At 43.2% G+C, this 111397-nt stretch overlaps 11 protein-coding genes, 1 long non-coding RNA gene and 2 pseudogenes across 14 annotated transcripts; 6 read left to right on the top strand and 8 right to left on the bottom strand.

The window, feature by feature from the left end:
- The first annotated feature begins 1399 nt into the window (after positions 1-1399).
- Positions 1400-3818, top strand: LOC127756465 (uncharacterized). The gene is made up of 8 exons (XM_052281793.1): positions 1400-1562; positions 1917-2085; positions 2300-2390; positions 2487-2545; positions 2639-2699; positions 3023-3113; positions 3197-3273; positions 3484-3818. The coding sequence occupies exons 1-8, from the start codon at positions 1535-1537 to the stop codon at positions 3607-3609; spliced, it is 702 nt and encodes a 233-aa protein (XP_052137753.1). The 5' UTR covers positions 1400-1534; the 3' UTR covers positions 3610-3818.
- A 133-nt stretch (positions 3819-3951) lies between these two features.
- LOC127756464 (ammonium transporter 3 member 1-like) lies at positions 3952-5965 on the top strand. The gene has a single exon (XM_052281792.1). It carries the CDS (start codon positions 4553-4555, stop codon positions 5963-5965), a length of 1413 nt encoding a protein of 470 aa, XP_052137752.1. The 5' UTR covers positions 3952-4552.
- Positions 5966-6425: 460 nt separating this feature from the next.
- Positions 6426-8879, bottom strand: LOC127757311 (uncharacterized; annotated as a pseudogene).
- Positions 8880-11327: 2448 nt separating this feature from the next.
- LOC127758029 (probable calcium-binding protein CML25/26) lies at positions 11328-12208 on the top strand. Its single transcript, XM_052283645.1, has one exon. It carries the CDS (start codon positions 11475-11477, stop codon positions 11922-11924), a length of 450 nt encoding a protein of 149 aa, XP_052139605.1. The 5' UTR covers positions 11328-11474; the 3' UTR covers positions 11925-12208.
- Positions 12209-12676: 468 nt separating this feature from the next.
- On the bottom strand, positions 12677-22964 carry LOC127758054 (clathrin heavy chain 2). Its single transcript, XM_052283675.1, has 30 exons — positions 22770-22964; positions 22465-22669; positions 21394-21482; positions 21207-21285; positions 20966-21093; positions 20660-20758; positions 20461-20569; positions 20142-20221; positions 19831-20058; positions 19690-19755; positions 19437-19553; positions 18788-18985; positions 18560-18676; positions 18408-18467; positions 18209-18295; positions 18021-18104; positions 17766-17900; positions 17625-17687; positions 17441-17545; positions 17238-17350; positions 16898-17150; positions 16673-16809; positions 16276-16554; positions 15170-16172; positions 14590-15075; positions 14332-14502; positions 14055-14240; positions 13583-13705; positions 13391-13501; positions 12677-13300 (listed from the first exon to the last, which is right to left on the bottom strand). The coding sequence occupies exons 1-30, from the start codon at positions 22812-22814 to the stop codon at positions 13130-13132; spliced, it is 5127 nt and encodes a 1708-aa protein (XP_052139635.1). The 5' UTR covers positions 22815-22964; the 3' UTR covers positions 12677-13129.
- A 2251-nt stretch (positions 22965-25215) lies between these two features.
- Positions 25216-29482, bottom strand: LOC127757875 (xylan O-acetyltransferase 3). Its single transcript, XM_052283464.1, has 4 exons — positions 28932-29482; positions 28481-28852; positions 28199-28354; positions 25216-25882 (listed from the first exon to the last, which is right to left on the bottom strand). Exons 1-4 carry the CDS (start codon positions 29381-29383, stop codon positions 25495-25497), a joined length of 1368 nt encoding a protein of 455 aa, XP_052139424.1. The 5' UTR covers positions 29384-29482; the 3' UTR covers positions 25216-25494.
- Positions 29483-42673: 13191 nt separating this feature from the next.
- LOC127756827 (fatty acid desaturase DES3-like) lies at positions 42674-46427 on the top strand. The gene is made up of 8 exons (XM_052282206.1): positions 42674-43243; positions 43356-43445; positions 43829-43895; positions 44766-44858; positions 45003-45188; positions 45319-45396; positions 45585-45722; positions 45841-46427. Exons 1-8 carry the CDS (start codon positions 42939-42941, stop codon positions 46039-46041), a joined length of 1158 nt encoding a protein of 385 aa, XP_052138166.1. The 5' UTR covers positions 42674-42938; the 3' UTR covers positions 46042-46427.
- Positions 46428-46911: 484 nt separating this feature from the next.
- On the bottom strand, positions 46912-52232 carry LOC127756826 (protein DWARF 53-LIKE). The gene is made up of 3 exons (XM_052282205.1): positions 50858-52232; positions 49264-49510; positions 46912-49137 (listed from the first exon to the last, which is right to left on the bottom strand). The coding sequence occupies exons 1-3, from the start codon at positions 52036-52038 to the stop codon at positions 47176-47178; spliced, it is 3390 nt and encodes a 1129-aa protein (XP_052138165.1). The 5' UTR covers positions 52039-52232; the 3' UTR covers positions 46912-47175.
- A 16116-nt stretch (positions 52233-68348) lies between these two features.
- LOC127757949 (uncharacterized) lies at positions 68349-69807 on the bottom strand. 2 transcript variants are annotated; one of them, XM_052283541.1, is made up of 3 exons: positions 69558-69807; positions 69205-69462; positions 68349-69122 (listed from the first exon to the last, which is right to left on the bottom strand). In XM_052283541.1, exons 2-3 carry the CDS (start codon positions 69430-69432, stop codon positions 68445-68447), a joined length of 906 nt encoding a protein of 301 aa, XP_052139501.1. In that variant the 5' UTR covers positions 69433-69462; positions 69558-69807; the 3' UTR covers positions 68349-68444. The 2 variants fall into 2 exon arrangements, with proteins under 2 accessions (XP_052139501.1, XP_052139500.1); XM_052283540.1 differs by having other exon boundaries at positions 69205-69443.
- Positions 69808-71851: 2044 nt separating this feature from the next.
- On the bottom strand, positions 71852-73813 carry LOC127757960 (uncharacterized; annotated as a pseudogene).
- A 4916-nt stretch (positions 73814-78729) lies between these two features.
- LOC127756437 (uncharacterized) lies at positions 78730-81903 on the top strand. 2 transcript variants are annotated; one of them, XR_008013212.1, is made up of 2 exons: positions 78730-79076; positions 80957-81903. It is a non-coding gene; the product is annotated as an uncharacterized LOC127756437 (long non-coding RNA). The 2 variants fall into 2 exon arrangements; XR_008013211.1 differs by having other exon boundaries at positions 80892-81903.
- A 3827-nt stretch (positions 81904-85730) lies between these two features.
- LOC127756644 (protein transport protein Sec61 subunit beta-like) lies at positions 85731-86515 on the top strand. Its single transcript, XM_052282000.1, has one exon. The coding sequence runs from the start codon at positions 85871-85873 to the stop codon at positions 86192-86194; it is 324 nt and encodes a 107-aa protein (XP_052137960.1). The 5' UTR covers positions 85731-85870; the 3' UTR covers positions 86195-86515.
- Positions 86516-91236: 4721 nt separating this feature from the next.
- On the bottom strand, positions 91237-92489 carry LOC127758238 (uncharacterized). The gene is made up of 2 exons (XM_052283866.1): positions 92083-92489; positions 91237-91882 (listed from the first exon to the last, which is right to left on the bottom strand). Exons 1-2 carry the CDS (start codon positions 92430-92432, stop codon positions 91336-91338), a joined length of 897 nt encoding a protein of 298 aa, XP_052139826.1. The 5' UTR covers positions 92433-92489; the 3' UTR covers positions 91237-91335.
- A 1474-nt stretch (positions 92490-93963) lies between these two features.
- LOC127758187 (uncharacterized) lies at positions 93964-97289 on the bottom strand. Its single transcript, XM_052283809.1, has 3 exons — positions 96915-97289; positions 95593-95813; positions 93964-94866 (listed from the first exon to the last, which is right to left on the bottom strand). The coding sequence occupies exons 1-3, from the start codon at positions 97195-97197 to the stop codon at positions 94237-94239; spliced, it is 1134 nt and encodes a 377-aa protein (XP_052139769.1). The 5' UTR covers positions 97198-97289; the 3' UTR covers positions 93964-94236.
- Positions 97290-111397: the final 14108 nt, after the last annotated feature.

The raw sequence follows: 111397 nt of genomic DNA, 5'->3' as shown, positions 1-111397 counted from the left end.
AATCCAAGCATCTTAAGCTAGCCAATAGCAATATAGCATCCAAGAAGACCATGACAGCAATATGTGTGTTTGATCAAAGTAGTATCAAGTAAATCATCATACACATTCATCAAGATATAAAAAGTTCAATAGAACTGACATGTTTAATAATATGGGATCAACAATGGTTTAGTAATCCTATCTTCTACGTTACAAAATTGTGAAGAGAAAAAAACAAAAACAAATGCTCCTTGCACCGTCCTCCAATGGAGAAGAGAGAAGAGGGACATGGAGAATGGGGAGCAAGGGAGTTTAGGGCTAACCTGTGGAGGGGAAGAGTGGGGTTGCGGATCAACGACGGCAAGTACCACCGGCGGCTTGTGCCGACGCCTGGCACACAGTCAAGGCAGTTTGGACGGAAGCGGTGGCATCGGGATCGGCATCGGAGGAGAGGGCAGCGATGGCGGTGGAATAGAGGGCGGCGGCGGTGGTAGTGGAGAGCGTGAGAGGGCGGGGCGAGCCAACATTGAAGGTGTATAAGTGAGGAGAAGAGGCCGAGGAGAGCTGGAGAGAGGAGAGGAACAGAGCGAAGGAGGCAAAGGCAAAGGAGCCACCACTTTTGTCATGTGGCATCGGGAGCAAGGGCGGCGGCCACAGAGTGACACGGCAGCGGCCGGAGCAGCACGGTAGAGGAGAAGGGAGCTGCGGCGGCGACGGAGGAGGTGGGGCGTCTTTGCGCCGGATCCGCCGGCGAGGAGACCGGGGTCACCGGATTCAGCGGCCCCGGCCTCCTCACTGGGAGATCCGGCGGCTCATTGGGAGGGAGCGGTGGCGGCAGCACGGTAGAGGAGAGGGAGCTGCGGGCTGCGGCGGCGATGGCGCACGCGAGCGGAGGCAGCGACGGCGCACGCGAGCGGAGGCGGCGGGCGAACCGACGGGCGTGGGGAGAGGAGAGGACAGGCGGCTAGGGTTTTTACCGGTTCGCGAAATCCAGGCCGTCCGTCCACAATCCGACGATCGCACGGGCGTGGAAAGGCCAGCACACTGGGACACGCGGACGGCCAGATCGACCCTACGGCGAGATCGGATGGTGGACGAGTAGTTGGGTTTGAAAGTGGAGTTAGAGCAGTCTAAAATCAGATCCGTTTCTCTAATTTATTTTGTGATAGCGCTTCAACCAACTCTACTTTCATTTTAGATGGTGTTGAAACTATTTGTCTGGGCTCTAGCTCCAAGAGACATGAAGCTGGAGTTGAAGCAGTGCAAAACATACATTTACATTTCCTTCATAAAAAATTGAAGAAGGCTGAAATTTGAAGGATTTAAGTTGGAATATTCGACCCATATATAAAATGAGAAAAATGTTCAAGCCCATATATTAAGGAGCCCATGAAGGAGGCCAGCCCAATGGTCCCTTCTTTCCTTCCTTTGTGTCCAAATCCTAACAGACGACGTCTTGTTAAACCCTAGAGCCACCACCCACAGAGCAACATCGCCGCCGCCACCGCCAGCCGCAACAGCACCGACGACGAGGACGAGCTGAGAATACGAGGCGATGCCGAAATCCAAGCGCAACCGCCCTGGTAACTGCATCTAATCCGCGGCGATTCGTTGCTCATCCATCTATCTGACTGATTCTATTCTTACCTCGCCCATATCCTATCTTTTGCAATTTTATATATGCTGTTAGTTCTAATCATAGAGAATCATACAGTTTACTTTGCACAGCTTGTTTACTTCATTCATGCTTTTCACTCGCCAGTAGTAAGGTACAGACTATGCTGTGATGCTGTTTCCCCAAGGCCAAGGGAGATCCAAAAACCTTCTCTTTTTATTTTTTTTTTCTATCCTGCATATTCTGCACAGATCGCTCTTGTTTTGTAATTAGTTAGTTATCAGCACCAAAGCTCTAATTTGTGCCCCTGATTCGAGCGCAGTAACCTTATCCAAGACCAAGAAGAAGCCTGGATTAGAGCGCAAGGGCAAAGTTGTTACCGATATCAAAGATGCCGTCGAGCACTACGCTAATGCCTATGTCTTCACCTACGATAACATGAGGAATCAGAAGCTCAAGGACCTCAGAGAGCAGCTCAAGTCCTCCAGCAGGTAGCTGCCTCTTATTATTATTAGTATTATTAGTCTAGCCAGTACTGTGCCTCTCTGCTCAAAGCATCAAACGATATGCTGCATAGATTGAATTTTCGCTTTTCGGTTATGCTTTTCACTTTAACCTTGCAACTACAACATATTTGCATGTATTTGCAATGGCTATTCTAGGTTGGCTGTTTGATGAAATTCTTACATACTCCCTTTATGTCAGGATATTCCTTGCTGGAAAGAAGGTCATGCAGATAGCGCTGGGGCGTTCACATGCTGATGAAGCTAAAACAGGCCTTCATAAACTTTCCAAGGTGACATTTTCCTTTCTTAACACTTGGCATATAATACAATCCACACCATTCCTTTGAATTATGAGCTCTTACTTGATGTATGTTTTCTGTATTTAGTTCCTACAAGGTGATACTGGACTGTTCTTTACTAATCTTCCAAGAGATGATGTAGAGAGGTAGTTTCATCCAATGGCTTGCACTTTATACTTATACATGATGACTGCCTATGCTTGATATGAGCTTTTTTTTTGCCATATATTCCACTGCAGATTATTTCGAGAATTCGAAGAGCATGATTTCGCCAGGACAGGAAGTATTGCGACAGAAACGGTATTCAAGTTATCCTTTCTATTTATGTACCTCTGTTCATGGCTTGTTTTCTCAGCAAACAATCTAGAATGACCATGCTTATCGAGATTTATGCTGACGTTACCAATGACAATGTTAAGCTCTTTGGTGATTTTAGGAATGAAAGTAGTAGGATTTACAGTAACTTGTGGAAAATTAAGTCAAAAGCACTTTGACAGTGTTAAGCTCTTTGGTGATTTTGTTTTAGCTGTGGTGTCTGCAATGCACAATGTCTGGAATAACTATTCACTCCCTCTTCTTCATAAAACATGGTTTACTAAATTTAGAACCTGATGATATGTCAGGTGGAGCTTAAGGAAGGCCCCTTAGAACAGTTTACACATGAAATGGAACCCTTTCTACGCAAGCAAGGAATGCCAGTTCGTCTGAACAAAGGTTAGCAGTTTCCCTACATTTTTTGTGCACGTGTTGGAAATCACCAAGCGAAATGGTTGTAAAGTTTGGCCTGGTTGATGCAGGTGCGGTAGAATTAGTTGCAGATCACATAGTATGTGAAGAAGGGAAGCCCATTTCACCAGAAGCAGCACAAACTCTGGTATGTACTGCATATCGTGCATGATTAAAAAAATGCAAAATCAGATTGGCATTTTTGATGATGTTAATATTGTGACCAAGCCAATGGTAACATCTTTGTGGTGTCGTAATTATTATGTACTTTAAGAAATACACAAGTTAAAACACATTGGCCAATCCTATGTCTTTCTATTCCATTGCATTAAGGTCCTCTTTAATTTCTGTATTGCAGCGGTTGCTTGGGATGCAGATGGCAACATTCCGACTGTACCTTGTCTGCTGGTGGTCCTCTGATGACTTCGAAGTTTACAAGGAAGGCTTGGCACAACTGCGAGCTGAAGCTGATGATTCTTCTTAAGCTTGTTTGGCTTGCACACCCAGTTTGCAGTGACGCACTTGCTGTCTTGTTGTGCTGAGGCAGTTTTTGGTATTGTGCGTGCGCATGGCGTCTGTGCTCTTTTTTGCCGGAATGACTGAAGGAGGTCATTCAATGTAAGCGTCTGTGCTCTTGGTACGTTGGAAATCTGAAAAATGTAATATGTTAACAGGGTGTTCGTTGTCCTAGTATTTTCTATAAAACTCTTCGTGTCTTATTAACAGGGTGGCACATCTACGCAGCTAACATGCTTCATCTGTTGGTATTTAAACTCTTCCGAACAATTGTTACTCCCTGAATGAATTCGTTGGTAGCTATAATTTGATTTCTCGCCAAAAAGAAGAAAGAAAACGTACTCTTTAGTTGTTTTTGGAGCCTAGCCTGGGGCCTCTGTGAGTGTTGTGTGCAGGTTTGTTTGTTTTGTTAATTTCATTCTTCCTGTTTCTTATATTTAATTCTTTCGGATAGAAAATTTCCGAAATGTTATTTCCAGTTCATATCTCAACGGTGATGATAAAGAAATAGACCAAACCTTTTTGATGTCATGAATGAATACTGAAAATTTGTAAGACTCGGGCTGCCAGGCTTCATTAAGGAAACTCATTGGGGTTACAAACTGAGATTCCTTCAACTATGTTGGTAAGCCCTAGAACTTGACATTTTCTCTTGTCTCCTGTCCACCAGTCAAGCTATATATATATCGTTGGTCTCTTCGTTGGTTAATGAGCTATACATTTTATACTCACAAGTGAGTGAGTTGCACTCTTGTTAATGAGATCACCCCAATTCACCGTAGCAGACACGACTTTTCTTTCTCATAGGTTGTTACTACTCCATATGTCCTGTTAGTTAGGACTGTACTACTACATGGTTTATTAATCAATATACTACTACATTGTTACTATCATCATCATCTTGTAAGTAGATGAAGCAGCAGATCGAACTCAAACTAGGAAGAGCAATGGCGTCGGTGGCGGTGCCGGAGTGGCTGAACAAGAGCGACAACGCCTGGCAGATGCTCTCCGCCACGCTCGTCGCCCTGCAGGGCTTCCCCGGTCTCGCCCTCTTCTACGCCGGCGCCGTCACCCGCAAGTGCGCGCTCACCTCCGCATTCATGGCGCTCTACGCCATGGCCGCCACCATGCCGTGCTGGGCGCTCTGGGCGCACAACATGGCCTTCGGCCACCGCCTCCTGCCCTTCGTCGGCCGCCCCGCCCCGGCGCTCGCCCAGGACTACATGCTCACCCAGGCGCTGCTCCCCTCCACCCTCCACCTCCACTCCAACGGCGAGGTGGAGACGGCCGCGGTGGCGCCGCTGTACCCGTCGGCGAGCATGGTGTTCTTCCAGTGGGCCTTCGCCGGCGTCACCGTGGGGCTGGTCGCCGGCGCCGTGCTCGGGCGCATGAGCGTCAAGGCGTGGATGGCGTTCGTGCCGCTGTGGACGACGCTGTCCTATACGGTGGGAGCGTACAGCATTTGGGGCGGGGGCTTCCTCTTCCACTGGGGCGTCATGGACTACTCCGGCGGCTACGTCGTTCACCTCGCCGCCGGCGTCTCCGGCTACACGGCCGCGTACTGGGTGGGACCAAGGAGGACGGAGGAGGAGGAAATGACAATGGCGGGTGGTGGCAACCTGGTGGCGATGGTGGCCGGCGCGGGCATCCTGTGGATGGGGTGGACCGGCTTCAACGGCGGCGACCCCTTCTCCGCCAACACCGACTCGTCGGTGGCGGTGCTCAACACGCACATCTGCGCCACCACGAGCATCCTCGCTTGGGTTTGCTGCGACATCGCCGTCCGCGGGAGGCCGTCGGTGGTGGGCGCGGTGCAGGGCATGATCACCGGCCTGGTGTGCATAACTCCGGCGGCAGGGCTGGTGCAGGGGTGGGCAGCTCTGCTAATGGGCGTCGCGTCGGGGACACTGCCATGCTACACCATGAACGCCGCCATGTCGTTCAAGGTAGACGACACGCTGGGCATCCTGCACACCCACGCGGTGTCCGGTGTTCTGGGCGGCGTCCTCACCGGCGTTTTCGCGCACCCTACTCTCTGTGACATGTTCCTTCCGGTGACCGGCTCAAGGGGCCTCGTCTACGGCGTCCGCGCCGGCGGGGTGCAGGTGTTGAAGCAGGTCGCCGCCGCATTGTTCGTTGCCGCATGGAACGTGGCCGCCACGTCCATCATCTTGGTCGTCGTCAGGGCGTTCGTGCCGCTGAGGATGACGGAAGATGAGCTGCTCGCCGGAGACATTGCCGTACATGGGGAACAAGCTTATTATTTTTCGAGTGGCACCAATTGTAGTTTAAGCCATGAGACCATTGAGGTCGGAAATTCATAATCTTTTCTTTTCATGAAATTAAGCCTCCGTGCCTCACTGACAGAGTGACAGCTAATCCGGCCATTGTTGACACAAGTTCCTGAATAAACTCATCGTCTAGTTCCTCTTTTAAAAAATCAACAACTGATGGAATTACCGATTGAAGATTTGTTTTTTGGTCAACTTGATCAGTTTTCTCAGACATATGTGCGTGCTTTGTGAACACTAATCACTCGTCACAGCATTAGCATATACTCCTTTTGGCATAGGCGCATAGCCTTGCTTTATTTTTGTAAGAGAAAAAAAATGGCATTGTTATTAATTTCCAAGGCTAATCAAACAAAAGTTTCAAAGTTGGACAAGAATAGTAGTCCAAGGTCAAACATCAAGTACAGCTTTCTTCTAGTAGTAATTTCTGATGAGATGCCTGTTCCTGATCTGAGCTAGCAAACATAACATGCTCTGTTTTGGAACCTAATTACTACTGCTTCCTCCTCCGACCTAAATTATTGTCCTCTTCTTTGAAGGAGGGGTCATTGAGAACTTGTGTGAGATTAGCAGCATCCTTTTCGTGATCAAAATAAATGATGTCTGACTCTACCAAGTCCCTGCCCTCACTAAGCTCGGGCGCAACAGAGCCATACATACGAATGGCATCATCAACATTGTAGTCAGGAATGACATCGGCATCAGCATCGTCATCGTCATTAGAATGACTTCCAGTTGCACATGGTGGATGCAATATCGTTCTTGGTTCATCACAGAAGCTGCAAAGGCGACCTGCTCGGAAAGCCAAAACAATATTATTATTACACCAATCCAGTAGGGCATTAACATGCATGCAAATTGCAGTAACGATTGCCACAATTATTGTGCCTGTCTAATACATTCCTTGACGAAAATAAAAATTACTTCCTCCGTTTCATATTATAAGACTTTCTAGCATTATCCACATTTATATATATGTTACCTAGATTTATTAACATCTATATGAATGTAGACAATACTAAAAAGTCTTATAACCTGAAACGGAGATAGTAGTAGAGTAGGAACAAGAGTTGAGTGACTCACCGAAACGTGCATTATAATTTTGAACAGGAGAGCAGATGGGCTTTGAATTTGATTTGTTAAATCGACCAGATTGTGAGTCCCAGAATTCGGCGAAGAAGAGTTTGCGCACAGGGGGGTTTGCCTCACCACCATTGAGCACATTAGTGCCATTGGCGCTTGCCAGGAAGTTAGCATGGTAGCTTCTCCAGTGATAGGATTTGGGTTCCTCCACTCCACAGATGACATCAAGCTTGTACCTTGGTTCCTGCAATTACAAACACATTTTAGCATAATCAATCTCAAGTGCAGCAATTAATTAAATAATTAATCAATCAAGAAACCAAAAGGTAATTAAGTTTGTACTAGTGTGAATTCAATTTACGTACCCAAGGATGTTGTCTGCAATATTTGAGAAGCAATTCCTCTAGGTTGCTGCGAGCAAACCTCTGTCGCTTCACATAGGCTGACCTTCTCTTGGATAATTCTGCCAAATCGTGTGGAGCAGCAGATGGAGGAGGCAGCGCTCTTTTTCTGCCAATCTTTTTGGTTATCATTAGCCGCTCTTGGATCATCATTGCGTTTAACTGCTCCCAATCAGCATCGGAGATGACACGGCCAGAGCCATCGGTAATGGATCTCAGCAAGTGGCGCAGCCGGTCGAGCTTCTCGCCGTCGCCGGAGAGGGACAGGAGGAATGACCCGAGCGCGATGTGCTGCGGGTGCTTGGAAGCCTCGGCTGCTGCGGCGTATGGGTTCTTCTTCTTCGTCATCGTCACGGTGTGCTGCTGCTGCAGCTTGTCGGTGAGGTCACATTGCGTGGACCAGAGGTACTCCACGGCCTCATGCTTGGATAGTGTGTCACCGGTGGTGGTGATGGCACGGAGGAGGGTGACGAGGCCGTCGAGGGAGCGGGACGCCATGCGAGACATGGCGCGGGTGTCGGAGATGTCCTGTGGCAACTCATCATCAATGTCGCCTTGGTGTGTGGGAAGAGGGTAGGCGGTGTGGTACCAAAGGGCGTTGAGGATATGATGTTGGAGACGGGGTCCAAGGGGCCATAGCAGTGCCCGGACACGACGAGGGCGCGGAGGAGGCGGCCACGGCGCAGCGTGGAGTCTTTGTTGTCGGCGGCGGGCAGGGGTAGCGCGGCGAGAGCCCGGATGTACAAGGCATGGATGGCGTGGAGGAGGCACATGTAAAGGGAGAGTATGTGGGCGCATGGCGGGGAGTCGTCAGTAGGAATATGTTGGGTTGCATGAACCGAGATGCACTTGGATAGCTTGGTCTTCATGGCCGCAGTATCAAACGTCAGGTCGGAGATGTACCGGAGTTGCTGCTGAGATTGTACTTCCCCATGATTTGGATGGAGATTCGAGCAAAAGCGCCTCCCCCAAGGCAGATGGCAAGCTGCAGGGTGCCATCAGCATTGTTGGCAGCACAAGAAGTGGGTGTTGGGCGGCGGCCATTGGCAGGTGTGGAGTAGATCCTTGATGGCCCGGACGTCATGGGTGGTGAGCAGGTGGTTGGAGCGTTGGAGGTTGCGGATGATAGGGGTGAGCAGATGAGACGGGTACTGCGCCGTCATGATCCGCGCCAGATCGTCGGGCGCGGGGTGATCTGCTTGGACAGCAGCGATCCTGAGGGCGGCCTTGACGTTGCCACCGTCGGGCAGCAAGCTTGTTTGTGTTTGAGGGAGATGGCGGCGATCGTGGCGGAGGAGGTGGATGGCGAGGAGGATGTTGTAGGAGGCGATGTGGAGGTAACGCCTGGCCTGGTGGTCGGTGAGGAAGGCGAGGAGGCCGTAGGTCATCCGGGTGGGCGTGGGAGAATCTGAATCTGATCGGCCATGGTGGTGGATGGTGTTGAGGATGATGTTGGTGACGGGGTGGGCGAGGCCCAGGCAGCATCCGGCGTCGGCGAGCTCCGGGATGTCGTCCAGGGGAAGCCGGCGCGCCGCCTCGTCGTACCACGTGTTAATAATAATGGAGGAGTCCGCGGTGTGGTTGTCGTCGTCGTGGTAACACGTAAATCTGCCCAAGCTGCTGCTGCTGCTTCATCGCAAAAAGCTGACACTTTTCCTTCCTTCCACGTTGATGTTTGTTCAGTTGAGGCTTCCTTCCTTCCTTGTTGATGTATGTATATATAAACACAGTAATAAGGCTGGAGGCCCAACAGGAATCGGATACGGGAGCATGTAGTACCAACCCACTCTAGCTTATCACCGCTTTCTTTCTCCTGCCCAACTGTTATCGATCCATCCATATATCTCCCTAACATCAACCATCAAACATTTCTGAACAATTTCCATCCAGCCCATCATAATGCCTTTACCTTACTGTTACTTCCTATTCAAAACCATCATGCATATCCCCAACACAAGCTAAGCTTATTTCTACCATCGACTCTTTATTAGTTCTGTGGAGACAACTCTGGCTCGGACGTTCGATGTTGGGGAAGACGTCAGCATCCGATTTACGTGAAAAAACTACTTTAAACTGATTTTTCTCTTAAATTACTTATCCAAATCATGATTCGATTACACCATTAAATTCGTTGCAATTAAATCTTCAAAACAAGACCACACATGGATATATTCCGACGAAATTTTTTTAGCTTATTATTGAATTATTTTTAAATATTGCGCGATGTTCCACTAGGTATATCGGAATTGTTTCACTAAATAGATCAAAAATGTTTCACTCGTTTAAATCGGGTATTGTTTCACCTTATATAAAAACAATGTTTCAGCAAATAGCGAAAGAATGTTTCAGTTCACTGCAATATTTGATCCATACATAGTGAAACATTATAAGTACACTAGATGAAATATTTTTCGGTGGAACAAAAAATGAAACGAATTTCCTTAATAGGGGGTTTCCAAAATATGTGGGTTTTTTTGTTGCAATGGAATATTTCATTTCACTGTAACATTAGATCTATACATAGTGAAACATTGTAAGTACACTAGGTGAAATATTTTTGGTGGAACAAAAAATAAACCAAATTCCCTTAATAGGGGGTTTCCAAAATATGTGGGAGATTTTTTGCAACGGCGCGTTCTATAGTATCAAAATTCATTGCAACATTTGATCCGTACATAGTGAAACATCGCAAATACACTTGCTGAAACATCGTAAAACTACTGGTTGAAACATCGAAAGAGATCATATGCAACATTAAAAAAAATATCAATAGAAAAGCTAAAATATTTTTTTTGTCGAAATATAATCATGTGTGGTCTTGTTGTAAAGATTAATTGCAACGAATATAATGGTGTGATCGGATCGTAGATTGGATAATTAGTTTAAGAGAAAATCGTTTTAAAGTAAGAGTGGCAGTAGGCGCGGGCGTCCAAGGCGTCCGATTTTTCCACTGCCATCGGACGCCCGGCGCGCAGCATTTCCCTAGTTCTGTTGTTGGAATTAATTAATTAATAAGTAAATTACACTAGCGATACTTAAATTTGTAACGAGGTTTCACTTAGATCCACGAACTTGCAAAACGTGCGTCGAGATCCCTAAACTTGGTTTAACGTATCATCCCGGTCCAAAGCCTAACCATGGTCTTGCCAACATGGTATGCCACATGGACGATGATATAAACTTCAAAAAACTATTGGTAGTATAAATTAAATATCATCTTCTTAAACAAACCTTGTTCTATCTATTCTATTTATCTATTAAGTATGTAATATTATATAAAAACGTGTGACTACTAACGCGTTGCTAGCTTGATCATTCTGATATACTCTGGCATTAAGTCATAATGTCATACTAGTATCTTGCAAATGACTGTCTAATACCTGGCCGTCTGATCAGATAATTTATTTGACTTCTGATGATTAGATTTATCATGCTTCCGCGCTTCAAAAGGGAATTAATTAAGTGCAAGATAACACACCACATGTTATAACAGTATAAATATATGATTGATTAATTTGTAACTATATACTACTACGCGGCCGTCAGACGGTGCTAATTAAATAATTAAGGACTGACCAGGTTACTGTTAAATGGAGTACGAAAAACTGAATAATTAATAATAACATATATAGATCGAGAAGAAAATTTAAACACACGAGCAACACAATGCATGCATGTTCTAGAAAAACTAAATTGTTGAATGACGCGGAAACTGCAGATTCGTTTCTTTGCATCATATGGATCGGTCGGTCCACTGCTATAGGCGTCAACTCCATGCATCGAAATATATGGGAATTAACTAACGCTGAACCTTCTGTCCTCTTACCTTAGTAAGTATTGCCTGCTGGATCATCTCTATCATCTTATATATAGGAGTATATAGCTATCATCAGATCGACCGATGATTTCGATAGTAAGTTGCAGCAGAGACAAGTCGCAAATTAGACTCACTACATATATACGTATATACTTGCGAACTCTGATTATATTGTCGATCCAGGAGCAACCGAGATTAATCCTCTCCTTAGATTAGATACCATATAATCACTGACAGTGCCATGGCATCGTCAGCTTCGTCGGTGTTCGCGGCCTTCGACAAGGACGGCGACGGCAAGGTGTCCGCGTCCGAGCTGCGGGGCTGCATGGCGGCGGCGCTCGGGGAGGAGGTGTCCGAGGAGGAGGCGGCGGCGATCCTCGCAACGGCCGACACCGACGGCGACGGCTTGCTGGACCACCACGAGTTCATGAGGCTCTCTGCTGCTCATCAGTTGCAGGAGCCAGCGGAGGAGAGCCTAAGGTGCCTGAGGGAGGCGTTCGACATGTACGCGGAGGAGGAGGAGACGGCGGTGATCACGCCGGCGAGCCTGCGGCGGATGCTGAGGCGGCTGGGGTCAGAGCATCAGCGGCTGGAGATGGAGGAGTGCAGGGCCATGATCTGCAGGTTCGACCTCAACGGCGACGGCGTGCTCTCCTTTGACGAGTTCAGGGTCATGATGCTCATGGCTTGACCTACGTTTTATTTTGTTGCACTATTTCTCATTCATTCATTCGTTTGTTGTCAATTATTTAATTAGTGCAGATGACAGATTGATAGCTTGGTAATTCCTCATGTGTCCATATGATGATAGATTCATTCAATTTTATTGTTTTTTTACTTTGCAATTTGCATGCCATGAGGCATGAGTTTACCATAGCACGCACGAGGAAGAATAGCTAGGTCTAGGACAACTTTGTTCAATGTTGATGGATAGAGACACAAGAGAAGAGATGGAAGAGTAAGCCCTGCCCTGCAGCTTCCCCATTTCAACGTTTTAGACGACGGCAGACGGGCAGAGCCCATTGTTTGCATTGCACTGGGTCTTTCTAGATTAACAATATAGAAGAGTCTAGTCAATGTTGCAGAATCGAGCAACTTCGACGAAAAACACCATCCTCTGCCGTCGTAACCCTCTCTACATATCGATTCGTGACCAAGCGACATGCAAACGCGTAGATTTTGTTCGGATAACCAGCTTCATAACAAATCCAACTAGCAAATCACATGCAAACGCGTCGATTTTGTTCGGATAACCAGCTTCATAACAAACCCAATTAGCAAATCACACAGCATGCAGTGCAGGGGTGAAGGCTGCAACAAGGCAACCGATCGAGGAACACTTGCATTGCTTTGTTGTACACCACAGCAACCAGGGTTGGCAAATGCATTTATTTACTCAAAGAAAAACCCATATAATACTATAGAATACACAAGTCACTGGCAAGAGCGAAATATTCAAATACTCCATCTTTTTGTCCAAAGAAAAAAATATCAGGTACAAAATTCAAACAGCTGGACATGAGACCGTAAACAAGTAACATACAGACAATGGTGTTCCTGTTTATGGCTGCCAACGCCAACCACTACGGCAAAGTGTACATGCAAAATGTCTACAAGCTTTTTTATCACACAACCTATACAAATAATGGTACCAGCCTTTGCAGCTCCCGCTCAACCTAACAACCATCCCTCATCCTATCCCATCGTAATATAATATATATAGCAACCAGCAATTAACTCGACCTGGCTAGAGATTTCACTCGCCAAAATTGTCCTGGTACCAAAAGAATCAGTTTAAACAACCAATAATAGCACATCTACAACTTGAAAGATGCCTCCTCTTCTGTGTAAATTGAAATTCTTATCTAAATGAACTCTTCACAAGTGGATGATAACTCAGTAGCTTCCCATTGGAGGCATCCCATATGCTGGCATAGGTCCAGGACCCATCGGAGGCATCCCCATTCCGCCCATCGGAGGCATGCCCGGCATCCCCATTGGCGGTGGAGGACCGCCCATACCAGGAGGAGCAGGCAAGGCAAGAGGAAGCAATTGGGCATACATGTTCTGCACCATACAATGTAATACCACTCGTCATGCTGCCTACTAAATAATAACAGAATGATAAACAAAAGAAGAGCAATCTCTATAGATTACCTGCTGAGCAACAAGATCTTTTTCTTCCTTCTCTTTAGCCCTTACTTCATTCTGTGATTCAATCCTGTCCTTCACTAGCTCATCAACCTTGCTTGTGTACTCCCGAATGAACTGCACGCAAAGCAAGCTTTGTTGTTATGGCAAACTGTACGTAAATGAATAGTCCCAAACACATGAACGGAAACAAGATACCTGTAACAGATAGGGGAATGCAAAGTCCACCATGTTGTTCATCCATGCAAGCTCAAGAGCAACATCCGCACGGATCAAGTCATAACAAATAAAGAGACAAGAAGCAAAGCATTCTTTCTTTCCCTGCAATACACAATTATAGATGTTACTCATCAGAATGCAATACAGATTATGCCTAAATAATAATAAAAAATCAGGTGAGCTTGCTTGTTTCACTTCAATTGGAGTACAGCTTGTCTATTTTTAGATGGCAATGCTACAGAAACTGGATTTCTGGATGCATATTTCCACACACTACATTGCTAGCTCTTAGATATCATCGAACAGAAAATTATGCCACTAAAAACAGCAATAAAAATGCATGGTCTGCATATAACTAGAAGAGATGGCAATGTTACAAGTTAATGCAGCATACTACATGCTAAATATTCAACACAAAAATAAGATAGAAATTTATGGGCTTAAATCAAACCTGTTCAATGAAATAGACAAGCAAATCTTCTGACAGCTCGCGGTCACCAGACTGTGAGCATGTCTCCATGCAATCCTTGTACATGTTGTCTTTCTTCGACAGGGCAATAGATTGCTTCCATCTGCCAGCCTTCTTGTAAATGTAGGCAGCAATCCTCCTCATCTCAAGCAATTCATGCTTCTCAAGCTGATCAAGGCATTCCAGCCATTAGTTATTCAAAATAAAAAAAAAAGGAAAAATAACATCAATAAGCAGTACAATCATCTAATCGCTTTACCTTCTGGGCAAGACCTATCTGATCAAAGTTGTCATGCATATCAACCGATTCACGGAGTCTCTCATAATCCTCCTCTTCAACATAAAGCTCATTCAAAGATTCATTCACAGCAGAGACATTGTTGCTCTGAACTGCAACCATGTATGGTTTCACAAGATGCAACTGACCAGCCTGTACAAAGAATAATGAAATAGTTCAAAATTTTGAAACGGAGCAAAACTGATAGACCAATAGAAGGCCCTGCCATAAGAAACAAACCTTGCGCATTATGTCCACGACTCTTGTATGATCCAAACGAAGCGCGAGTACATTGAGAAGGTCATTGATGAGATCAGGATGCTCTTGCAGATAGAAGTGCACTGCCTTGTAGTATAGCTCAACATTTGCAACTTTAACAGCAACATCCTTAAATTGCATATGATCCCATGCATCCGGAGAATGGTTCATAATAGTGGTGGCAGCATTGTCAAATTCATCATACTGGATGTATAGGTAAGTAAGCTCTTTCCAGTGCTGCTGTTCATCACAAGCACGGATAAGCTTAGGAATGTTGAGACGTGTGGAGAAAAGTTTGATGTGTTCCATGAGCTTCTCAGGGCGATATCTAGCATAGAGGACTCCTAATTCTGTGAAGATGCCCATGTGAGCACGCTCCAGTCCTAGACCACTTTCCATGAGGGAAATAAGTTCATTGAAACATCCTCTGTTCTGGTAGTATTCACTTACTTCCTCCAAATCATCAACCTATACAAAAAAAGGGTGTTAGAAAAAATCTAGATAAGAAAAGACTTGTACTGAAATATGTTTTAGTTCTAACAGGTTGGTCCTGTATATATACCTGGACAATAATATTGAGACCACATATTTGTGCTAGCCGGAACTCCTCGGCATCAACACAAGCAAAGCAGACTTCCTTCCATGTTTTAGCACTGTTAGCCTTGCGAGCAGCATCCACAGCACCTTGGAACTGCTTCAGCTTAACAAGGGTAACAGCCAGCTTAGCCCAGTTTGAGATGAAGGCATAGATGATCTTTGCTGCTTCATAAAGTTCTTCATCATACAGACGATCACCAACATTTTGAAGATTGGCAACATTCGGCATGAGAATGAACTCTTCAATATCACTGAGTCTATCAATCTTAGCATACGCAAAGATGAGTTCTCCATCAACTTTGGGTTCCCTTGCCTTCTGCCTTACCATAAGCAAGTACTTAACTAGATCATCGTATACATTAGCTTCCTCAGCAGCACGGATGACGTCGAGGAAATGTGTTGCATCATCTGCACGAATGAAGGACTCAATTGCTTCACTAACCAAACCTTCACGCAACTGGGCCTTGGCAACCTGGCTCCAAACAGCATCTTCTTCAACACGGAATGCAAACTCTTCAGCTCTTTCTATGCTTCGGATGTTGTCCAATAGAACATTGACAGCCTGCACATTTAAGTTGAACTTCTTGAAGATAGCGAAAGCCTCCTCAAACAGCTGTGCTTCAACTGCTACTTCTCCAACAGCAGGCCCATCAAAGTTGTCCAGCCTGTTGACATAGTCCATGACCCTGGATGGGTCAGCCTTGATGGCTGTCAAGATGAGAAGGTTCTGCAGATTGAAGTTTCCACTGAAAGCAGAATTCTGAAGGACGATCTTTTCAAGAAGTTCAATCAGTTCATGGGGAAGATCAGCTGTCATGAAAGCCTTAACGGCAGCAGACACTTGCTCGGGGCTCTTGCTTTCAGGCAAAGCCGTAGAAACCACTTGGTCAATGAGTTGCCTTCTATATTCATTTTCAGGCTGTAGAACTTTATCCCACAGATCACCATCCATTCTTTCAACCACATACCTGGCAATTCAAATCGATTTCTATGTAAGCAATCAATAAATGGATTTAAAGATTCAGAAGAAATAAAATTAAAAGGTATGAAGAATAAAAACAATTTGCATACCTAGCTTGCAGCTTGAACAGTGAGTTTTTATTGGTGACATTAATAAGTTCATCATCACACTGTCCACGTCTGTAAGCAACAACAGCAAGGGTAGGATCCCGCTTTTCACAGTATTTACCGACCACGCGAGAGTCATAAAATGGATTGGTGGTAAGGAAGTGCTCAGGATTATTGTTGCTGTCAATGATGATTTTTCCAAGAGCATTGTGCACATGGACATCTTGGCTACCCTCGCTCACTAAGTGCTCCAAAAATTGTGTCAGCAGCCGTAGGCGGTTCCTGAAAAAAGAAATATAAAAGATGAGGTCAGCAACGAAACAAAAAAGCATATGTTTGTGTGCGTGTGCACATGCCCTTAAGCTGGCTGTGGAATACAAGATAATATAAAGAATCATACCTCTTCTCGCATTCATCAACTAGTGGCTCAACAGGAAGGAGAGAACGGACAGACAGAATCAAGCCCTTAATGAAATCTTCAGGGCACTCATCATCAAGTAGCTGTCCAACAACTAATGGAGCATTTCCAGGGTTCACCTACAATATAAAGGAAAATAAGCATTTAAATACATAGCACATGAGAATGATGATACTCCAATAACACTGAATTGGAAGAGTTGCATACTTTCTGTACATAGCCTTCAATATACCGAAGCATATTATTTGTATACAGATAGTGGGTCAAATCTGGAACAAATCCAAAGCGGTCGCAGACATTAATCAGCGGACGGGCATCAGGTAGTTTCGCTTCCATTAAAAAGTTCTTTGTCTTCTCCGCATCATAAAAGTTGGATTCCCTGGTTACACGTTCAACTTCTTTGATCTGTCCAGTCCTAGCAGCTGCTTCTATGTATTTGAAATGAATATCTGGATCCTCACTGTTGAATGTAAAGAACGATATTAAGGTGCGCCACGTTAAGAACAAAATTGCTTCGCACATATCAACATCAGGAGTAGTTAACTACCTGGAACTCAAATAAGCTCCCAAGAAAAAGTAAAGGCCCTCGTAAGATTTGAATTGCTCAAACAGTTTTATGCAAGCATCAACCCCTAGCTGCTCAGAGTATTCTTTGGCAGCCTGCAGATATGACACATGTTTCGATAATAATCAGAACCAATGTGAGAAGTGACAAAAAAGGGAAGGTCAAACTAAACGTAGCAAAAATACCTGTACAACAATTTGAAGATTCCCTCTTAGATTGACCAGCAGAAGGTCCTTCATGCACTCCAAAGCCCACTCTCTTGAAAGAGTGCCAAAGAACTCAACAAGTGCCTGTTCAATAATGGTGTAAATGGACCACCCCAGCCAGTAATAATAGACAGGCAACAAAGCATAACTTAAGATAACAAACCTGTGGCTCAATGGCATGGGTATTCACCATGACACGCTTGATATCTGGTAATTCTGTGTAATGCTGCATCACAATATAATGTTAATTAAACAGACAGGCAAAGAAAAAAAAAGTAAACCAAAACAACAAAAAGGTACTGACCTGGAGAGCTCGCAAGTACAAGCCAGCCTTTTCACAAAGCTGAGCAACACGAGGGCGATCATAATGACTGAACATACCATTAGCAAGGATGGCATCAGCAACATTTGGGTAAGTGACCAAGTTGATCTCCAAAACCTACAATCAATTCAAACAGAAACTACTGAGCAACACAACAGTATAAAGGTAAAAGAAGCCACTGAGAAACATGGCAATGCAAAGGTAAAAGGCCAAACTTATTGGGAAAAAACTGCTAACCTTGGTTTGAAGAAAAGCATGCTCCGGCAAGTTTGGCTTTAAAACATCCAGCAGGAAAGCTGTTGCCTCACGTATCATGTTTCTCTGTTAAAAAATGGGCATGGTAAGGCAAGACACAACTGAATTTCATGGTAAAAAAGCAAAGGTATTACATACCAACTATGCATTGAAATGAATTAAAAGGATACCTGAAGGAAGAGATCAGTTATAGTATTGTAATCAACTGGACAGCCCCCCTCCATTTGTGACATCATGAGCGCAAAGTTGACAGCTCCCTGGTAAAAGAGATATACAGTAAATAATAAATTTTGCAAATAAAAATCAACAACCCACAGAACAAAGCAGAATATTTCACCCTAGCCCAAAATAGCTTAACCAATAAATTACCTGTGGATCCGTACGTAAAATGGTCTGGAGGAGGAAGAGGTAGTCAGGGGTGTATCCAACCTGAAACAGCAAATGTATTAGGCCAACAGTTTACATCAAAGCTGAACTCTTACAGCTGAAAATGAGGATTCATCAGTACTGAACAAATATACCTGCTTTGAATATATAAGGATCTTGTCAAATTCCCTTCTTTCAGCAAAAGCGGCAACAACTTTAGGGGTTGCCCTAGCCTTTATGTATATTTTCAGAGCAAGATCATTGTCCACAGTCTACACCAAAGAGTGCAGGTATCAATTAATGAACAATCCAGACAGTCAAACAGGACACAGTGTAACAAAATCGATATGTGCAATCAACAAACAACTTAAGATCCATTTTACCTTGACAAGATCTCCAAGTTCTTCACTGCACTCCAATTTGTCTTCAGCCAACCAGTTTTCCAAAAGGTTCTTTTTGTTCTGATTGACAACAAGTCGAGATAGCTCAAGAGACTCGTAAGCATTGAGCTTCCCCCGAGTTAGCAATGTGCCAAAGTACTGCAAGAGTGGAGGCGTTTGCCCAGCTTGAACAGGAACACTCTGCATTTTAAAGCACAGAAACGAAAAAGCTAAGTCAAGCAGAAGAGCATAAGCATTAAGATTAGTTGTACAGTCCCAACACAGGAAAGTAAATGAAAATAATAATGGTAATGCATTCACTATGTTTGAAGCATTTATCAAATAAAACCTCAAGAAAGTAACGGTAAGTAGTTACCAGGTGTTTCCATTATGCAGTAAAACAGAAGGAACATTTTTTTTATTCATAAAGCCCAATGATTTTATAACGAAGTCACCATAGTAGTCGCATTGCTGAAATTGCTATGGTAAGAGTCACACTAATCTCTATAATCTAGGGCCAGCATAGTAAACATGATGCATCATCCATCAGTTCACATAATTTTAAGCTTTTAACAGTACAGAATGTGAAAAATAGCTGTAAAATGGAGGTAAAGAAGTGTTAATAGCTCTGTAATCAAGAGCAGAAATGCACCTGAAATTTTGCAACAGTATCAGGAGTTCGGAGAAGACCTTGAGGAGATTCTGCAGCCAACTCAGCTGCTTCCTTGTATTTTGTTTGTGCAAACAATTCTTGAAACCTTTGCACAACCTGCAATATAAAACATTAAACTCGCTATCATATCTTGCAGGAAAATATATGCCACTGATAAAACCAGCATAGGTAACAAGCGTAAATTGCAATTGTAACAGCATCACAACAAAAGCATAGAAGTAATGGAACTTACCAAGTTCTCTGCCCCAGGAAGATTAGCTCTTTTGGCAAGATTTACAGCTAGTTCAAGGTTATTTAACTGCATAAAACAAATGTGTTAAAAACGATAATAGCAAGCACATAAGCCAAGTAATTTAAGAGCAGGAGAACATACTTGACTGCTGACAAAAGGCACAATGGTTGCATCATTAACTGTGGCATGTAAAACCTGTCCTCTCCTATTGATGGCATAAAAACCACCACATGCAGAAGACTCTGCTGTCAAGAATATAGGATCTGGACTAATTCTATTTCTATAGACCGCTGCAGCTGTTTCCAAGTCATATACAAATAAAAGGCCAAGCTTCGTAATTACATAGATAAGGCCATACTTCTGAGAGATCTGTAATTGACAGAAAATTTAAAAAAATTAGATCTATGCGGTATCTAACAGGGTATACTTCCTTTAGAGTGCAAGATATTCACCTGCATGGCCACAGGAAAATCATCCTGAAAATCTGGGGGGAAGAAGAGATCAGCTTGCTTCTTGGAAAACCCTGGTTTCCCTGAAATAAATGATAGGAAGAACGAGTGAACAGAGGAATGATTTATCCATGAACATTTATTCACTGTTAATGGCCTACAAGGAGAAGAATGGGGTGGAATATAGAACCATTTGCAGAATAGCACTGACTACACTAAATGACAAATGTGTGTTTGATAAAAGGCATTCTACTTATTTCTTACTCTGCTAGAAACTTGAAAATAGAAACAAAACAAATCTTGAAAATTTCCAGAGACAAACCTGGCTGGGCACCCAATTCAATAACATGCAACTTAGAAGTGATCTGCCCAGCATTAGTTGTCTTTGAGGCAAAGCAGATGAGAGTTGAAGGGTTCTCGTTGCCCACGACCTGTGGAGGAAAAATAAAAGGAAAATTTGGCAAATAGTAGAACAAAGAATATGTAACCAGCACAAATATAACTGGAGTACCGGACATTACCTTAAATGATGCAAAGGATGCTGCATGGGCTTCAAGTGCCTGACTACGTTGCTGATCCACAGAAAAAAGTTGCATATTTCCCTTCACCAGTTGTGGCCTCTGATGGGTGAAAAAGAGAGCACATCAATGTTAGGATGATATAGAACAAAGCATTACGTAATAAACTTTTAAGAACTGCTCCAGCATAGGTGTAGCATATTTCCTACAACTTTCGAAAATATATGTAGTCTTTTACACTATGCCCAAAAGGATTTTGATCTTTACACCATTGCAGCCTGTTATATCGGAACTTATTAACAAACATACCTCTGGAGCACCAGGTGCAATTCCAATAAGCACAAGCCACTTCTCAGATGGATCACATCGATAGTTGATAATTTGATTGTTGGCCAAATTAGCCGTCCTATCGAACATCTTGGCCGGTTCAGAATCTCCTGTATTACAACAAATACATGCAAAAAAAATCATTGGTTTGTATCGATATGATCCAAATAATGCAAAGCAGCGAATAATAATTGGACAAAAGTTCAGATCAATAGTTCAATACCCTCAATTGACCAGTGATAAACTGATGTTTGTGTTACCAAACCCAACAACTTTGGGGTGATCCATTTCCAAAACACAACCTGTGATTGTGAAAAGAAAATAAAATATGCAAAGAATACATTAAGATTATAGGATACAATTTAAACAAAGTGGTTACGCATACTTTGGCAAAACTTCAAATTTTGTACCTGCTCAGGCATCTGGTGGGACTTAATTTTTGTTTTAGCCTCAATGTTGAAGATTTGCAGGTGATCCTGTGTTGTCCCAGGTATTTGAGCTGCAAATTCCAGCAACAAAAAAAAGTTAAACAGCTGGTAAGTTGCAAAAGTAAAGACATCATTCTGCTTCTACGTAAGCAATTAGTAAGCTAGCCAGACACCATGATGTCAATGTATAAACTAGGCATTTTAAATTGAATGTTGAATGTCAGACAAACACTGGTGATGGTAAACATTAGAAAAGTTTATTGCCAGTATGAATCCAATCTGAAGCAACCTAAAACTAGACATACAAAAGCATGAAGCATGAACAAATTGTGACAATGGTATGAAATAGTATAACAAGTGAACAATTGCCTGGAGAGGATATATTATAAACATCAAGTGCAAGACCAGATGATCTGTACGTCATGTATTCAATTAGGAAGAACAGCGTGGAAATATCCATGTAAGCCCAATCCGAGGTTAAAATTAAGCTTAACTTATGGAGTTATGGGAGAATAAGTTGATGTTGTGGCCATGGCTACAAATATAAGCGAAAACCGAAATGATAGTCGACTCCTAGTCAGTAGCAACTAGCAAGGGCATGGAAACTGTGACTAGGAATGAGCAGCATGAGAATATGAAAACTGTTGGTTTACTATGGAGTAAGTACTCTTGAAGTTGTAAAATGCACAGTTGATCGAGATTCATCGTGAATTTTTAGATAGTAGATCACGAAGCTAAATAATTTGTCAGTCCTTAACATATTGTTATTGGAAATTATACATGTGCGCGAAATTATAGAGGTAAACCACAATTAGCATTCACATTTCTGATGAATTGAACAAGATGAAGCAAATGGTAAGAATAACAGTATGGTTTCCAGCTATGGTAGGATGGCAAAATGAATGTGCTAGGTAGTACTAGTACTAGAACCCAATCTATGGCTCCTTGAATTAAGCAAATAGTAGAAAGATTAGGGAGTAGGAGAGTAGATCGCTAGGAAATAAGTGAAGATCCGAAAGAGTAGATAGCAGGTAGATCTAGGTAGGAAGGAACCTTTGAGGGCGAGGATGCGGGTGTTGGGGTTCATGAGGGCGGAGTCGGCGGTGATGGGCCTGCGGAGGGGCTGCGCGGGCATGGCCATGTCGACGATGACGACGCTGTTCTGCGGGGAGGTCTCGCGGACGCAGATGTATTTCTCCGACTCCATGGTGACGTGGGTGAAGGTGACGAACTGGGGCGCGATCCCCAGGCTGGTGAGCTGCATCGAGCGAGGAGAAGAGATACGAGTCAGGCGCCATTAGCTCCGCCTTGGTTACGAGTGAGATCTCGCGGGGAGGAGTAAGAGGAGAAGAGGATACCGTGAGCGCCTCGCGCATGGCGATGGGGGCGTTGGCCGCCGCCATGGCGAGAGACGGCCGGCGGTGAGATCCCCTCTAGAGCGACGGGGAGGAAGAAGGCGGCGGGTCGTGAGACCCCAACCCCAGACCAAGAGAAGAGAGATCGGATCTGAGGACGAAGCAGATGAAAGAAAGGAGGAGGCACCCCAACCCAATTTAGTGCCTTCTCTTTTGCTTTGCAACAAACATATGGCCTCTTTTTCCTTAATAACCCCCCATCATCCCTGTATTCACTCTCTCACCCACTACTCCCATCAATTTTATTACTAACACAGGTTTACTTAATGACATAAATCACCCTTAACTACTTCACACCCAAGTTATTGGTTTCCTAAAAGCATCTCAAAGGGATTTTGTACATTTTCACAGCAACATCTCCCCCAAAACTGTTGTGCTCTCCAACCCACTCTTCAAATCTTACCGTCTATATTTAGGGCTTGTTTAGTTGGCAAAAAAATTTTACCCATACATGTTATATCAGATATACGGACACACATTTGAAGTATTAAACGTAATCTAATAACAAAACAAATTACATACTCCCAGGAATCTGTGAGACGAATTAATTAAACCTAATTAATCCATCATTAGCAAATGTTTACTGTAGCACCGTATTGTCAATCATGGTGCAATTAGGCTTTAAAGATTTGTCTCGCAAATTCCTGGTGAACTGTGTAATTGGTTTTTCTCTACATTTAATACTCCATATATGTGTCCAAACATTCAAAGTGACAACGTGAAAAATTTTGTTTGGGAACTAAACAGGCCCTTAACTTTCTCATCTAAAGTTATTATAATATGAAACTCATGGTCAAAGGGTCAAAAGTTCTGGTGCCTCTTGATATAGTTAACTAAATGTTGTCCAAGCTAGATTGTTTAATTTATTTAAGGGGTGATATACTACCATCAATAATATTTAGAGTTGCCCCGTCACTATTGATGTAGCCAACTAAATATTGTCCAAGCTAGATTTCTTTTGTGCTAAATGGCTGATTGGATGGATGATTTGTGGTAATTATAAATTTTACAAACAAACAAATTAACTATTATAAAGTTAAAAATAGTGTTTAAATGGTTTTCTAAAAATTCATATATAGAAAGTTTTTTTCAAAGTCACATTGTCTAAGGGTTCGAAAATCATGCATATTTATCTATAAATCCGTTAAGAATAAAAGAACAGAGAAAAAAGGCTGTTTTAAAATGATTTGTGCCTAATAACACCTAGCGGCTCATAGTTTCACCTATGCTTTCTTATCCGTATGGCTTATTAGCAAGCAAAAAATAAGAGAGTAAAACTTTTATATGCATAAATTTAACGATTAAAAGCAAATGATGTAAAATAAACTAAATTTTGGCTTATAAGCATATGTATAAGGGTCTCATTGTTTAGGTTTAGACTTTTAAGTCAGTTTTTTTAGTTTATATAATTTATAAGCAAATAGATTTGAAATCCTTAGTTTAGTGGTAGAGTTATATCTCTATCTTATATAAGCCAAAAAAAACTTTCCGAACATAGCTTTTGACTTAATAGTGTTAGTGTAAAGTGACTTATGGTTTTTAAAAAGCCAAACGAAAAAAACGCTTATGTATTTAGGCTTAGACTTTTCGGCTTGTAAGTGATTATATGCCTTAAAAAAAGAGCACGACGCTTCTATGCTCTTCAACTAGCCAACTACCATTAGAGGGCAATTTGCAAATACCAACATTTAAGGGTGCTCCATTGCAAAGATACATGCTAGCGGTAAGTATTCGTACAACATGGGAGTTGGCCTCATCTTCTTGGTCTAGCACTACTACAGCTACTTCACTTAGATCTGATAACACTTATTAGAGCAAATCTCAGCCGCATAAGGTGAAGCTGAGCTGTTAAGCTCATGTGAACGTAGGTATGATCTGGAAAGAGATGCAGGCAGGCTGCTGCGAGTTGTTGCATATAGAGCAACGAAAAGGCATTAGGAGAAATAGTTTGGATTATACAGAGACTTGTTTTGAGGTTGACTGTTTTTTTTTTCTTGTGAGTTAGTTAAACTCTCCGGGTTAAAAATACATTACCTTGCTAAGGTCGCTAATGGCAACTGATAAGTTAGGAGTTAGCTGATTCCAAGACAAAGATTTATCGTCTCGTTGTAGGTGATTTCTTCGGTTAACTGAAATGGGTAATTTCTGAGACAAGATTTATCATGAACTTCAGAATACATAAAAGATTTCTCAAGGAGCTATATTTTTCTCAGGAGTAGGATCGACGTGAAATTAATTATTTCGATGAGTGAATAAATGGAAGTTAAGGTGGCGTATGCACATATACGGCCCAAACACAAAAGGAAGGCCATCTGGGCCAATCTCACACCGACTGCTCTTCTCAGACAAAAGCATCACGCCATCAACACATAATACTAACAAATTGATCTCAGATTAATCACTGTGCCCCCCTGTATATATGTATTGCCAGCTGATTTCACAGTCCAGAGTATCGAGTGTCTACAACAGTGCTGTTTGCTCAATTGGTTAGCTCAAAACTAATTTACAATTCAATTGAACGATTTTACATGCCATCAGTAAACAGCCCACTCCATCCTTTCTCTCTCTAGCTTGATTTTCTTCACCAAACTACCAAAAAAATTGAATAGTAATGATACATTTCCTATATAGTATACGATGGGGCAAAAAAAATCATGCTCCCTGCTTGTCATTGTGGAGGGAGAGAGGGATGTGTGGATGGAGGGGAGGATTTGGAGAGGATCCTGGTGTAGAGTATCTGGTTCCAGACGTCTGGTACCCCAGGAAGGCACCAATGGATGCAGTCAGCGTACTTCTGTGGGTCAGCCTTCTGCTCCGGTGTCAACAGTTTACCCTGACGGATGGAATACAATGATGTGTGGGCATCCTTCCTGTAATCTGACATCCTTGTGATGTCGATCAACGACACTGGAACATTCTTCATGTTTTTAGCAACTTTTGCTACCAGGTCGTACATCCGCATGTCATGGTTGAGATCCAGTGGCTTGGTGTAGTTGAGGACTGGAAGTGTCTCCTTTACGCATTTGATCCCGTTCGGGTTCCCCCATTGTGCTGGGCTGTTTTTAAGATAGCATCACAAGAGGGGAAAAAAATGCTTCAGCGATGTAAATAAATTAGAAATGCATGTACCATAATGTTAATTCAAGAGCAGATATCATTAGTTCAATACAACAACAAACAGTAGCAGGTCTTTTGCTGACACAAACACACGATTGATTTAAATTCTATCCTTAATTTCAACCGGTACATGAGTGCATCAGAATGTAAATGTCCCAACATGTCAAGAAAGCGACTTGATTTATAAGCAACTGTGCTCAAATCATTTGCAAATCAATATCTGTACAAATGATGTGGAATAAAATCAAAGCCTAAAGCACCAAATGATGTATGCTTTGTCTCATGGTTGAAAGGATTGGGGTCAAGATGTCAGATGGAGATGAAATATTATTATTATTTGACACCGACACTAACTTCACAAAGTATACTAGTAGTACACATAGTACTTTGTTTTGCACAGGTCATGACGCACAAGGCTCACAACCACCTCACATGATGCCTATATTTTAGTATATTCCACAGTTCCAGTCTTCCAGACTTCCAGTAGCACTAACTTCGACAGTAAGATGGTTTAAAAATGTCTTTAGCAATGGATCTGGACAGAGTGTGACTATGAAGCTCACTGCAGGGCTCGTCTGTATTAAATTGGCAAAAGGTGATGGCAGCATCAGTGTTGAACCAACGGCCACCTATACTGATCTTACTACTACAAACATCATATTTTGACATCAAAGAGCATATATGAGAGTTTCATGTTACTGTTTTATATAGAATCTTCTACCACAGCTTCTTTTTTCTGGCTGGTCCAGGTAACATCAACATAGACTAATCTTTCTATGTAAATTCTCCTAGTAAAAGCATCAGGGTTTTGTTGGAAGTAACACTCCCCAATTTTTTTGCCATCTACAACCTACCAACCTAACTCGAAAGATTACAAATTCAACTTTCCAAAAATGGCTACCCAATACATGTACTATCAAACAAAGACTTATTTCAGAAGCATATTAAGCCTATTTTTACATTGCATTTAATTTTGCAGATCATTATTCTTAACAGTAGAAACTCTTCTTTCAGGCAAAGCCAATATCGATATTTTTTAATAGTGAGATTTGTATATGTGGGTATGGTAGTTATCCACATCATTGCAGTTTCTCTGAGATTGGTGAACAGTTTCATTGAGGTACAACATTTCGAACATTACATCACTTCATGTTTGCTGAAAATTGTCTTGTCAAAATGGGCCAGATTCACTAAGGTATGCAATTTGGGGGAAAAAATCTCGTAGGCTATACTGTGCTTATCCCAAATGTTCCATTTGAAATTTAAATTGCTTGCCCACACGGCCACACCCACAAGCACAGAAGCATTTTTGTTTGAAGAAACCATGAAAACTCCCTAAAAGAATCACCAAGGAAGAGTGCACTCCCAGTCTATATATGTATGTGTCTATATACAATAAGAACCCAACACATTTCTTGGTGGACCTAGCTTGTATATAGAAAGAGAAAAAGAACATCTGGTACAACAACAAAAGGAAGGTTGTTTCACATGGGGGCGTGCATAGTGTGATGGAATGGTGTGGCACCTTGTGCTTCACAAGTAACAATCCAGAAAAGAAAAAAGAGCCTTTGAGAATCACACAAAACAATAAATAATACTAGTGGTTCCAAACTAAAGTACTTAAAATTGGTTTACTTGTTCTTAAAGATTTGGAAATAATATATATAAAAGGGGAGGAATGAGGTGTGTTAATCCAGTAAGTTCATAGCACCACGCCTTCTGATTTCAGACATTGGTATGTTCCGAAGTAACTAGTTTGTGCATAGCACCATACTTTCTGTCATTCTGATGCATATACGGATACAGGAGTGATTATTCCAAGACCTACTAGTGAACTAGTATGGAATTATTCCAAGACCTACTAGTGAACTATGGAATTTGAAAGACTCTAAAACCCCAGAAAGTTAGGCGAATTTGTTCCTAGTTTATCACGTGCAAACCTAACAAACGGGTCCAACTGACCTCATTTTCTGGTGGACAATGACATAGTGGCTGTGCTCTGCAGACTGGAACAAGAGGAAGCTTGCTTGTACAGAACGTAATTAGGAGTAACAAACCACTTTATCAGGGATAGGTAGGGTGTCCTATTGCAAACCGACAGTGGTCCACAACATTAAAGATTTCAAGGTTACCAAATTAAGTTTTCCTAGGCCCTGCCCTGGAGGAACTAATTGATGTTCGTAACGAACCGCCATTGCTTGAACTAGAGAGGAGGTAAGAGATAGAGAAATCAGAAATGCAAGCGTTATGATCACCTGTTGTGAAGAGGAGAAATCGTCATGAAGAACACCGAAGTCCTGGCAGGATCAACATTTTGTTCCAGCCATGTCGACCAAGTCTTGAACACACGGCCATAGGTCTCGATCCTTGGCATCTCGTCGTGCTCTGACCAAGAAGTTGAATTTGGCCTCCTGCAAAAATAAAAAAGAATGAAAGAAATTTTAAACACACTAGAAATCCCAGCTAAACTAAAAATTGGTTAAAATAAGTAGTAACATCAATGCATGAATATATCTGAGAAGTTGGTGGGTACAGACCTGACTTTGATGTCTTCGTTGTTCATCCACCAGATGTAGGTGTTGAAGATGAGGTAATCAACGTCCTTCCAGTTGTTGGCATGGCTCTCGATCCGCTCAGGGCTGATGATGCGCTGGTCGATGTGGTGGAAATTGGGGTTGTCGGAGTTGGACTCGACGAGGAAGGGGGCCCAGTAGAACTCGAGGGTGGCGCGGTACTCCTTGGCGTAGAAGATGTTGAAGGAACCGCGCTTGACGATCTTCTTCCTGCCCTTGGATAGGATGGGCTGCACCAGGCACACCAGCGACTCCCACTGGTTCCGATTCAGCGAGTCCCCCACGAACATCATCCGCTTCCCCCGCATCTTCTCCATGAACCGCCGCGCGTCGAACCTGTAATTGAATCAAGTCAAATCGATCCATCTGGAAGAGATGAAATGGCAGATCTAGAACTAGAAGGAACGGGAAGTACGTGGGGAGCGAGCAGTTGTTGGGTTGCCAGCGCCAGTACTGCCATAGGTGGTCGGGGCGGCCATTGGCGAGGCAGGAGACCTGCTTGGTGAGGAAGGTGCATTCCTTCTCCCTGTAGGCCGGGAGGGAGGTGTTGTCGAAGACCCATCGGCCGCGGGAGAGGTCGCAGGTGGGCGGGGGGAGGATTAGCGGGGGTAGGCCCGAGACGTTGTAGAAATCGGCGTCGGGGTAGAGGTAGTCGTCGATGGAGAGCTCGGCGAGGGTGCGGACGTCCTCGCCGTACATGAAGAGGGCGAGGAGGAAGAAGGCGGCGACGAGGGTGGTGACCGGGGAGCGGCGCAGCGCGGAGAGGAGGGAGCGGGAGGAGGAGGCGGGGGGCGGAGTGGAGGGCGGTGGTGGAGGAGGTGAGGTGGTGGTGGTGGAAGGGGGCGACTGCTGCTGTGGCTTGGACATGGCGACGGCGGCCGGACTCGCCCCCTTCCTTTCCTGAGGCTCACCCGCGTGGTGTGCTCCTATAACCCCTGATTTGAAGGGAAGTTTGGTGTCCGTCGGCGTCGGCTGTCTGTCAGTGTCCGCGTCCGATCGGGTTTTGTAGCGTAGGAACTGTTGACTTGGAGAAGAAAGGAGGAGAGGGAGAGACAACCACCCATTTCCACATCTTCAACTATGTTTTACACACCTCTCCATCTCAATTTGATCGTCATCATATTCACATGTGTTATCGTGATCAAGAAAAAAAAACATCATTCTTTCTTAAATTAAACCCTATCGATCAAAATATTATGTTAGACATGCACGTGAGGATGCAATAATACAATTTACTCATGCACAGATAAACAAACGGATATGTAACTATAGCATTTACTCCTACACACATAAACGGATAGAAACACAACACATTTACTCTTACACATGTAAATGGATAGACACCAGTTAGATGACGATCAATTTGAGAATACCTCAGTAATTTTAGAGAGTGATCAAAATGGGATGGAGGGATTACTGTATAATTAATTAATTATTAGTTAAAATAAACTTAAAAATAAATCAATATATTTATTAAAAAAACTTTCATATGTATTTTCTTTCAAAAAAACAAACTATTTAATGAGTTGGGAAGTGTGGACATGAAAAACGAGCAAGTGAAAGTTAGGAAGAGGTGGTAAAGAACAACTATTTGAAACAATGATTAAAAAGGGAATGTATAAGGAAAAAAATATAACTATGAGATGAATTCAAGTGCAAACACTGAAGATTGTAAAATATTGAAGAAAATACATGGATTGATTGGACCACAAGATGACAATTATAGAGATAATGTGGTTGTTCATTCTGTAGTTTTCCAAAAGGTCTCCCTGACTCTATTATAGAGTTCAACAGAAAATGGCAACCGGCACAGTCATTTGTTCTGTATTTGGTATTTGTTTCCTTATCAGTCATATTTCGCTATCATCACAGTCGATAACTAACGTTGAACCAACACGGAAAATACTGAGAGCAACTAAGTTATAAGTCAGTCATTCATATAGATCATGCCATCGCCATAGCCACCAAACCCAACCTACGGGGATGCCGGCACGAGACGCGACACCAATAGGATACTTCCAATGCAATATCCTTGAGAAGGTTGCAACATCTAGAATGCCATTGGTGCAATTCCTGGCATCCAGAACAAAGAATTTCATCCGAAGAGTTCACTGCCAGGCACTAATGAGGAAGAGGCCGAGAGGGTGTCAGAACATCACCTCCAAGAAGATGTGTGACTCTCACATGTGTCACTATGTCGGTGCTCGAGCCACCTCGCCACTGCTCCAGATCCAAATCGTGCATGCCGCTGTTAACAGTGAAATTTGGTAAGCCCGGAATAGTTATCGGCTTAGAGTCAACATCGGCTTTGAAGTCCTGAGATTAGCCGATGTCCCGATGAGAATTGTCAAGTCGTCAGCTGTCGGATTCTTGCTATATTCGGTTAAGGAAATTGATCTACTAAAGAAAGCTTATCCAGAAGAGACCGAGTTCAAAGAGAATGCGGCATGGCAAGTTATCTATTAATTAGGAATAGTTCGTTAGTTTCCTTTTATCTTTAGGAAAGTGTGTTTAGTGTCCTATAAAGACTTTATCTTGCCTTTTATCTTTAGGAAAGTTTTTTTCTTATCGGACAAGGACTTGTATCAACCCATGGGTATAAATATGTACACCCGGGGTCTATGTAATCTATCTTCACGATTAATACAATTCGGCGCATCGCCACCTTTTACCTTTTCTACTTTATTTTATCGTCCGGCGGGACTTGGCACCTGACGCTAGGGATGAAAACGGAGCGGATAGTTTCCGTCCGCTCCGGATAAAAACGAATACGGATACCTTTCGGATCGGATAATTCTCGGATAGTTCGGATACGGATACGAATACGGTATTTTCTCTCGGATACGAATACAAATATGGTATCAGGGTTTCCGTCGGATACGGATAATAATTCGGATATCCGGTGAACAGTGCTATTCGGATATCCGTAGAAGCCACAAGACATACCCCATTTCTTTATAACTCTATGACCTTCAATATACCCTTTTAGATTTTAATAGTAGTTCATCTCTTAACACTAGTCCACATTATTAATATTATTTAAAATTTTAAAAATATTTATAAATTATACTACATTTTATATAAAATGAGCTAATTATATATGTTGATATTTGTTTCTATTAGAAGTTGAATTGGTTTTCGTGTTCCAAGAAAAATTTGTTTCCGTATTTGTGTCCAATCATATTCGATTCTTATTCGTATTCGAGATAGTCCGTATTTGTTTCCGTATTCGAGCTATCCGTATTCGTTTCCGTATCCGGCAAAAAAATGAAAACGAATATGGTATGAGCATTATCCGTCCGTATCCGCTCCGTTTTCATCCCTACCTGACGCAGGGCTGCATCGATGTTCGATCTCCGGTGAAGGGGTAAGTCCAATGTTTCGTCGGCCTAGGCAATTGTATCGTCTACGTCGGCGTCGTTCAAGGCTGCATCAATACATTCGACCTCTTGGATTGCTCTGGTTTGGATGATATATTTGCCTACCTATTTATCATATGTCTCTGTTAATCTAGTCTTAGCATATCAATTTAGCTCTATCGGCTGCTTCTCGCTTTAGGGTTTCTGCCGGTATCGGCTAAATCGCGTTGCTAGATTAGATTAGCTTAGGCATCTACCACCCTGAAAATCAGTCATCGGCTTGATTGTCTAGATATTGTGTTTCTTTTCATACTTAGTGCTGCATCAGTTAAGTTTGATCTACTAAGTCGTGCTTAGAACCATAATCTCTAGCCTGCTTTTTGACTGCCAATAAGGGTTTCATCGGGGTTTCAGCCAGTGAATTATCTGGACGTTGCATCGGCTCATAAGGATTGCATATACATATAAGTTGAATTTAGCCGATGACAACAAAGGTTTCACTGTTTAATCTAATCTTGTGGATTTCATGACATCGGACCTCCAGCCGATGTGTGCTTTAACTTTCGGATCGATGCTTATTTATCATATCATTATTTGCCGATTGGTTTATACTGGATTATATTGTTATTTTATTACATCATCATCAGCCGATTGCCTTTATATTTATCTACATTGGACATATAGCCGATTGCTTAAACGCTATCGCTATCGGCTGGTATCGGCATCGGCTATTATCGCTATCGGCTGGAACTACTCCATCGGCTTGTTAGCCAATAGGCTGTTTGATCTACTATTTGCATATCTTGTCAGTTGCAGGATCAAACTGACTGGCACGCCCGCATCTCAACAACCTTTGGACCTGCACAGGAGCTAAGCAGATTTCCTAGGCCAGTGTGTTCGATTTTTTTCGTCAACAGCCGCCGATCTAGATCTAAAGAGAGGAGATGCCACCAATCCAGATTCAGATCCAAAGGGAGGAGATGTTGTCGGTCCGCTGATGCCTTCCTCATCCTCTCGCCTCGCCTACTCGTCGTCGCTCTCCAGCCTTGTTGTGCCAACCCGATCGTTTCTTGCCCCGTCAGGAGTGGGATTATGTGGAGAGGTAACGCCGCAGCCACCGTTGGCACCGATTGAAAACTAGTTCCCCGCTATTGTCTTCCTCGAGAACAGTTGGATTACTAGTTTTGTGGACTATCTCAGTATAGTAGGTATGGTAGAGTCACGTACAAATAAATAGATTTTAGACTCATAGAGCCTTTTTAAAATAGGATTTTTGAAGCATTCTTTAAGTAATCGAACTGAATTCGGTAAAAAACAAAATTCTGCATTTTTCAAATAAAAAGCTCTAAACGATGTGGGTCTCCATAACAGATACATAGAGACGACGAGCCCACGATAGTTTTCATGTGAAGTTATGAAGGGACCATTTATATAACATTCCAGTGCAAATTGAAAAGAAGATATATTACTACCTCCGTTCCAAAATATAACAAGTTTTAGCTGTGAATCTGAACACACAGTTATCTAGATTCATAGCTAAAAATGCTTATATTTTGGAGGAGGAGTAGCTTATACTATATGGTTAAAGAATGAAGTTATCAAGAGTTCCATCAACCATGGCAGTGCGCGACACTTTCTGTTTCTGTTTGCAACCACATCCACCACCTGTGTCTCTGTGGAGCCCTCCCTAGCTTCCATTTCTTCCTTCGTACTACTTCCTACCAATAATAATAATATTATTTCTTCGCTAACATAGTAGCATCATGCATGATGTAGATACGCATGTTTGGTGATTAAGGGCAGCCACAATATTGAACAAAAGCAGGTAACAAGTAATTAATATAGGCTTATAACCAGGTAAGAAGCATTGTGGGTAGAGACAATAACTACTACCGGGCCATTGTGCTACTGCCGGTAACAAGAGAATAAAGAACAATATTTTCTGTAGATATGGGAATCTTTTTGTACGAGTATGGCTATAGGAGATAGTTTTACAATGATTCTTTTTAAGGTGGACCCCACCTTAATTTGCAGAATAGGCATAGCACATTGTGAACTTTGTAATAACTGTTACCACCTGAACTCTGGGCCCACGTTATTATCTACTTTGGTAGTATACATTGCGGTTGCTCTAACTACCGTTTCAGCTGGTAGTTGCTGCCTTCTTCTTAAAATGGATTTCATATAAACATGGGCTTAGCTAGCTAGCTAGCGAATGCGATGGGATCATTGGACCCTGGCCAGATCGATCGAACTCATGCAAGTTTGTTATCCAGATAACCATTCCAGTGTATGAGATTTTCGTGTATTTTGTATCTTGGTCGATGTGATCGAGCTCTTTTATTGCCATGAGCCCATGATACAGTGCTAGCTGTATATACTTCCTCCGTTTCACAATGTAAGTCATTCTAGCATTTTTTATATTTATATTGATGTTAATGAATCTAGATATATATATATATCTAGATTCATTAGCATCAATATGAATGTGGGAAATGCTAGAATGACTTATATTGTGAAACGGAGGGAGTATATAGTAAGTCTCAGTTCTCCAAAATAGCCTTTTAACCCTTTATACGATCGAGTATTATTGTCAACGAAGTACTACTACATATATTTGGCAAATCAAACCATCTGAACCTCCTGCTCCCTGGATTCTTTTTTACTCGTGGTCTAAGACTTTGACATAGTTTTCAATGTACGTATTTTATTATATATTCATAAAAAAAACCACACAATGCAAGAGTGTTCTAGCTTCATGACTACCACCAATGCCATTACCACATATTAAAGCATGAGAATATGAGATGTCGATGTCCATCTGAGGCTCAAGCTTAAACTAATCAACATTATTCCACTCTGCTAATTAAGAGAAGATGGCAGTTAGCAAAGCTTTTTTGTGGATGACATCTCGCTGTCCCGTTTTCTCGCAGAATGCAGCTTCTGCTTTATTATTTCATCTTTTCTTCGTACTACACTACTCCTACCGGCTGGAGCGGACAACTAAATCATCGATTCCTTTTTCTTTCAGGATGCAACCCCGATTCATGTACTTTTTACTTGCAAGCCTAATTACTTGCTGATTGGATTTTTTAGGCAATTGATTGGATTATTCATTGTCACTACTAGAAAAATCGTTTTTCCAGATGGCCCAAAACAGTTTTTGCAGGCGGGGGAAGGACTGCCGGTATACTATCGCTCGCCTGCGAAAATCATCTCAGCAAATGAAAAAAATCCACCACCCCTATCCACGGGCGCCTTCGCCGGCCTCCCCCTCCGGCTGACGGCTCTCCTCTGTCCGCCACCCCACATAGGAGAGGGAGGAGCCAAGCAGCCGCCTCTCCTCCTCCGTTCGCAGCCTCCACATACGTCGTCATCATCGTTGTCGCGGCAGTCGTAGACTCGGCGCCGTCGTCGTCGCCTCGACTCGGTCATTGTCGCGTCGGCGCGTTCGTCATTGTCGTCACGTCGGCGAGGAGGGGAGCCGGCGGCGGAAGGGGTGAGGATGCGAGCCGTCGTCGTCGTGCGTCGTGGCCGGTGGCAGGGGCGGCGAGAAGGCGAGCCGGCGGCATCGCGCGTTGCGGCCGGTGGCAGAGGCGGCGAGGAGGGAAGCCGGCGGCGAAGGTGGCGAGGAGGTGAGCCGTCGTAGTCGCGTGTTGTGGCCGGTGGAGGAGGTGACGAGGAGGGTAGCCGGCGAGCTGTTTGTCGTCGCTCGTCATGCCCGGCGACGGAGGGGGCGAGGAGGGGAAGCGGCAAGGAGGCGAGCCGGTGGAGCCGCCGCCCACACCATTCCTCCTCGGAGCCGCCGCCAACACCGCCACTCGTCGGAGTCACTGCCAACACCGTCGTTGCCCTGCGCGCATGTGAGAGATAGAGAGTGTGTGTGTGGAGAGGGGAAATGAGTGGTGGGGAGAGGTTGAGTCGAAGATAAGGTTGACTTTGAGTTGAAGATAAGGACGACTCGGTGACTTAGATATTTTTTTTTGGTGGAGGCATGATTTTTGCAAGCGGACCACATAAGGTTCCACCTGCGAAAATCAATTTTTTCAGGCGGTCTACTTAAGAGGTCCACTTGCAAAAATAAAGGTATTTTCACAGGCGGACCTCTTAAGTGGTTCGTCTGAAAAAATTGATTTTTGCAGGCGGATGAAAAAAATTTACCCCGGTTTACATTTTTGTAGGCGGACATTTGGCTTCGAGGGTTATACCTGCCTAGAAAAATAAAAGGCAAATGTCGCTAAAAAATGTTTTTCTAGTAGTGAGTGCATATGATTGATTAGCCAATAATTTTTCAACAAGGTAAAGATGCAAATCATTCCTTAAATCTGATAAGCCAAAACAAAACAGACAAACAATAGATAGATAGATATTCAAGTCGGAGAGAATGAGAGAAATAGTTTTGGATGGAGACATATGCTGACCATTATGCATTCAGGAGCGGGAAAAAAACCAATTTAATTATATAGGTTAGATTTAATTTGTATTCTTCAACCATAATATTGGGTATAACGATTCCTCCAATTATCAAAACCGCTCTAAACGACTCCCTCGACAATATAGACAATGTTTTTCACACTTATATGTTACCTACGTGTTGCATGATCTGGTCTTGTGACGTATACATGGCATTACAATGATAATAAAAACAAAATAAAAATAAGACCAGAGGTTAGTGGCCACTTCTCCCTCTTTCTCCCCTCTCTCTCCCCAATCGAGCTCCCATCGAGTGGGTCAGTGGGATGGAGAAGTAGGCATCACGATGAGCAGGTCTCTTACCTTGTGTCACATGAAGATGTTGTCCATGCTCTAGAATCCGCCATTGCCATCGCAGTGGCAATGATGGTACTGCACTTCGTCGGCGGCACAAAAGGGCAAGCGGCAGAGGCAGGAGGCGGCACATTATGGGAGGTTTTGTAATTTGGGAAAGTATTTTCATCCCTCGAAAGGATACCACTCGTTTCCCGCATGTTATCTAAACAGTCATAAAAAATGAAAGAAATTGATAGGATAGATTAATATGCAACATATCGATGTAAACATGCAAATTCAAATTCAACTTCTACAAATAACAAATATAACTGCGAATTTTCAGTTTACTTTGTTTTTTTTTTGCATCTTGTAGAAGTCAAATTTGGCATTGTCTGTTTGTGAAGCGATATATTTCATATTAATCTATATTGTTAAAGTTTTTCAATCTTTTATTAAGTGGCATGGAAAAAATGAGGCGATGTTCCCTCGAGGGATGAAATTAAATCCATTTCCTAATCTAGGCACGTGAATCTTGGAGCATGACGGCGCAAGAGCAAGATCGCCGTCGCTTTGGTTGGTTCAAAACTATATGTAATTAGAAAATAACCTTCATGTTTAGTCTACGTATTGGTTGGGGCCTTTTCTCCTTTTAAAAATTCTCCAAAAAGATTAAAACTTGAGAGCATAATTGCATCCAGGGATCGGTTGATCAAACTGGGCAGCCATTCTGAATCAACGCAAAGTGAATACATTATCAATTATTAATCAATCATGTATTGTACCGGTTGGATCCCAAAGAGGACAGAGATGGAGCAAACCCAACTAGTTCTGAAGCTGCAAAAATGGAATCAATCAGGGTTTAGGGAAGGGCGCCATGTAGTAGAGACGAACGAATGAATCAGCTAAGCGAAGAACGAAAAGAAAAGCAGAGAAAGTACCAATCAGTAGATGGACAAGAGAAGGGAGAGGAGGCGACGACGAAGCAGCAACATGAGCATAAGCTCGGCGACTGGATAGCTCACAGTTGGCCCTATCATGGCAGTGTAGCTTGGTCTGCAACTCAACTCGTCATCGCTGTGTGCGCACACTCTCGTTCTGCGCTGCTAGGTTGACCGCCTGTCAAACCCCTCCTCTGGCTTCCTCCTACATCGCCGGTGGCGGCGGCGTCTACTGCTGCTGCCAAGAACACGAAGGCCACTTTTTTTTTTCTTCCATTTTTCTCTCTTGCCACTTATATGTGGTCCCAAGTTTTTTTTTTAATATCTTTGATGATTAGGCTGTCACATGAACATCATGTTAGTAAAAACCACCGTTAACACAACCATTTAAACGGTTTTAATAGTTGGAGAAATCGTGATGGCGGGTACTGTGGTTGAGAAATATGACGTATCAAATCCACAACTATACTTAAAGGAGTCAAAGTGAACCTTTTCCTTGAGGAGCCATATATATCCCTGGGGCCTTTCTCGTTGAGAATTGAGAAGGCCTCATCAACTTGGGCCTACATTGTGGTCCATATCCATGTGTACAGTGAAAATTCTTAGCTCTTTGTGTGCGTGGGCTATTATTCCTTGACACTTGTATTCACTGTTGGATCTAATGGGCCTTATGTTTCCCACATATTTCTACACGTCATGGCCCTTCCACTAATTCTTCTTCGGATTTTTTTCATTTTTTCATTTTTAATTTTTAATATTTACAGAAATGTTATACCAGTGAAAATATTTACAGAAGTAGACCAGGGTGGCAGGGTGACATGAGGGACGGACAGGATGAAAAAAACTAGAAAAATGCATTTTTGGCAGGGCGAAAATTGCATTTGCCCCCTTGCAGTCCTTGCAGAGGGCGGCAAGGGACCTCAGTGCAAAATGCGCACACCTTGCCGCTCTCCAGTTGGGCGGCAGGGGCTACTTCTGTAAATATTTTGGATGGTATAATATTTCTGTAAATATTAAAAAATAAAAATTTAAAAATGACAAAAATTCTTCCTCTTCTTCTTGGCTCAATCATTCAGACAAGTTTTAGAGTATACAGGTTCCACTAATTCTTCCAGGAGCAAAGTTTTCCATTGGCAAAATTGGTTGTGAATACTCTAGCGGCAGTTATGTGGTAAAAGTTGTCTGACAAATTTGCTAAATATGAGGCGCAATGTGCTCTTTCTTTGAAATTAGATGGTTTGACTCTACATGCTGTATATGTAAACTTTGCACCTTTGATCAATAATCTAAAACATAAAATAGTTGGACTAATGTGGCTTCATGACAAAAAAAAAAGACAGAGACAATTTATGTCGATCAATCATCCAAAGACAAAATAGCTAGTCTGGGTGATGCTTCTTCTTCATGAAAAAAAATTAGACTTAAATACACAGTTAAGTTAGTGGACACCATAAAATCAGCACGTACTATATGTTGCATCCAGTGATTTTCCTCTCTTCTCGTCGCTCACACGCAAAAGGTATATATGTGAAGTTTTAGCCATCACGTAGGCAGGCTCAAGTGTGATTCTCGGTTAGTTATGTATATATGCATCAAGTTGACTTATTAGCTGTACACAGTACACATGTACTACTCCGTCAAAAGAATTTAACCCTAACAATAAATCTGGACACACAGTTTCATTGCTAGAGTTTGTCTTTTTTTTTTAAACGGATGGTGTATATATATGTACGTTGCCCAGAAGTGTAGGCCGGCCTAATTCTAGAAAGCAGTAGCATTGTATAACTTGTTTTTGTTGTTTATGACATTAATTAATTGTTAGGCTATACACACATGATGATTAACGTACCTACCTAGCTTATTAGACCGAGGAGAAAAAGACATCGTCAATGTAATCATCATAATAATTAAATACAAAGACAATAAAGTCAAGTGTACTGGTTCGTACCGTACCCATTGGAACTCCAAATTAGACATATATATACACGTTTGATTGTCCAAACGTGGGCCAAACAATTTAATTTTAATTGTTTAATAATTTATGAGATGATCGTACTGCACTAGTGCAAATCGATCGTGCGTATATATATATGCACGTACGTGCGTGTCCATGCAGTGCGAAGTCGTCGATCGTACGTTTTTTGGACGATTGATAGATACATGAAGGACCAATTAACTCAATTATATAAAAGCCTAGCTATGTGTGGCACCGATTAACACGTACGTACGACATTCACATATATACTTGTAGCTAGCTAGCTGTCGATCGATCGATCGATTGTGTACGTGGCCATCCATCTAACACGTTTTCACATGAGTTCTATTTATCAATACATTGCCGACATTTTTAAGTTAATTTATTATGACCACCGTCCGGTCGAGAAATACTGTCAGCCTTATCTTTTTGTTTGTGCTTATATTTATCATCTAAAATTTAAACTTTCAATCTAAAATTTGGAGTTGATTTTGGGATTTATTTTTCAAATTTAAACTTAAACATTTGTCGTTATAGCACTTCAAGGGGTTATCTATTTGCCTGTGTCGTTTTTAAATGTCGAGATTGATTCAAATTTGTTAACACCTATAAACATTACCCACCTTTGTTCTCTCATGCTCTTGTGGTTCATTCCTCCCCGCCTCCCTATGTCCCAATGCGTCTCAACCTGTTATCTATGCACCACTGCCCTTTGTCTTATCGGCATTGGCACGTTGGCATCGGCCAATGCACACCCAACTGTTTCCTCTTCATCATATCGCCTCCCTCTCTCCTCTTCCACCACGGTCACCACTACCCGCTTCGTTAACTCTGGTGAGTTCCCCTACTCTGCCTCTCCTTCTCATCTCTGGAGGCTCATGCATGTTGACAGATCCGTAACCACCACTCTTGCCTCCTAACTACTCCAACTAGTGATCAAACTCTGCCTCCAACATCGGCCAACCACCCCCTTGCTCCGCAACGTTAGGGATGAAGCAATGGGCATTCCCTGTATTATTACATATGTATATACTTGACGAGGTTTAATACTATATTTTTTAGAGTAAATTTCACAATACTACAAATACTTTGAACAAATTATCACAAAACTACAAATTTAAGGTGCTATATCACAAAACTACAGATTTAACATCAAATTTATCACAAAACTACAAATTTATGACTAAGTTTTGCAAAACTATAGAGTTAGTAGCATAGTTATCACAAAACTACAGATTTTGGGATTTAAATCCTTAGCACTATTGTTATATTTGAGTTTTAAACGCCTAAGGTTTGAGATTATTTTGGATCTAAACTTGTAATTTTGTGATAACTCTGTTAATAAATCTATAGTTTTGCGATATTTAATCATAAATCTGTAGTTTTGTGATAAATTTGATGTTAAATCTGTAGTTTTATGACACATCATTTTAAATTTAGTTTTGTAATAATTTGGTCAATGTATGTAGTTTTGTGAAATTTACTCTATTTTTTATCTTTCATTTTTTGAACAAATCCACTCCTCCTACACTCTCGGCTCACAACCTTAGTTCTCCTAACCCAAGCCCACCAAACCCTAGGCACATGACACCTACAATTGTTGAGTGAATACATAACCAATAAATCATGCATCCACCACTAGCAGCATCATCGCCACCTCGCCACCCTACCGCACAACCACCCATTTCCTGGCTTCCACTTGCCCATAAAGGTATCCCTCTAAAACCGTCTCCTTCATCCAATATTCCACAGTATTAAGGGTTCAAATATACAATTTTAACATGGGTGAATATCCAGTGAAAATAATTGAATAAGTGAAAACCGTTAAAAACTGGACCTAAAAGTTTTCTAAATTTATAAAAGAAAACTATAAGAGGTAGGTATTAGCATGAACTACATTACCACTAAATCTTAAACTCAACTTAACTTGAAGGAAAAAAAAATCAGGTGACTAGTGTAATGTTACTATTCGTCCAAAATTAGTTTTTTTTCCACATGTCACCATCAGTTGACATGTGAGGGCCACAAAACAACGATGCAGATGGAGTGATCATTTTAAAGCTGTGGTGAAAAGGGAGAAAATATACTTATTTACTAATGTAAAAGGGGAGTCACCTTACAGCGATCCCCTCCTCCCACCGTACATGCACAACGCTAGAGAAACCGAGCAACCAAACGGTTCGGTCCTCCCCATGTCCATTTCAGTCTGCTCCTTTTTTTTACATTACATCCTAGTTAGCCCTACGTATGGGTTTGGTTAGCTGTAATGTACGAATATATGTTATGAGTTTTATAGGTAAATGGGTATTGATTAGCAAGAAATAGTAGTATGGATTTTGGCCATGTTTAGGCCTTGTTTAGTTATCAAAATTTTTGTCCAAAAACATCATATCAAATCTTTGGACACATGCATGGAGCATTAAAATATAAATTAAAAAAAAACTAATTGCATACTTTGCATGGAAATCACGATACAAATCTTTTGAGCCTAATTAGTCCGTGATTAGCCATAAGTGCTACAGTACCCCCACATGTGCTAATGGCGGATTAACTAGGCTTAATAAATTCGTCTCGCGGTTTCCAGGCGAGTTATGAAATTAGTTTTTTCATTCGTGTCCGAAAACTCCTTCCGTCATCCGGTCAAACGTCCGATGTGACGCCCAAAAATTTTCTTGTTTAGTTTGCAAAAAGCAAATTTTTAGGTGTCACATTGAACGTTTGACCAGATATCGGAAGGGGTTTTTGGACACGAATGAAAAAAACTAATTTTATAACTCGCCTGGAAACCGCGAGACAAATTTATTAAGCCTAATTAATCCGCCATTAGCACATGTTGGGTACTGTAGCACATATGACTAAACATGGATTAATTAGTCTCAAAAGATCCGTATCGCGATTTCCATGTAAGCTGTGCAATTAGTTTTTCATTTTAACTATATTTAATGCTCCATGTATATATCTAAAGATTTGATGTGATATTTTTGGGGGAAAAAAATTGGAACGAAACAAGGCCTAATTGAGGATGCAAGAGAATCCTAAAAGGTAAGGCAGCATGCATACATAGGCTAAGCGTGTGGGGTGGTGATGAAATGGGAAGAAAGGAGCAGAGCAAAGAAGGCCTATAAATAGATAGCAAAGCAACACAAAGGGGGAAGAAGGCAACACAGGAGGAGGAGCTCGGTTTCCTTCCTTCCTTCCTGGGTTGGGTTGGGTTTGGTTGCGTTGCGGCCCATCCATCGCATTCGCGTTCGCAGGCACAAACCAAAGAAGAAACACATCCCCTCAAATTTCTCTTTCTTGTCTCTTCTCCCTTTCCGCCTCGCCTCGCCTCGCCTCGCCTCGCTGCCTGCGCTTCACAAATCACAAATCGGAATCAGATCCACCACGACACGGCGGCGGCAATGGCGGCGTCGGCGACCCAGGAGGCGGACTGCAAGGCTTCCGAGGACGCCCGTCTCTTCTTCGACGCCGCCAAGCCCCCGCCCTTCCGCATCGGCGACGTCCGCGCCGCCATCCCCGCCCACTGCTGGCGCAAGACCCCCCTCCGCTCCCTCTCCTACGTCGCTCGCGACCTCCTCCTCGTCGCCGCCCTCTTCGCCGCAGCCGCCACTCGGATTGACGTCTCCGTCGCCTGGGCGGCCTGGCCGCTCTACTGGGCGGCGCAGGGCACCATGTTCTGGGCGCTCTTCGTCCTCGGCCACGACTGGTAATTTCTATTCATTCATTCATCGCTTCCATTTCTTTTCTCATATATGCATATATGCATCAATCCATCGAGATCTCCATGAAAAACAAATTGAAAATGCATGCAAACACAGTGGGCACGGGAGCTTCTCCGACAGCGCCATGCTCAACAACGTCGTCGGCCACCTCCTGCACTCCTTCATCCTCGTCCCCTACCATGGATGGTACCAACTCCTCCTATACTCTCTCTCTCTCTCTATTTCACCTACCTACTTCTATTGCACACCTACCAAATTAATGCTCTGAAACCAATTAATTAGTTAGAAACTAAAAAGTTTTTGCTTTACCACACGCGCGGCACACGGCAAAAGCATAGATGCAGGCAAAGCAAGTTGAAAAAGCAGCACATATTCGGGTCTCCATCCTATATACGTGGAACTAGCCTGTCCTGTCAAATCCAGAATCTCTTCACATGATACTGTATGTGCAATTAGGCAATGCTAGTCTTGGTTTACCATAGCATCTTGGACCATCACTGCTATGGTAATTCATCTCGTTGACCCATCCGATCTGAGCATCTGACTGATATTATTAATGTCATATGCAGGAGAATCAGCCACAGAACACACCATCAGAACCACGGTCATATCGAGAAGGACGAGTCCTGGCACCCGGTTTGTCACTCCTTCAGATCACCTCCTCTCTTACTAATTTCTTCTCATCTCTCGCCCATCCTACAATTGCTTGCACTTCTCAACTTCATTCCACTCCTAGTACTATCCTTAATTATGCTTGTTTCAATCCATCGCCCGTACAACAATTACAACCCTTTTGAAAAAGATACACCAATTACATTTGCTTAATTCGCGGTACTACTACTATCATATATAGTACCAAAACTGTATATATGACTTTCGCAAATATACTCATTCTTCGCTAGCGTGTCCAACTGGGGCGTTTGGCAGGGCGGGAAAGGACAGGACAGCCAAACGAACAGTAAGTATTATGCGACATGCTCACCTGCAATTGCATTAATAATAATGCAGATGGAGAGAAGGGCACATGACCACTGCAGCAGACCACAACGATCCACCCTGCTTGTTGCAAAATATCAGCCTTCCTTTGTGGTCCGTGAATAGTAATACCAACAAGATTGAGACAGTAGATCTGGCTCACGTGCCTTTGCTGCTAAATTATTCACCAGGGATCCCAGATGCGAATCGGATCACTTTTTGATCCGTAGCTCAGCGTCAGATCGAATATCATATTACACATCACGTGATTTGATTCATAACATATATATATATATATATGTATATATATATAAATATATATATATGCTAATTAAGTTGTAGGTTCATTTGAATAAGGCCGCCAGGGTAGCATAAGCATCTGCTCAGCTTTATTGACTGAATAAGAAAATAACGAGAGGCTGAATGAGTTTTTTGCTTGTCACCTGTATATAAGCTGGCTCTCAACATATAGATACGTACTCTATGATCTGCTTAAATTTTTATATATGCTTTTGCAATTTGTTTGAGCAGATCACCGAGAAATTGTACCGGAAGCTGGAGACGCGCACCAAGAAACTGCGCTTTACATTACCATTTCCATTGCTTGCCTTCCCTGTCTACCTCGTAAGTCTCTGAATGTCCTCCTCACCCGGCAACTCCACGCAATTGTGCTGAATGAATGACTCAACTGAAACCGAACTGAATCTGTATCCCCAAAAGAAAGAAAGACAACTGAATCTTCTATACGAATGCTTGAATGTGCTGCAGTGGTACAGAAGTCCGGGCAAGACCGGATCTCACTTTCTGCCGAGCAGCGATCTGTTCAGCCCCAAGGAGAAGAGTGACGTGATTGTCTCCACCACCTGCTGGTGCATCATGATTTTGTTGCTCGTCGCCTTGGCGTGCGTGTTTGGCCCTGTTCCGGTGCTCATGCTATACGGTGTCCCATATCTTGTAAGATACACTATTCACTATTAATCCTCTGCTTTTGCTTCTAAGAAACTCCATCATATTTATGGGATATCTAACTGAAACTGTACCCAAAAGCTAGATATCTGATATGCGTTGTCTGCATTCAAAACAGGTATTCGTGATGTGGCTTGATTTGGTGACTTATCTGCACCACCACGGTCACAATGACCTTCCCTGGTATCGTGGAGAGGTATATCTTTTTTCTGTATTGATTGGATCATAGCTTTTCCAGAATAAAGCATGAAAAGTTGCTGTAGGTTATTGAGTTGGGTGCAGCCTATGAGCACTCTATACTTCCCCTCACTCTATACTTCATTAAGTTCTGCTTACAAACACTGAAAATAGGGCTGAACATCTGGCAATGACCACTATTTGCAGGAATGGAGCTACCTCCGCGGTGGCCTGACAACGGTGGATCGGGACTACGGGTGGATCAACAACATCCACCATGACATTGGCACCCATGTCATCCACCACCTTTTCCCCCAAATTCCTCATTATCACCTCGTAGAAGCAGTAAGTACACTGCCAGCATTATTCACCTCTGCTAGATAGTATGTATGTACGGTGCACTGTTACCAAGTTCACTGAGTACTGAAACAATTGCCTTGTTTTGATGGGAACAAAAAAACAGACAAAGGCAGCAAGGCCAGTGCTGGGCAGATACTACAGGGAGCCAGAGAAGTCAGGTCCGCTGCCACTTCACCTGTTTGGCGTTCTGCTGAGGAGCTTGAGAGTTGATCACTTTGTCAGCGACGTCGGGGATGTTGTTTACTACCAAACAGATCACAGCTTGAACGGCACTGACTGGGCCGAAGATGCTAAGCACAAGTGAAAAATTAACTTGAAAATTATTGGAGTCACCGTGTACTAGTAGCTTAGTAAGTGAAGAATGGATTGTTTTCCTGATAGATAACATATCCATCATAGCATGAACTGCTGAAAGAAAGAGAAATAATAAGCAGCAAGGGCTACTTACCTGCTCAAAAGCATTCGGCCCTGCAGAACACAGGGATTCATTGATCTGTTGGATCACCATATTCAGATCACTAAACAAGCATTGTCCAATTGTTGTTGTAGCTAGCGGGTCGTTCAGTTTTGATTAGTTCTGAAAGTGTCCAAGTTATACCGTGTAACCCTTTGGAGTTTGCCAGGCAATTCAATGTCTGGAGTTTGTATGTGCCATTGAGCAGACAATTATGATCCGAATTAAGCTCTGCACCTTAATTTTTCCATACTGAATCACTCACAATGGAGTTTATTTGCATAATCATGATGATCAAAACTGAACTACTATTGGGATTTCACAGCCTAGTTCATCTTTTGTTGATACTGATTAGTGTGAGTGACTACGGATGCATCCATCAGATTGTTTGGAATCTTCTGCATTGGAGTCTAGCAAATCACAAATCTGCTACTACTAGCATCCAATTCGAGTTCGCTTCTAATGCAAGTAGGCGCATCAAGTACTATGCTGCCATGCAACTTTCTATGGAACATTGAACAACTAACTATAAGGTCTCTATAATATCATCGGCACCCTACCGTACATGATAGCATCATTCAGGAGTAATGAAAACGTAGTTATTGGAGTAGCAATCAACTCCTGCCACAAATCAAGACGAGATGAGAGCACATATACAAGTTGGCCAACAAAATATGTAAGCAACCTTGCAGTTGTGGATTTCAGCATGAACCACGCAAGTACACTGACCGAGCACCATGTGTCCATGTATATATAGAACAATCAAATATTGACAATCCATAGTAGTTACAACCAATATACATTCGGATGCCCATATATCTGGAAAAGGCCCTGAGGTAGAAAATGATATGACAGTACTGGCAGTAGCTAATTAGAGAACCCAAGGCAATGCATCAGCTAGACTAGAGCTTATTTAGCCAACAAATAATGCTATACTATTGTGGACTACAGATAATTACAGCGATCCCTATACAGATAATATCATCAACAATCTAGAATTATTCTTGGTGGGAGCAAAACTCCTAAACCATCTCCTTTCACTGTTGGTAATGTGTCCTCACAGGGCACTAGTCTAAGGGTAGAGCTACTCACATGCTTATATTTGAGCTTCAGCTCGTCAAGGCTCCTGGCAAAAACCTGCTCCAGCCAGGTCTGCACAGGGCCCTTGTCCTCTGATTTCCATGCTGCGGCAAGTATTTGCTCCATTGCACCAACATCAATCTCCAACATGCACTCAGCACCCAGATTTTTCCTGAGTATGTTGCTGAACTCCTGCAGCATGTCATCCGCAAGTTTATCAAAGTCAAACGGCTTAAAATTGATTGATCCATCAACTGAATGCAAAAGGGCATCAATGGATTTTTCTGTGTTGCCATATGAGTTTTCATGGCTACTACTGTCGTCATCAGCATCAAGGGGTTCATCCTCATCAACAGGGAGGTTCAGGTCGAACGGTATACTCGATGTTCTATGCAGTCGCTTCAAACTGCTTGGCGACTCTTGTAGCTTTTCCTGGTCATCAGACATGCTGAGCTTTCTCTTGCTGATTGAACCAGAGCACAAAGATGCTTGAATTTTGGTGAGAAAATGCCTTGGGGAAACTACCACCTTACCACTAGGGCATCCACTGGTGATTGCCCTACCCGGTTCAACCAGGATCTTCAGTCGATGTCCGCGAGTTGCCAGAATCTTTTCTTCAGAAAATGAAAGGCCCTCTTCCAACCCATTTTTGCTGCCATGTATCATGCTTCCTGACAAAACCACAATCGAGTCATTAATGTCAACCACCTTGCCTCGCATGTCCTGGAACCTGCCAGACTTAATAGCATCAGACAGACTATCCTGAACAAGGCAGTCAGCTCTATCAATGTTGTCAAGGAAGAGAACAGATCGCCGTTTCTTGCTCAACTGCTCCACAATGCAGTCTATGCCAGTCTTCCCTCTGAAACTGAAGTCATCCCAATCCTGAAGGTTTAGGTCCAGATAAATCAAGTTCTCTTTGCTGCCGTGCATGAGCTCTGCAAGTGCCACGGCGATTCTCTTCTTGGCCATGCTGTCAGAACCATGAAAACACAACCAGATGTCATTCCTGCTAGGACCACGGCGCGACTCTGTTGACCGGCACCGCACAATGGATTCACAAATAGCACTCAAGGCTTCCTCCTGCCTTCCAACTACCTTGAACAGGCGTTCGACAAGTAGCTTGTAATTGCTCAGATCAGAATTTTGTGCAGCAAGGGGTGACCGTTTCTGCCATTGGCCAAAGGCAGAGAAGCCTCCTGAAGCTACTGAGTGTAGTGTACTGTGTGATGTTTTCCCAACATTTATGGAACTCCAGGAGCAAGAGTTAGGTTGAACAGAGAGTTGTGGATGCTTCAGATTTAAATCATCCACCTTCTTGGGTACCAGATGGACAGACCTCTCTGAATCCTCTACACGTTTACTGCAGGTGGAACTTGAACCTTTCGAACTACACTCTCGAGGGGTGCCCAAAACCAAGTCAGTCTCCACAGGTGCAGCAGATGATGGTGAGGCATGATCATCCGGATTGTCAGCATTCGACAGGGTGCCATGTTGGGATTGCATGCCCCTTTCTTGAAGGTTTTCATCACTCTTGGAATGCCTGGCTTGAAGGTTCAATACAAGATCTTCATTTCTTTTGTTGGTGACAGATGGAGATGAAATAGGCCTTGCAGTTGAGCTGGAATGTACAGCAGACACTGCACAAGGTTTAATAACATCCTTTTGAACCCCAACTGACTCAGAACCTTTGCTTGGATTTGCTGATCTTTCTTTGTCAGCGGGAACACCAATATAGCGTGGAAATGGTTTGTAAGGATCTCTGTTGATCCTCTGGCAGTCTTGGTGGAGCCGCAGGCAGTACTCGTTCCACTTCTTCCGTAGATTCAATATTTTTGAATTCAATACCATCCGATCATCTCTAACCTGCACTGAAAAAAAACTGTGCATCTTTTATACCAACGACCAAAAATTATTCATCTATCAACAAGCAGTGCTTGCTGCGTTCAGTACTTAACATAAATGTTCCAAAAGACATAGGTAGCTTCACACCTTGACTGGATCAAATCCATTGTTAGGACCCATCATGCTGCCATTCTGCAGCAGTGAAGGAAGACCTCCCTGGTGATGGTCTTCAGCTGTAATGCCACTTGCGCTAATGATAGTTGCAACTTCTTGCTCATATTTATCATTGCACTGCTGGCACCGCAGGGCCTGTGGGCATGAATTTGCTGTCAGGCTGTTCTCTTCGTAGTTATCACAGAGAAAGCCTCCAAAAGGAACAAAGGAGTCCATCAAGCTGCAATAACAAGTTTGAAACTATGAGGTCAAGGCACAAGCATATCTTTGCTTTATATTGGAGTTATGCATATGTCACTTTGTCATTAATACCTGCAATGCTTAAGCACTAACATTTCTACAGCTGAATAAAATGCCATACAATACTATGCTGTGACAGAAATCAGAAGAGTGTTGCAAAATTCTGGTGGGACATATTTGTAAACATAACTGAAAGCAGTTCAAACCAAACAATCCTTGATTCAATAATTTCAGGATATTGCTGCGATTTTGATATACAGAAAGACCCTACCAAGGAGATCAGGCTACAAGGTAGAACAAAGCATGGAAGCAGTGGAGTTCATTGGTATATAGGCCACACATAGCCCTATGCATCAAGGTAATTCATTATAGGTGATACTACATATTAATGACAAATAATCTCTGCCCACATATATGACCCAAACTATCAGCAATTTGAGCATTACAACAGTAAAGAACAGATGTGCTGCAGCAGAAGCACCACTCTTTTACCATGAAATTGCATCTCTTAGTACACAAGCCATATTATTTTACTTTTACACTTTAGTCTCTCTTTATCAAGCAGTTTGAAATGTGCATTATATGGATTCTGCACTGGCTATAGAACCTCTCCTTCATGGCCACACATATGTAGTAATAAAATCCAAAATATTACAAGAATAGGACTACAGAGAAAAGGCTTATAAGAAGAAAATCCCATTAAATATCCTAAAGGCAAAAAATAAAAAAGAGCTGAGAAATCAGTAAATAACACAGGTAGTGACTAACAGCAGAGCATCTAAAAGGAAGTTGGTCTGGAAGGTTCTGATGACAACAAATTGGAACCCACTTCCGAGAAGAGAAAATATCCAGCAACTCTTGTCGCACTTAACAGGACTGAACATAGAACATAACAGGAGTAACATGGAACTTAGAACATAGTAACTAAACCATCGCATTAAACAAAAACGGTTGTACATCATTGACCGTGTAAAAACATTTTTTAAAAAATGCAGTGGAAGAAAACAAACCTTTCTAGATTTATGTATTTTTAGCTACCTATGCTGCTTCTAATTACAGTAGTACACTAAATCAATTGCACAAGTTGAAAAAAATATCCATACTACAATGGGCAAAGCACACAAATCAACACTTAAAAAAATGAAATTAGTAAAGAACATAAGCAAATCGTACTAGCACACCTAATCAGATACACTACTATCCAAGAAACATTCTGACAATAAAGAAAGCACGGCAGTCAGCAAATGGATGGTAATAAAAATCTTATGCATAAAGAATTCGTGGATACAAAAGTGAAGAGAAGAGAAGAGAAGAGAAGAGGCTTGACCTTGCAGCTGGCTTGGAGAAGGCAGCAACAGTGGTTGCCGGAGGCATGAGTCCACCAGCAGCAGCAGGGCCGGCGGCGGCAGGGGCAGCATGCACCGCGGTGATTGGCAGCAGCTGGAGGTCCCAATCCTTGTCGACCAAGGGGAATTTGGAGAGGAAGGCGAGGTAGGTCTCGTACGTTGCCGACCACCCCATCACCCAGACGCGGCCGACCTTGCTGTGCGTCTCCAGCACTCGCGTCACCTCCGCCACCACCCGCCGCCCATTCTCCTGCGCCTCCGCGTCCTCATCGGGGACCAGGTGCTTGAGGTCTCCGATGCTTATGATGAGGCCGGAGGTGGCGCTGGCCATTGCCGCCGCCACGCCGAGGTCTGAGCGGTCGATGGTGTTGGGGTCGACATGGATGATACGATACGGGGAGGCGGCCGCGAAGTCGTCCGCGGCGGAGGCGGCCCCGACGCCGACGAGCATGGGGTTGCGGCCGCGGGAGAGGATCTCGGCGATGCGGCGGCAGTTCTCCTCCCCCGCGCCCGCGAGGTTCCCCGCAGGCGAAGGGACGTCGGCGTCGTCCGCGGCGGCGAAGCTGCAGAGGAAGAGAGGAGGCGGGCGGGTGCGCGTGGGTAGGCGGCCGAGGAGCGGCATGGGCGGAGCCGGGCGGAGGATGGCGAGCTTGATGTCCCCGCTGCGGAATCCGGCCTCGGCGAAGACGCGGCTGACGACGGGGTCATCGAGGATGGCGAGGACGAGGTGGGAGAGCTCGACCTTGACGGCGGCGGGGGTCTGGGCGGTGGCGGCCTGGTGGTAGAAGTGGAAGGTGTCCGGGTTGCGGCGCTGGTTGGCCTGGGAGCGCTTGATGGCGGCCATGAGGGAGTTGGAGACGGGGGGCTCGTCGGCGGCGCCAGAGGAGGAGGAGGCGGAGACGGAGGGGAGCCTGTCGAGGGAGACGGCGAAGCAGAGGTCGAGGGCCTTGAGCTGGACGCGTGGGGAGTAGGCGGCGCTGCGGGCGCGGGCGAGGGCGTCGCGGAGGAGGGGAGGTGCGGGCGGGGCGAGGAGGGAGGAGATGAGGTGGAGGGAGGTAGTCTGGGCGTGGGCGCGGCGGCGAGCGGAGGCGACGGCGGCGTCGAGGGCGGGGACGGCGGCCGGCGAGAGGCACTGCCTCGCGGCGGTCACCGGAGTGGGCATCGCTGACCGGTGAAGGACTGGATTGTAATTAGTTTTGAGAGGGCATGGGGGGCGGAGTGTAAAATTGCGAGGGGTGAAATGAGAATAACGGAAAGTGCATGGGGCAGGTTGTCGGGTGGAGTTGCTTTTCGCGGATGGAGGCTCCTCACCCTCTTTTCTCTTTGTTGGGAAAATAAAAGAAAATAAAATGGAAGGAAGGGATTGAAGATGGAGGAGGAGGTTGGTGTCTGTCTCTTTATACCTCCAAATCTCTCTCACTGCTCAACATATATTCTTCTTTCTTTTCTTTTCCCTTGAAAAGAGAAATAGTATAGTAGAAAAATAAAGATTTGACAAATAAGTGGAGTAGAGGAGTAAAAAGGAATAGGTAGATAGATATGCTGCTGCTGCTGCTGTACTCTGCAACTTCAACAGGAGGGGGAAAGCAAGAGCAGTGCAGTGCAAATCAGGTGATGTGCTGGCAGTGGCGGATCCACCGTGGGATCTTTAGGGTCTCGAGACTCTACTACGACCCCACTACCTGTATTGTAACTATGGAAGACCTCATGAAGACCCTACTAAAATTTTAAATCATACACCTATTAAAAAAGGTGGCTATAATTTTGTATATTTTATTCAGACCCTCCTGTTAATCTTTTATGGATCCGCGCCCCTGTGCTGGTGAGGGGCCACCGTAAATACTATTGCTGGGAGTGGAGGAGTGGACAAGTTTGGTGAGTGCTTCTTCACAGTGCACACATTGGCAACATAGCACAAGACAAGTGGAGTGCAGTGTAGATTCTTCTCTTGGTTATCAACAGCTTACTGTTGTGCTCAACTATAGTCAATCTACTGTTGCTGTGCTGCTTGTGTTCTTCCTTTCCCCTGGATGAATGCATGCATCATTGTTCTTTTCTCATGAAAGATCCTCAGTAAAAAAAAAGAGGGCAACATGTTCTACCACCAATTATTATATATTCTTCGGACTTGAGAGTTCAGCCGATGAGATTTTAACTTTGTCATGGGATAGACATCTAATTATAAATCGTAACGCTTATTAACAAATAATATTAATAATTATAAATAAAACTTTTTATACTTGTGTTTTTAGCGGCTTATAAACTAATACTGAAAAATCGACTACAATAAAAAACACCAAAAGTAACTTTAAAACTAAGTTTTAAGACTCAAATTTTGGCTATGACTGAAGACCAAACAATGGAGCTGCTATTTTTCGCTAAAGCTATATTCCGTGTACCTTTTTTCTTTTATTTGACAGCTGCACATCATGTTCTGTTTTTTTTTCTATTTTGAAATCTATCTAAGCAAAAGTTTATCTTTTTTTTTCAAAACTTTAGAAATGATGGTGACAACAGTCTTGCACAATGCCCATATACTTTTAGACCACCATCACGCCATTTAAACCATTTAAACCACTACTACATACTACAAATAGTCCTTGTTCTCATTGTAGTGCCTATGTGATAGTGCTATATGAATTAATGTATATCATTTGACCTAATTTCTGATCCAAGTATAAACCAGCACATCTATTGCTTCCTTTGTATTATAACTTTTGGCGGTCAAAATGTGTCCATTGTACACATATTTTCTCTTCTCAATCAATCATAATAATACACTTATTTAATTTCTCCACCTATTTTCTTATGTGAATCAATCACAAATACTCACAAATATTCTTAATCACGGTGTAAAATTCAGAAATCTTCATATTTTATAACAGAGCCAATATAGTTTTTCCATGTGCTACACGAGTGCGTAGAGCAATACTCAAGGTTTGGCAGAGAGAGGGTTAGATCGATGGATCCGGCGATGAGAGATGGAGAGTGAGTACGTCCACTTGGCAGCACTATGCATCATGTGGGCTGTGGCCCAACCAACAAGTGACACTCTCAAGACAAAATGAGAAGTTGGATCCTTTGTGCGTGCAATGAACCACGTTGCTCTCTATGGCCGTGTTTACTTCCCCCTATTCCCAACTTTCCATCACATCATATCACATCAAAAACTTTTCTACACACATAAACTTTCAACTTTTTTTTTTCTAAACACTTAACTTTCTTCAAACTTCCAACTTTTTTCAGGAACTAAACACACCCTATGTATAAAATTAATTTACGATGTGGACATGAGTACATCACCAGTTATAAGTATAGAATGCTCTCTCATTTTCTTATTTTCTTAGCACGGTTGATAAATGTTTCCTAACATTTGGCAAACCACTTTTAACATCAACCTTACCCTTGTAAGAAAAAACAATGAAATTTAGGAGTAATTAATATATTTTCTGAGTTTTAACAAAAGAAAACTCAACCAGTTTTGAATTTCAGAATTGATTTATGGGTTTTTTTGTCGCTTTCTATTTTTTAACCTAGCCTTTTTGGTTTGTTAAAAGTAGAAGTGTTGACTTTGGTTTATAAGTCGTAACCATAACAATGGCTTGAAAGCAGATTAAATTGTTCCCAACAGTCTGATCTACAACACGTTTTCTCTTTTGTTAATTGTCCAGTTATGACTTTTCAACCGTATGTTGTCGTAACTAGATTAAAGTTAGGGAATTTGGAACTCACTAGGTCCTTACTATAGGCCCTTAACTAGAAGAGTGACACTTTTTTATCGTAGGCTATTAATAAGTTTGTTGAGAACTCAAGCTATATTTTGGACGGGGCTAGTGAAACTAGACTAACATTATGTTGACAGCTAAAATAGAAATAAACCATTTGCTGCGATCCAAAATTCTACAAAAGGAGGATAAAACCTTTGTAACATTTTAAGATATATCAAAACAATTGCCTTGTTAATAATTATCACATGCCAAAAAAACCCACCAAAAAGTTGAGATAAGCATCTATATATACAAGATAAGAATGGGTAGGACAGAATACGACAAAACCAGGTATGCTCACCTTGAGTGCTTTTTATTGGCATTGATCTAGGTATAGAAGCATATAAAAGTAATAATCCAACCTGTAAATATATAGCGGCAACATAACCTTTGAGAGAGAAGATCCAGAGAACGTACTAGCTAGTTATTGTTTATGAGTGGCTGGTCGACACGAGTCGATTGGAGGCTAGGTGACCCCAACCAAATTTAATTTAAAAGAGGAGAAATTAGTTTCTGTCGGAAGGAAATTAACAAAAAAGGAGAAATAAAAGGCCAGTAGAAAAGAGAGGGAAAGGTTTGCTTTTGAGTCACCTGTCAAAGGGGCCTTTTCACGGATAAGCATCTTTTGTCTTTTTCTTTCTTGTTAGTCCAAAGTCCAAACCGAATAATCAAAAAATTCCTGCTTGCTCGATCAGTAGTAGCTTAACACTAAATCTTTCTGGGCCCCACCATGATCAAGTTTAGTGTAGCAGAAAGATATAGTACTATCAACTTGGAGTAGCTATTAACGGGGCTTTTACCACTTTTAGATTTAGCAAATAACTATTTGTCATCCCTATCTCAATGACATGTGGGTCCACATGTGTCTATAACATGTGGATCCAGTGACAAAAAGTTAATTAACACATCTAAATGTGACAAATAGTTAAATATCTCGCTATTAACCGGCAACCATCGCTGCAACTGCACAATGGATGGCATCTTTAAATAGTTTCGTCTTCTCAAACTAGCAGTTTGTTATCGGTGTAGCTTATATCTAAATACATCATCCACCCATTCTAAAATAAAACAATGTGACACATTCAAATGCTATAAATCTAAAAAAAATATCTCGTATTTTGTCTATTTATTTTAGGATGAAAAGAGTAGCTTAAAATTTAAGGTCCATATTGATTGCCCATATTTTCTAATAAACCAAAACCGCTTATTAAAGAATAAAAACTAATTTACATGTAAAACTTTTATATATGTATTCTTAGCGATTTAAAAGCCAATACTTAAAAGAAACTATGTTGAAAATATCTTCAAATCAACTTTAAAATTAAATTTAAAATTTAAAAATTTGTATTTTCTTTGGTTTGTTAAGTGGTACTAGTAGTATTAATGAATCATGATTGACCAGACCACTTATCCAGGGTCCATCATTCATCCTTGGAATGGAATTAGCCGGTGGCGCATCCTCTTTGTTGCCTACATCCATCTTCTTGCGTATCCACCTGGCAATCCATACTATCAACCAATTGCATCCTCCATATATTTTTCTTCCGCGCACATCCTCCACTTACATATCCTTTCATCACGAAAATGACACCCATCACATAATCTCTTATTTTTATTCTAATCTAATTTATTCTCTTACATAATTCTTAGTATTGTTACCTGCCTAGCCTTTTGATATAACAAACTATATAGAAAAGGAGGTATACTTAAGTTATTATTCGATCCCACACTAATACAACTTTTGTGGTAAAAAGCTAGGCTACCGATGTGATTCCATCTATCTGTATATATTCTCTTACCTTTTCAAACACGCACTTTCACATCAACAACACAAAATATCGTAAATCTTTCCGAGTCTATAGTATACGTCATATTTTTGTTATATTCAAATTATTAATGTGATATATATTGTCAGGTTGGGACATACATACTCATACAACGGAACAACAAGATGAATGTGAATGATTGGGCAAAAGAAGCCATCCCACTCCCACCAATTGACCGCTCACCACAAGCGTCGCATTCACATCTTTATAGTCCAAAAGCCATCGATGTTGACATGCATTTGGCCCTAGCTACCTATCATCCTCTTCGCATAACATGGACAACCTCTTTTTAATACCAAAATAAATGATGATCAATTAACTAATTACTAGTAATTTACCAAGGTTATAATTATTATCAGTTTCATTTATCTTAATTACCAAAAAGACATATATAAGAAGTTGAAAAAATATATGCTAATATCCTTTTAGGAAAAAATGGTATTGCTTGCATATATATGACCGAGACAATAAAATATATCGTATTTGGCTATAGAAAATAACAATCTTTCCACGAGATGAAATTAGCTCAACTGGTTATATTTCCTATGATTAAACCTACTCACCTGATTCTAGTTCTAAACTTGCTATTATTTTTCATTCAGTGGCAGGCAACGTATTCATCAACTAGTCACCGTGATAACTCCTTTAATCTCAAAGTATGTCAGCCTTGTCTTTCGAAAACGCTCGTATCAATAGAATGTACGCGTGTGTATTTATAGAGGTGAAAAAAATAACAATCTTTCATAGAAAAAAACATAACGATACAAACGATTTTAGCAAGGACGCTGGGCCCTTGGCATAAAGCAAATATCAAAACTAAAAATAATTGTGGTGTTGGAGTACTCCTTACTGGTTGGCTTCTCGTGGTTTGATAGAGGCACACGGCACCGTCAGGTTAGAATCTTCACCCACTCCGCCGCGGCGCATTTTACATGGTCAACATGCATGGCAGGTATTTTGTTTCAGAAATTATTTTTAAGATAAGATTTTGGGTTTTTCTATGGTGCTTAATTAGGAGGTATTTTGTGAGAGGTTTAGCTTGATAAAACTATGAAACTGTGTGATCAAGGTGTATATAAAATGCACTAGCTAGTATGATAGAGGTGGTTAACTAGCGCTATACCACAACACTAAAAAGAAGACAATTATCTGTCGGTAAAAGTTTAGATGCTACTGTATCTATCAAAATATGTTCTACCGCATAGGCTACTGTATTACTCCCTCCGTTTCACAATGTAAGTCATTCTAGCATTTTTCACGTTCATGTTGATGTTAATGAATCTACATATATAGATGCAGGTTATCTGCAATACTACTCACATGTGGGCCTCACAACCTCTCGGATCCACCTATCAGTAAACGGTACAGCAGGGGATCTCAATTGCGTAAAAATATTTTCACGAAATAGACACGCACTTTTGCTTGAAGGTGACATATATATATATATATATATATATATATATATATGCAGCTCGCTAGTGATCACACATGCATACACACTACTCCCTCCAATTTCCATTTTTATGTAGTACTAGTTGATTAGGTCAAAATAGAATCAACCAGCGTTAAACATTTGGAAACAGATTGAGTACATAATAATGTCTCCAATTAATATAAGTCAACGTACATACATGTGTATAGTACAGTACGTACGTATATATGTACTGTGTGCCAGTGGCGGATAAAAAAAAATAGCAGTGGGGTCTGAGCAAATTAGATAGATTTACAGTCCCTCTCCCATCTACTTACGGTAAAAAAAATTTTAATGCGGTCTTCGTGGGGCTCTTATAGTCTTCACGCTAGTAATAGGGGCTCGAGACCCCGCCGCCCCCATACTGGATCCGCCCATGCTGTGTGCGTATTATTGTTGCTACCTGCAGGGCAGCTTCGTGCATCGGCCGGCCGCGGCCGGTCGCCGTTGGTCGAACATACAGATCATACACAGGCATGCACACTGGTTAATTTAACGTGCATACGTATCTTCTATTTTCGGTCTGTTTGGTAGAGCTCTAACTTCTAAATTTAACTTCAGAAGTTGAGTCTGGAGTGGAATTATGGAGCTACTAAATTCAACTTCACCTCTCTAGTTCATTTTGTGAGAGAGCTTCACCCAGCTCCACTCCCATTTTAGGTGAAACTAAAATTGTTTAGCTGGGTTCTAACTCAAGAGAGGTGGAGGTAAAGCTGTGCTAAACAGGCTCTAATTTTAAGCTAACTACCAACGGAGTACTAATTAACTAATTAAATCTACGGATCGTATAATTTGCTGGCCATGTAAATACATACTACTCCTACGTACTTAAGTTTCTCTGATTGTGACACGAGTACAGTGGACGTCCCTGTACATGTTGAACCAATTAAATTTAATCAACTATACTTTGTCAACTCGAGAAGGACGGAGGATATGCATAACGCACGCAATATATGCATGAGACGGGGCTAGCTGTTGGATTATATCGTTGGACCTGACCCCTCCGATTCGAGCGTGCGAATTGCATGCATATTCCAAAATTACTTAGCTTGTTTTAGCTTTTTGTTCTATATATGTTAAATATACTTAATTTTTACTATCAATTTTCTATATAGTTTCACATGCGAATTATAAATTATTCTCATGCTGGATTTTAAAACATATTGTGGTGCTGAACTATATAAAATTTTAAGAAATTAATGATCAAAATCTTGATATACCGAGCCGGCATATATTTATATTAGTGAAGTCACACAAACGTGCCTTGTTATCGCGATGTTTACCGCTAAAAAATAATTAGTGTAAAAGAGGGTATCTGTGTTAAGCCCGCGCGCGTACGCATGTTTCATCACAAGAAAGCTCATTAACCAGTTGAGCTAAGGTGATCAATTAGCACCTTGCTATTGCGATCTGCTAAGGTGATCACAATTCGCTCATGAACTTAATTTGTAGTGTTACTATTTCCTTTCCTCACTTTATATATATATATATATATATATATATTCAACTAATTTGCAGTTATTATGAAAGTGACCGAAAGTATGTAAGTGGGTTTGCTTTCAGCACAATTGACCACACATGGAGCTAGCTATATAATAGTATAGTACACTAGCTAGGAAGACCTCCGCACTGTTCATGCGGCGGTTTATTTCTCTCTGAGATCTCATCTGCGTGTCGTTAATTTGCTACTTAACTTAATTAACTAGTACTACTGGAAACCTAAAGTATAATCATATTCACAAGATGTACGCACTACTATAAAAACCCTCATAGAGATCAGCTCATAGGTACCAATTCATTTAAAACCGGCACCTATAAAGCTTTTCTCACCTCTCCACGGTGGAAAAAATATAGAACCGGCACTTTTAAGGATGCTAGAACCGGCACTTATACTATAGGTGTCGGTTTTATAAAAGAATCGGCACATATTATATTATAGGTGCCGGTTCTTTTAAAAAACCGGCACCTAAAGCATTGAGCCGAGCCCATCCGCACACCACACCCACCGCGTCCTTATCTATCCCTCCCCTTCTCGATCTCTCGCGTCTCTCCCTCTGCTCTCTCTCTCTCTCGTTGTCCTCTCTCTCCCTCCCTTCTCTCGCCGTCTAACGGCGCCTGCCCACGGTCGGCGGCTGGCCAGCGGAGGCGGCAGCGGTGGCCGTGCCCTCCCCTCCGCCAGATCCGGTGGGAGGGGAGGCGGCGGCCTCCCGCGTCGGAGGCGGCAGTGGCGGCCGCGCCCTCCCCTCTGCCAGATCCGGCGGGAGGGGAGGCGGTGGAGGCAGCAGCGGTGAAAACAACGGCAGTCACCGACCATGGTATCCGGCGCCTGGCCGGCGGAGGCGGCAGCGTCGGCCACGGCGGAGGCTGAGGCGGCGGCCACGGGGTTGGTCATGGTGGAGGCGGAGGCGGCAGCCCGGCGTGCGGCGGCTGGAGGGGAGGCTGCAGCGGCGTGCGGAGGATCAAGTTTCATTTTCATTGACTGGGTTGGGTAGCAGGCAACCGTAGCTGCCACTGTCCTCCGTCCTCAAGCCGTCGGCCCCGTTGCTAAGAGGTTCCCCTCTCCCCTCCCCTTAGCAAACTCTTATTGTGAATGAAATCTGATTCATAAAATTGGAAAATAACGCTATGATGAAATCTGATAAATCTGATTCATGAAATCGGAAAATAATGCTGTGATGAAATCTGATCATTGTGCTGTGATAAGTAGGACATATAGCGATAAATTCTAAAATTCCAAAACATGCTATTGTGAAACCATGGGTGGTTTTAGTTCTTTGTGATGGGAAATTGACAGGTACTGGAAGTGCAAGAAATGTGTGCGTGGACTAACATTGGTCAGGTTGCAACATCTGTGCCAAGTCAACGGTTGTTTGATTCATGTGTGTGCAGGTGATCGGAGTCAATCTTAGTCAACGGCGGATCAGGACTAGACTCAGGGAGGAGTTGAGGTCCAGAACGATCAAGGATGCCAGGTGACAAGATTGGACACAAGGTTGCACACGGTGGACGGATACCGTGTGAGGAGGTCTTTGCAACGGGCTTCACAAGATCAAGTGTGCAAGCATCGGATTCGCGAAGAAAATTGGAAGGAGAAGAGGACTGTGCAAGGACATGAAGACTGAGTGCATTGCTGCTACAGTAATTTGGCTTACTGTAGCTAGCATGTATCATGTGCACGTGTGCTGCCATGTTTGAATGGCACGGAGACCAACAGGAGCTGGCCACTAGGCTTGTGGGCTGGCAGTTCGGTTGGCAGGAAGGCCGAACCAACCCGGCCCAAGCACGTTGCTGACTCAAGATGGTGAAGGCCAGGCCGAGTAGGCCCTAGACATGACGACGGCCCAGCTCGGCTCAGCAAATGCACAGGCGTGTGCATGCGCGCGCGGAAGCGGGAGATCGTACGGCATCTGGAGGCGTGGCGGCCTTCTGTTCGTCAAGGAAGCGACCGGGTCCCACGCGGTTTTTTCGCATGGAGCGCGCGGGAACATGGTTTTCGCGAGCGCGCGCAGAAGCGGCTCGGCAGGAGGAACAGCGACGTGGCGGCTTCGGACTGATGGCGCGCAGGCGCGAGAGGAGCGGGCACACGCTCTCTGGGACGTGTGGCGCGGATGCGTTGGCTTGGAGGAGCACGACACAGATCGGTGCACGCTGATTGGCTTGGAGTGGAATCACGCGGATCGCACGAGGGCGCGCGACGTGGAGAGCTCGGATCAACGACGTGGCGACTATCCAGGAGGCTTCCTTCGGATCTAAGGAACAATGGACAGCCAAGATTACATCAAGGCTAGGGTTTCACCCTACGGGTATTTGAGACAATGTCTTAGGAGTCTTAGGCTATAAATAGAGAGATGGATGCAAGGGTGGAGGTGCTCCTTTTGTAATCCTTTTGAGATGCTCGGTGAGAGATTTTCGGTGTGAGTTTGGAATGTGTTAGCCCGAGAGGCTTTTGTATTAGGATTAGTTTGGAGTGTGTTTGTCCGAGAGATTTTATGTTTGTGTTAATGTTCCTCTGAAGGTGTATGTTTGCTCCTAGTTGAGCGGTTATTTTGCATCACCTATGAATGAAATGATTTGAAGGATTTCGTTTTTGCTTTGTTCATTTAAATTCCGCAATTTAAATTCCCTTGCATTTTGAACTTTGCGATGATGAGTTTTGCTATCTCCTCCTCACCTCTCTTCTAGTTTCGGAAATTCATTCTCTCTTCTTTTCTAGATCCGGCTTCTCTAATAGCCGCCGTTCTAGTAAGGATTTTGAGAAATCAGGCTTGATGAGTATTTTTGGGGGCAAGATTTGAATTGCTATATTCACCCCCCCTATAGCTGTTCTTGGTCTTTCAGCTATGTAAATTAATTTCATTAACAAATGTTTATTTTTGCTGGGCATTTAGAGAAGTTTTAATACCAGTCCTCTGGGTCCCATTTTAAAGTGATTAAATACTGGAATGCATAAAATTAGCTAGCTAGCCATGCATCTATTTGAAGATATAAATAGGAATACTTGTTATTTTGCAACAATTAACATAGATCAAAATGCACACGCTCACACAGTACTGTTTCAGGCAGGCATGCGTTAGACCACTAAATACACATTTGTATCTACGTAGATATATTTGATCCTAAGGAACAATGTAGTATTCAGCCGTGGATTCGGTGCGAAGCTGAGTTGATCAAGATGGATGTGTAAATATTTTTAGAGCATGTACAATAGCAGACTATAAGTCAGCTATAAACACATATCGAAAAGATAAATGAGAAGAAAGAAGAGCAATGTGTTACAGATTTATAGTCAGCTGCATGTGTGCATGACAGATGAGACCAAATATTACTAGTGTAGTATATGTTTGTATAAATTGGCTATTAAATTAACTATAGTTAAATTTAGAGATAGCAGTTGACTATATTATTAAACTCTCTTCGTATTCCTTTCTCGTTATGTCGGGAAAGGTGTTGGTTGTGCTTTTATGTTTTCCACAACAACTTTGCCCCTTGCTAATTTGTTATTCTTTTATCTTAATAAAGTTTTGTCCCGCTTTCGTCAGGCCGGTGAAAAGAAAGACTCAAACGAACCTGATTAGTCAGGTTTTCTTGCAAGGGAATTAAAATGCCTTTCCTGACCTCATTAATTGAGAGGCCTCTGCGGGCATCCATATATTATACTCCCTTCGTCCCTGGATATTTGACGCCGTTGACTTTTTTAACATGTTTAACCGTTCGTTTTATTCAAAAACTTTTGTAAAATATGTAAAACCGTATGTATACATAAAAGTATATTTAACAATAAATCGATTGATAGGAAAAGAATTACTTAGATCAATATACATAAAGCCTCGCCTTTTTGCTTATGTTTGTTACCCAAAATTTAAATTTTTAACCTTAAATTTGAAGTTGATTTTAGGGTTTTTTTTATCGTAGTTTATTTTTTAGCCTTTGCTTTTAGATAAAAAAAATACTTATATAAAAGTTTTATTCATAAATTATTTTTCTTTTACAAATATGTTGTTTGGTTTATAAGCCAAACGATAAAGCTGATAATAAAGAGAGATATGCATGTATAAATGATGTCCCTTTGGCAACGACATTCATGCAGCTGCTCACAGACTCACAGCCTCCATATATAGTCCATATATGATTATATGATGGATGCTCTTCCTATCGATTAATTATTATAGCGGGTATATATACATCGGCCTATATACTTTTTTTTTCAAAGTATAGCAACCTTTATCTAGATTTACAATACTCCATCCGTCTTAAAATATAAGCATTTTAAGAATAGTGACAAATCAAAAATTTTTGGTTTTAACTATTAATAAAAAAATAAATAATAAATTATGTAAAATTAATGTTACTAAATTTATCAATAAACAAATATCATAATATGTAACTATTTTATTTAAAACATCTTATTTTTATAGATATTTTTAATCAAAGTAACATCTCGGATGCTATGTTCGAGTAAAAAATTCTTATATTTTAAGACCTAGTACATGGTATGTTTAATATGCGATCTTATGTTGTTATGATTTGATACTAAAGTAGAAGCTTAGGCCTAACTTTTTACACATCGATGTGTACCCATTGAGACGATGACACCAGCCAGCATCAGCATATATACGGCCCCTACCAATAATAATGTAACTGGTATATGCGTTTGTTCATCACCACCACCCTTGACCAAATGTTTTCCACTTCTTCTCTTGCATGTATTACTGGTGGCAGCTGACAAAGCATATATATGCTTCTTGCATGTATATCGTATCAAATACAATCAATACAAGTATATACTTATATATAAAGATAGGAAAGTGTATAATTTTAAGGTTTGGTGGGCTCCAACTATTAAATTTAACTCCAACAGCTAAGGTCTGAAGTGGAGTTGTGGAGCAAACCAAACCCTCCACTCTACATCTCTAATTTATTTTGTGAGAGCATATATTCTAGTCCGCTTCAATGGCAGGAGATTTTTATTTTTTTTGTCGAAATTATTTTCGCATGCAGTCGGCTTAGGTGACTACGTGCAAAAATCTTGTTTTCATGTGTGGTTGGGCTACAGACACATCTACATCTTACTGATATTTATAGATGACAATCTGAATATATGTTAACTCCCCGTGCACGATATATAGGAATACATTTGTGCATGGTCGCTTGATGCATATATTGAAGATCGATTAAAAGACCAGGGCTTTAGCTAAGTCTGAAGAAGAATTAAGATCGAAGACCACCTGTGTATGTACGTACAAACTACACACATATGGAATCATGTTTGATGACGATGAATCCAGTGACTTGGATCAATTTGCCCTTGATGATATATAAATAGAGAGATCCTCCCATGTATCATGCACCAATAAGATTGCAGATAGCCGGCCCCACGTACATATATATGGGGGCACTAATATGTACTAGTCTGTCAAAAAAAAAGCTAAACCTTAGCTATGAACTTAGACACGCATCGTAGCTAGGATTGGACTTTTTTTGGGACGGAGGGGGTATATCGTTTCTTCATAGCTAGCTTTAATTTAACCTTTTAGTGCAAAGTTGCGGTGCATTGGGCATTAGCATTAGTGTCATGTCATGGTAAAGTCACTTGTAGTTGCAGGATCCACTCATCGTCCATCACTTTGAGACTTTTGCTGCCTGCCTGCCATTCAAAAGGCCACGTATATAAAAAAGGCACCTGCTGTTTCCTTCGTTGCCATTATCATTCGAATCCATACTCGATCGATCTTCAGGTTAATTTTATTAGTTTTTCTTTCTTTTCCCTCCACTTTCCATTGATTTGTGATGTATGCAAAGCTGCCAAACCGCATGACATAGCTATATTACTATGTGGTTGCGAAAATAGATGAAAATGGTAAGGCCCAGTCAAGAGAAGAAAACTTAATCAACAGTGACTGCTAAAAACTAGGGAAGAAAAAGGTCACGTATAATAATATAGTACTACCTCCGTCCCAAAAATATAGCCACTTTTGGCTATGAATCTGGACACATAGTTATCTAGATTCATAGCTAAAAATACTTATATTTTGGGATGGAGGCAGTAGAACTCTCGTGATGAACGTGCATGCATAAGTGCGAACCAAGATACATATATATGCATGTGTGCGCGTCGCATGGACTTTGTTTTAGACTTAAAAATATATTGGAGATTAACCACATTAAAAGAGAATTGGAATTCTCCCGGTACACATAGGATTGATATTTCCACTAAACATACACATGTTAACCCCCAGTAAAATCCCCGGTGTAAATTAACTTGCTCGATTAAGGCGGCTCGTCGCTGCCGCCACCGCCGAGATGCAGCCGGCCAGGCGGCAGCGGCCCTAAGCTCACATCGGACACCGCTCTGACCCCGGTTGCCGCCGCAGCCGCCCGCGTTGGTCGCCCCATGGCTCTCCGCTCTGTCGTTGTTGTTCCCGTCCTAGCGGGCGCCACTAGCGACGAGGTGGCGGAGCGGCCAGACAGCGTGGCCCGGGTCGAGCTCTCGCCATCCCTCTCTCTCCTCAATGTCTCCCTCTCCCCTTCACCCTCGCCCTCTCCCTCCTACCTAGAGGTGGCACGACGGTCGCCGCCGGCACGGCCACCCTCCCTGCCCCCGGTCGCCCTACTGCGACGTGCTCCTTTGCCACCACGCTGTGGCCCTCCACTTGCGCCGAGTCGCGACGCAGTCCGTCTCTGTCGGCTTGTCAGCCGCCGCCTCTGCGCCAGTCATCCACCTCGCCGGCTCGACAACTACCCCTGTCGGCTGAAATCTTCGAGGGGCTCTTGGGGGCTGCGTCCCCAGCTCTGGAGGGGTGGCATCCGGGCGGCCGCCGCTGCCGGCCATGTCCTTCCTTGCCACTGGCACAGCTAGGAGCTCACGGCATCCCGCCGGACCTTCTCGACCGGTGTTTCAACTGTCTCTCCACCTTGTACCAGGTTGCCTCGTGCCGTCTCCAGGTGCGTTGCTGCCACTGTCGGGGCTTCCAACATCTGGCTCGCGACTGCAAGCGCCGAGCAGCCACGAAAGCCTTCGTCGCCCCCCGTCTGACTCTGTCGCCCGTCTAGAAAAAAATGTTTTTTTTACTAGTGGGACCACTACCTAAATGTTGCTGTCAAGGAGACCGTCAAATAGGGGCATTGGTTCCCGACCTTCACCGCAGAGACCATCGATTGGGGTCGTCGGCTCCCGACTGTTGTCACTGCCGAGACCGTCGATTCGGGGTGCCAGCTTCTGGCCGCCGCCTCCAAGACCGTCGATTCGGGGCACTGGCTCCCGACCACCTCTAACAACCACCGCCACTAGATTCACCACCTGCATGCGTAGCCTCCATGACCAAGACACCGACCAACTAGGAAAGCAAAAAGGCCAACCTACGAGAGGACTCGACTATGGAGAGACCCATAGAATATCATAACAGAGCTAAATTATCTAAAGGAACCACGTACACGGAAACAAAGCTAATTAGATGTGGTAGGTTGTGAGAGGATGAGTTTTTCCAATTTAAAATCTTGCATTCACCATTGTTATAGTACATTACTGATTCAGCTACACAAGTATTGTTGGGATGGCTAGAAGGAGCTAGCCATCCAATGGAATTAAGATAGGAAGAGCCACATATTTCCGGCCCTTCATTTAATCCAGGCGGAAGGTAAGGAGTTCAGGAATCGAACCTGGCTGCTACGTTCACAAACGCTTGTGCCAAATCTCAAAGATGTAAACTATGACATTCCATGCATCGATCAGTGTTTATGCAACTCCATTTCTCCGAAAAGGAGCGCAGTATTTAAAAATTAAGCCCAGGGGTACAAATTGTGCCTCAAAGTCTAATATAGCTTTTGCTTGTGAGGAAGACTAGATAGTTACTGTTACTGCTGTAGCATCAGTGCATCACCAAAAAAAAAAAGAAGCTTTCTACAGAACTACAGACCATTTTGAAACCAAATCAACTTTATGACTTTCTTAAATTTGGTTGTTAAACTGGGTTGCATGAAAATTAAAAAGAAAGGATGCAACGTGGAACTATCTTAGAAATTGCACTTCAGTAGAGGAAAAATTAATATGACTCGCCCTACATTATCATCACACTACTCTTAACACCTGAACTATAGAACATCTAAATAATTGTGTGGAACTTAAAAAGTCACAAACAGTAACCATTAGGTTCCTTTATGTAAGGAGGCATTCAACCCAATCCCTTCAGTCCAACACCTGAACTATTGGGACTTAATTCATTTTCCAGACCAACAGTCCAAAGAGCTTGGGCCATGTCCACACTATGCAAGCAAGCACAAATTGCTTTTATTCGGAAATTTCGCACTTCTTTCTTCACCCTGTATAGCTAAGTAGCAGTGAGCAAATCAAATTTACGTAAAAAAGGAACCTCATGTCAGATACTACTTGTGCCTTAATCTGAAGAACAATTAATTACATAACACTCCAAGAGTGATGTAACACAGAACATCACTCAAAGATTGGACTCACTTGAACAGCTTATTGTGCACAAAATGTGATTCCCAGATCTTCTTTGCATCTCACAATATATAATCATATATTACATACATGCCATGTCGCCAACCTTTACTTTGGTGATCATCATCTTTATTCTGGTTCAAACAGGTCTCTACCCATCAACAACTAATTATACAGGTTATTTCCTTCAATGTTTCTTTTGAATAATTACTTGTATATGGCCTTTGTAGGAAAGATTGTTAATGAACCAGAGAGACAGGTACGCAGCATTTGCCCTTAATCACCCCATGAACGCGGCAGCTCAGACGCAAAAACCCAAAACAAACCCAACATCGGCAATCGGATTCGTGAAATTCCACCCCCAAAATACGCAAACCATCACAAGCCAAATCAAACAGGGGCGATACCCAAATAGCCATATTAGCCAGTTTTTTTTATAAGATTAATTGGAACTATATGTGTCTCAAATATATATATATATGATTGTCTGAATGGATATACTAGCTAGCATGATAGAAATTTGGAATGGCAGCGATCGAAATGGGTAAGTTAGAAATAGCCAACAGGGGGAAGCCTATCGACCAGAGACCAAGCAACAGAGATTTGAAGCTTACATGGGCCTCCTCCTCCTCCTCCTAGTTGTAGCTCACACGTCTCCACACTCAATGAAGCTTCCTTAGGATCAAAAACAATCTCGTGTTTTGCAACAATCTCATCCTTCTTGTTGTCGTTGTCATTGTCAACTACTTGCTGCTGCTGCTGCTGCTGCTGCTGCTGCTGGGAATTGAAAGCCAGCACTTGAACTATGAGTTGGCCAGCCAGTTCTACCGAAACAACACGCCTTGAAAGCTGAATGAAGCCGTCATCATCGATAGGCATTTTTCCATCTTGTTGTTTTTGAGAATCAAGTAGCACGATTTCTTGATGAATTGTGCTGGCCGTACGGGAAATAAGCCTTCCTTGGAGATGATCCGGCCATGACGATTGCGAACTCGACCGATCAAGCACTGAGATTGCGAGCTCGACCTCACTTCGCTTGCCGATGCAATGACTCGTTGGGCCCGGAAGATAGCCAGAATTCACCACTCCAAAGTTAACAATTTGATCTTGGTCAGGATGATCATGCAGGGTGTTGTTATTGGACTTTGCTTTGAGCTGAACCTCAAATTGAACAGGATCAATTAAGACAATTGCGCGAGACGGTCCTGTTAGCACTAGAAAGGGATCCTGCAATTAAGAGCATACATATGAGCTAGTCAATCAACCTCTTAATGGACTTGAATTAAGAAGAAGTACGGTATATAATTACCTGTTGAGTAAGGATTTGGCAGTTGTCTCTAGTGCGATTAAAGAGAAGGTTGCGCCTAGGATCAAGAGAGTCCCTGGTAGCGACGAGGCCATAGACATGAAGTGGCCACTGGAGCTGATGGCCTGTTGTGCTGGTGTTGCGGAGGAGGAGTTTGATTGAGAAGATCTGCAATCTGCTGTCGCAGCCAACAAAACTTGATTTTGGGATGTGTCCAAACGTGTAACGCATGGCCGGATAAGCTGCATATAGGATCCATTACTGTTAACTACATATAAGTCTGATAAGGATTATTAATCGCTAGAATAGAAATTAATTAATCTAGGGTTTTGGAGGAGGAAGATGTAGATACTGACTGGTATCGTCGAAGGAGCCAAAGTTACGACCGTGCCATCTCGGCGGAACATCACAATCTCATAATCCTCCTCCTCTTGGGATTCTTCTTCTTCCACCTCTCCTCGTTGCCATGCAACAATTAATAATCCACAAGCATATATATCAGATCGATCGATCTCAGGGAAGCCGCCGCGCGGGCGGAAACACTTTTTTTTTTTGGATGAAATTTGACACAGCCTAAGTCCCTCTCCACCTCTCTCTCAGATCGGATCGGAAATCTCTCTCTCGCCTCGGACTCCATCACCACCGAACGGAACGGACGTAATTAAAAAGAAACGAGCCCTAACCACATCTACTGGGCCAAGCAACGCTCTCCTTCCAACTTTTTAGAAAATGTCTACTTTACATCCCTCATCTTTTAAACCAGGCACAGTATTGAGGGTGCTTTTGTCGACTTCATCTTCATCCCATGTTGTGTCAACGTGGTGATTACACGACACTCCAATCAGTAAAAAGTGGGAAAGTTTCGTGCATGTCACCTAAATAGTCTTCAACAAATTTCAAAAAATTTGGCAAGATAGATTAATATGAAATATATCACTTCACAAACATGCAAGTTAAAATTCAACTTCTACAAATTGTAACAAAAATAACAAATATAAATGTGAATGTACGATAAGTCGATAACTATTTTTAGTTTAATTTGTTCTTTTTGTTACGTCCTCCGTTCCACAATGTAAGAATTTCTAGCATTATCCAAATTCATAAAGATGTTAATAAATCTAGACACATAGACACATATAGAAAATATATACATTCATCAATGTATGAATCTAGGTAAGTCCAAAAAAAATATTACAATATGAAACGGAGGGAGTACAATCTATGTTGTCAATTTTTTTTTGATAACTATTTAAATGACATGCAAACAACAAGCGGATATCCCCTCGAGGGATGAAAATCCATATCCAAAAAATAGATAGTGTACCCCACAGGTCAGTGGCATTTAATCCCTCACTTGTCTATCTCCCCCCTCCCCTCTAGCCCTTCCCCTTCCAATCTTGTCGACCACCCCTCCCCAATCGGCGAGTCGGTGAGAGACAAGGCTCAACAGTGAAGGAGAAGAGGACAACGTCCACCCCTAGCATGAGCTCATCGTCAAGCGTCTGCAGGAAGGTGGTTGTTGGCCCCGCTGCCTTGCACCCGTCTCTCCGTTGTTGTGGCTCCCTCGGCTGTGTCGCTACCATCGGATCTAGACGCCCAACAGGAACGATAGTTTTATGCGGGCGGAGGCCCTCAATGGTCTACAATGCGGCAGCCGACGGGAAAAAAAATCCAATCCTCCAAAGATTTTATGGCAATCCTCCAATTCAAAAGGACCCTTATTCTTTGTTCGCTCACCATCTCTAGGATTCCCTCTCCTCGTCTTCTTCATTACCATGCTAACTATTAAGGTTTATTTCTTAACATATACTTCCACCATTCAAAAGTGTTAGACTTATTTTATATTAATAATTTGGTTTTCCTAAATAAGTTGATCGTATTTGTAATCTTCATGTATATAAGACTTAAATGAAAAGATAAATTAAATATTTGATCGAAATCCGAGAAATCATTTTATTACTTATCTGTCATATGCATACATACACTCTTTGAAATTTTTTTATGTATGAAAGATGAGTTAATTTCTTCTTAGTCTCGATGAAAGTTATAAATTTGAGGCATCTCACCATGAGGATAACATATGAAATTGCTAAACACTTTATGCAAATCATCGCTTAAAGTTTATTTAGTGATAAATCAAACTAGGACAAAAACGAATTTACTTATTTTTTTTAATAAGACGAATCATCAAACATGACGTAAAAAGTCAATGACATCATATATTTAAAACGGTCATGTGTGTATTCTATGTATGTATTCTAGGAGTTGCACCAGCAGTCCATCTTTTAATTTTTTAAAAAAATTTCAATCAAGACATAACATAGACTGTGTTTAGTTGGATCCAAAGTTTGGATTTTGGTTGAAATTGGAGATGATGTGACTGAAAAGTTGTGTGTGTATGACAGATTAATGTGATAGAAAAGGACTGAAGTTTGGATCTAAACACAGCCATAGCAACCTGCAGCTAGTACAAGCCACAAAGCCCACAACTAGCAACAATTCACAGGTAACAAAATAACAATAAAAGAAGATCGATCATGTTCTTTCAAACCATCTATGCTAGCTGGTGTGGTTGCCTCGTATATTTGAATATATGATGAGCAATTGAGCTTAACCAGCAAGGCAGACCACATTCCATGCACCCGACCATTTAAATAGATAGCTGCCAGCAACATGTACCAAATTTACTAATCCATACATAAATATACATTACTTTGTCTCACGTTCCAAAACTCAAGGTAGGCTAAACATGTAGTAGTAAACAAGTCGATAAGATTAGTCAGGTCTAGTTCTAGCATATAAAACCCTGCTCATTTGCCAGGGAAGCGGTAAGGGACCAAGCAACGGTTATTTCCAACTTACAGAAGCCTAAATCACATATCCCACAGCTGGTTGAAGCCCTTTTAGGTGTGAAACTGACCTTATCTGCAGCAGCAACATCCAATAAGCCACCCTTGCTACCATCAACAAGCTGTTTATTATGTAAAGCCAGTAATCAACTTCCAGACCTCCTGCTAGTTCCACAGAAACAACACGCCTTGAAAGCTTAATCACACCATCATCAGGGCAGATGGGCACTCTACCACCATGTGCAGATCGAGAATCAAGTAGCTTGATGGCCTCATCACTTATACTGGCCGTGCGGGCAGCAACCTGTACTCCCAAATCATCCGGCCATGACGACCCATCAACAACCTGGACACTCTACTGACCGAACAAGCAGTGCTAATGCAAACTCAAGCTCACTTCTCTTGCAACGGCGACGCCTCCGAACTATGAAAGGAGGATCTGCCAAAGAATAATCATGATGATAGACAAGGACTCTGAAATTGAGCACTTTGTCTTCAGACTCACTTGTGCCTTTCGCTTTTAGTTGGATTTCGAATTTCACAGGATCAATTAGCACAACAGCACGAGTTGGCCCTGTTAGCAGCAAAAATGGATCCTGCAACCATCACAATTTAATCAATCAGGTAACATCTGGTTTCTAACAAAATAACAAGGAAGCAGGCCAAAATATTTTTCTTAGTAGATATAGGGCCTGTTTAGATCCCCGACAAAATTTTACACCCTGTCACATCGAATGTTTGGACACATGTATATGGAGTATTAAATATAAACGGAAAAATAACTAATTGCACAGATTATATGTAAATTGTGAGATGAATCTTTTAAACCTAATTGCGCCATGATTTGATAATGTGGTGCTACAGCAAACATTTGCTAATGACGGATTAATCAGGCTTAATAAATTCGTCTCGCGGTTTACAACCGGATTCTATAATTTGTTTTGTTATTAAATTATGTTTAACACTTCAAATGTGTGTGCGTATATTCGATGTGACACGCTAAAACTTTACACCCCTTGATCTAAACACGGCCATACTGATAGATGTGAAATGTGGATTAATTAAAATGCATTGGAAAAGTTCCAAGTATCCCCTGAACTAGTAAATTGGTGAGTAGTGTACCTGTTGGGTGAGGATTTGGCAGTTATCCCTGGTGCGGTTGAAAAGAAGATTGTGCCTATGATCAAGCGAGTCCCTGGTGGCGACCAAGCCATAGATGTGCAGTGGCCAGTGGAGCCCCTCTTCCTCTTCCTCTTCCTCGTTGAGGAGGAGTTGGTTGACTTTGACGGAGAAGATCTGCAGACCGTAGTTGCAGTCCGCGTACTTTGGGATGGGTACATGTGTATAGCGCATCGGGGCGAAAGCTACCAATTGAATTGAATTGAGTTAATTCACATTGTTGGAATTAGAAGCTGCATGCTACTCCAGTAGTACAAGAGATGGGATGGGATTATAGAAGAATAATTGACTGACTGGTTGCATCGAAGGATCGGTGTGGATGGGAGTAAAGGGATTCCCAGCCGCGGCGGAAACGGATGATTTCGTGGCCCTCCTCCGACGGCGTCTCGTCGGACAATCGACCCTTGTCCCTCATCCTCGCGCTCTCCTCAATTCCGCGCCTCTGCTTGGTTTTCTCCGCCGCCATCGATCCGAGTGAGACGAACCCTAGGGTGGTTTTCCGATCCGATTGCAAACTCTTCTTCTTTCCTTTTTGTTCCTTTCCAACCCAAGCATGCCCATTTACATAGCCCATATCATAAGTCTACAATAATTACTTATTACTCTTTTCACGTACGCTAGCTGGTGTGGTTGCTTCATGATGAGCGATTGAGCTTAACCAACAAGGCAGAACACACACCATATATGCAACCGACTATTTAAATAGATAGCCAGCCAGCCAGCAACATGTACGTACCTGTTTTACTAATCGATACATACGTAAGATCAGCGAGTACAATAGCAAATTATAAGCCAGCTATAAACACATATCGAGGAGATAAAAGATAAGAGAGAAGAGCAGCGAACTACATATTTGTAGTCAGCTGTAGCACAGTCTCTAAGACACAATGTGTTTATGACAAGTGGGACCATATATTAATAGTATATGACAAAAGGAAGAAGAAATACAAAACGACAATGCCTATAGCAGGTCTTTATAATAGTCTCGAGCTGCCCAGAATCACCCAACAATAGCGCTCTCCCTACATTGGTGAAAAAAAAGTCTCGAGCTGCCCAGAATCACCCAACAATAGCGCTCTCCCTACATTGGTGAAAAAAAATTGATGTGCCGGATTGAAGATTGTTTGCAAAAACGAAACCTACATGTAGAGAGCATTCCATTTTTATATGATTTTTTATTTTTGTTTGTACTTTTGCATTTGAGCCCCTGTAATTTTTATATTTACATTTGAGTCCCTGTAATTTTTATATTTGCATTTGGGTTCCTATAATCTTGCAATAAGGTACTTTAGGTCGTTTTTGTTAAAAGAAATAATAAAAGAGAGAGAACAAAGGCAGAAAGGTGCATAAAAAGAAAAGAAAAGCCGCACAAAAAAGAAAATAAAGAAAAACAACAACAACAAAAGTCTTTTTCCCCTAATAGTGAAAAAAACTGTAGATCCGAACGGAAAAAAAATCTGATTTATATAAAAGGCAAAAAAAAAGTGGTGAAAAAAATGCTAGATCCGATTCCTTTAAAAACGAAAAAAATGTCTGATTCATAAAGGCCAAAAAAAATCTGAAAAACATCTAAAAGAGTTCGTTCGATTCCCTAAGAAAGTGGTGAAACAAAATCCGATTCCTAACCAGTATATATCTCTTCTCTATCTCTAATCTAATCTAACTATTTTAAAAGAGAAAATGCACGAGAAAATAAAACGGTTCAAAAAAAATGCCTGAGGCAAAAGTTAGGAAAAAGCGCAAAAAAACATGCTAAAAAGGTTTTCCATCTTCCATAAAAAAAATAAAAAACACGCGAGAAAAATTATTTTCATCGTCGGTAAAATATTTTTTTAAAAAAACATGCGAGGAAAAAACTGTCAGAAAAAACACGCCATTTCTAAAAAAATGGTTTTAAAAAACCGCGCAAGAAAAAAACACCGTCTATTAAAAAACAAATCGCTTTGAAAAATTTTTCAGAAAAAGCTAAATTGATGGACGCTTGAGTCGGATAGGATCATCGATTTTTTGCCATCTACTACATGGCTTTATTTTGTCATATATTCTCTTGTATTGGAAAAAAGAAAAAAGCATTCGAAAAAAAAGCAAAAACAACGTGCGAGAAAACCGCGCAAGAAAAAAACACCGTCTATTAAAAAACAAATCACTTTGAAAATTTTTTCAGAAAAAGGCTAAATTGATGGACGCTTGAGTCGGATAGGATCATCGATTTTTTGCCATCTACTACATTGCTTTTGTCAGGGTTATGGATACCACATACCTAATAGTAATTGACTAAATCTCGGCAGGATCCACAACATACCATGTCCTATACGGAAGCAACCTTCGGATATAGGAGGAGTTCCGGATAAGGAAAGACAACCAGAGTTCTACATGGAAACGACAAGGACTACTCGGATTGTATCTATATTGGTTTCCCTAGTTCTACTTGGACAAGGGGACACCTATGAGTATAAATACAAGCTCCCCTAGGAGGACAGGGGGACAACCATGATGAGACGATCAACACGATCAACACCCACCATGACGAGACAATCAACACAATACATGAGACAACATACAAGCCAATATACGCCAAGACAAGCCGCCGGATATCGACATCAGAGATACGCCTGGATAGACCCTATCCGGTACCTTCAGAGGCCGGCCGTAGGGATCTAGCACTGTCTCTGATTCCGTCGGGCGCGAGCTCGAGGAGGAAGGCCTACCCTGTTGTCGACTACGAGTCAGACCTTCAGACCGCCATGTCGACAACAGTTAGATAGGCTACCCCACATATTGTACTGGTGTGATTATGGTGAATAAAAAGCAACATCGGCTCCGGCCAACAGGACGTAGGGCTATTACCTGATAGCTCAGGGGCCGAACCTGTATAAAAATCCCTGTCCCCATCTTTTTTACCTCAGTCTCGCATATATCATAACACCGACGATCCCCATACTATCCAAATACTGTAGTCGAGACCTCAAACGTCGACAGCTTTATTTCGTCATATATTCTCTTGTATTGGAAAAAAGAAAAAAAAACATTTGAAAAAAAGCAAAAACAACGTGCGAGAAAACAGGCAAAAAAACACACGAGAAAAGAAAAGCAAAAAAAGAGAAAAACATGGTTTTCTTTGTCAGTAAAAAAAGAAAAAAAACATTCTAGGAAAAAACTTTTAGAAAGAAATGCGCCATTTCTGAAAAATGGTTTGAGAAAATCGCGCAAGGAAAAAAACATTGTTTATAAAAAACAAGCCGCTTATTAAAATAGAAACATTGTCATTGACATGATTATGCATGGAAAACATATATTATAATTTTTCACCGCTGCAATGCATGGGCATTTTTGCTAGCATCCGTCAAAAAAAACCGGGCGAAAAAACTGAGCGAAAAAACTGGGCAAAAAAAGTCCGATCAAAAAACGGAGTGAAAAAAACGTGAGAAAAAAAAATGTCCGATACAAAAAAAAAGGGAGCGAAAAACAAACAATTCTGTCCGACCCAAAAAAATAGGAACCGGGCGGAAAAAAACCAGCGAAAAAAACCTGGCTAAAAAATAGTCCGATCCAAAAAAATCGGAGTGAAAAAAAGGGAGAAAAAAATGTCTGATCCAAAAAAATACGGGACAAAAAAAAGCGGAAAAAAAACGAAACGAATCAATACAAAAAGGGCGAACAAAATTGTCCGATTCCAAAGAAAAAGGAATTATATGTGACACGGTAAAAAAAATCGACCGGGCAAAAAAAAATACGAGCGAAAAAACCGGGCGAAAAAAATTAAAAAAAGTCCGATAAAAAAACGGGGCAAAAAAACAAATCTGTCCGATCCAAAAAAAAGGCAAAAAAAGGGGGGGGAAATCGAAATGAATCCGACTTTGTCGACGCGGTAAAAAAAAGGCGAAAAGAATAAAAAACATTGTCCGATTCCAAAGAAAAAGAAATTATATGTGACGCGGTAAAAAAATCGACTGGGCGATAAAAGAAAACCGAGTGAAAAAAACCGGGCAAAAAAAGAAAAGTCCGATAAAAAAACGGGGCGAAAAAAACAAATCTGTCTGTCCGATCCAAAAAAAAGGAAAAAAAGGGGGGGAGAAAAATCGAAACGAATCCGACTCCGTCGATGCGGTAAGAAAAGGATAAAAAAATATAAAAAAAGTCTGATTACAAAGAAAAATAAATTATATGTGACGCAGTAAAAAAAAATCGAATCCTCTTATATCTAGAAAGGTCCGACACTATAATAAAGTAGTGAAAAAAACCATTCGTAAAAAAAGTGCACGAGAAAAAATAAAAGGGATAGAAAAAAGTCTAATTTCTTTTCGTCGTTTTAGTATTCCGTTTATATATCTCCTTTATCTCTAATCTAATCTAATCTACTATTTAAAAAGAGAAGTTTCTACCGTATGTTAAAAAAGAAAAATATGCGCGAGAAAATATAAACGGTTTAAAAAACGCGTGAAGAAAAAAATGCCGAAAAAAGCGCAAAAGAAAACGAAAACGTGCTAGAAAAAAAGTTCCATATTCCCAAAAAAAACACGCGAGAAAAAAATATTTCCATCGTCTCTAAAAAAGCAAAAAGAAAAGCATACGAGGAAAAAAACTGTTAGAAAAAAACTTGGTCGGATAGGCTCCATCCACTTTTTTCATATCCTACACGACTTTTGTTTGTCAACTATTCTCCTGTAGTGGAGACCCTGCACATCTTTGTAGTCAATTATCATACTATTTTTGTGAAGTATAGGGATAGCTATTATTCTTGATAACATATTATATGGAAATAATCTTAGAAAATAAACATATTTTAATTGTTATTTAGAGAAGAGTGCTCAGTGACTCTATTTTGTATAGACTTGACCATACGAGGCAGTGTAGGATTTGATTGGTTGCAAGAATGAGATTAAAAGAATATTTTAGATTATATGCATGTTGTTGTATGAATAATTCAATTATTTTAGGTAAAGCAAACATCGTAAGGTTGCCATTATTGAAATTGGGCTATTACATTTAAGATGTTCCAATTTTCTGATTTTCTGATTGTCGTCAACATGGTTATGAATGAAAAACATATATTATCATTGCGTTTTTTCACCCGTTGCAACGCACGGGTATGTTTGCTATTATTAATAGTATATGACAAAAGGAAGAAGAAATACAAAATGACAATGCCTATAGCAGGTCTTTATAATAGTCTTGAGCTCCCCAGAATCTCCCAACAGTAGCGCTCTCCCTTCTTTCACCCCTCTTCCTCTTCCTCCTCCCCTTCGGTTGTTCGCCGCCAGCAGAGGGTGGAAGAGGGATCGTACGCTATAGTTATAGAAGTAGTTATCATCTATCTACCATATAATTTATCTACCCTATAATTCACCAACTGCGTCTTACATCCTTCATACTTCATTCATTAAATCCGACGGCTCATATTCCTCTACCCGTGATCGAACGATCAAGATCAGATCCACCTCTCTTCTCCGAGTCCTCTTTAACGCGTGCGCCCGTCACGGCGACGTTTCGCGCACCCCTGCCACGCATACCTAATCTCTAACACCACGCCGCCGCCGCCGCCGCCGCCGCCCCGCGTGCCGGTCTCCTTCTGCGAGCGCCGTCGCAGCCTCCCCCTCCGTCGACGTGACCACCGACCCCGCCTCTCCATGACGCCCGCCTCGCCGATCCTCTCTCCCTCCTCCGCTCCGGCACCGATCAACGCTTCGACGGCCACCTGCGCGCCGCATCTCCGCCGCCGGATCAACGTCGCCGACGCCCGCCTCGCCGATCCTCTCTCCCTCCTCCGCTCCGCTGCCGACCTCCGCCTCGACGGCCGCCTCCGCGCCGCCACCGAGTTCATCGCCGCTCCCCTCCCATCTAGAAAAGGTAAACAAAAAAACATTTATGGCGTTTGATTGCTGGACATCACCAAATAGAAATTTCGTTCAATAGGTCTCTTCTGTGGCAGTATGATCTGTCTGAAGTATAGAATGAACATTTTCCCTGTGAAATTAGAAGTTTTTTTTGCATGTATTCCTTGACTCGGGACAAGCTGATATGATGCCAAACGTCCAAATTGATGCTCCAAACATAGTTCGATCCTTTATTTTTATGTTTATGTTGACCATTTGCTAACCCATACATTAACTATAACAGCCCAGCACTATACTGATTGTGCATTATTTCATAAGATTGCACACTTATTTCTGGACATAGTATTGCAGCTCCAACTTTTGGGACTGCAATCTTTCTATGAGAAAAATGCAGTACCACTTTATATTATAATCCCATTTATACGAAACAAGTAGTTTGGCATACATCAAAGTAGAATGGTGACATTGAATATAGTTATTTTTTTCACAGATAGCAGCCTCCGAAGTTTAGGGAATATTGTCCTGGACATCAAAATTCTTTGTTGCAAATTTACAGTGCTTAGATTACTTATAATTTATCAGAGGATTGTACAGTAGACTTTATATTAACAAAATCTACAGATGATTAAATATTCCTTGTACAAATTAACAACCACATCCACCGTAAAACAGATTGTGAAATTTACTTATAGGAGAAACCTATGGGATGTGCTCCTGACAATCTGCTCATGGGAAAGAAATTTATAGTGCATTGTATTTTGAGAAAGATGGCTTCTGTACTCAGCTCACTAAATCCTATTGTTTAGTTGAACTCTCCGATACTTAAGTTAATGTGTTGAATCTATGCTTGACTGCTAAGTATATACTTTTAGTATCGCCTGATGTCATATGTGATGCTTTTGAGGGATCCTACTGTACACCTTGAGATAATTTACTCTTAACCTGATGCACTCATATGTGATCAATAGTTACAATAATTCCTGTTATAACTGGGCTAGCATTCATTTATAGTTACAATAATTCCTGTTATCAATTCTCCAGTGGTATATTTGCTGAATATATATGAAACTTGACACAAATCCCACATCTTAATAGCTCAAAATATATGTAATATTACTCAAATAAACTTTTCCTGAAGTTTTCTATTGTGCTTTATGTATTATATTTTCAGATATTCACAACCTATTTTATATTGTTGATTACTGATAATATGGGAAGCATTGGTAAGATGTACAGGAATGATGATTATAGATATATGGTACAGCAAATTTGTCTATCACCAATACCATGCAATTTAATGATTTTGTGCAGTCCTTGATTAATGACATCTTGAAGTACATGTACAGTTAGGACAATGTCAGATTAAAATCCAAATCCATGCTTACAGTTACTTCACATCTGAAGTAAGATAAATTATCCTAGGAATTAAATTCAAGATTTTATTGGTATTTTGGTTCTTAGGATTAGGATTTTTGCATGAAAAGAGTACTACTAGGTTGTGGCTAGGTCAAGGCTCTCCTTGAAACAGCCTTTTACATGGACACTGCATGTAAGGTCCAGTGAGTTTTTTCATTTCAGACGTGTGCAACTCTCTGTTCTTTACTCCTTGCCCAAATAAATTCTGATTTAAAATTCAGAATTTTGAATTTGATTTTTTTTCTTTTTTTTGGTCATTTTTGCATACTGCACGTGGAATGGATATCCTGCTTAATGAATACTATCATGCTGCAGTTTTCCCTTTTGTTTTGGTGAATTTAGTACTATGCAGATCAGTTCGTGCTACTTTTGTTTGCAGTTAGTGGAACTGAGTTTGGTTCTTCCTATTCAGATACATTGTTTCCTGCATGATCAATGACTCAAATCTCAATGAAGATAGGCATATTGCTATTCCAGGTTGGTTATCTGAATGTGTGCAGGTTTGCAATTTGCATATCATTGGATGTATATGGTTGATAACTTGATATGGGAGTAATTGGGAAATCTGTGATAAGGTATGAATCTTCCCTTTTGATGCATTTCTACAGCACTATTGAAGTACCACAGAGATTTTTTGGCCATATTTATTTATAACCATGCAAGGAATAATAACTCTTCCTGATTAGGGCTAATTTTTTGTACAAAATCTATGAGTAAATGAATTGTTCTAATTTGAAACAGAGCCCTCTGGTTTAGTAGAGCTTGATCAGTGAGTTAAAAAAATTGTAGAATACGTGAGTACTGAACATGTTATAATTTGAAGCACACTCCTCTGATTGAAAACTTTGAGTAGAAGAGTTGTTCTGACCTAAAACGGAGTCCTAACATGATATCAGTGAGAGTTACAAATTGTTTGTAATATCTGTGAGTACGAGGATCGTTCTAATTTGGAACTCAACTCCTCTGATGACAACTTTAATCAGGCAGTGTGAATTATGCATTTCTTGTTCTCATGAACAATATTTGTTTGAAAAGTGAAAGATCAGAGGTATGTTTTGCCACGGTGGATGAACAGAAAGCCCGGTGAGGATGGCAAACATGGAATGAAGAGGGTATGATGTATGCTGTGGCCAGAAGAAGTTGCTCCTATGATGGAAATTGTGAACAAGACAGGCCCTCGAATCCTTTTTTTTTCCCTGATGAATTTGTAATTTGGATATGCTGCTGGAATCGGTTGAAATCTATTTGTAACTCCACTTTCTCATTTCCCCATCATATATGTATGCATTGCTGAAAGTGATGTGAAGAGGGGAATAGATAGCGTGTAGCCTAACAGACTATGGATCATTGGATTGCATCTATGTTTCTGATGGTCTTGCGGGTTTGGGACTTTGAGCTTGAGAATGTATTTCTATTTTTGGATTTGTCTTTCTGTCACCTTGTTGGATGGATATTGCGGTTTTTTTAACTTTTACCTTACTCATTTTATTTATGAATGAAAATGTAAGTTTAATAATTTATTATTTATTCAAATGCTATGGGATAAAATCCTTATTTGCCTCTAAAGGTTGACATTTACCGAATGTTACCGTAGCGTTAGCACGGGTAAGTTACTAGTTGCTTTAGTCGGGTTCTCTTGTTTGTCTGTGCTTTTCCAGTTGCTTTTGCTCTTGTGGTTCTTGAGCTGGTCATCGGTATTGTCATCGTGGATTTCGTTGTGGGATTTGATCTCGTAGGCGAGTTGCTACGTCGACAACATCCTTCCTGCTAGTTGGGGTGCCTCCAGATCTGCATGAGGAGAGATTGCGCTGGTCTACACCAACATCTTTGGCGAGCTCGTTCCAAGGGTGGAGGCCTTCTTCATCTTAGGCAAAAATTCTTCATGAGGTGGCTAATGGTGTCGAATCAAACCGAGTTGACCTCAACCTCCTATGCATGGATGCCCCTTTTGGGTATGGTCTTCAGGTTCTTATGAAGTTTCCTTACTTCTTCACATATTTTGCCGGTGCTATGGATCTAGGTTTGATTTTTGGAACTGTTGTTGCGTATTTCTTTGGCATATGCTTCGGTGGAAATCTTCTGTGGTATGGTTGAAATTTTGATTTCTAAGCTATCGCTTGAACCCCAGATGTGTGAGGCTCCTTTTGAGACTATGCAGTGGATCAATCATATGCAGCTCACCTTGTTTCAAGTTTTGCCGGAATAAAACTTGAAGTTGACGTTGCAAGCAGTTGAAGAAGAAGGACGCGATTGCTTTTTTCAATTCTTTCTAAGTCCTTCTCTGCAAAATGTAGCTTAAAAGTGTAATTAGTCCATTGTTAAGGGGCTTCTTTACAAAACTGGATGTATCCATGTCTAGATCTTTGCTCGATGCATTGCAACCACTCATATACTCCAACTTAGCTACATCAATAAATGCATGAGTTTTCTGTTTAACTTAGCTACATCAATAAATGCATGAGTTTTCAAAACAGAAATACTACAGGACCGGTTACCGTCGGGACGGGATAACTGAAAATATATATAGTGCCATACAAACTACAGTACCCCCTCCACTCTCTCTCTCTCTTATCTAGTCCACATATTCAATCTTATCCTCTTCTTAATTTATCTCTTCCCCTTCCCCTCCACTCCCTCCTCTCTCTCTCTCTCTGACTACCACCCCCATGAACACGGAGGCGACGGCAGTGGCTGACCGTGTGGGTGGTGCGTCTGGCGCGACCATCGCCTGTGGTGCGTTGGGCGTGGAAGGAGCTACCGTCATCGTCCCCGCTGGTGGTGGTGTGGTGGTGGCATGGGTGGAGTAGAGGAGGAGAGTGTCAAGTAGTTTGTGGGACACGTGCCCAAGCAAATAATGGACATGGAGCTGCTCATCATGTTCCAGGAGGTGGTCATCATCGACGAGGTCACCGTCATCAAGGACAAGGCCTCTCGAGGTGTGGATCCGTACACCCATATCTGGGCTCACGACCCCAAGCTCCTGTGTAGGTTTGCTCTTGGGGTTCAATTTGGGGTGTTCTACATGTTGTATGGGTGTTTCTTGCGATAATACTTTAGTGGTATCATAATGCTTTGGTACCTATAGATATCAGACCTGGTACCTATAATTATGAACCTGGTACCCAGGTAACATGTTAGTATCGTACTTGGTACCACGTATTTATACGGTGACATTAGTATTGACATGGTACATACATGGTATCAGGCCTGATACTCAGATATTACATGGTACTAGATACATATATAGTAACATCAACAATGATGTCAATGACTTAAAGTATCCCGTCCGAACGACATACCGTTCTCTAGCAGCCATATTACGTATAATGCTTATAGTAGATTACTCTATGAGATCACCCCTTCTCTGTAGATGGCCATAAGGCTTGAGGCCCGACAGCATAGCCCACGGCACGACAGGACTGGTGTCGGGCCCGTGCTGGCCTGACCTAACAATGGGGCTGTGCTTGGGCCGATGCTTTGGCGTGGTGGGCCGGCTCAGCACGGCACAATCCAATGAGCAGGGAAGAAAAATGAGTGAGGGGCCTCAAATAGACTTAATTCGACCATATAAGGCACGTCCAAAATAGACTTATTTCAGCCATATAATATAAGATATGGCCTAAAGAGATGGGAGGGGAAATAGACTGATTCCATGAAAAAGCACAATAGGCTGTGCCTTTGGACTGGCCGACACGACCCAAATCTTATTGGAACGTGCCTAGGTCACTGGCACAACCCATGGGCTGGCCCGGCTTGACATGTATGTCGGGTCATGCTAACCGAACTAATCTCGGCCCGGGCCCAGTCATGCCCACGCCGTGCTGGGCCGAGCGGCCCATTTGGGCATCTATACTCTTCTTGTGGGAATGGTTAGAGCAAGTTTAATAGTATAGCCAACTACTAGCTAATTCATATAGCTAATTCATATAATAGTTAACTATAATAAGTATGTAGTACATCATTAATAATTAATAATTAATAAGTGATGACAAGATAGAGAGAAGGTGTGGGTGTATGACAGGGCAATGGGCCCTCCTCTCGTCCCTCTCTCCCTTGGTGAGTAGTAACTACTACGGACAAGCCTGCTAATGGGTTAAAATCCAGGCTACATCCACCCCAATCCACCTCCTCTGCAACCACTCCACCAAACCAGTCCGCTCCACTTTCTCATCTCTAACATCCAAATCAATCCAGCCCGCAGGATGTTTGAAACCAACCCAACCCAAACCATTGCAGCTAAGTGGATTGAATCCATTTCAAACCCATGGACTGAGACCACATGAAACCGCCGCCGCCGCCGGCGGAGACAACAGCTTGGAACATTGATGCAAACCCAACGAACGCATGCAACGGTAGTAGCTTGTCGTCGTGCTCGATCCGTGGCTGCGCGCCTCCGCCATGTCCAGAGACTGCGTGATGAGTGAGCAGCTGGCCTGTTCGACGCACAAGACAATGGCCGCCCGCCGCCGTGCTCGCATCCATGGCCGACGCGCACAACAACGGCGGGACGGAGCTACTTCACGACACGGAGGTGCGCGGTGAGCTTCTTCTCCCGCCGGCCAGGAATAGTAGCCGATGAACCTGACCTCCATTGTCGCCAAGCTGAGTTCGAAGAGGCAGCCATGGACCCATGGTACATCCGGAAGAGCATCGCGCCGCTCCTCTTGGCGAAGCACTCCAGCCGGACCTCCTCGTCCGCCGTCAATGGCGGCAGTATCTCCTTCGGCGCCGCCGACTCCACCACCCTTGCCAGGTCCACCGCGGCGCGGCGCATCCACCTCACCACGCCGTCATGCTTCGACAACAACGACGACAGCGGCCACCTCGCCGTGCTGTCGTCCTTCGACAACAACGATCGATATCTCGTGGCGCCTCGCCACGGCCAGGCTAAGCGTCCCGTCCGGCGATGACACGAGAAGCATCTCGACGCTCGTCTTGGCGACGCGTCCGAGGTTCGAGGGATGAGGGAGTTTGATCTGCGCCGGCGGCGACGACCCGTCGAGGCGGAGTGCGAGGACATAGCAGCCGAGCTCCGCGGCGTTCGAGCGCACAGCCAGCAGCGTAGCGTCGTCCCTATCTCCATGGATCGAATCCACTATAGCATCCATGGATTTAATCCAAGTTGGACTCGAAATTTTATACCCAAAACGAAACCAACCCAAACCGTTCTCACGTGTAGTCCAAACCGCCCCAACCCATCAGTCTCGTCAAACCATTTCCATCCAATCAAAGCCAGCCCAAACTTGAAACCAATCCATTTTACCCACTTCAACCCAACCCATTAGCAGGCTTAACTACGGAGCTCGCTTGCGAGATCCATAGTACTAGTACTACTAGTCGTCGTCGTCGGTCGTCTTCGTCTCCCTCTCTTCCAGTTCCACCCAAATCGCCATGGCTCGCTCCTCCTCCCAGTCCCAGTCCTCCGTCGGCGCCTCCGCCGGGGCCGCCCGCCCGGCCACCGTTGGCCCCCGCGGCACGGCCGCTGCGGCCGCCGGCATGCGCCGCCGCCGCGCCTCCACCGCCGGCGGCTCCGGGGGCTTCTCCGGTGGCGGCGGGAGCAACATGCTGCGATTCTACACCGACGAGGCGCCCGGCCTCCGCCTCTCGCCCACCATGGTGCTCGTCATGTCCCTCTGCTTCATAGGCTTCGTCACCGCCCTCCACGTCTTCGGCAAGCTCTACCGCTCCCGCACCGCCGCCTCCGCCTCCGCCTGATCCATCCCCCTTTCTCTTGTTCCCCTACTTTCTCTCTCATCAGATCAGATCGGATCGGATCCGACATGTTTTTTTTGTGTATGAAGATAGACAAACCTAAGCTCTCGTTGCCTTAATGGAGTAGTAGCTTTTATTGAGGGATGAATTTGCTTGCTAGATCTGCCAACCAATTATACCCTAGTTCAAGTTTACTCTTGTTTCTTCTTACTACCTTGTTTCAAACGAACAATTGTGGCTAATTAATCACTCCTACTTGGGCTTGCAAAATGTGCCTCTTGGGGATTCTGATTGCTACAGTGTTACTACATCTTTTGTTCTTCAGATGCTTCTCAATTCTACTCTTGCTACCTCATCTATTGCTACTAGTACATTACTGCATCTGTATGCTAAATTGCATTATTTAATTGGGTCTTGCTGTCTACTTTTTAGCTTCATATTAATTCTAGCTCAGGCTTTGCTCCAGTACTACTAGCGATTGTTTACCTCTTTTTTAAATGGGTTTTGTGATGATTTACAACTTGTAGCTAGGCTGGTGCTCTTTCATCTAGTAACTGCATCCTCGATAATATCATGGTTTAAAACTACACGTTAAAACCAAGCTGACTAGGTATTCCTCCTCACATGACTTAAACCTGAGGTAATAAGGATTTGTGCTCCACGTATTTTTGGTTGACCATTCACAATGCTTTGTTTAGGACCTATTCTTAGCTTAATCTGTGATGCAATAATTGTCTGCACTGTTTTGCCTTAGAATAATAGTTGATCTACAAGCATCATGGTAACTGATTGCTGCCTGAGTATTCACATGTTCTGTTATCTATCTTAAGGCATGCTTGGATAGAGTTCTTTTCCATTAATCCTTATGGTTTCAGTCAAATTTTTAACTGATTTCTGAAGCAATTAGCAACCTTCTCTAGTGCAACTTTATGATGCCCTTACTCTCTCTTCTTACCCTCTTTTAAACAAGTGTTGCTAATTAGTTACTTGGGCTTGCAAAATCTGCCTCTTTGGGATGGACTGCTGGTGTTGCTATATTTTTCTTCTTGAGGATGCTTCTCAATCCTACCACTACTTTCATTGATGCATCTTGCTAGCTCATCTATTCTTACTAGTACATTTATTACTTACTGCATCTGTATGCTACTAGTTTGCATCATTTAATTGAGTAGTTGAGTGCCCCTGTCTGCTGATTGGCTTCATAATAATTCTAGCTCAGGCTTTGTTCTTGTACTAGAGTTCTTCCTCTATGTGCGGTTATGTAATCTATATCTTGCAGTTTACTTCTTTTCACTTGCTGATTTAGAAATTGTAGCTATTTTGGCGCTCTTTCATGTAATAACTGCATGCTGATCATATCAGCATGTATGTGGTCTAATTACAAGTTAAAACCAAGCAGACCAGGTATTCATTGTCACATGACCGTAAACCTGAGCTAATAGCTTATATGAATGAATCTTTTCGAGGATGTTGCTGAAGGATTTGTGCTCCATATATTTTTTTGGTTGAGCATTCAGGATGTTTTGCTTAGGAGCTATTAGTAGCTAGTCTGAATGAATATTTTTGGGGATGTTGCTGAATGATTTGTGCTCCACATAACTTTGGTTAAGCAATCACAATGTTTTGCATAGGAACTGTTAATTAGTAGCTAATCTGTGATGCAATAATTATATGCTCCATATTTTTTTGCCTTGGAGTTCTAGTTGACCTACAAGCATCATGGTATTTTAATTGCTGCCTGTTATTCACACGTGCTGTTTATCTTAAGGCATGTTTGGATAGAGTTCTTTTCCACTAATTCTTACGTTTTCATTTAAAATTGAACTGAATCGTGAAGTGATTCACCATCCTAATGCCCCCCTAGGCCACGATAGTACTGTGAGCGAAGTTGCTTGCTCAAACTGTAGTGACCTGCCTACTGATCTATGATGCTTAGCATGTTTTGTTAAATTTGTACAAACTTTTGTTGGTATCAGCTCAAGTTACAACTGGGTGCTCTTCCAGGTTATGTCAACTGTCAAGACCCTGTAGTGTGCTTAATCTGGGTTATGTGGTTTATTAGTATCAAGGATAAGAAGTTCTTGACTTGGTGTCCCATGCTCTATTTTTTTGGGGAAAAAACAGGTACTTCAAGATGAAGGCTTTTCTCAAGATTGATATTTGATGATAACAGGGGGGGCATGCCCCTCCCAGATGCTTGGAAGTTATCCACTCATTTTGAATCTCGCTGGTTGCACTGGTTGCATCCATCTGTTAGTTGGCAACTTTGTATTGATGAACTAGAACTGGTTTCTTCTTGATTGGGATTAGCTGCAGTAGTAGAATTTTACATTTATGTAGTGATTCCATTGCTTGAACTGATTTATGAAGCAATCTTCCATTGAAATATGGCAGATTGAAATGTTTTCTTTTTAAAAAAATTTGATTGTTGACATTAGGTTCAATCACAATGGTACTGTGAGCAAAGTGGCTTACTCAAATTGCGGTGACTTGCCTACTGCTCTGAGGCTTGGATTGTTTTGTTGTTCAATATATGTTCTTGTTATCAGCTCAAAGTTACTGGGAGCTCTTCCCGGTTATATAACTGTCAAGAACCTGTAGGTCGCACAATCTGGATTACGCGGTTGATTAGTATCACAATGGATGAGAGGTTATGGGCTTATGGTTTCATGTGTTCTGTGTTCTGTTATGGGGGAAAAAAGAGATGCTTCAAAATGAAGGTTTGATATATTTAACTGTAACAAAGGTGGCACGTCGCAGATGCTGAAGGATTTGTGCTCCACGTATTTAGGTTGAGCATTCGTTATTTTTTTTATATACACACGAGCTATTAGTAGCTAATCTGTGTTGCAATAATTATCCGCACTGAATTTTTTTTGCCTTGAATAATAGTTGATCTACAAGCACCATGGTATCTAATTGCCGCCTAAGTTATTCACATCTTGTGTTATCTATCTCAAGGCATGTTTGGATAGAGTTCTTCTCCACTAATTCTTATGGTTGCATTCAAATTTGAGCTGATTTGCGAAGCAATATACCCTAGTTCAAGTTTATGGTGCCCTTATTGTTTCTTCTTACCTTTCAAACAATTGTGGCCAATTAATTACTTGGGCTTGCAAAATGCGCCTCTTTGGGATGGATGGCTAGTGTTACTGCGTTTCTCCTTGAGGATGCTTCTCAATTCTACCACTACTTTCATTGATGCATCTTACTAGCTTTTCTATTCCTACTATTACATTTATTAATGCTGATTGGCTTCATAATAATGCTACAATTTATTACTGCTGATTGGCTTCATAATAATGCTACCTCAGGCTTTGCTCTTATACTAGAGTTCTTCCTCTATGTACGATTGTATAATGATCTATATGTTGCAGTTTACTTCTTTTCACCTGTTCATGTGATGATTTAGAAATCGTAGCCAGTCTGGTGCTCTTTCATCTAATAACTGCATTCTCATTGTATCGACATATATATGGCCTAGTTACATGTATCAACATATATACAGCAGACCAGGCATTCCTTCTCACATGACCATAAACCTGAGCTAATAGCTTGAACGAATGAATCTTCTAGGGGGATGTTGCTGAAGGATTTGTGCTCCACGTATTTCTGGTTAAGCGACGACCCCAATGTTTGCATAGGAACTATTACTAGCAAATCTGTGATGCAATAATTGCCCGCACTGTAGTTTTGCCTTGGAATAATAGCTACCCTACAAGCATCATGGTATTTTAATTCCTGCCTGAGTTATTCACATGTGCTAGTACTTATCTTAAGGCATGTTTGGGTAGAGTTCTTTTGCACTAATTCCTTTTGTTCAATTCAAATTTGAACTGATCCAAATGCCCCGCCATTCCATGATTGTATTGTAGTGCGGCTTGCCTACTGGTCTATGATGCTTGGCTTGTTTTGTTGAATTTGTACAATCTGGCTTGTGTTAAATGTGCACAGTCTGTTCTTGGTATCAGCTCAAAGTTACAACTGTCAAGAGCATGTGGATGGAGGCTAACTTTGCCATAACTCTATTTGCCATAATTGTGGCAAGCCACACAAAGTGTGGCCAACAAATTGTTGGCCACAACTATGGCAAACTTTGACACGCAACCAAACACTAGCATAAGAATTTGTGGTAAGCCTAAGGTTTGGTGTGTCAAATTGAGGCCATCAACCAAACAGCCCTGTAGTTTGCGCAATCAGGATTATATGGTTTATTAGTATCAAGGATAAGAAGAAGTTATGGACAAATAATGGTACTTCGAGATGAAGTCTTGATATAATATCAAGGTCGATATTTGGTGATAACAACAGTGGATACCCCCTCCCAGATGCTCGGAAATTATCTGCTCATTTTGCATCTTGATGATTGTATCCATCTGTTAGTTGGCAACTTGGCATTAATAAAGTAGAACATATTGCCGGCTTGCCGCTTCTTGGTTAGGATTACTTCCATCTCTTCAAACCCCCCCCCCCCCCCCCCTCCCGCGCCCCGCGCGAAGTCGATATCTTGGCCAAATTTTTTTGGTTTTTCTCAACTTTTTATGAATTTAGTCAAAATTTCAGAAAATTCCGGTTCATAAAATGGTGAAATTCTACTGAAATGGCCGAAATTGAAATTGAAAACCCTGCCCGCAATAGGGGCTCTATTTGAATGAGGTGGTTTGGATTTTAATTAACTCCGAAAATAATTCGTATACTGGCTGTTTTTAGTATATAACACTTTCTTTCATATATTAAGTTCAATCGCAATGGTAGTGTAGTATCTAATTGAATGAGGGTTGGCGTGTGTTTGCTGAATCTGTTCAAGCTGTTCTTGTTATCAGCTCGAAGTGAGTGATTGGGATCTCTCTTCCAGGTTATGTAACTATCAAGAAGATGTAGTTTACGCAATCAGGATACTTGATTAGTATAACCATGGATGAGAAGTCCCCCCTATTTCCATGGACGGAAACCAGATAGTTGTTAATTAGAGATAGAGAAAGCAAAAAAGGAGCACAGCACAGCTCTCTGGATTACATCATTTCCCAGCTTGGGGAGCACAAAAGAAGAGTAGCTGCTGCTAGCAAAACGCTGCAGTGAAGAGTGAAGATAGCAGAAATTGGAAGGATCAATCCAGACGATCGAGACTGAAGCATATCCATGGACTAAAGGTAAAGGGCTTGTTGATGCAGATGCTGATGTGGCTGCAGCAGCCGCAGCTGCCGTAGCCGCTGCTGCAGCAACCGCCGCCTCAGTTGCTGCTTCTTCTGACGCGGCGTGAGCGGCGGGAACGGCGGCTGTGGGTGTTGCTGCAGCTGGCGCCTGATGAGCGGAAGAACATAGTGAGGGTTGTACTTCAACACCCACAGGCCATAGTCCACTACCTGGCCTGGAGCTGCTGCTGGAGCCTCGCCGCCGCCATGTTGATGTTGATGGTCAGCAGCAGCTACGCGTCGATTGCTCTCAACACCCCAATCATGAATCAGCCCATCGAGATGAGTAATGTCTTGACGTTCACCATTGTTTGCATGGATATTCTCGATCACCTCCCTCTGCATCTGCATGAATCGCTGCGTCTCGGACAGCATAAGGCCGCAAACCATCAGTACTCTCCTCCTCTGTTGACTTTGAAGCCTAGCATTTGCAGAAGTGAACTCACGCAGGCAAAAGTAGATGTCACTTAAGCAGCCAGTGCCGACTTGGTAGTTTGTACTGCATGCATGCATACATACATACATAAATACAGTCAGATACAGGTATAGCACATATATATATATATACTTATGTAAGTAGTGTAGTACTCCAAATTAGTTACAGTACTGGACTAGATCGATCATCAATTAACATAAGAAGCAGAAGCAGCAGCAGTATGCATGAGTCAAAATTAATTAATAAAGGAATGAAGTACGTACGCATTAATGTAGCCGTAACCATAGTTGATTTGGTGGGAGTTGAGGAAGGATGGTATGATAGGCTCTGCTTGCTTGAAATGGAACCAACCGTTTGCGCTGTCTGGGTTAACACCCGGAGCAAGCGGTCGGAAGGCCACGAAATACAAATCTGTCTCGCGGAAGAGGAGCTGCACGTACATACTAGTAGGATCTTGTGGATTCTCCAATTCAACGATGTGGAAGGTCTGCCTATCCTCGGGACGACCAAATTCGCCGGCCGGGATTGCAAGCTTGAGGTCAGGTGGGGTGACGGGCATGCCGTCGACGGTAGTGGAGCAGATGTCCAGCATGCTCCCCTGCCTCTTCTTCATCAATCCTAGGAACTCTTCCCTGCCCGCGTCGATTGAGATCCTATAGCGATGCTTGTTAATATCCTGCATCCCATGATCGATCGATCGATCACCATTAATAAATAATTCGGAATTAATTGCATGCTAAAACAAAACAATCAATGCATCAGCGGACTTACATTACTCCAATTCCCAACCAAGGTAATCGAAAACTGTAAAATTTTACTACATACAAGACGTGGTGTGCTCAATCAATCTAATAGATGGAGTATATGCTCTTGGCAAAGCCAGCAAAACAAACCACACAAATTAAAGATCGATCGATCCTTGTGACCATATATATCATCAAGCTAAGCTAGGTGTGCTCCTTGGGCCCTGGCCTTGGTCTGTCTCATCCAACCAGCCCACCAACTAACCTGATTGAAAGGAAACAATCGGCCCAATACAAAGCAAGCTCGCTCTCTCTCTCTCTCTCTCTCTCGCCTTGGAGTGGAGTACCTCCAACATGACCGTACGTCCATGGCGGATTCTCAAGTGGATCCCAAACATGCATACGGAATTAAAGATTGCTCTTTTTCTTTTCAAATCCAAAAACGAGAATACCCATGCAATGCAATATTGTGGCTAGACCAACTGATAAATATCTCAACACAAAGATCCCTCCCTAGCGCGGTGCGGGTGTATATATAAAGAGGCGAAAAAGGTTGTCAAAACCATAGATCCTGGCTATGCCGGACGTAAAAGTTGGATCTTTGGCAAAATCGAAGCATGGGCGCCAGCAGAAACACGAACAGGTACGGGAGGAGGAAGAAGAAAACCCTTGAAACGAGGAGGAGGGGGAGGAGAAGATGAAGAAAAAGATGGAGTCGAGAACCCTTACACCCATGCTCCGCTGCAGGTGCAACCGCACCCGTTGCTCTGCCATCCTCCGCGCCACCGCCAGCGCCTCCTGCTGGTCCGCCATGGCCTCGCGATCGATCGGAGAAGGAGATGGAACTGATGAACGCCGAGAGAGAGAGAGGTGTGCACTGCAAATGCAAAACCCCTGCTCTGCTCTGCTCTTCCTCTGCTGTGGGTGGGTGGGTGATTCTTCTGTCCGGTTGGTTTTGCCTCGGAAACCAGAAAACGGAGAGCGAGAGCATGTGCAGACAAAACAAGATCTGACGGGCCGCGGGCCGTCATACGGCCCATTATATCATTTCCAAGCCCACCTCCTATACAGCGATACACGAGTAGATTTTTTCATTTCATCAAAACACAAAGGACGAATAAGAATAGGTGAATACCGTAGAGATACTAATACTATTAGCATACCACACCCCAAACACCACCACGGATATACTCCAGCTCCCAACCGAACCCAAACGTTACTACTATTTCTTCTCTATTATCAACACCATTAGCTACTACTCCCCTTATCATCATCAAAGACTAACATGCAGCAGCACAAAATAACTAATACTACTACTACTAGTCAACTAGGAGTAGAGAGGCAGCCGCGGTTTCTACTCCATATAAGATCAACCATCATCATTTACAAACGAGTATAGCATTAACATCTCAAGCAAGGACAGACAGAATAACATTGATCAGATCCCTCATAACATGATGCTAAATACCAACCAAAAGGAAGGAAACACCCTTGGAAATATTCAGACAGATTAACACACTAGCTGCAACTCGACTACACAGATTCACCGTCTTAATACAATTAGGCAGAAATTATAGGCAAATAGATCATGACAGCATTGTTCAACGTCTTGCTATCATGTACTACTAGTGTCGATCAATGACCAGAGCTCATCTGCTGCCAGGAGCATTATGCCTAAGGGTTGCCCGAGAGCATTTGCCTAAGGGTTGCGAGGAGCGACCAACAAACAGTAGCTTCCACCTTACAAAACACAAGATCGAATACACCACTGCTCCTCCCAGCCTCGTCAGGTGTGAAAACAACCCTGCCTCTTGAGACGATTTCTGAACTATTGTTGGCTTGCAAGGCCACCAAATCAACACTCAGCTCTCCCCCTAATTCCGCAGAAACCACACGCCTTGAAAGCTCAATGGCACCATTGCAATTGATAGGCATTTTTCCATCCCGAGAATCAAGCAGCACAATATCCCCTCCCTCTACGCTGGCAGTTTTGCAAACGACTACTCCTCGCAGATGATCTGGCCATGACCCCTCGGTAACTTGGAAACTCACCATAGTGGCTTCAACTGTTCCAACAAGTGCAGCATATGTCAACTCAAGCTCGCCATGTTTGCTGGACAAACATCTACGGATCATGTAAGTATGCTTCGTATATGGGTAAGCCGTGTGGTGCATAAAGACCGTCAGGCTCAACACTTTATCCTCAGCCTCTGTTTTTCCCCTTACTTTTAGTTCAACTTCAAACGTTACTGGATCAATTACCACAACTGCACGAGATGGGCCTGTTAACAGCAGGTGTGAATCCTGCAGGCATCACAACCAATTGATTATTACTGAAACTTGGTTCCTCCCGCATAACAAGGAACCAGTATGCAACCAATCCATATTAAAGAAACAGGTATTTCCTACGAGGCCATATTAAGGTCAGTTGAAGAGCATACAATGTCCATCACAAACTTCTATTTCCATCGACTAGGTAAATGCAAGAGCTTTGCTACCAATAAAAGAAAGTATGCCATGATATTGACTAGAATAAACAAACCTAATTTATGTTTTGCATGCAATATGCTATTCGTTTATTTGCAACAGGGAGTACTCATCTTGGTTATATATGTGGCAATCCTGTTATGTTTGGCTGTTGGTAATATTAACTAACATCAGAGGTCAATTTATAGAAAACTGCGTTAGGAAGAGGTGACATAGCAGATTCACTGCCAACACCACGAATGGATTATTTCAAAAGGAGTATAGGTATAGGTCATAGTGGTGCCAGTTCTATCAACTCAGTTTGTACCAATTAATTCTGTGCAAATAAGAGTGATAAGGAAAAAGGACTGCAAACATGCCTTCAATTGACAGTTTAGGTGCAACCAGCCTACGAATGCACTAATAACTCCAAAAAGACAACACATTTATACAAACAAGTGTACAGAACAGTAGTAATCTACTACTAGTAGAATAGGTTGAGCACTTCAAGCTCCAAGAAAAATGAGAAAACAGCAAAAGGTACAAAGAAATTACAAGACATACCTGTGGAGTGAGAATCTGACAATTATCCCTTGTGCGCTTGAAAAGAAGGTTACGCCTTTGATCTACAGAGTCCCTGGTGGCAACCAAGCCATACACATGTAGCGGCCAGTCAAGACCATCTTTTGCTTCTTTCACTTGGAGAGAGAAGATCTGCAAAGCATCACAGCAGCAAGCATATCTTGGGATAGGTCCCTCTGTATAGCGCATGGGAGATACGGTTGCTGCAGTCAAGTAGTAGAAATATTTGTTATCAAATAATAGCAATGTGGATGCTGATTGCACCATGTCCGTTATATACTGTTATGTCCCATGTTCGACTCAAATCCAATTTTAGTTAAACACACATATAGACATTAATCTTGCTGAGAATGAGTAAGATAAACAGACATGAAATTAGGTTATTGCTCAGACAAGTAGTGGCAAGAAAAGAAAAGCAAGAAATAAAGAAAAAGAAAAGACCGTTAAGTTGATAATCCACTTTAATTCTGCCAGAGTTCATTCATGGTGCTAAGTGAAGAAAAAACAAATTGGTTCCTACTGATACGGATTATTTGACACGCTTTTGTGCCAACATATATAAGAAATAGAATTGGTCGATATTATCAAGAGGGCACTTTTTTTAGATAATGGTCTAATGGATAGCAGCAATCCAGACTCTAATTGCTCAGACATACGGCCAAAGGATAAACAAGTCCATACACTCCACATCTCATAACCGAGATACACAGAAAAACAAACAACCAAAAAGAAAATATTAGAAGACTAGCTTCAAGTTTTTCCTCGTTGCTTGAAACATCGGGGGATGCAGAGATTGCCCGCCTTTCCACCTCCAAGCCCTCTCATTGACACTAGCAACCGCAAAAGCTCCTCCCTCCGTCATGAGCAAAGGAAGGGGGCAAAACTAGTCCACCTTGTCGTTGCCAAGCACTGGCTTTATGCCGCCTGGACAATCTATACCCCATCAAGAGGGCACATAGCCAGATAATCTATCGGGTCTGGTCCAAATTTGTTTTTTTTCCCTAGTATTATGATGTGGTTGACAGGATTTGTGCTGTAATGGGTTTATTGAGTGTAATTAGGAAACGCTAACACTTGTTTCACATACTAAATGCCAATCTGTTGACCCCAAAATAAAAGAAAACAAGATGTTAATAGAACACGAACCGGCCAGAATCCGAGCTAATGGGGCCAGAAAAATATAATGGCGATACGGAACATGATTAAAGGGCATAGATAGATAGATTTGCAGAAACAATCCCTAGTATTTGTTGATTGCGGAGGAAGAAGTTGAAAGAAACTAGAAAGGAAATCAAAGGGCTTACTGGTGTCGTGGAAGGAATAGCGAGGGCTAAAGCGATGTTCCCAGCTGACACGGAAGTCTCGCGCAATTATCTGCTCAGTCAACTCCTCATCTTCAAACTCCTCTTCATCTTCAAGCTCCGCCACCACTGGACGCCGCTTCCCCTTCCCCATCCCCTCCTCCAAAGGAAGCTTGCCGCTGATCGTCACCGCTTCCTCCAACTTTTTCCCCATGGCCAACAGCTCGCCGCAACAGGACAAGCGCTCCTCCCCATCCGCCAAAGGAAGCTTGATGCTGCTGGCCATCTTCCTCTCCGACTCCTAATTCTTTTCCACCTCCGCCGCCCGCTTGCCGCCACAGGATTAGGGTTCCTCTCCTCCCCTCCCAAAAATCCCAATCCGCACCCTCCAAAAAGTAGGTGGTACAAATTTCATAAAAACCCTCCCTTTAGGGATTTTTGCGTGCAAGTATCCTCTTCCGAACTTACCCAGAGAACCTTTCCTTTTTTTTTTTTTTGACAAATTGACCCTTCTCAAAAATTTATTTCGAAACTAATCCCTACAAAAAACTTTAACCAAAAATAGGCCGTTGGCTCAGCGCCAAGCGCATTGGCGCTGAGGTTGGGCGTGTCAGCACCAACGGGTCTGGCGTTGACCTCGTGCCACCGTGGTGGCAGGGCCGATCCCCCGGCTGACGTGGCAACTATCTCAGCACCAACCGCATCGGCGCTGAGCTGGCCATTCTCAGCGTCAACCGCCCCGGTGCTGAGATGCCAAACTTCAGCGCCAACAGGCCTGGCGCTGAGGTTGGGTACTTAGAGGCCGGCCGAGGCCGCCCCAGCCAGCCTCTCCTCTCTTCTTCCCCACCGTGGCTGCGCTAGGGTTCGTCATCCTCTCTTCTCCTCTCACCAAATCTCCCCTAAATCCACTCAAATCGAAGGGGATTTCGTCGGGATTGAGTTGGGGATCGATTGAGAAGGTAAAGTCCTCTAGAAACCCTAATTTCCCCCATGTTTTATTGGATATTTCGCATTGTTTTGATTCCAACCGTAGTTTGATAATATTTGGCTCGGATTGGGATGTTAATTGGATAATGTGGGTGGGGATGTAGTGCGGAAGAGACATATTAATCTTTGCTCCATTTGGTTCATGTTGATTTATAGAATTGAGAACCTATATTTTGGAATAATGTGTGGTGATGGTTAGGGCTTTGTCGGATTGATGTGTGGTGATTGAAATGGTTGCAAGGGGTTGATGTGTGGTGAGGTCTAGTCACTTTGTAGGAGAAGGGATTTTTTTTTATGAATAATGTGTAGTATTTGAGTTGAAACAATTAGGTATTGTTTTATGGAAAAAGTTGGACATGTTGATAGGTTTGGAAGTTTTGGGATTGCTATGGTATTTAGAGATTATTTTCAATTAATTAATGTTTATGTATTGGTTAAATATTGTAGATGAATAGATTGGTCTGGCTTCATTATGGTGGTTGTGTGGTAGATGAAAGTACCGGTGGAAGCCAATTTGAGGGAATGATTGTTAGACAATTAGTATTTCATGTGAAGCCTACATTTGAGGAGTTAATGTCTCGCATTAAGCATGAATTGGATTGGAGTGATGAGTCGGTTGGTATGCAAAGGAGATACGATGTGGGCAGCGTTGTCATGTCACATAAGTTTATGTTAGCCTTGAATGGAGAGATCGAATGGCAAACATATATATAGATATAGTATTGGGGTCACATTTCAAAGCTCTTGAGGTGTTTGCATGGAAGAAAGAGGGTAGGAAAGGGAAGAAAGAACTTGTAGACCTGAATGAAAGTCCACTCATAGAATCACCCATTAGTTCTCACGAACAGTCAGAGAGGTGTAGTAGGAAGGAAGAATTAATTGAGGAAGACGTGGAGGTGGGCGAGGGAGTAAATGCTATGGCGGATGTGGAGGTCAGGGAGGAAGTACATGGGGAGGAGAATGTCCCGGTAAGGGAGGAAGTACATGCAGAGGAGAATGTGCCGTTAAGGGGGGAAGTACATGCAGAGGACAATGTGCCGTTAAGGGAGGAAGTACATGCAGAGGAGAATGTGCCGGTAAGAGAGGAAAGAGATGTTGAGGATGGTCGGGAGGTAGGAGATGATGTGGAGTTGCCTGAGGAAGAAGCGAATGCTAAGAATGTAAGTTTGGGCCTTAGGGAGTTGGTTAGGCTGAAATTCTATACCCGACAGGAGTGTGAGGAAGCTATGATACGCAGTGGATTGAACCTAGGCTGGTTGGAGTATGATACAGAGGATGAATTGGATGAGTCCGCTTCCGACTCTGATGATGATCGTCCAGTGCGCAAGATGTCGGAGCATGAGAGGACTGTGTTTGAGAAACTGGTGGGTAGAAACCCGGAAATAACACAATTCGAGGATCTTACCAGATCCGGGCTAGCAATTGCTGATAATATGACGGTGCCTTCGAACCAATGTGTGATGAACCAAGGAAGGGGTTGGAGTTTCGATCGATGGAAGATCTGAAAATATGGCTGCAAAGTTATTCTATCCGTGTCCACCGGCCTTACCATGTGAAGGAATCTAACGCGTCAGTAAAGTATACTGTGGCTTGTCTCGATCACCTTTGCAAATGGCAGATTAATGCAAGGAAGAGTGGATGAGATAGGTGGCGGGTGACTAGGGTGAGCGAAGACCACACATGCTGTAGTGCGGAAGTAACCGGCAAGCATTTGCAACTTACTTCGAGGTTTATTGGAAACAGGTTACAGGCATTTGTCCGAGCTAAACCAACTTTGTCGCCTGCAGCTATTGTCGAGGTAGTTGAGCAAATTTGGCACTATCGGCCTACGTATGGCAAAGCTTGATGTGCTAAGCAAGTTGCTATGAAGGTCATTTGGGGAGATTGGGACGAGGCATATGTTCGCTTGCCTACACTGATGTGTGCCATCAAAGCAAAGAACCCTACCATGCATTTCCGTGTTGAGGCTCACCTCGAGAAGTCAAGAATGGTGGAGGGAGTACAGAGGCGATTATTCGTACCCGTGAAGGTAGCATGGTCGAGACGGGACCTGTTCGGGACAGAGTGGTTAGTTCTGGCACTCTTTGGTGGTATGCAAGCTCTTGCATAAATGTTGTGACTTACTTCATTTCAAACCTGCAGGCTCGAGAGCTCTTGCGGACCATCAACGACGCGGGAGTGGCGCTAGGCACGGCTCCTGGCTCGGAAGGAGAGAGCGGCACCCTGCACAACGCCCTACAGGTACTCGTTGGAATAAGAGATGAAACTACGTTGTTTTTTCCAAAAGCGATAACTCAACAGAGATTATTTTTGTAGAGACTACGGCAGCGATGTCGGAAGTTGGCAGCAAGGCTCGGCTGCAGGTCGACTAATGTGGTCGAACATGCTCATGCCCACCAAGAAGGGGATGAAGAAGGGGAGGTGGGTGATGAGGAGGGCGAGCAAGACAAGGAGGCGGGGGAAGAAGGGGATGAGGAGAAAGAAGGGGATGAGGAGGAAGAGGAGGAGGGGGACGAAGAAGAGGAGGCGGATGAGCTCGGTCCCTCACAGCTAGAGGACGCACCAGAGTCGTCACAGCCGGATTTCTCGCAACCCGGTCCGTCTCGACCACGACGCAGGCGGGCTCCTTTGTATGACTGGAGGTACACCCCCGATGTGCCTCATCCTCGCACTAGAGGTAGGAGGAGGTGAGTGCATGGTTCGATGGATGGATGGACTACGATTTTTGCTTGTTGTGTATGGATGGATGGATGGAATGTTTTTATTTGTTATATGTATGGACTTAATGTATGGATGGATTGATGGATTCTCTGGATGTATGGAATGAGGTTGGACTTGATGGATGGATGTATGTGTCACGCCCAGAATTTCTATCCAAAATTCCAAACGCTTACATGTGTGTGAACCCTCGTCCAGGAATCAGCCGAGGCACACAATAACAAATTGATAATAGAGTACAATTATTGCTCTAATTAATAAGCGAATAAAATGTCATTACAGAGGTAGATAGTTCCTCTCAATCAATAAAGATCTAAGCAGCGGAAAATAAGATAAACGGCGCAGACGACTCCACTCCACAAGCAACTTGACCAGGGCTACATCTAATCCTCCACACCATCAGCATCACTGTAGAACTCCTCCGCTGATGAATGATTGCAAGGTGAGTATATGACATACTCAGCAAGCCACGCAGCAAATATGCAAGTGCACAGGATAACAAAGGATGGCATAGTAGGGTTTCATTTGCATAAACAACATTTAATAAATATTTCAGAATTTAATAAAATAGTTAAGTAATAATTAAACAATATTAATCCAACGCTATACAACATACCCTGTTACATAGGCCCAACCATTCTGAACAACCAACCCCGGCTGCACAGTTCTATCTCCAAACCAGGAATTAACCATTCCGAACCAGGAGCTATTCAAATTATTACCAGTTATAGCATCTTTTATTATGATAAGAAGTGTGACACTAATCACGAAAGACATTGTTAGACCCGTCCATAACCGCGGGCACGGCTATTCGAATAGTTTTGCTCTGGCCAGAGGTGTACCACTGTACCCACAAGACACAGCCCCATGACATGTCACCATGCGCCTCAATACCACCACGGTACCTCGGAAAGGAGCTGTGACAGTACCCCTCGCACAACACAATCCACCACAGCGCACCGTTCCTGGATCATAATCACCCCCTTATAAAACAAGGTATGGACTCCCCAGCGACCCCCGTGGGCTTATCTCCGCCACTTCTCAGTCTGGTGCCCCGCAATGAACCATGCTATATAAAAGGTAAAGCCGTTGCCCACGCTGGCTTGTGGTTGGCACGGTTAATGTTTCACAACCGAAAATCGTGAACTGGTCCTTAATTGTCATGAGCACGACCATCGAAACCATGTGCTCACAACCCACCATTATCAAGTTTTAGTTGGCACATTAATTAATTAACCAATCACGATTGACCATCGTGAGATATCATTAAGCCATCATTAAATAATAGTGAATCATAAGTTATCCCATTTATATGAGCTAGTGTCTCTAAGCACGGCTAAGCATCCTATTCACTTTAGCTAAAACCATATAATGTTCTAGCTAATCAAATTATTAACCAAGCGACAAAGATAGGTAACCAATAGCAAAAGGGCTATAACAAGGCAATCGGTTATTTCCACCCAATGACATTCAAAAATAAATGCAGTAGTTGAATAGAAACCATAGCTTTAAACGGGATCAACATGCTCAAAGGGTTGTTTGGAATCTGTGTGACTTGCCTTGCTGGCCTTGGAACTCTTCAAATTCTTCTCCTGCGAAAACAGACTCTCCGGAAACGTCGGAATCTAAACAGAAAAGAGCAAAATCACCAAAACAGCACATAAAAAAGCATGAACAGTACATGTGGATATTTTTAACATGTAGATCTCAATTTTAGAAAAATTTAGAGACTTGAACCAACTAAATCCAAGCTAAGATGAATTAGTTATGAATTTTTAAAGATTAAATCGGATTAAAATAAATCGGATTAAAACACTTATATGGATTTTAATTGAATTATGACGCAATAATGAATTATTTTTGAAAAGGAAAAGGGGATTATTGCGTCAGCGGCTAGGGTTCGCGGTGAACCGGGTGCACGGCGGCGGCTCACGGAAACGAACGGTCGAGTCCGATCCATCCAAAAACGAACGGCCGAGATCTATCGGTCCACGACCGGTCTACGACGGATGGCAACGATGATGTCGGCGATGACGTCACCACCGGCGGCGGCTCGGGCGCGCAAGCTCGCTGACGAACGACGGCGCGGCGACACGAACGGAGGGCACCAGCGCGTAGAGGGCGACGCGGCGAACTCACCGGCGACCAAAACAGCGGCGGAAGATCAACGGACAGCGACGACCTTCGGCTTGACGACGATGACGGCGCTCCGGTGGTCTACAGTGACGATGGAGGGGTGGACGAGAACGGCGACGGCTTGGCGAACCCGGCGGTGGCCTTCCCGAGCGACGACGACGACCGGAGCGACGGCGGCGCACGGCTGAACAAACGGCGGCGATGGCGACGGTAAGCGGCATGGTGCTAGGGCTCTACCGGCGACGAGAGGCGAAGGCGAGGGTGGCGACGGATAGCGGAGACACCGGGGGTCCTTTTATAGTGGCTAGGAGGCGGCGATGGAGGCCCACGGCGACCGGCGACGGCGAAGGAAGGTCTAGGGTTCGGGGAGAGAGATGAATCCGATTCGAGATCGAATCCATGGATTTCCAAACGATTTTAGCCGACGATTCCAAAAGAGAAAAGGTAGAGTGGATCGCGGGGATCAATTTCCCTCTATCAATTTCACCGGATCGGGAAAGGAATGAACGAATTTGGAAGGGCGGCGGCGGCGCAGCTCGACTAGGGTTCGGCCGGGCGACGGCTGGAGGTAGACGAAGACTAACAGGTGGGCCCCACCTGTCAGCGGGCGAGGGCGCGCGCGAGCGGCTCGGCTGCGGGCCGGATTGGGCCGAGGGAGAGAGAGAGAGATTTGGGCCGACTTTCGGCCCAAAGCCAAAAGAAGACTTTTTAAAACTTTTCCAATTTAAATTATTCATGAAATGCAATTCCATTTATTAAAAATACTTCCTTGGCTCAAATAAATCTCAGAAAAATCTAGGAATTAGATAATCAAGTGAAGTATTTAGTAAAATTTTATCTGGCCCACTTTTATATTGGAATTTATTATTTAAAATTAGATCTTTTCTTCTAGACTTTTAAAATCATTTCTAATAATTCCAATTAATTAACAATTTATATATTACTACCTGGATGTATGGTTGTGTGCAAAGTCTGCCTGGGCAGAGAGCTGTGCTGCTTAAGTAAGCAGGTCTGGAACCTCAGCGCCAGGCAAAATGGCGCTGACATAGTGAAGGTCAGCGCCAGATGCTTCGGCGCTGAGGTCCCAGCCCAGCCATCCAGAAGGCTTGCTGAGCTGGGCCATGGGCGAGCCGGCTAAGTCCACCTCAGCACCATTATGACTGGCGCTGAGGTCCCAGCCTGCAAGCCATCCAGAAGGCTTGCTAGGCTGGGCCATGGCCGAATCGGCTAAGTGCCACCTCAGCACCAGAGCAGCTGGCGCTGAGGTTCCTAGTGCCAGTGCCATTATGGCTGGCGTTGAGGTCCCAGCCCGCAAGTCATCCAGAAGGCTTGCTGGGCTGGGCCATAGCCGAGGCGGCTAAGTGCAACCTCAGCGCCAGTGCACATGGCACTGAGGTTCCTTGTGCCAGCGCCATTATGGCTGGCGCTAAGGTCCCAGCCCGCAAGCCATCCAGAAGGCTTGCTGGGCTGGGCCATGGCCGAATCGGCTAAGTGCCACCTCAGCGCTAGAGCAGCTGGCGCTGAGGTTCCTAGTGCTAGCGCCATTATGGCTGGCGCTGAGGTCCCAGCCCGTAAGCCATCCAGAAGGCTTGTTGGGCTGGGCCATGGCCAAATCGGCTAAGTGCCACCTCAGGCGCTGAGGTTCCTCGGTCCAGCGCCATTATGGACGGTGCTGAGGTCCTAGCCCGCAAGCCATCCAGAAGGCTTGCTGGGCTAGGCCATGGCCGAGGCAGCTAAGTGCCACCTCAGCGCCAGCACACATGGCGCTGAGGTTCCTAGGGCCAACGCCATTATGGCTGGCACTGAGGTCCTAGCCCGCAAACCATCCAGAAGGCTTGCTGGGCTGGGCCTAGGCCGAGCCGGCTAAGTCCTAGTCAGCGCCTGGCACTGAGGTACCTAGAGCCAGTGCCATTATGGCTGGCGCTGAGGTCCTTTCCAGCCAGCAGACCAGCAGCCAGTCTGGGGACTTGGCCACCTCGGCGTAGTCCAGTCACAATGCAAAATCGACAGATATTTTTTACCTTCACAAACACAATACCACGCAAAGTAGCGAGTTAAATTTTGTTCACAACCGATGTTCTAAACGATACAATCCTCAATTACCGAATATTAAATCCGAAAGTTCTCTAACATCCATTACCACATGTCATATGGACTCCAAACCAAATTGAACATCTCATAGTACGAAGCGTTACCGATCTCATAGTACTACAATTACTACATGCGCACATTACAACGCATTGATGATTCCAAGCTAGTACTACTGGGTGCATCGTGGGTACTTGCCCTTCCTAGCCGCTTCCGACCCGGCATCCTTCGCACGCTGTGCCCTAGCCAGCTTTCTTGCCCGATCTTCAGCGCACTTCTCCTTCTCCCTATTCAGTCTAGCCAACTCCCTTAACTCCAACTCCTCTCTCCTTTCCCTCTCGGCCTTCTCCTTTGCGGAATGCTGCCGTTGCCGCTCCTCACGCTCTTCCTGGCGCTCGCGCCAGCTCTAAATCATACTCTTATGGAACTCAGTCATCTCCTTGTCAATCCATTCCATAAAGTCACAAAGAGGGGGTGGTATTTGTCACGCCCTGAAGTTCCCCTTTCTAGCTTTAAAATTTGTTAAATAAATCGCCTGAAGAAATTGTTGAATTAACCTAGAGCTAATTCCTTAATTAATAAATGCAATTAATAATTGGAATTGGCGTGGTTGAATTTTTCTTGAGTTCCCCATGCTCTAATATACTAACAGGATTTTTAGTGGAATTTTCAGAGTCTAAGAAATAATTTTAACCAATTAAAATGCATTTATCCGCAATAATAATCCCTGGGAAAATCCTTTTTTCCTTTTCTCTTTTCTTTTTCCTCCTTCTTCCTTTTCTTGGGCCGTTGGCCCATTTCTTCCCACGCCGGCCCGCTCCTCCCTCCCACTCCCGAAGTTCACCTGGCTTCCCTCTCCCTCTCGGGCGCTGACAGGTGGGGCCCACCTGTCAGCCCTTCCCCTACCTCCAGCCGATTGGAGCCGAGCTCCAACCGCCGGCGCCCCCACCTCCCCACGCCGCCTGCCTTCTCCGCTCCACCTCGCGCCCCACTCCGCGCCCGTGCCCACGTCACCACCCTCTGCCGCCCCACTCCCGCCCACGCGCGCGCGCCCACAAGGGGCGGATTCGAATTTCGAATCCCCTCCCCACTCTCTCTCTCTCCATCTCCCACGTCGCCGGCCAAATCGGCCACCTTCCCGCCCTCATCCGCCTCTCCCGTGCCTATAAAACGCCACCCCAAGCCACCCTCTCTCTTTTTTCCATGCTCGACGCGCTCTCCCGTGCCCTCCGCCGCTCTCCCCACTCCGAACCGAGCTCCGCCGGTCGCCGTCGAGCTCTGGCCGCGCGCCGCCGCTTCTAGAGCCGCCGCCACGCCAAGCCGCCACCACCGCTAGCTTCGCCGTCGCGGGAGCTATCCCGGCCGCCGCTCGCTTGCCACGCGCCGCCGCCGCACTGCTCTCCCCACGCGCCGCCGCCTACCGCCGCCTCCAACCGCCGCTAGCCATTGCTAGTGCCGTCGCCGCGCCGCTCCGTTGCCGCTGTTGGCCTTGCGAGATCGAGGCCCGTCTCGTCCATCCCGCGCGCCCCGCCGTCCGCCGCTTGCCGCCGCCGTCCGCCGTCGTCTTCACCCACGCCGGCCGAATCCGTGGTGAGGACTCTCTCCCCCTCTTTTACTCCCCCTTCCCCGTGTGCGCCGCCGCCTTTGGGTGCGTCGCCGCCTCCTGTCCGCGCCGCCGTCTCCTCGCCGGCCACTGCCGTCTCCCGCGCCGCCGGTCGCCGCCGCCGCATCGCCTAACCGGCCGGCCGGTTTGAAGCCGAGCCGAGCCGAGCCGACCGGGCGCCTCCTCCTCCTCTTGTGCCGCTGCCCGGTGGGGCCCACCAGCCGGCGCCACCTCCCCTCCCCCTTGAGCCGCTGACATGCAGGGCCCGCTTGCCGGTGCCGCCCCTCCCCCCCTTGTGCTGACGTCAGCAGGGATGATTTATTGCGCAATAAAATAATTAAGGGCTTTTCTTTTATAGTAAAAACACAGATAATCTTCTAAAAATCATATCTAATTCATCCGAGCTCCGTTTAAGTCCATTCAAGTCTCAGTAAATTCATAAAAATGCATAGAATCCATTAAAAATGGTTTTGTTCTCTGTTTCAATAGACTTATAGCCTGTTTTGCTTGTGTGCTTTGTTTGTCGCGTAGATTTCGGCCGTTTCGTCGATCCGCGGTTTCTCGAAGACGTTACTGTGGTCTCATCAGTGCGAGAGCAAGGCAAGTCATGCATTACAATTGATTATATTGTACCCAATTTACAAATGTCCCGCTTTTCTATTAAATGTTGCATTATTTTTACAATATCATGTGGGATGGGTCCTACTACTCAGCCATATATTGTTTACCTTATGCCATTGATAACTTGGGTATTAAAATGATTAGATGTTGGTTTAGGGAATGCTTAGCCATGCTTAGTTCAACAAGTACACAAAGGGGGAATCACATTAAAAGCATAGACTTTGATTATTGGTATAGCTTTGGATTAGTGCCACCGCAATGGTGTTAGTTAATTAAAATACACTACATGGTGGGCTGTGGGTGCATGGTTTTGCTAGTCGTGCCCATGGCGATTAAGGACCGGTTCGCGGGATGCCCTGGAAGAACTTATCGTATTTACCACAAGCCAGCGTGGGCAACGGCTGGGCTTGTAGTGTAGCTTTCCTCTAGCCGACGTACCCAGGCAAGGGTGGGCGTGATGAAGTTGGGTCGGCTGGGGTGTCCGGTTGATCGGCTTCCGGATTCACCGCGGCACGAGAGGGGGGCTGCCCGTTGCCTGCTGGGGACGGGGGCGAACCTTGAGGTGTGGTGCGATCGATTAGAGGGGGTTATGCGAAGGGTCCTGTCACGGCCTCTTTCCGGTATGTCGTGGTGGCATATCGGTGCACGGAAACGTGTCGTGGGGCTGTGTCTTGTGGGTACAGTTGTACACCTCTGATCAGAGTAAAACTATTCGAATAGTTGTGCCCGCGGTTATAGGCGGTCGACCAGATTCACCGTGATTAGTCTCACCCCTAGTTAGCTATTGAACTGGTTAGTTCAGGTAGTGGTTTGGGCCTGTTGCAACGTGGTATAGCGTTGGACAGTGATTGGTTAATATTGATTAATTACTACAACTGTTTGACTGCTTTCAACTACTGCTTTTAAATGCTAGCTTTATGCAAAAGGACCTTTAGCCTCCTTTGGATATATCTTGCATCATACCTCCTCTTCTGGTATGACTTGCTGAGTACAGTGGGTAGTACTCAGTCTTGCTCTCTTTTCCCCCACACCAGAGTTGAAGTTCTTCTCAATTGGAGATGTCTCAAAGAGTTGGTTTCGTCGCTGCCGTTAAGGATGCCTGTGGAACGGAGTCGCCCGCTGCAGGGGTCAAGTCTTCAGGCTTAGCTCGCTTTTATCTTTTCCGCTGTCTTTTATATTTTTGTAAGACGTGGATCTGTATGTCAACAATTGTCGTTTGTGTACCCTGGCTGGTCCTGGACAGGGGTTTAATACACATTCAGCTTAGAAATTCTGGTTCGTGAATTTCTTGGCGTGACAGTATCTCAGGTTCCTACACATTAAATCACATTTTATATCTTCACAACAGATGACCATATATGCAATGTGAAACTAATTACACTACAGAAATTTACCTTCACTGGAATGTTTGCCTTTCCCTTCCTTCCCTTAGGCACGGGCTTAGGTTTCTCTGGACTGTACGAGTAGTTGCGGCACATCCAGTACCTCTGGCCATAACTATCCCAGTCATGACTTATCTGAAAACAACACTCATCCCCACACCAACACATTGGGCGCTTCACACCCGGTGGAGGCAGCTGCTCAGGGGCATAGCCGACATCATCCTTCTTAAACATCCTAGAATTACAAAAAAAAATAATCGGTACATCAATTGCAACATAAATATTAACACATACTTACTCCCCAACTACAATACATCCATAAACCAACTATGGTTTAGTGAAACATAACATGGTACATAAAAACTAGGGTTCTTAATGATGTTATAAAATCAAAATTCAACAATATGAATCGTCCATAACTACCTCAATATTGAAGTAGAACATTACACCCCTCTCCCTTCCCCCTAAATCACATCCCATCCCGCACCACTTTTCTCAAGCCACGTGTTCAACCAAAATGAGTTATGGAAATGACCAACCGGTTGACAAATTTAGGGTTTCTCGAGTGGGTTTACCTTATAAATCGATGCCTCACGCAATGCCCATGAAATGCCCTTCAATTTGGGGTGGATTTAGAGAGATTTGTGGAAGGGAGTAGAGAGGGCGACAGTGAGGGATGAAACCTAGACAGGGAGAGAGGAGGGGAGTGGAGAGGAGAGGTGGGCTACTGCTCACCCGGGCGTGCTCTAAGTAGGCAAGGTTAGCGCCAAACTCTTTGGCGCTGAGGTTGGCCAGCTCAGCGCCGATGCGGTTGGCGCTGAGGTAGCTGCCACGTCTGTGAGAGGGTCGGCCCGGCCGCCATGGTGGCACGAGATCAGCGCCAGGCCCGTTAGCGCTGACACACCCAACCTCAGCGCCAATGCGCTTGGCGCTGAGCCAACGGCCTATTTTTGGTTGAAGTTTTTGGCAGGGGTTAGTTTCGAAATAAGTTTTTGAAAAGGGTCAATTTGTCAAAAAAAGGGAGAACCTTCTCACCGAATACAAGTATACATTTTAAAATATCATATATTTGTGTAAACTAGAAAAAATAGCAATACGTTGCAATGGGTTTAGTTAAGGTCAAATTCACTATAGGAATTCGCTTCGATATATTTTTTTTAGAAAATCATGAGAAGCAGTTAAGAGTCCGATCGTCTCAAGTTAGTATGCTAATTTTTTTTAAAGAGATATCTTATACTACTCTTTCTATATTTCTAAAAGCGAACGAACTTAAAAACCGACTCATACACGGATGACGTACCAAAGTACTGGAAAAAATATCTACAATTTTTATAATAGTTTAGATAGATATTACGAGTATTTCATGTAAATTTATCTTCTCTTATATGTTTTCTTCCTTTGAAATCTAGTTGTTTTATAACAAGTTGTTACAAAATCCGAAGCTATGTGTGACGGTAATCAAAGACCCTTTTGAGAACTAATCTTCTAAAAAAGAGTAAAATGCATTATCGATCCTTGAACTTGAGCAGATCCGTCACTTAAATATGTAAACCCGTAAACTGCATATTCAGATCATCATCTTTGTTTAATGAACTATAGCAGATCTAAATGTGCAGTTTACAAGTTTACAGACATAAGCGACACCTCCACTCTAAGTTTAAGGCCATGTATTTTACTGTTTAAAAAAACTTAAGGTGTTTAGAAGATACTAACACTACAAAATTTAAAAAAAAGGTAGGTCTCACAAATAAAACAACGCTTGGCGTTTCAGCATTCTTCTGATTTTACCGAGGAAATGCATGCCGTATGTTACTTAAATATTAGCAGTCCTCAACCTTGTTACTTCCTACACAACATGATTGCACTGTCGTATTTCTTTTATCGTTCATACTCATTATTTCTTTTTAAGTTTAGGTAATATATAAAAATCCGGCCTCTATATTTACAATAACAAACAAAGGTTAAAGAAATAGTTTCGTAAATAAGAAACAACGAGGAAAAAAGAAAACAAAAAGACTAGAAGACTAAGCTTTGGCTTCTGTTGCCTGATGAATCCTATCGCATCGAGTCACATTGATATGTAGTTCGAACTCTTGGACCCCTCATCCACGTTCCATTCACATCGAACCAGCTCCTTCGTCACCTTGCCCCGTCATCGCGCGAATCCAATCAATCCTGGTGCCTTCCTTGCCGATGCCATTCAGTGGAGGCAGAGGAGAAACCCCTCCAACGTAGCTTCCGCACATGAATGGACTCGGGCATAAACATCTCAAATCTAGTGGCACTTAGGCCCCAGATGTAGTGTTATGCCACATGCATAGCCAACGTTGACAACCTACCTGCTGTCATCTTGTCAATATCGCTCTTGGCCATTAACTTTATTCTCCTAGAGGGCGATCTGGCCTTGCACCCTGTCATCGGCATGTGTTCGAAGAGCCAATATTGGCCACCGACCACCGCTGACTCCCACACCCATCCATTGCCACCTCGACGCACCACTTTGTTGCTGTTGCCAAGATGCTCTTTCATCGCTTAGGATGTAGGGTAGATCGTCCGATGCAGCGCAGTAGAGCCTACCTCCTTCCGAAGGGCAAAAAGGCCACCATTACTGTCGCCTCCACCAACAGTTGTTGCGGCGCCTTGCCTTACCGCCAAGCAATTCGTGGTCGCTAAGGATGTCGTGCCTGAGATGGAGCAGATCGACCACCGTCGAGCTCGGCGCCTGTACAACTGCACTGATGCTTCTAACCCTCCATCACTATCGCGCCACCCCACAATAAGCTAGTGCAGCCAGCCAGCCACACGACGGCACGCGAGTGCCCCTCCTGCCATTGGTTGGTCCCCACACGAAGCAGCGCCAACGCCGACCAGACTCATCACCATCATCAATGGGGTGGATTTGAAAAAGTGCAACAAGATATGGAGAACCAAGAGAGAGGGAAAAGGGGAAA

The sequence above is a fragment of the Oryza glaberrima genome, chromosome 12, assembly GCF_000147395.1.
Source record: "Oryza glaberrima chromosome 12, OglaRS2, whole genome shotgun sequence".
Taxonomy (NCBI): Eukaryota; Viridiplantae; Streptophyta; class Magnoliopsida; order Poales; family Poaceae; genus Oryza; species Oryza glaberrima.
This window is presented reverse-complemented; position numbering and strand designations above follow the sequence as displayed.

Excerpts from the sequence above, each read along its gene's own strand:
- LOC127756465 (XM_052281793.1), top strand. The coding sequence starts at position 1,535 with ATGCCGAAATCCAAGCGCAACCGCCCTG. Across the intron at positions 1,563-1,916 it reads ATCCAAGCGCAACCGCCCTG|TAACCTTATCCAAGACCAAG; the intron begins GTAACTGCATCT and ends ATTCGAGCGCAG. Across the intron at positions 2,700-3,022 it reads GAAGTATTGCGACAGAAACG|GTGGAGCTTAAGGAAGGCCC; the intron begins GTATTCAAGTTA and ends ATGATATGTCAG.
- LOC127756464 (XM_052281792.1), top strand. The coding sequence starts at position 4,553 with ATGAAGCAGCAGATCGAACTCAAACTAGGAAGAGCAATGGCGTCGGTG.
- LOC127758029 (XM_052283645.1), top strand. The coding sequence starts at position 11,475 with ATGGCATCGTCAGCTTCGTCGGTGTTCGCGGCCTTCGACAAGGACGGC.
- LOC127758054 (XM_052283675.1), bottom strand. The coding sequence starts at position 22,814 with ATGGCGGCGGCCAACGCCCCCATCGCCATGCGCGAGGCGCTCACG. Across the intron at positions 19,554-19,689 it reads TTCCTGGGGCAGAGAACTTG|GTTGTGCAAAGGTTTCAAGA; the intron begins GTAAGTTCCATT and ends TTTATATTGCAG. Across the intron at positions 17,351-17,440 it reads ATCTTCAAATTGTTGTACAG|GCTGCCAAAGAATACTCTGA; the intron begins GTATTTTTGCTA and ends TCATATCTGCAG.
- LOC127757875 (XM_052283464.1), bottom strand. The coding sequence starts at position 29,383 with ATGTCCAAGCCACAGCAGCAGTCGCCCCCTTCCACCACCACCACCTCA. Across the intron at positions 28,853-28,931 it reads AACAACTGCTCGCTCCCCAC|GTTCGACGCGCGGCGGTTCA; the intron begins GTACTTCCCGTT and ends ATTCAATTACAG. Across the intron at positions 25,883-28,198 it reads ATTTCTCCTCTTCACAACAG|CCCAGCACAATGGGGGAACC; the intron begins GTGATCATAACG and ends TCTTAAAAACAG.
- LOC127756827 (XM_052282206.1), top strand. The coding sequence starts at position 42,939 with ATGGCGGCGTCGGCGACCCAGGAGGCGGACTGCAAGGCTTCCGAGGAC. Across the intron at positions 43,896-44,765 it reads AGGACGAGTCCTGGCACCCG|ATCACCGAGAAATTGTACCG; the intron begins GTTTGTCACTCC and ends TTGTTTGAGCAG. Across the intron at positions 45,397-45,584 it reads TTCCCTGGTATCGTGGAGAG|GAATGGAGCTACCTCCGCGG; the intron begins GTATATCTTTTT and ends CACTATTTGCAG.
- LOC127756826 (XM_052282205.1), bottom strand. The coding sequence starts at position 52,038 with ATGCCCACTCCGGTGACCGCCGCGAGGCAGTGCCTCTCGCCGGCCGCC. Across the intron at positions 49,511-50,857 it reads TTCTCCAAGCCAGCTGCAAG|CTTGATGGACTCCTTTGTTC; the intron begins GTCAAGCCTCTT and ends TTGTTATTGCAG. Across the intron at positions 49,138-49,263 it reads ATGGATTTGATCCAGTCAAG|GTTAGAGATGATCGGATGGT; the intron begins GTGTGAAGCTAC and ends TTTTCAGTGCAG.
- LOC127757949 (XM_052283541.1), bottom strand. The coding sequence starts at position 69,432 with ATGCGTTACACGTTTGGACACATCCCAAAATCAAGTTTTGTTGGCTGC. Across the intron at positions 69,123-69,204 it reads GCCAAATCCTTACTCAACAG|GATCCCTTTCTAGTGCTAAC; the intron begins GTAATTATATAC and ends TCTTAATTGCAG.
- LOC127756644 (XM_052282000.1), top strand. The coding sequence starts at position 85,871 with ATGGCTCGCTCCTCCTCCCAGTCCCAGTCCTCCGTCGGCGCCTCCGCC.
- LOC127758238 (XM_052283866.1), bottom strand. The coding sequence starts at position 92,432 with ATGAAGAAGAGGCAGGGGAGCATGCTGGACATCTGCTCCACTACCGTC. Across the intron at positions 91,883-92,082 it reads GGTTACGGCTACATTAATGC|TACAAACTACCAAGTCGGCA; the intron begins GTACGTACTTCA and ends GCATGCATGCAG.
- LOC127758187 (XM_052283809.1), bottom strand. The coding sequence starts at position 97,197 with ATGGCCAGCAGCATCAAGCTTCCTTTGGCGGATGGGGAGGAGCGCTTG. Across the intron at positions 95,814-96,914 it reads CTATTCCTTCCACGACACCA|CAACCGTATCTCCCATGCGC; the intron begins GTAAGCCCTTTG and ends ACTTGACTGCAG. Across the intron at positions 94,867-95,592 it reads GTCAGATTCTCACTCCACAG|GATTCACACCTGCTGTTAAC; the intron begins GTATGTCTTGTA and ends TGATGCCTGCAG.